Raw genomic sequence first — 135542 nt, 5'->3', positions numbered from 1 at the left:
AGGTAGGAAACTTTTTTCCCATAAAGGATCAGATATGGGGTGGCCGGTTAGCCCAGTCCGTTAGAGCACGGTGCTAATAACACCAAGGTTGCCAGTTTGATTCCCACATGAGCCACTGTGAGCTGCACCCTCCTTAAAAAAACAACTAATATATCTACATATACATATGGCTCTGTAGGCCATAAGGTTTCTGTCATAACTCACCAGTTCCCCTGTTGTAGCCAAAAGCAGCCAGAGACAATATGTAAACCAATGAGTATGGCTGTGTCCCATTGAAAAGTTATTTACAAAAACAGGCAGTGGGTTAAATTTGGTCTGTGGTAGTTTACTGACTCCATGTAAAAGAGTCACGTCTAGTGCAAAAGTTAATGCTAATGGCCAGTAAGTTGCCTAAAGAGCAAAAGCAAGAGTCTGAGCATCATGAAATAACTGGATTTCATATCCAAAGTCAGAATAATTTTAGGCATCAATTTTAAATTCCCATCTTTCCAAAATGAATCGCATTTCAATATTCGAAGAGTATGTGTTGAGTGCCTGTTGAGGCAGTAGGTGGTACAAGGGTACATAGATTTTAGAGGCAGAAGTCTTCAATCCCTGGTGGACACCTCCTCTCCTCCTCCCCCACCTTCCCCAGGCATCCAAAGTTGAAAAAACTCCACAGTCATCTCTGATACTCTGACTATTAAATAACAAGACTAGGGCTTTGGGCTGACAGTGATTCTCAAATCCTAATGAATGGAAGAGTATGCTAAATGGATTCTTTCATATGTAGATTTTCAGATCCAACACCCAGATTCTGTTGAGAGGGGTCATGAATCTACATTTTGATCAAGAATATACAGGCTGCTACTGTGAGGCAAGCTGTTAAAATCAGGAAACAAGACCTGACTGTAATTTCAGCTGTACCACTTACTTTGTTTATAAAATATTAGAACTAGAAGGAAATTTAAGAGACATCCAGTTTGTTCTTTTTCAGGCCAAAGTTGGTGATCTTGTAAGTCCATAAACCATTCATGAAAATGCATTTTATTACTTTTATAGCCACAACTGAATAGTTCCTGCCCTCAAATTGAATAATCTTATGTTTTGTTTTGCTGTGAGGAAAGTGATTTATACTTTCCTTATGATTTCTATCTTACTTCGTTGAGGGCTGTTTTGAGAGCTGAATACCTGATAACTTCAGTTTAAGCTGCGCAGCGAAGTGCTCTCCTCTAGCCCATAGAGGTTTCTATCAAGCCAAAGTTTCCTCTTTCACTAGGATTGTCAGATTGAGTAAATGTAAATGTAGCAAATGCAAATGTAAAATATAACACTTTTAGGGAAAAAAAAAACACAGGATAAAATTCTTCAGGAACTGGGAGTAAGCAAGGAGTTCTTAGAGATAGGACTCCAAAAGTCCAACCCTTAAAAGGACATACAAAGAAATAGGATTTCATCAAAATTTAAAACTTTTGCCGTGTGAAAGACTGTTAAGAGGATGAAAAGACAAGCTACAGACCAGGATAAAATAGTTACAAACCACATATCCAACAAAGGACTAGTATCTAGAAAACAAAGACTTCTTAAAATTCAACAATGAAAAGACAAACAATAGAGCCCAAATTTGGTTTCAATACCATTCTTCAATAAGAGGAACCAGGGCTTCTTGGAGAAATAACTGATTCTAGGACTAGAACAGGAAGTATGCAAGATGAGCCTGGAGAATCTTGTAGTGCCAGAAAGTAAGTGAGAAGAAAGAAAAGCCACAAGATGGGGGTATGTCAAAAGGACACAACTGAAAGAGCTCCCAATGGCTACACCAAGACAATTTGAGCAACAAAATAAAGTACTATTAAATTATAACAAAAGTATAAAATAAATATCTGTGAGTCCATACTGATTTGAATGACTAAACAAACGGGAGAGAATAAACAAATCTCCCTTGCAAGAAAATGCCAAATAATTTATGTAGATAAACACCCTCAAGAAGGTAGAGGATAACTCCCCACTCCTTAAGTGTGGAACTACCTATAGTGACTTTCTTCCAGAGTACAATATTGAAAAACGGAAAAAGAGAGCAACTTCGTAGTGGAGAAAGCTGACAAACACAATCTCAGCCAGATGATTAAGGTTAACAGCAACCACAGTAGTATGTTATGTTGATAGTATATCCATTTAACATATGATGAGAAGGGCACCTACCTCTGTGATCTTCCTCCTAAAAACCCAGAGTCCCAGTGTACTTATGAGAAAAACATCAGACAAATCCCAGTTGAGGGGCATCCTCCAAAAGATCTGATCAGTACTCCTCAAGGCTGTAAAAGTCATCAAAAATAAGAAAAGTCTGAGAAAGTCACAGCCAAGAGGCTCCTAAGGAGATATGACTAAATGTAATGTGGTATCCTGAATGGGATCTTGGAAGAGGAAAAGGATGTTAGGTAAAAACTAAGGAAATCTGAATACAGTACGGACTTTAGTTAATAAGACCCTGTCAGCACTGGCCCATTAATTGTGACAAATATACGACACTAATTTAAAGTCCTAATAATAAGGTGTGGGTATATGGGAAGTTTGTAGTATATCACAATTTTTCTGTAAATCTAAACTATTCTAAAATAAGTTTATTAAAATAAGTTCAGTTAGAGAATGGGCAAATACATGCACAGATATTTTATGGAAGAGAATATACAGATGGCAAATAAGCACATGAAAAGATGTTCAATATCATTAACCATGAAGGAAATGCAAATTAACCAAAAGGATATCATTACACATCTATCAGAATGGCTAAAAAAATAAAAATAAAAAATAGTGACACCAAATACCGGCAAGGATGCAGAGAAACTCATACATTGCTGGTGGGAATGTAAAATGGTATAGCCACTCTAGAAAAGTTTGGTAGTTTCTCTAAAAATTAAATATGCAAGTACCATATGACCCAGAACTGCACTGGGCATTTATCCCAAAGAAATGAAAACTATGTCCACACCAAAACCTGTAATGAATGTACATAGCAGCTTTATTTGCAATAGCCACAAAATGGAAACAACCCAGATGTCCTTCAACAAGTGAATAGTTCAACTGTGGTGAATCTGTATCATAGCCTCCTCCTTGGCAATAAAAAAAAAACAACTAATAATACTGGAAACAACTTGGCTGAATCTCAAGAGAATTATGCTGAGTGAAAAAAAAAAAACAATCTCTAATGGTTACATGCTGTATAATTCTACTTACATAACATTCTTTAAATAACACCATTTATAAATGGAGAACAGATTAGTGGTTGCCAGGGGTTTAGTATGGTGGAAAAGGAGAAGCAGATATGGCTTCTCAACAGGAGGAATAACTGTAGTGATAGAATTGTTCTGTATCTTGTCAGTATCCTGGTTGTGACATTGCAATGAAGTTTTGCAAGATATTACCATTGAGGAAAACTGGGTGAAAGATACAAGAAATCTCTGCATGATTTCTTAAAACTGCATGTGAATTTACAATGATCTCAAATTAAAAGCTTTAATTTAAAAAATATGGTAGAGTAGTCGCTCCTTATCTGCAGTTTCATTTTCCATGGTTTCAGTTACCTGCAATAAACTGCAGTCTGAAAATATTAAACGGAAAATTCTAGAAATAAACAATTCACAACTTTTCAATTGTGTGCTATTCTGAGTAGCATCATGAAATCTTGCAGCATCCCACTCCACTATCCAGCATATCCGTGCTGTAAATACATTATAGTAAAATATTTTGAGACCACATTCACATAACTTACATTACAAAATAGTTATAATTGTTCTATTTTGTTAGTTATTGTTGTGCCTAATTTATAAATTAAACTTTATCATAGGTATGTATGTATGTATGTATGTATGTATGTATGTATAGGAAAAAAAACATAGTATACATAGGATTTGGTACCATCTGCAGTTTCAGGCATCCTTGAATCATACTCCCCACAAATAAGAGGGACTATTGTACTCCCAGTTAAATCTGATTTCAGAAAAGCAATCATTTTTCATATCAGTATGTCCCATGCAATATTTAGAACATTGTTATACTAAAAAATTATTTGTTGTTTATTTGAAAAATTATTTGTTTATTCTTATACTAAAAAATTATGTTGTTTATTTGTAACGGGGAGTCCTATGTTTTATTTGGCAATATTCCTCTTTGCATTAGCTTACCAAATGAAGTATATATTGCAAAATAAGAGAACATTTAAGCGTTGGCTGAGAAAAAAATGTGCCCTGATCCCAGAAACCCATAAATCCTCACTCTTAGCAATTGGCACATCCTCTGACTCACATTCATTACAACAAATGTGCTACTGCCCTTATTCCTGATGAGAAAAACCACGTAGAATATAAAACACTCCTATTTTCGCACAGCAGTGAAAATTATCCAGATAATATTTCCTTCCCAATTTCAGATTTAAAATAGCTATGCCCCTCCAAGAAAAATTATGAAAAAATTATAGTTAAACAGAATAGTCAGGAAGCATTTTCTAGAAACAAATTTTGGTCTCCGGTGTTAACACTGTAAAAAACACAACGAAGACTTCATAGACATCTGAGAAATCTAACATGACAAAGATGGAAATAAAAAAAGGGAAAAGAAACTTTGGAGGAAATCCAACATTCAAGAAAACATCAAGAGATTGTCATTAATATCCTCAGAGATGTAAGATGCTACAACAACAAATAAAAGCAGAATCCCATAAAGGAACACAGAAAAAAATTCTTCAAAATTAAAAATATGATACAAGAAATGTATCAAGAGTTGGAAGATAAAGGTGAGTAAATCTCCAACAAAGTACAGCAAAAAGGCAAAAAATGTACAACAGAGAAAACAAGTAAATGAAAGAACCAGTCTAAGAGGTTTATAACGAAAACAGCAGGAATTCTTGAAAGAGTTAACAGAGATTAGATAGTGAGGGGGGGGGGATTTAAACAAAAAAAATATCAAGGCTATTTTATAGGACTTAAGGGCATTAGTTTCCAGAATGAAATGTGCCCAGCAAAGAGACAAACACAGACCCACACCAAAGCTATACTGTTAGGAAATTTCAGAACAGTATAGCTTTAGGAATTTCAAAAATATCCTACAAGCTTCCGGAGAGAAAAAAATGGGGTTTTATACAAAGGATCATGAAAACACATTTTCAAATATGTGAAGTGTGAAAAAAATTTGTCCTGAGTACCCTTTCTCGGGAAGCTACTGAAGAACATGTTCTACCAAAATGAGGAAATAAACTACGCGAGAAAGAGAGGCTACAGAAAAGAGAACAAGAGGATGAGTAGAAGATCCCAGAATAAAAGTATGTAGCAGGAACACACCATTCTCTAGTCAGAAAGGTCTAGAATAGACTTCTTCAGTTTGAAACTGATCAAATACAGATGGTGCCAAAATAACGTAACATCTCTTAAAATGTGTATACACCCCCAACACCCCCGGCTATATGTCTGAGCATCTTAAGAGAACACTTAAGACAAATGATGATGGACTGTTTGCAGTCAAATCAGTCCTAAGTACATAAGCAAACAAAATAAGACAAATGATTAATTCTACAGAAAACAAGTTTTTCAGTAGAAATGACCTAAAACTGATAAATCAAGAAGCAATATAATTGTGCTATTGAAAAATATGGAGAGAATTATTTAAAAACTCAAATGAAAGTGGTTGTTTTGCAGAATTAAAAATGAGAATGGGAACAGGAGCGTGCCCTTTCTCATAGAACTGACTCTTTAAAGTCATAACTTCCATAGCATTCTTTGACTCTTTAAACTCATAATTTTTTAAAAGAATAAAAAGATGAAAAAGAAAAACTCTAGTCATCAACTATACATCCCCCAACTTTTTTAAAAAATGCCAGTTTAATAGCACATTTTGAGAAGTCCCTATTACATCCCTTCTCAGAAATAAATTTGTGATGGTGTTCACAGCAAAGGAAAAAATTTAATCTATATTCTTAAACTTAAAAAATCCTGCATGCCTTTAACAGTATTACATTAACCAACTAACCAACTGTTTTGAAACCCTATTTTAAAAAGCATTTCAAAGTATTCCACACCAGTAACGCAGAGATAAGCATAATCCATTCTCCAGATATTAGGGCTTATTTGTCTAAGTATTCATATTGGTGTTTATATTTGGAACAATAGTGGCTTATAAAAAAGACATAGTTGTATTTAACATGCCAGGTCTGGGTAACTTTATTCAAGATTTTGACAAAAATTATCCACAAAGTAATATAAATTTAGACACTTTTAAAAGTCCAGATGTGAAATTTCAAGAATATTTTGGATTCAGTCTGGAGTCAATATTAACTCAAAAACTGAACCAAATCCACAAATCATACATACTACTTTCTTTCATAAGTTCATTATACTTGTATTTTCTGAAACAGGTTACCAATTTAGTTTTCCTTTCTTTGACATTGGTATTTTGAATAATTTTAATAGTTTACAGTTTTAAGTTCTATATCTTATTATAATTAAAAATATAAATTCAGAAGCAATAACCCTTCCTTACAGAAAAATCCAATTAATAAATGTAGAAGGAATGAGAGAAATAGAAAATCACCATTAGAACTCCACAATAGTAACTGACACAAGCAAGATCTACCAATGGATATGAAAATAAGTGAGCAACAGTTTAAGCAGAAACAGGACATTTGCATAGTCTCAAATTATCTCCAGCAAATATTTAGTCATCACAAAGGAAATATAGTAATTTTCAGTAGAGAATCCTAGCAGACACCACCTTAGGTAGTGATTAAGGTTAACACCACCAGAAATACATTACAACATCAGGTGTCATAATATACTGTCACAGATTGGAGGACACTACGGAGACATGACAACTAAATGCAAGGTGGGATCCTGGATTGGATCCTGGAACAGTAAGTAAAAGGACATTAGTTAAAAGGCTAAGAAAATCTCTACTTTTTAAAATCTCTACTTTAGTTAATAGTATTATATCAAGGCTAATTTCTTAATTTGACAAATGTTCGATGGTTATGTAAGATGTTAACAGAAGGGGAAGTTGAATGAAGAGCATACAGAAACTACTTTTTCACAACTCTTCAGGAGGTCTAAAATTATCTCAAAATTAAAAATAACTTAAAAAGCATATACACACATATACATGTATGTTTATGATGTCTGTGTGTGTGTGTGTGTGTGTGTGTGTGTGTGTGTGTATCAAGACAATGAGAACTGCTATCCTGGGCACTCAGTAGTGTTCTCTCCTGAACTGGTCATTGTCTCACTGGTTTATGCTAACTTTGCTTTAAGGGTCTCCCTTCCTCTTTAAATCTTAGTATCAAGTACAATTTCCTATTTTTCATAGTAAAGACTTTTTTAACATTCCTATATTAGGCCAAAACTTAAAATCCTAGAATAAAATTATCACTATATTATTTCATAAACTCACTCATCCCAGCCATAAGATGCAGCCAATATTTTTATTCCATTTCTTCTCATCATAAAATATGTTTGTATTGGTTTTTGTAATGAAGAGAGGAGATGACTGATAGATTTATTATCACTAATAGGCCTGGCAGTCAAAAAAAAAAAAAGATATCACTTGGATATCTTATTAAGAAACAGATGTTTTTCAAATAACAGATACTGTATACTAGAACTCACTTCAGGTGTAAAAAGTAAGTTATTTACCTAAGTCTCTTCTATACAATAGTCCAGCTAAGATCCTTAAATTTGGCTCAATGACTGTTCTTAATGGTAATAAACATCTTTTTATAAAACAGGCAATACTTTCTATGCAATTTATTCTAGGGAAATAAACATCAAATCTACCTTTAAAACAAAAAAATAATTTCACACTCTAACTATGGCTGATTCATTCCCTGAGCATGAATTTTCTTTTACCCTCATTGTTTTGACTATAAACTGAGCTGAAGTCTGCTCATAGGGATCTTGTTGGTAAAACTAATATTTTAGATGGAGAACAACATTCCCAAATAGTAGTGTTTATTACTTTTACAGTTATTATTTCTGTCCACTGTGGCATTTAATTTTTCATTTGTTATCTATCACAATGCTCCCATGTGGATGCATATAGTGAAAATATAGTTAATGGAAAAAAAAGTTGTTTTTTTTTTTTTTTTTAAGGAGGGCACAGCTCACAGTGGCCCATACGGGGATCGAACTGGCAACCTTGGTGCTACCAGCACCATGCTCTAACCAACTGAGCTATGCGGCCACCCCAAAGAAAAGAAATTTTAAAGTGGATCTTTATCTAAGTACAATACAATGGCAAAAAAGAAAAATGGCCACAAAGATTTTCATTCCTATGCCCATATCATTTCCAAATTGGCCTTCCACTGTTAACATGAAAAGCAGAAGTGGTAAAACTCTAAACTAATGATCTGTACAGAAAAAGAGACAATTTACCTCAGGAATTCACTACACATTGCAATATATTCAAGTGGTGAAAAGATATAAAATCATTCAGAAATGCCATACTATCTGGCTGTCAATATAGTCTCTTGAATAATTATATTAAACATATTACTACAAAATGTACCAAGAAGTAGAGAATAATACTACATTTGTGAACTGCAAATAACAAAACAAAACAGGTCCAACAAGGCTAAAGTCCAAGCTGTAATTATACATGAAGGGTATGTTGAAAGCAGTCACAATGTACAAAAATGTGACAAGTAACCAGATGTTTTAGAAAACAGAGGCTGTTTGCTTCAGATTATATCCAGTTTCATCTGGTAGGTTTTTGATAAGCCTGTTACATAAAGTGTATTTCCCTCCTGCTGATAAGAAGCAGCTTGCAGATATCCATAAATTTCTTAAAGAATGAATCTACTTGGCAATATTGACAATTCCACAGTTTCCTATTACATTCATTGGTCTGAAAACTGAAAACAACTCGTAACAAAAATGTTTTTCCAAGACCTTTACCAGTTTTTCAAGTTTTGAATCACAGGAAAGTTGGAATGTATTGCTTCTTGTCATCAACAGGCATCTCAAAAAGAGGGTAATTAACCAAAATCAAGAATGCTTTGGTCAAGTTATTAGCAGGCTTCCCCTTTGTTCTAAATCCATTCACAATCCTTTTTTTTCCAATTTTTCCAGTATGGCTTGGATTTTACAAACAGCCTCTTTTCTGGCCTGCCGGACAGAGTCCTGGCCTCCAGTTTCAACGGAATCCAGTTCCAAAAGTTCCTTGGTTAGCATCTCTTCCAGAAGCCAGTATGCTTTGTCTGTCTTTTTTCCTACAAACTCTTCTACTTCTTGCTCTAGATATTGGACCTTCTCCAGCACGTGTATGATTTTTTTAATACTCGGGGGAGTACCTTCATCTGAAGATAAACACTCTTCAGGAAGATTATTACTTTGATCTTGATTGCAGGGATTTTCATTGGTGGCATTACCATACAGCTGAGGCTCAGCACTATATTGGACTTGGGACTCCAGCATATCTGAATTGTCATTGTTCGTTGTTCCCGAGGACTCATACTGATGGACGCTGCAAGGAAAGTTGTGCCGGTTCATGCCTTGATCTGATTGGCTATAGGGATATGAGGAATCCTTGGAGTAGGAGAGCAAAGAGAGAAAAAAAGCCGTTTTAATGGGAATCCATCAACATCAAATTTGTTAGCCCACTTCTTCCATCTGACCAGGAAGGTACATGAAAAGATTTCCCACCAATAAAACTGGACCTCTTTCTTTAATGCTTTGAGAAAAACACAACCCTAAAAAGATAAAAGGGAATGCCTTGTCAAATAAAAGCAGAGAATTCCTGAGGATAATGGCTGGAAGCTACCCTGAGGCAGGTCATCATCATAAACACCTCGTAATCTATCCTTACCACCTCACACTCCACTGAGTGACTTAATAAATAGGAATTAGATAGTTTTCTCCGGAGAGTTAAAACCTTCAGACAGATCTGGAAAGTAACCCAGCCACAAGCAAATGATGTTCGAGTCTTTGGTTTAATTAAACCATACAATTTCACCTTGGTTTTGTCTTCCTTCTGTCTATAGATTGAGATAATAAAATACAATCATCTTTGATTTTAACACTCAGATAGTATTACAACAAACAGGAAATGAGCATTCATTTCTTTTAAAAAGAGGATGTGAACCAAAAACTGCTGTAAAAAATAGTCTTAAAAAAAAACAACACAAAAAACTGGGCTAGGTAAAGCTACAGGTTGCACTCACCAACTTCTTGCAGTTAGTCCCCATTTAATACAGGGTAATGCAGAAAAGTGTCATGTGGTGCTTTATTCATTACCCAAACATCAAAAGAACAATGTTTAGAAGGTCTCCTACCTTGGACTGCTGGGGTGGTGGTGAAGGAGGTGGTTGAGGAGAGCCACTGCTAGGCCATGGTGAAGTACTTTCACTCATGTAGAGATTCCCAGGTGGTGCTGAGGGCACAGCTGAAGGCCAGGGGTAACGGGCTCCCATTCCATAAGCACCAGGAGAAGCCCAGGAGTCCTCTTGTGGTCGTACAGACGGTCCTGGCTGTGGAACACTACGATTGCCATTCCCATAAGGATAATGGGGCAGGGTCGTTCCAGGGTTCTAGATTGAGAAGAAGGAAATACGGCGGTTATTGCCGAAAAACAAACCCTTGAAGAAGTAATGAAAATATTCTAGTATAAACAGATTCTGAGATGCTTCCTCTCTGCTAACACAGTATACTTTAGCTACTACTGAGAGAAACTGTAGCATCTCTGATCAGTTACAGTAATTTCTCCAAGCATAAAAAAGCTTGGTTCCAAAGATATCGGGGGCATATTTGGTGAGAATTAAACTCAGAAGGAATAGGACCTAAAATTCAATGGCTAAAGCACAACATAAGTCTGCTCCACAGATACTATAAATAAGTGGACCCATATGCTATAAGGAAGCACAAATAAAGACGTATTAGAACTCCTCTTAAAGTGAACAGAGAAATAAACATGGCATCATTAACAGAATATTGAAAAATATAAATGCAACCAAAAAATGCTCACCTGTGAAGCAGGATACCCTGGCACCTGCCCCCTAAGAGGAGGTGCTTCCGCCTGGCAGTCGGGCTGGGGATACATCCAACGCGAGACTGGGGTTGGGCTGTTGCCAGGTGAACGGTAAGTGCTTGGAACCTCTGTGGGGTAACTGGTCTGAGTATATCCAGGTGTGTAATAAGCCCCAGAATATGAGGCAGTATTTGCCCCAGGGCCAGCGGGGTATGGTGAGCCATATGCTCCATTTGTATAGGAATTCAAACTCTGTAAAAAAGCAAAGTTGAGAGAAAACAAGATGAGTAGAAGAGTTGAAATGCCCTGACTTAATGCCCAACTTTGAAAACTGTGGGAAGAGATCAGTAATTAATTAATGACAATATGAACTACTAAGCAATTTTTGAAGCATTCTTTCTCTATTATAATCACACACCATATATTAAACTCAGATTATCACTGGAGAGTCTGTGTCATAACCTCTCCGAGCTTTAGTTTCTCCATGAGGAAAATGGAGATCATAAGTTTATCTTGCAGGGTTATTGTGAAAATTAAATGAGATGACATACATAAAATGCTCAGCACATAGTGCCAGCACGTAGTACAGTCAATAAATGGTAATTATTTATAATACTGTTGGTATAGTTATGTCAAGGTCAAGAAATGAACCCAGAACACCAAAGCTCATGTTCTTTGTATTATCCCTCTCTACTTCCCAAATAATAACAGCCGACAATACAAATTCCTCATGATTGCTTACTGTAGTTTTAAATCACCTATCCAGACTATTACTGACACCAACAATCCTCAGTTTAGTAATCCAAACAAAATTAAATCTAAACTCTAAATTTAAATGATTACCTTAATGTTTTCTATTAATTTCCACTTTACCTTTTAAAATGGTTAACACATAGAATCAAGTTTTCCAGTACTCATCTTTCTCTCTAAAACTACATAATGTTTCCCAATTTAGATAGAAGAATAAGAATCCTGGGATGTTATCTAGACTTCTTGTGGTGATCATTTTGCAATGTATACAAATATCAAATCATTATTATGTTGTACACCTCTAACTAATACTTTAGTTATACCTCAATAAAAAAAAATCCTGGGGCGGCTGGATGGCTCATTTGGTTAGAGCGCGAGCTCTCAACAACAAGGTTGCCGGTTCAAGTCCCGCATGGGATGGTGGGCTGCGCCTTCTGCAACTAAGATTGAAAATGGCGACTGGACTTGGAGCTGAGCTGCGCCCTCCACAACTAGATTGAAGGGCAATGAGTTGGAGCTGATGGGTCCTGGAGAGACACACTGTTCCCCAATGTTCCCCAATAAAATTTATTAAAAATTTTTTAAAAAAATCCTGACATCTTGTACCACTGCTAATGGATGAAGAAAATGGAATTCAAATTTGATTCCTACCTAACATATCAAAAAGTGGGATAGATCGAAGTGGGAGGTCGTAAAACTATGGAAAATAATTTAAATTCTTAGCCATACTTTTATGCAAGAGAATAAAAGACAGGCTATTATCACCACATAGCCTGGGAGAGGTGCAACTGAAGATCCAGCAAGGCATCCCCAGAGCAGGACAATGAACCACCCCTTTGTTAAAGCCTCTAGGAGGCTGTCAAGGGTCTTCCACAGATGGGCTGCTGTGACTAAACAAAGAAATCCCTTAATACGGCATACACAGTTGGAGCATTGATCAAACATCATGTGACTTTCTTTACTGTATTCAACTTCTAGAAATCCTTACTAAGAAAATGATTCAACTAGAGAAAAAGTGATAGGCATTAATTTGTTCATCATAGCATTATTTATAATCATATAAAATTGTCAACCACCTAAATGTCCTATAATGGAATGATTAAGTAGATTATGGACTATTCATTGAGGAAATTTTATTCTGCCTTAAAAATTCACTGTTAGAACTGACCAGACATTTGATGATGTTAAGAATTACTTTTAATTTTAATAATGGCATTATGACAATGTTTTTAAAACTTCCTTATATCATAAAGATACACATTTATTTATAAATGAAATAATGTGATGTCTGGAATTTGCTTCAAAATACTCCAAGTATAAAGATGAAACAAAATGGTCATGTACTGATGCTTACTGAAGCTGAGAGTACATGGGGGATTAACATGGAAAGTACATAAGATACATGAAAAGTCATATGAAAAAGTGTATGTACAATAAGTTTAAAGCTGTGCAAACATGCTAGGAAAAAGACTGACAAATCTACCAAATTATGGATATATTAGTGTGGGGGATGAAAACAATTTTCCTCCACCCTTTTTAAGTTCTTCTGGCCAGACTAATAAATTAACATGAGACAGATTAACAGGAGAAAATGATCAAATTTATTACGTATGTACATTCAAGAGTTCCATTCAGGAATTCTGTAAGAACATGAGATCCAAGATCACACTGGACAATTGAGATTTCGATGCCATTCTGGACTGAGGAGAGGGAGGCAGGGGTCTAGTATTTCAAAGGGAGAGCAGGCAATTCACAGGTAGATGAGAAAAAGCAAATACGTAAATAAATGATTGCTGGGCTACCCAGAAACAATAGGACACAGAGGGGAATCTGACAGACTTATATGGATCCATCCGTGTATGCCACACTTAATTCATGTATGTTAATGTAAATATGCTAAAGTGAGTAGCTAAAGTGAATAGCTCCCATCCTTTAAACAGGTTTTTCTACTGGAATTCCTTCAGGCAGGTAAAGGGGAGGGTTTTTTCTGAGTGTTTTGTTTCTTAAAAATAACCAGCTTAAAATAATCCATGTCTCAAAAAGCATATTTTGGGATGGCAAACTCTGCCCCCCCATTAGGATGGCAGAATTAAGAGTGTTTTTCCCCTTTTCTTTATTTCCCAAATTTGTAATAATAAAGTTATATTCATTTCTATGATAAAAAAAATTTTTTATGCTATTAAAAATATCATGAAATCCCAAGTGTGCCTAGAATCCAGTGGGCTGCTAGAACCATAATTACTTCATCAGTATTCAAGTAGACTACTTAATGAAGGGAAACTTCTGTGATTTGAAATTTGTCAGCTGATATGAGAAGAGATGAAATCTGAAACTGAAGAAGAATTAAATAAAATATTTGACAGTCACTGACTTTCTGTAAAAGTCTCATTCTGGGTTCCAGAAGAAATCAAGAGACTGGAGCTCTGAAAATTCAGAGAAATTCCAACTCTTGCTCTTGTTCTTGATTTGCAAGATCAATGTAAATGTAGATATGTAGCATTCAAAGTTAAAACAACATCACACCATATGGCGTCTCATTACAAGTTCAAGATTATCCAGTATGAAATACTTCTTCCAAAAGATGGTTTCACAGTTGATGGACTGTTCTGTCAATGTAGAATCCAAAGAAAAGTGGTCAGGTCCTTCACTCAGGAACCGATACACTGTTTAATGAATTCCCTTGCCATTTAGTAAGAATACCAAATAGCAAACAGACATAAGCCTGCAAAAAAAAAAATTTCCTCTAGCAACACCACAACTCCTCCTGTTGTGCTTACATTGAAAAACACTGAAGACTTTACCACAAAATACTCCAAATTTTCGTAATTGTCAACATCAACTTGAATTTCTAATACTCATTTTTGGAATTGCCGAATCTATTATTATCCATCCACCAGTTGCTTCCTCATGCATTATCTCCACTTACAGAACTACTCCAATTTTTGTCTCACAGGAACTCCTGACAACAGTACTTAATAAGCTGTATTTTACAACCCAGTTCCCCTTTAAAATAAATGATTATAGTTGTACAACCTTGTGAATGTACTAAAAACAACTGAATTGTACACATTACAGGGTGAAGTTTATGGTACATGGCCAAATCACAAGCATGCAGTGCTAAGTAATGACTAAGCAACGTCTGCTTCTCAATTTCAGCCACAGGAATAGGATGACACAATTACCGTGTTTCCCGGAAAATAAGACCTGGCTGGACCGTCAGCTCTAATGCATCTTTTGGAGCAAAAATTAAATAAAGAAAATTATATAAGACCCGGTCTTATTTTACTATAAGACCTCTTATTTTACTATAAGTCTTATATAATAAAATATATTTTATTATATAAATACATAATAAAATATATTTATTTTACATAATTAAATATATTTAATAAAGATGTACATACCCAAGCCCAACAATTCCATACCCTAGGGAAAGTCTTACCTTATATGTTATACAACAGAAAAATAAAAAACAATGTTGAATAAAAAAGGCAAGCTGCAGAAAAACGCTAATATGAAACCATTCGTATCAAGTTTAAAAACATGTTAAATAATACTATATAAATGCATATACAAGTAGTGAAAGCATAAAAACATATATAAGATAATATAACAAGAAAATGGAAAGAAGTATTACATGGGGCTTCAATTGTATTTGGTTTACTTCGTTTTAAAAATCTGAAACAAATGTGGCAAACGTAAAAACTTACAAAACTAGGTGCTAGATAAAAAGATGTATATATTTTCTGTACTTTTTCATTAGGCTTGAAATATTTAAAATTAAACATTTGTCATAAGGAGTCAAATTTTCTTACACCAAAAGAAAAAAATAAACAATTGGGATAACATCAAACTAAAAAGCTTCTACACAGCAACAGAAACCATCAACAAAATGAAAAGGCAACCTAGTGCATGGGAGACAATTTTTGTAAATCAAATTTCTGATAAGGGGTTAATATCACAAATATATAAAGAATTCATACAACTAAACAGCAAAACAAACAAACAAACAAAAACAATCAAATCAAAAAATAGGCAGAAGATCTGAATAGACATTTTTCCAAAGAAGATATATAGATGGCCAGCAGGTACATGAAACGATGCTTAACATCACTAATCATCAGGGAAATGTAAATCAAAACCACAATGAAATACCACCCTCACACCAATTAGAATGGCTGTTATCAAAAAAGACCAGAAATAACAATTGTTGGCAAGGAGGTGGAGAAAAGGGAACCCTTGTACACTGCTGGTGGGAATGTAAATTGCTGTAGCCACTATGAAAAACAGTACTGAGGTTTCTCAAAAAATTAAAAATAGAACTACCTTATGATTCAGCAATGCTACTTCTGGGAATATATCCAAAGGAAACGAAAACATTAACTCAAAAAGATATCTGCACCTCCACGTTCACTGAAACATTATTACGATAGCCAAGACAGAGAAACAACCTAAGTGTCCATAAATGGATCTACAAAGAAAATGTGGTATCTATGTATACGATGGAATATTATTCAGCCATAAAAATAGAAGAAAATCTTGCCATTTGAAACAACATGGATGGACCTTGCGGGCATTATGCTAAGTGAAGTAAGTCAGACCAAAAAAGACAAATATAATACCGTGTTTCCCCAAACAAATAAGACCTCACCGGACCATCAGCTCTAATGCATCTTTGGGAGCAAAAATTAATATAAGATTCGGTCTTCTTTTACTTTAATATAAGACCCCTGGTCTTATATAACATAAGACCTTATCTTAATTTTTTAGTTTTTATATTTATTTTTATTTTATTATATATATATTAATTTTTATATTTATATTAATTTCTTATGTTAATTTTTCTCCAAAAGATGCATTAGAGCTGATGGTCCAGCTAGGTCTTATTTTCGGGGAAACAAGGTACTGTATGATCTCATTTATATGTGGAATCTAAACAAAAACAACAAAAAAACAACCCAACTTACAGATACAGAGAACAGATTGGTGCAGGGCAGGAAGGGGGTTGAGGGAGGAGAAGTGGGGCACAACAGGAATAGATGGTGGTCGAAAGGTACAAACTTCCAATTATAAACTAAATAAGTCTGGGGGATATAATGTACATCCTGGTGACTATAGAAAACAATACTTTATTGTATACTTAAAAGTTGCTAAGTAAATTTTAAAAGGTTTCACCACAAGAAAAAAGTTTGTAACTATGTGTTATGATGGATGTTAACTACTGATTATGGTGATCATTCGCAATACATACAAATACTGAATTATTATATTGTACATCTGAAACCAATATAATGTCAATTATATTTTTAAAAAATCAAATTTTGGACGGCATGATGCCTCAGGCAGTTGGATCTCCATGCTCCTAACATCGAAGGCTGTCGGTTCGATTCCCACAGGGGCCAGTGGGCTCTCAACCACAAGGTTATTGGTTCAACTCCTCGAGTTCCGCAAGGGATGGTGGGCTCTGCCCCCTGCAACTAAGATTGAACATGGCACCTTGAGCTGAGCTGCCACTGAGCTCCCGGATGGCTCAGTTGGTTGGAGCGTGGCTCAGTTGGTTGGAGCGGGTCCTCTCAACCACAAGGTTGCTGGTTCGACTCCCCCAAGGGATGGTGGGCTGCGCCCCCTGCAACTAACAACGGCTACTGGACCTGGAGCTGAGCTGCGCCCTCTACAACTAAGATTGAAAGGACAACAACTTGACTTGGAAAAAGTCCTGGAAGTACACACTGTTCCCCAATAAAGTCCTGTTCCCCTTCCCCAATAAAATCTTTAAAAAAAAGAAAAAAATTCAGAAAGTCTGTCAATTTTAGACCATACCTGGCCTTGCATTTCCGGTCTTACAGGATATGTACTTGGGTAAGGAGCCCTAGGCCGGGCAGGAGAATTCCAGTAGTTAGAATTGTAGCTAGGATATGGCGGCTGCTCCTGAAAACGAAAAAGGAAAATAAAAATAAATTCACTTTTACTAATATTCTTACATCATTCTGAAAAGTTGGTAGAAGCAGGTGTAAGTTTCAAAAAAAAAAAAGCAATAGAACCCCACTATAAAATCACTCATTATTAAATTGTTGCAGATATATGGGAAATCACATGTCCTGAAACAAAGTAATTATTGACTGTCTAGTAAAAGCCGGTTCTCATGCGTTGTGCCAATGTTACCAGGTCAAATATATAAAGAAACTCTACTACATCAAGATGATTAGCGAAACCAGAGACACTAGAGTCCTTTCTCCCTCTCCAATCACTAATCCCATCACTACTAATTTAATTAGTACAGCACAATTATAGTTCTTTGCCATTGTTAACAAAAGTAGTATTTACTTGTTTCAACAACTTTGGAACTTAAAAATGTTACTACTTTACTTCAAATTTACTTCACTAAACTTTTATTTCAAATACATACATCTTCAATACTCAACTTCTTTGCCTGGCCCCACACTACTTTTTCATATTCCTATTCTCTCTGCTATAGCTAAAATTTCTGCTGGCAGCCTACAACTAACTTCCTATCAGTAGTTGATATAGTACAGCTTGGTAATTTTCACCAAGGAAATGACATTAATCCCTACAGCTTTTCACTCCAACTCAAAAGTTAATGAAATTATTTGCAATAAGCCAATAAATTCTGGTAACAGACTAGATCAAATCAAAACTTTTCAGAGTCTGGTTTAATATATACATTTGTTATCATATAAACTGAGTTATTCTGCTTTGAACTTTGTAGCTTAAGTAGTTTTAAGCTTAAAACAGGATCTTTGAATTTTTTCCCCCAAACTTCAAATGTGGTTTCACAAAGAAATTCACTGGCAGTTGTAATCACTGAGAGCTTAATTATCACCATCTCAGCTTAACTGCACTACTTATCAGTTTCATAATACTGTTTGCAAAGCATGTAATTATTCCATATGACATTATACAAGTTGGACAAGTAACATCTCTTTTACATAACATAGAAAGTAGACAATAGTAAGATTTTTTTTAAAAAGTCACATGCAAACTTCAGATCTTATCTTATCTTGCAAAATTTCTCAGTCAGGCAATTTGATTAATTCCCTCCCTCCCTTCTCCTGGTTAAGGGGTAGCATTTGACCAATTAATTGATTTCTCTCTACCAAGAATTTGAATCTTGAGCAGAGATGAAAAGACAAGAGTTGAAGCTGTCTTCCCCACAGCATGTTGAACTAATCCCTTAATTCCCAGAACTATCCCGGTTTCGGTTCTTTCCTACTGATTCTCTGAGGTACCACACATTTTTACTACCTTTCCACCTGTCATCCCTCATCTGACCCATGTCTTCCCTTGCTTATTCAGCTTCGCAACACCTAAATCCCTTGCCACTCTTTCCCTCAAATATACTCACCCTACAAAAAAACTAACTCAGTTTAACTTAAAAATCCATTGTCTGTACTTCATCTATTAGGTTGGTGCAAAAGTAATTGTGGTTTTTACAATTATTTTTAACCTTTTAAACCTCAATTACTTTTGCACCAACCTAATAAACATTTGATGGAGAAAAACACAACAAGCTCTCTGGTTTCACTACAAATTCATGACCACAAATCTGAAATAGGCACTCTGTGCTGCCTGGCAACGATATTACCCTTCCTGTCCCCTCAAGTCTCCAATATCCTCTTATCCCACCCCTCATTTTTCAACTGACTTTATCTCATATTCCACTTAAAAAGTAGCAGCAGTAGCAGCAGACAGAAACTCCTTCATCTTCCTACTGACTAAATCTGTCAATGTACCACATCTGTCACTGTCTTCCCAGAAAGCATCAGTGAAGTGTCTTTGCCCTTACTAAAGACCAGTCCTTCCATAGAGCTCTGGACCACATAACCTCTTACCTCCTAAGACTTTACTCTTGCAGTTACCTCTACTCTTTCATGAATCATCTATTTCTCCTAGTAGAGCAAATCTATTAGAATACAAACCAGCCCTCAAGACTATCCTAAACAAATATTGTAACATATTTTTAAACTACCATAAAACTAACCATGTGGCACGTGATTGGTGTATAAACAAGATTAACAATAACCTAATAATTGCTGAAGATCAGTGATGAACATCTGGGAGTTTTATTATACTAGTTTTTAAAATCTATTTGAAAGTTTCCATAACAAAAAGTTAAAAAATAAAACTGTGGAGCAAAGATTGAAGGTAGACTTCACTTAAATATACTGTTTTGTGCATTTGACTTTAGAACAACTCTAAGTATTTTACACGATTACAATAGATAACGGAGGGCGGCTGGTTAGCTCAGTTGGTTAGAATGCGGTGCTCTTAACAAGGTTGCTGGTTCGATCCCCACATGGGCCATCGTGAGCTGCGCCCTCCACGACTAGATTGAAACAACTACTTGACTTGGAGCTGATGGGTCCTGGAAAAACACACTTCAAAAAAAAAAAAGGTACTCGCTTCGGCAGCACATATACTAAAAAAAAATAAAATAAAATAATTAAATATTTTTAAATCCCTAAAAGAAAAACAAAACAAAAAACACTAAGCAATGAATTGAAAGAACAATCTCACAAAGAGAAACTATTTCAAATGAATATATAAAGCACAGTGATTTGACTGAGATATACATACTTATAGAGTACCAAAAACAATTTTAAAAAGTGTATTTTTAAAATAATTACTAACATCGCTGGTATTGTTATTTTGGTATCATTATGTGGGTATTGAAGTTGCAAATGAATGATTATGCTGGTGTGGTTGGAAATCAGTATTTTCACAGTAGGAGGTAAGAGATGTAAGAATAAAAACATTTTTTAATTTTAAATCCTTACTTTGAATTGGAAATATCATAATGAATTCAAACTGTACTTTATCTTTTAAAAAAGACAAAGAAATTGATAACCACACACATACACAAATAATTAATCCAAGTAAATCTTGAGCAGTTTTCTAAATGGATATCCTTAGTGGTATATAGTCTAAAGGCAAAAGAAATACGAATAAATATCAAACTTTACAGGGAATGTTATTAGTAATATTAGTGTTTTAGTTTTTTAAACCATTTTATGTATATTGTAGAATAGAGGGAATAAATAGAGCAATTTATTGGGAACCAGTATTTTCACATGGGGAAGAGAAGATGTTATACTGAATGGAAAAAGATAAGGAAGAACCACATATGGTGGATTTGAACAGGAGATACAAGTATAAACTCACATATTTAAAAAAATGCAATTTAACCTTTTATGCAAAACAAAGAAATATGAGTAAAAGTGTCAGTGTGCTAACTCCAAAGGATTTAGGAGGCAATACAAATCCTTTTTGCACTCCTCCCCTCCACCATGAGACCAGCAAATCCCATATAGGAGCTGTGATTTTAGCTTGAGTCAGGACGATAATATACATGAGCAAACCTGACCTCAACCCGAAACCTGGAGTAGAGCCACTGTAGTGGATTCAGAACATGAGCTAGAAATAAATGTTTATTGTTGTAAGCCACAACTCTTGGAGTTGTTTTTTTACTATAGGAAAAGTCAACGAATACAATAATATCAGGTTGCTGACATAACCACACAGGAAAAAACTATTTTAAAACTACTTAAATAATATGACTTTTAAATCACATTATTTTGTCTGTATATCTTCAGTGGAAGATATTTGTTGTTTTCTAAGAACAAGCTGAACTGCAAAGAAACCCAAACTGCATCCATTAGTTAACTGTTACTCATTGTATTGGATTGGCATTATTATTTTTATTAACAGCTTTAGTGAGATAGAGTTCACTACCATACAATTTGCCTATTTAAATTGTATAATTCATGGTTTTTAGTATCATCACAGATATGTGTAATCATTACCACAATTTTAGAACATTTTCAAAACCTCAAAAGGAAATACTGTACCCTTTACTTTCACTATATCCTCATCTCCCCATTCCCCCAGAGCTACACCACCACTTACTTAGTTTCTCTCTCTAGATTGGCCTATTCTGGATATTTCACATAAATGGAATCAGAAAGCATGTGATATCTTGTGACTAGTTTCTTTCACTTAGCATAACATTTTTGAGGTTCAACTATGTTGTAGCATGTATCAGTACTTCATTCCTTTTTGTGGCCAAATAATATTCCATTGTACATAAATAATACGTTTTGCTTATCCATTCATCAGTTGATGGGTATTTGGATTGTTGCTGCTTTTTGGCTATTTTGAATAATACTGCTACCAACATTCGTTAATAATTTTTATGTGGACATATGTTTTCAGTTCTCTTGGGGTATATACCTAGAAGCGGAACTGCTGGGTCATATGGTGACTCTGTTTAACAATTTGAGGAACTGGAAAACTTTTCCAAAGCAGATGCACTATTTTACATTCCCATCAGCAACATATCAGGGTTCTAATTTATCCCCATCCTCACCAATACTCGTTTTTTCTGTGGTTTTGTTTGTTTTTATAACAATCCTATTGGGTATGAACTGGCATCTCCTTGTGATTTGATTTGCAGCTCCCTCATGACCATTTCTTGTGCCCCTTGGCCATTTGTATACTTTCTTTACAAAACTATCTGTTCTGATATTTTACCCATTTTTAAATTGGGTTAGTTCTATTTTTTATTGTTCAGCTTTAAAACTTCTTGATACATTCTAGACACAAGTGCTCTTTCAAATATATGATTTGCAAACATGTTTTTCCTTTTCACTTTCTTGATAGTGTCGTTTGAACTACAAAAATTCTTACTTTAGAAGAATTCCAATTTATCTATTTTTTTTTCTTTTGTTGGTTGTGCTTTTGGTTCTTATTTAAGAAACGATTGTCAAATCCAAAGTAATGAAGATTTACCACTCTGTTTCTTCTAAGGGTTTTATAGTTTTAGGTCTTACATGTAGGTCTATGATCCATTTTTAGTTCATTTTTATATATGGTGTGAGAGAGTCCAACTGTATTCTTTGCATGTGGCTATCCACTTGTCATGGCACTGTGTGTTGTGCCATAGACTATGCTTTCCCTCCACTGAGCGGTCTTGACATCCTTGTCAAAAATCAACTGACTGTAGATAGTCACCTGGATTTATTTCTGGACTCTTACTTCTATTCCATACAGACATATAGGTTATATATGCCTCTTTATTTCTTTTCCTTGCCCAGTTGCCCTGGCTAGAACCTCCAGCACATGTTGAATAGAAGTGGCAAGAGCAGATGTACTTGTCTTGTTCCTGATCTTGTAGGAAAGCATCCAGTATTTCATTATTAAGTATAAGGCGGGCTGTGGGTGTTTTACAGATACCCTTTATCAGGTAAAAAACTTTCCGTGTATTTCTGAAGCATTTTTATCAAGAGCGAGCACTGGGTTTTGTCAAATGTGCTATATCTATATGTGTTGAGATAATCATAAGGGTTTGTTTTTTATTCAATTGACATGGTGAGTTACATTGATTTTCGGATGTTAAATCAACCTTGCATTCCTAGGATAAATCCCATTTGGTCGTGGCATATAATTCTTTTTATATGTTACTATATTCAGTTTGCTGGGGTTTTTTTTAAGGATTTTTGCATTCATATTCGTAAGAGATATTGGCTTGTACATTTTTGTGATATCTTTGTCTGGTTTTGGTAGCAGGGTAATAATGGCTTCATAGAAGGAGTTTAGAGGCATTCTCTCCTATTTTTTAGAAAGTTTATAAAGAATTAGTATCAGTTCTTTAAATGTTTGGTAGAATTCATCAGTGTACCTGGGCTTGGGCTTTCTTTGTGGGTAGTTGTTTTTTTTATTACCAATTCAATCTCCTTACTTGTTACAGGTCTATTAAGATTTTCTATTTCTTCTTGAGTTAGTTTTGGTAGTTTGTATCTTACTAAGAATTTCTCCATTTCCTCTAAGTTACCTAATTTATTGACATACAATTTTTCATAGTATTCCATTATAATCCTTTATATTTCTGAGATAAGTGGCAATGTCCCCTCTTTCATTTCTGACTAGTTATTTAAGTCTTCTCTCCTTTTTTCTGAGTCAATCTATTTTGTTGATTTTTTCAAAGAACCAGCCTTTAGTTGCATTGATTTCCTCTATTGTTTTTCTATCCTCTATTAATTTCCACTCTTATTCTTATTATGACCTACCTACTGCTTGCTTTAGGTTTAATTTATTCTTTTCCAGTGTCTTGAGATTGAAGGCTATTAATTTGAGATCATTCTTTCTTTTTTCTTTTTTTTAGGGGAGCAGGACTTTATTGTGTACACTTCCAGGACTTTTTTCCAAGTCAAGTTGTTGTCCTTTCAATCTTAGTTGCAGGGGGCGCAGCCCACCATCCCTTGCAGGAGTCAAACCAGCAACCTTGTGGTTGAGAACCCATGACCCATGAGCCACCAGGCCTGCCTGAGATCATTCTTTCTTAATGCAGGCATTTACAGCTATAAATTTCCCTCTAAGCACTACTACTTTAACTGCATCTCTTAAGTTTTGGTATGTTGTGTCTTCACTTTCATTCATCTCAAAGTATTTTTTATTTTCCCTTTGCTTTCTTCTTCAACAAGCTGGTTATTTAGGAGTGTTTTATTTAATTGCCACATATTTGCGAGTTTCCCAGTTTTTCCTGCTATTAATTTCTAATTCCATTACATTGTGGCTGGAGAACATACTTTGTATTATTTCTACCCTTTCATATTTATTAAGATTTGTTTTATGGCTAGTATATGGTTTATGCCAAAGAATGCTTCATGTGCACTTGAAAAGAATGTATATTATGTTGGTGGGTGAAGTGTTCTAAAGATGTCTATTAGGCCTAATTGGTTTACAGTTGTTCAAATCTTCTATTTCCTTGTTGATCTTATGTCTAGTTGTTTATCTATCAATGAAAGTGGGGTACTGAATTCTCTATTATTATTGAATTGTTTATTTCTCCCTTTATTTCTGTAAGTTTTTCCTTCATATATTTTGGTATTTTGTTATTAGTTGTATACATATTTATAATTGTTATATCTCCTGATGAATTGACCTTTTTATCAGGTCTTCTAGTTACTGTTTGTGTATTTCTTTTTCCATCCTTTTACTTTCAAGCCATTTTTGTATCTTTAAATCTGAAATGTGTCTTCTGTAGACAGCTGAGAAGGAAAAACCTGCCACTCCTATGTTTCTCCTTTATCCTCACACATACTACCACACTTACAACACTTCTGATGACAGATGTGCGGAGTTTTTTTTTTTCCTATACCAAGCAGTTCTGCAACACCAGCTGGGTATCCTACAATTTAATTCAATTCTGACAATATTTACCTGCAGATAGCATCATATCCTACAAGTTAGTGGCTGAGTCCCATGAGACAGCCCCCCCACTTCAGATGCCAATCACAAGTAGTATGTGCCCAGGTTATCCACAACTTCTGTGCGACTTGGCTACAAATTGGAGGTTCCGATGAACTCCTCTCCCTTGAATTTGATGATTTGCTAGTACAGCACACAAAATTCAGGAAATACATTTGCCAGTTTATTAAAGGATATGACAAACAATATAGATGAACAGCCAGATGAAGAGATGCATACAGCAAGGTCTTGGAGTATCCCAAGCACTAGAACTTCTGTTTCTGTGGAGCTGAGGTCTGTCTGTCATCCTCCCAGCATGTGGATGTGTTACCAACCTGGAAGTTCTCTGAACCCCATACTAGTGGGATTTTGATGTGGGCTTTCTCACATAGGCATGATCGATTATTAACTTTACCTCCAGCCTGTCCCCTCTCTGGGGAATGAGTGGGGATGAAAATTCCAAGCTTCTAATCATGCCTTGGGCTTTCTAGTGATCAGCCCCCATCCAGAAGAACACCCAGAGTCACCTTATTAGAACAAAGACACTCCTATCACTCAGGAAATTCCAAGGGATTTAGGAGCCCTTAGACAGGAACAGGGGTCACTGATCAAATATTAGAACAAAAAATAATCCTAGTGCTCTTATCACTTAGGAGTACAAGGGTTTCAGCAGCTCTATGCCAGGAACCTGGAGTCGAGACGTGTGTGTGTGTGTGTGTGTGTGTGTGTGTGTGTGTGTGTATTCTATTATCTTACAATAGCATATAGTTGGATCTTCTTTTTTATCCATTATGATAATCTCTGTCTTTGATTGGGCTGTTCAATCCAGTCACATTTAATTGATAAAGTTAGATTTATATCTGCCATTTTACTTTTTTTGTTTTCTGGATCTCATGTCTGTTTTTGTTCCTCTATTCTTCTTTTACTGCTTTCTTTTGCATTAAATGAATATTTTCTAATGTAGCATTTTAATTTCTGTATTGAATGTGTGTGTGTGTGTGTGTGTGTGTGTGTGTGTCTTTCCTTTGACCACACCTAGCTGTTAAAGGTCCAAATTTCCAGCTGACCTCCCTACTGTTTTCCACAAGAGGCTGGGATATAACTTGCTCTACAAACTGATCCCACCAAATTTGGGCTTCCTGGAAGAGACACTTCCCAAAGTCAGTACTTGAGATTTGTTCTGACCCCAAAGGGCTCCTCCCAGCTATCTCTTTCCCTGATTCTCTGCGGCAAACTATCTGGCCTACAGTTTAGTCTGTTTCTCCAAAGAATCTACCAATTTACTCCCAATTGCCTCTCACAACAACCTCAACCATTTTTTGAGAGCATCCTTAGGCTTCAGCCCCCCCCCCCCCGCACCCTGCTGAGAATAAAGCTAGTTCCTCCAGGAAAAGATTAGGAGCCACCTGTGTCACAGCCTGCTTCTGCCTCTAGATAAAGTATCTGAGCCACACTCTGCAGCTGGGCTGGGGACAATGGTGTGATTCTCTGAGAAACACCCCTACTTTAAGGGCTGAGCACCCGGAAAGAAAGGCAGTAGCCTCGGCCTTCTCAGCTCGCCTTACAATCCCAGGTGAGGGTCATGAGACCCCCATATTGCAGCAGTGCCCTGCCTAAGGTAAAGCCTCCATCCCACAAACAGCTGGGGCAGAGGAAGGGAACCACCACAACCCGGCCACAGTTCCCCGATCTCGACCTCAGCAACAGTAGCTGGAAGCAAGATGAGAAATGTTGGTGTCCGCCCCTCCCAGGACGATAACCCGCTGACTGGGATGTGGTAGCAGAAGCGTTTCCTCGCTGCACCCGTCTGGAATGGAGTTTGTCCCACTGAGCTGGGAGGGGGAGACATGGAGCAGGTCTTGGTTCAAATAGTACAGATTCTCACTGTTGTTACTGAGTTTGAGTAAATTTTCTAAAATAAATGTTTCTTCACTGGCTCTCTCTTCTAGGACCATTTCCAGAGACTTAATTGGTTGCTTTTTAAAAATAATTTTCACCTGTTTCACTGGAGACTGGGTCCACAGAGCTCCTCACACTGTCATGCCCGTACTGGAACCTGGCATTATTTGGATCTTATTTTACATATTATTGTAGGGTTATTATTGCAAGTATTTGTAATTATCTTAATATTGTTAGGAACCATAATTTTCTATATAATTGAAAAAGTAATAAATACAAAGAAGTAAAAATAACCTATAATGTTAAATTTAAATTAATGTAAATACAAACTCATTTATTTTCCGTTTAAAAGTATTTATTTTATAACTCTGTTCAATAAAAAGGTCTAGAAGCAATGACAACACAATAGCAATCAGTACACCTAGGACCCTAACGTGACTTCCACACTAGTTATTAAGCTATTATCCCTCAGCTCAAATACAGAATTCTATGATAAACTTCTGTGATGCAGGATTCAGAGACTGCAAACATTTCTCCTTTGCCACTTGCTTACTATTTGGTTCTGCCAATAGGGAGGCACTAGGTTAGAGGGGAGAATGGATTTGCTCCTTCCTGTTTATTTGCTTGCTTGCAGTTTCTGTCAGCGTCAGCCGAGCAATGCCCTTTAACCTGGAGATGGCAGTCAGTTAGAAGCAGTCTCCAGATTCCTGTTTCCCTAGAACCCGTTTAGAGGTATCAGCCTCTGCTAAACAGTGCCGCCTCCTGGGTTCCAGCTCTCCCAGGCCATTCTTCCAAGTTTCCAGGTTGTAATAACCCAACCTCTTCTCTTTATTCCCCCGTCCTAGGAGTTGTAGCTATTTCCTGCAGTTACTATCCTCTGTGTTACTTCCATTTTCTCTTTTTGCCTTTTCAGATCTCCAATACACATTTAACTGATTTCCTAAATGAAATTCTCTCTTTAAAAACAACCAACCAAACAAACAAACAAAGTAGTGTAGCTTGTGTTTTCCTGCTTGGATCCTGACATATTCAGCTTCTAAATATAATTCCTAGCTAAAATTATACACACACACACGCACACACACACACACAGATATATAAATCAGGACTCCTTAAAGAAATTGCTGATTATGTGTCTGGGACAGAATATACACAAAATGAGCCTGGCACATCTTGTACCAGAAATCAAGGAAGCTGTCAAACATCAATGGGTCATGTCAAAAGGACTTAGAAGCCAATGAGGAGCTCCCACTGGCATACTATGGGATAATTTAAGCAATAAAAAGAATGATTGCAAACGATCGAAACATTCAAAATACTGAATGTGTTATACATGTTATACAAATAAGCTTATAATAACACTTTTTAAAAAATGAGAAACACAGTTCCTTTGCTGTAATTTTAACAGGTTTAGAGATGAATGAAAATTAAATCTTCCATCTTATGTAGGAGTATTTTTAAAAAAGAAAAGGGTGGATCATTATCTATACCTTGATTGTGGTAATGGTTACATGACTGCATGCATTTGTCAAAACTCATATAACTGTACCTTTAAAAAGGTAAAACTTACAGCCTATAAACATTCCTTACTTTTTAATGAAAAAAAGAATGTCTTCAATGGTAAAAATTAATTATTTAAGTATTATTAAAAAAGATTGTCTTTGCTTCTTCAGACTAATCTAAAACTATCCCCAGTATCAGTGAAAGTCCATAGCCCCTGGCCCTCCTAACATGACCGTAATTCTATGAAACAGCATTTGGTTTCACAGGAAGCTGGCTAAGGCTGACCTCTGTTCATAAAAAAAAGTTGCCAATTTTATCATGTGCCTAACTCTTTCCAAACTTTTTGTTTTCTGAAAGGAGACAAAGGTGATAAACGATGATTAAATTAGAGATAATAAAAGGTTTTCACAAGTGATAATAATGTGACTTAAAGTTTTGTGGCAAAAGAAATTTGATTAAAATTATACAAGAAGATAATACATTTATTTCCTTTCTTCTCTTTTGAGAAGAAATACCTAAATCTCAGATAAAGGCTGGAGTCAACTCCTTTCATATTTATCTTAGAAGTAGAACTAACTAGTTTTGTAAAAAGTGGACATATGGTTAAATTTACAAAGTGACTTATCAATATGCTTCCAAAAAATAACCCCAGCCCGAACAAATCTGACAGTAGAGGAATCTGAGTACTCCTGCTACTACCTACGTTCCATTTACAAATTTGTTTGTTTTCACAAGAATTAGACAAAACTTATTAGAAAAGTACATTTTAAATGACTTTTATAGCTACATATTCCAAAAATCACTAAAAAGCACTTTATGCTCCTGTATTGACCATCGTCACAAAGTTTTTATTTTTAATCTCATTTAAATGTCTTCCGTGCTTCTCTACAATTTCCCCCTTCCCCCAGCACCTGATTCAAACATTTACCATATCAAGTTCCCAGGTTATCCCATCCCACTCCCTTTCCTCTCAGAGGATCTAGCCTTCTACTTCACCAAGAAAAGACACCAGGAGCTATAAGCTCCTCGATGTCCCTCTCCTCCAACTCCAAACTTATTCTATCCCCCTTTAGCTTGGGAAGAGGTTTCTCAATTCTTCCTCACTTCTTAATCCCAGTCTTCCCATGCCATACTCTATCCTTTTGTTCGCATTTTCTTTTTCTCAATCTACTAAATTACTCTCCTCTGCTTCAACATACTGAAGCCACCTAATCCTAAAAATTCTGGTTCCAGGCAAGTGACTACTTTCTCATTTACTAACAAACTTTTGGAAGTACAGTCTACACTATCTTCTCATCCAAACCTCCCATTCATTACTTTAATACTATTTAAAACTCCCACCATGAAAATCCACAATATCTTTTTAACTGCCAAATCAACAGCTTCTTTTCAATTCTCATACCACTTACCTACAAATAATTGTGTTCTTGCTTGGTTTGCATCACATGACTTTCCTGATTTTCCTACTTATCATTTGGAGTATTATCATCTCTCAGTCTTCTTTTGGATCCTCTTTCACTGTCACCTATTCTAGACTCTCAAAGATCTCCCCTGGCAACATTACCCAGTTGGGTAATTCAGTTATGTTTATATTTGATGACTCTCAACTCATCATCTCCAGCCCCTACCTTCCTCCAGAGCCCTCCACATCTATTTTGTTCCCACAGACAACTGAATGCCACAAAGACTTGAAAATTAGACATTAAAAAAAAAAAAACACAGAAAAAAACAGAAAAATCACAAATTTCTCTTTAATCATCTCATTACATATGTCATAACATATATTGCATGCAGAGCTTGGCACATGACTAACTACCGAGACTAACTGGCTCCCAGCAGAAATGAAATAAAGGCAGTACTTAAACCCTTGCCAAGTCTTGGTATTTCATATTTTTTAAGCTCCTCTATTAACCAATCACTAGTTCTTTTGGTACAAAATTAAACCATGAAAACCTGTTCCTCTTCCTTTTTAATCCTGTGAAATACTAAAACCTCAGAATCACCTTCAGTTTCTCCTTCACTTCCAATTGATACATACTTTTGAAAATGTCTTTCAAATCTATGCAAGTTGTTTTGAAATGCATCCAAAAAGTAAGAGATGTGATAAAGCAAATTTAATAAATGCTAATTACAGAATCTAGATGGTGGATATACGGGTATTCACTGTACAATTCTTTCAACTTTTCTGTATGTTTGAAAATGTTTACAATAAAATGTTGAAAGAAACCTGTCTACATTCATACAGTGTTCAAACACATGCCCTTTTCCCTCTCTTCTGAACTACTCTGGGAACCTAGTTGAGTTCGGTCTCCCCATTCCTTGCCACTGTAATCCTCCTCCAGGATGGCTCCCAATGATCCCTGACTCCTTTTTCTTTTTTTTTGGAATGAATTTTTTTTTTTTAATTTATTCATTTCAGGTGTACAAGACAAGGTAATACTTAGACGTTCATCATTTCCTGACTCCTGGTATTCATAATCCTTGTGAACTTTGTACCTCGCCTCTCCCATTGTACCAGTGTTGGTCTCTATGACCAGTATGATGTTGTATCACTTCTGAGATTAGGTTATAATCCAATGGGGCCTCCGCTTCCATCTCAGATATCTCTCGCCCTCTCCTCTCTCATTCTGGGAGAACATGTAAATCAGCTACAGATCTTGGTGAAATGCACATTCTGATTCGGTAAGTCTGGGGCAGGACCTGAGATACAGCATTTTCAACAAGCTTCTAAGTAATGCAGATGCTGCTAATTCAGAAATCAAACTACAATGCTGCCAAGTACAGCCAACCAAGTAAGAAAAGAAAGAAAACAGGGAAAGGTAGATTTCTGTTTTTTTCTCCTGCCACACTGTAATGTATAGAGCCAAGTCTTTGCAGTGGTTGGTTCACTACAACACCATCTCAATATATTCAATTCTATATAGCCGTGCTTCTCAAACATGAACGTGCATACATATCACCTGGGGCTTTTATTAAAATGCAGCAGTAAGTTTGGAGCAGGAGATTCTGTATTTCTAACAACCTCCAAGCAACACCGAAGCTTCTGGTCAAAGGACCACACTTTTTGAGTAGTACGGTTTTAAAAGGCTCCTATACCTTTGTTTGTTTGACATATTTGATTATATAAAAAATGTAAAACTTATATATCAAAACCACTGTAAAGTTTAAAAACAAATTTGGAAAAAAAAACATTTGCAACATGCAAATCTTTTGTATTAATTTTCTATTGCTGCATAAATTATAATCCTATACTTTTCAAGTTTCAGAAACATCAATCTGGAAGATAAACTCCTGAAATGGTTTACAAACGTCCAGTACACATCCCAGCTTTATCTCCAACACTGCCACACCATCACCCAGCCTATGTACACGCTATGCTCCTACCATACCTTACATCTACACAATACTAACATCTTAACTTCTCTAACCTCACCCTGAAAACACACTTTTGTTTTGATAATACTGCAAGCCCAAGTAGAAGTCATCAGTGGTCCTCTCCTCTCCCTTGGTCTTCGGTCTAATTTGCCTACTTATAGGCCAAACAGTTCATCACTCTAGCATGGGATTCAAGTCCCACAGGCTAATTATTCTAGATTTAGACAGAAAATATGGACCTCTCTTCATAATTAATCTCTCACTACAACATGCTTTTTTCTCATACAACTTTTTAAAGATGCAACTAACATACCATAAAACCTACCCTCTTAAGTGTACAAGTCAATGGTTTTTAGCATCTTCAAAGTTGTATAATCATCGTCACTATCTAATTTCAGAATATTTTCATCATCCCCCAAAAAAACCCCTTACTTTTTATCTATCACTCCCAATGTCCCCAGTCCCCAAGCCCCTGGCAAGCACTAATGTCTGACTCTACAGATTTGCTTATTCTGGACATTTTATATAAATGAAAGCATACAATATGTGGTCTACCTGACAGGCTTTGTTCACGCAGCATTATGTTTTCAGGGTTCATCCATGTTGTAGAATGTATGTACAGTACTTCATTCCTTTCTATGGCTATGTAATTTCATTGTACGAATATTCCATATTTTACCTATTCATCAGTTGATGGACATTTGGGTTATTTCCACTTTTTGGCTATTACGAATAACGTTGCTGTGAATATGCGTATACAAGTTTTTAGTACACATGTTTCCAATTCTCTTGCATATAGAGGGTGCCAAAAAATGTATACACATTTTAAAAGGAAAAAACTGTACTAAATGAAATACTCAACATATACCAATAACAAAAGGTGAAACAAGTCACGTTTGACTTCTGCAAGTACAAGAGGTGCTCAAAGTGGTTACCATCAGCATCCAGACACTTCTGATTACCACGAACTACTGCTTGAGCACAGATAGCATATCTTAAAATGTGTATACATCTTTTGGGGGCACCCCCCCCCCCAGGTATATCCATGAGCAGACTTGCTGAGTAATATGCTAACTCTGTGCTTAATATTTTGAGGAACTGCCAAACTATTTTACAAAGCACTGAACCATTTTACATTCCCACCAGCAATGTATGGGAATTTCACTACTACGTTTTCAAACAATGAGGGTGTTATAATTTCTGAAAGAGAGATGTGACCCCCCCACACACACCCATTGTGTAATAATTCTCTACGAAAAATACTGCATTGACAAAACAGAAGTACTGTACGTTTCTGGCAAGAATATAAGAAATGTCATAGGTCCGACTCTATTGCGCAAGTTGAATTAACCTCTCAGAGCCAACAGTTCTTTAATAGGGTCGCTGTAATGGCATTTATGTTGCAGTCGCCGTGAAGATGAAATAAAACAATCCACGTAAAAATACTTCCCCACACTGATTACTCGTTGAGTCAATCCCAGGCAAAGCATCAGGGACAAAGGGCTAACTGCCCACATTCCCCCCACCTCCTTCCTAAATTCCTTCCCCGCGGAAGAGGTTGCTGAAGGACGGCGGGGGCTGCAGCCACCTCCCGTCTCGGGGGGAGAGCAGGCCTGACGAGCCACGCAGGATAAATTGCTAGAGCTCAAAAAGCAGAGCCGGGTCACTTCAGCCCAACATCGTTCGCAGGCGAGATTCCGCATCCTCTACCTAGCTTAGCAAGTCAGGGCAGGATCCTTTTTCCTTTTTTAATGGTAATAGACATTTATTATGGTCGAAGCAGAAACGGAGGGGCAAGGCGAACACAGGCATATCTCCCCACCCACGATCCCAGTCTTCTTTCTACAAACCCCCCAATGAGGAAAACAAATATGCAACTCGATCCGATACGAACTCAGGGGGTATACTAATCCCAATGGCCCCCACACCCAAAGAACCCCCTACCAGAACCTCCTAGGACAGATGGCGCGAAGCTCACCTGGTGGTTTCCTCCAGCTCGACCCGGCTCCGTCCAGGGACCTCCAGAGGGATAGTAGCCATCGCCTCCTCCGCCTTCTCCTGGCCAAGCGGTCTCAGCAGGGCCGCCCCCGCGCACCCGCCAGGAAATGGGAGGCTGAGGAGGTTCAGAGCGAGGAGGATATAAGGGTGGAGGTGCATGCACGGGCATATCTCCACCCCCAGGCCCATAGTAGCGGCCATAAGACGGACCGTCACTGGGGCCGTAGCCCGAGCGCCTTAAGGCCGACATGGGCACCGCTGCCCCGAAGCGATTCCCGCCCCCCACGGCCGGCTCATTGCGCAGGCCCCTGCCAGCGACAGGGAATGGACAACCATGAAGGGGGTCGGCCGACAACAGCCAATCCCAGGCCTGGTACCGCCCCTTCGGCGGCGGAGGCCTGGGAGTTGAGGGACGACGGTCCGTGACTCTGGGGGTCTGGGAAGCTGCAGAACGAGGGGCTGCACCGTGTTCCTTGAAAGGGAGACTGCGTTTTCCCATCACCTATGCAATGTAGATTCTCTTCCCCTCTCCTCAGATGGGGAAAGTGTGTCCCCGGACCGCACGACGGTCCCGCCTCTTCCAGACGACGGGCACGTGGTACCGGAAGTAGGTAGGGATATTATGGAGGAGTTTCCGGCAGGCCCCAGCGGCTGAAAGCCGGGGCGGACGCGCTGGTCCGGGTCCCGGTTCCTGTCCCGGTTCCGACGAGGCGGCGACTCCGGTAGGAGGAGGGAGGTGTTGCACACGCTGGCCCACTGCAGCTATACGTTGCAGTCTTATCTCAGTTCAAAATGAACTATATGCCAGGCACCGCCAGCCTCATCGAGGACATCGACAGTGAGTTAAATCAGTCTGGGGCGAGACCCTTCCCCCCCGACGGGTGCCTCTTTCGAGGAAGCTCGTAGAATGAGTCTGGGGCGGGGGACGGTGTGATTTGAGCCCTGTTCTGGGTGTTCTGGCGTTGACATGCTCCGCGGGATGGAGGAGCCACGGGGCACGCCCTTTGCCTACCTCCCAGCCTCCGCCCTCTGTTACCTCTGTCCTGCCCCGCGCAGCCTGCGCCGCCTGGTCGGCCACGAGCTGTACAATTCAGTCCTGCTGCCCAGGGACGCTGCTGAAGTACCAGGTGGTTACTGGTGGAGGGATGAGAATGCTTAAAGCATTCATCAAGAAATGAGAATATGAAGACAATAGCATTTGGACTTATTGGCAGGAAACATAGGATGTATGCTGTGTAGTCATTTGCAATATTCTTTTACCCTTAAAGGTCTTTAGTACTTTCAAATTATGGTAGCAGAGACCACTGCCAGACAAGGTATTGACTTTTCTGGAAAGGCAGAGTTGATTCACTTCTTTCTTTTTCTGTTCAACAATTTTCTTTTGCTTTTACTTAAGAAGAACTCCCTTATTCCTCATTATCCTGAAGAGGAATTAAGTCCTGTATGAAAGAGAAGATACATATATATGTATATAGAGTATATATGTATATATAGTCTTCCCTTTTGCTAAACTGTCATCTGTGAATTATTCCTCAAGCAACATTTTTGTAAATGTTTTGTGTGATCCTGTCTCATTAACTTGTAATTGCTGCAAAATGGTTTACACACAGTTCCAAACAAGTTACAACAATCTCTACAGTTACTATGTATACAAATTAGTGAGTGTATAATTAAATTTTTTATTGTCTGAGATCATTTTTTAAATCCAAATGAGTGATTTTGCTATTGAAGGGAAATACAGTGTAAATTGGACCAAATTTGTACATGTAACTAACCACTGCACAAGCCTATCTCTAATGCGTGATGAAATCTTAAGTTGTCTGAGGATGCCGTTTTGCCCTCACCTCTCTTCTTATGTATCTGAATTAGTTGAGGCCCTAACACATCCTGTCATTCTATTAAAAATAAGTTTTGTTCTTAAGCCTTCTAACCTCTTGTTTGTAGATTCCAGGCCCCCTCCTTTACTGAAAAGTTGGAAACCATTTCATATGTACTCTTCACTGCCCCTCCCACACACTTTCCTCCTCTCTCCTTAGTCTTTCTGTATTTTCACCCATCCTCCCATTGAGTAGGAAGTATTCCTTCCTTTCAGTTTGTCTTTTATTATTTGATCCTCCCACTGTTTCTGGAACCTTCTGCCATTAATATCCTTTTTCTCTCACACCTTCTATCTTTCTCTCTCCCCCTGGATCCTTCCATTCACATGTTTTTGTCCATCTCAATTTTTTTTTTCAGTTGTGTCTCCTCAAACTCCCATCCCTTTTTTCATATCTTTACCCCCAAACCTTTTGAGTCATCTCCATTTTGACTTCCTGACCACCTGCAATTTGATTTTTGTTGTCCACACAGTAGTGAAGCTGCATTCTTAAAAGGCATCAGTCTGGTGCACTTTTTCTGAGTTTTCCCCTCCCCTCTGCAGCACTGCGACTATGACCATAGGATTCTTAATTCTGTCCTCTTGATTTCTCCAATACTAGTAGTTGTTGATTTTCTTACCTCTCTACCTCTTACTGTTCCCTAAAATAGATGGTCTCTTAGGTTCCATGTTTGGCCTGCTTCTTTCTTTAAATCTCTAGGAGATCTCCTGGACTTTAATAATTACATCACCTCTTTGTGGCCTCATCCGAAATTGCTCTAATTCAGACCTCTGGCATTCCAGCCTTACATTTCCAATTATCTGTTGACATTTCTACCTAAGTGTCCTGATAGCACTTAAGAATTACAAACAGCTAATAATCTTCCACCCTGAGCTTGCTTTGTTTACTCTAGACTTTTGGTAAGTGGTCCTCCCTGATGATGACGCAAAATTCCTACAGCTTCTTAATTTATTTCTTTAGCACCACACTCTCTCACACCTACCCACATATACAAACTCAATTAGTTGACAAATCCCATTACTTTAAACTGCACAGTCTTTTAGTACTTCCATCCTCGCCCTTCTCATCCCTACCTTGGTTCAGGTCTCTTCATGTTCCAGACACTGGAAAGAGCCTCAGCTGCTCTCCTTTTTCTGTCAGTTCAGTCTTCAGTGTGTTTTCTTGTTCCCTATAAAGTCAAACCCTGACTCACCCTGCTCCCAGTTCTTTTTTCTGACTTCATTCCTGTTATTTCTCTCCATACCCTCAGCTTTTCACTAAACATACGGATACACCACCCTTTTTTTCCTCCTGTCTAAATTACAGATTTCCCAAACCATCCCCTTCCCTGTCACTCTTCCCATGACCAAAAATTATCTAACTTTCAAGAACCAACTCAGATACAGCCTCCAGCTCGAGTTTCTCTCAGTCTCATATAATTAAGATGTGCTTTCTTATGGTACTTAATTATAGCCCAAGGAAAATTATAAATTCCTTCCAGGAAGAAGCACCCTGTTCCTCTGTTCTGCATCTATGAAGTACTTTATGTGTGGTCTTAAAGAAACAAATGAATGAACTTTGCTAGTTATCCTAGTGACTGCTTTATTGTCATTTTTCAGAGTCAGCTCTAAGTCACCTCTTCAGAGAGGTTTTCCCTAGCCACCCTCTCTTCTGTAGCTACTTTCTCTTCATCTTACTATCCTGCTGTCTTACTTATTATTCCATTGTAGTGATCACCATAGGTCATTTTTTTATTTGTTTGCCTTCCTCCACCAGGAATACAAGTTCATAAGGTTGGTGACTCTCTGAGTTTTATTCAGTACTGTATATAGAGGCTCCAGAAGAGCACATAGCTTTCAATAAATATTATTGAATTTTTGCTCTAGCTTATTGTCAGCATCCTCATTTTACACGTATGAGGTATTGTTTTTAATTTAAAATCTTCCCAGACTCCAAAGTGTGAAATAGAAGCTCTTCTAAGTTGAAGGGAAACAATTCTAGAATTAAGATCGTAAAGATCATCCAGACTAAATTTCTCAATTTTCAGATACAGAAACTTGACATGACACTGAGGAGGTTTAACTGTCAAACCTCAGCGTCTAGAGCCAGTCAGGCTTCCTGACTACTCAGCCAGTCCTTTTTCTGCTTTGCCACACTATGATTTTTTTCACCACTAATCTTCTAACCTAGGCTACCTTGGCCCTCCCTCTAATTTCCCAATGAACTCCACCTTAAATACATGGGAAGACGAAGTAAACTGCTGTTTATTTTTGTTGTTACCCTGTAAACTCATTTATGCTAACAGTTTTCATTTTTTAAAGATCTTTTTTTTGTTTTTCCCAGAAAAGCACTTGGTCCTTCTTCGAGATGGAAGGACGCTTATAGGCTTTTTGAGAAGCATTGATCAGTTTGGTATGTATTAGTTGTGGACTTCTCTTATACTCGAGATAATACGAGTTGCCCATTGTATTTTTGTGTTATTTCACATTGAAATTTATTTATCGCCAACTTTTTCACGTGTCTGGCATAATGAAATACTGTTTTGAGTCATTACATCATTGTTTCCTAAATTATGATTAGATCATTTAAAAGCTTGCATTTACAAGTTTGTAATTCTAAAACTGGTTCTCATGAAAACATACAATGTTTTGGACTATTTTTTTAATTTCCCCGTTAGAGGGACCAAATGATAGAAATAAACTCAGTCCAATGAAAAAGCTGCTTATTTGTACATTGGCTCCTGCACTGAAGTAACCCCATCCCGTCCAAAGAAAATTGGATAGGAGGCATTTCCTGAAGCTTTTTAGGGACTCCAAAATTAAGCTCAAGATTTTACACTTAGGAATATGTCAGACTCAAGAGCCTTGGTCTTTTGTTTTGCTCCTGCATTTTTCTGAAGACATCTATAGTTGCTTCTGTTTCAAGAAACTTCTAGTTCATCTCACCATGTGGTAAACATCTGTTAGGTCAGTGGATTTAGGCAGGAGGAAAAAACAACATAATTGAAACACCTGTAAGAGTTATAGAAGATAAGAGCATAGATAATCTGCTTTTTTTCAAATAAGACAAATGGTACCAATTGAAAGAAGAAAAATAATTATTCTTAATAGATTGGATTTCTAAATCTTAAGACAAATTCATCAAACTACTTTGAGGTAAAAGTAGTAAATACTGGCTTTACTCTCATTACCAGGTATGCTTATCTGACAAAGTGAAAAAATAGGTTTCTGCAGCAGCATAATTCGTGGACACCTGTATGATATTAAATGAGTCCTAAGTACTGAAACAAAGTTAAATCTTCGGTCAGTAATCAGATATACATACCCACACAGCATAGAAAAACTGTTTCCTTCTTTAAAAAAAAAAAAAAGTTTTAATCTCTGCAGTTGTTTGGTCTTCCAAGTACCCTACTCATTTATATTTTCTTATACTCATGTTGATATTAGCAATTAATGATAAATGAATTTAATTTTCTTTAACTTTTTCCCACCATCATTCATGTATTAGTGCAATCTAATCCCAAATACTCTTTGTTTCCAATTGTTTGAAAGTCTCCTAAGTGGTGTGTCTTAATGAAATAGGAGAAGGCTATTTGAAATTTCAACTTTTCCCAGAATTAGAAAGTTTAGAAATCACGTTTAGTTCAATCTTTTCTACTCAAAATAACTGATTGAGTTATGCACCTTTACCCAATAATTTGAACTAAATATCTTTGTTTCTTCCCTATACACTTATAGCTAATTTAGTGCTACATCAGACTGTGGAACGTATTCATGTGGGCAAAAAATACGGTGATATTCCTCGAGGGATTTTTGTGGTCAGAGGAGAAAATGTGGTCCTACTAGGAGAAATAGTAAGTGAAAACTGTTAAGCTGCTATGGGTCTTGATAATCATGCCAGTTAGGTTTCTTTTTGTCTTTTCAAGAAGGAAAAAAAAAAATATTTTCTTCATTTCACCCACCTTTTCACAGGAAACTACCAAGTTAGCTTAGGAAAGCCACAGTTGTAAAAGGAAAGTTACAGAGAATAATTAACTCTGTTTCAGTGCCTCTTGGCATTTTAAAGGTTTGATCCTATCCATTAGCAGCAAAATATCATTGATTTTTACCTGATACCTTAAAAAATACCATCATATACAAATGTGTTTATTAATATATTATTTCTGCTATATCTAATAGCAGAAAATTGAAAAACTTGAGAAAAATAATTCAGTAAAGTAAGTCTCATATAGGAATATCCTGTACTAATTTAAACAATTGGTTATCAAGTCATTTTCATGATAAAAAGTTAATTAGCGGTGTTTGAGGGAAAAGACACATTGTGTATGCAGTGTGTGCTCTCTCCCTTTTGAAAGGGGGAAAGGGGAGAAAATGGCTGTGGGAGAAGGCTTTCTGTGAACTATCCTGGTGATGGGCCTTAGCTTCACTTGGATCCTTAGCTCACAGCCAGGGAGGGGGTCCCTGTGTGTCTGTGCCAGGAAGACCAGCTGGCAGGTGAAAACTTAAATCTTCTAAAGTGTTGTTACTGCAGCGGTGAGTGTGTGTATTTACATACTACATACATACACACCCAGGTATGCATATATACACATACAAAACTATTAGAAAACGGTTACAAATATAAAACTATTAGAAGTACTCAGACATTTTTGAAAGAAGATAAACTTGATTTCATATTTTACATAAAACATTTATTTAAAGAGAAAAACACCTTATTTAAAACCTTTGTCTTGATCCTGCTGCTTCTGATTGTTGGGTTTGCTAGGAAAATCAAAATAAGCTTTGACATTTGCTTGATTTTATCTTTTCATGTTTTGTTTTTAAAGTTTTCAATAAAGTTTCCCAATACCTAGTCACATCTTAAATCAGGTTTTCAGAAGTCTCTTGATTGGAGTGGTTTGGTCCATAGCTATTTTTAATAACAAGCCATTTGAGAAAGTGAGGAGATAATTCTGCCAGGGTCAGGTTGTTTCAGAGACCTCCTGCTGAAACAGCTAGAAAGGGCTAATCAGTACTGCCCCAAGTGCTGCTGTGAAATACATGAAATACCTTTTTCTAGCTTTTAAAATATTTTTGTGGCTGATGTTTTTGGTTTAGTGTATCATTTCATGCATGTTTATACAGCAGAAATTATCGTCTCCTTGTTTTATGTAAAGGTTAAAATAAAGCACTGTACTACCCAAGAGTAGTGAGGGAGGGTATAGTAAATGGCTGAACTGGGCTAATGCATCTCTGGACAACAGAATTATGGGTTATTATTTTTCCTTTTTTTATACTTTTCTGAATTTATTTATTTTATTTTTTTTTTTTTTAAAGATTTTATTGGGGAAGGGGAACAGCACTTCATTGGGGAACAGTGTGTACTTCCAGGACTTTTTTCCAAGTCAAGTTGTTGTCCTTTCAATCTTAGTTGTGGCATGCACAGCTCAGCTCCAAGTTCAGTTGCCATTGCTAATTGCAGGGGGCGCAACCCACCATCCCTTGTGGGAGTTGAGGAGTCGAACTGGCAACCTTGTGGTTGAGAGCCCACTGGCCCATGTGGGAATCGAACCAGCAGCCTTCGGAGTTAGGAGCACGGAGCTCTAACTGTCTGAGCCACTGGGCCGCCCCCTGAATTTATTTTTAAAGAGAAAACATACTACTTTGCTATCAGGGATAAAGATTTTAAGTTAAAATATTTACACATACTCTGCTTCGGTTTTGTAGTAGTGAACATCACAGAAACACCTTCTGTGCCAGTTACATTGGCACAAATGTACCCCTATGTAGATGTGTCTTTGAGAACAAGTGAACTTGTATTTGTTCTTGAAGATTCATTGTTTCTTGGGAGTCCTTAGAAAAGTACTCTTTTTTTATATATTATGGTTTGGGTGCTGCAGAATTTTTACAGTAGTACTACTAAAGAAATATGGTTCGAGAATGCTTGCATAGTTACATGAATCAGTCAGTTTGAAGAAATTAAGTGCCAACCCTAAGGAAACTCAAGCCCAGAAACCATCTAGATTCTGTAAACGTCCCATTGCCTAAGAAGTCCCTGGATTCTGCCCCAAGGATGGTGACGCACACAGCCTTCAGTAACAAAACTGATTGTGGGGTAGTAACATCATCAGAAGCACATGAATAGCTCAATGAGTAATATACTGAAAAGTCCAAGAGGCAGTACACTAAGCTAAGAGCCTGATCTTCCCATCAGCCACTGCCCATGGATTGTGAGGGCAGGTTACACTTGATAACAGATTTTGCTGGGTGCAATTAACATTTGACCCAGGGCAGAGTCTGCTTATGTAACTTATGTGGCTTTCATTCTAACCTCTGGTGAGAGTCCTCCATTGGATGTGTCGCAGCCTGTGGGTTCTAAGGCCTTGACAGCATATGAAGAAGATTAGAATCCAGTGATAGGTTGGAACATCTGGAGAGTTTGTGTACGTGTTAATGCCTTCCCAGAATTTTATCACTGGAAGTCAGAGAAAAGGATAAGAAATAAGAATACCCTGTTCGTATAGATTCTAGTTACAAAAACTACAGAATAATACCTGTATGATCATTTTAAAGAGAATGAACTAAATCTGTGGATAATGAGATACTTTTATGTCAAAATTCTCCTTTACAAGGTTGGTTTTCAAATGCTTATAGGTGTTCCAAAATAAAAATATTAAGCATCTTATGCCACATTAAGTGAAAAAAATTAAAGTCAATGTTTGCATTGTGGGTTTTTTTGGAAGTTGATATACTCATATACATGGAAAAATTGGGAGGATATTCACCAAAATATTATCCTTCCATACCGGAATTATGCAAAATTAAAAAATAATTTCTAGTAAGCAAAAAAATTTTTAATTAAAACAGAGAAATATATTGGGGCCAACTCGGTTTAGTAATCTAACTGGTCTGCTGAGATTTTCTGTAGAAGTCTTGATGCCATAGAGGGGAAAGGAGTCTTGTGTTACCATTTAAAGACTCCTAGTTAATGCAACAGCGGGACAGTTTATTGTCTTAGAGGGAGAGGGCTGCTTGTCTGAATCAGTGTTCTATACCTTCTTGCTGAGCAACAATCCCCAGAAATTAAGCTGACTTTGATTATGTAAAAATACAAAACTTATCTTCTAAAGCCATCTTGGCCTCAGTAACTTCTCTCCTGGATTCTCTGGAGTTGGAGAGAGAGCCATTTATATAAACACAGCTCCTTTTTTTTTTTTTTTTAAGAAAAGTAGTCCTTGACTAATTAATGTAGGACTTTAGACAAACTAAAGCTTTGTTATACACACTATTGCAGATCCCTAATACCCTATTATTTATATTATAATTATATAAGTAATTATATAATTATAAATAATTATATAAATAATTATAGGGATTATTGTTTATATTATCCCTATTATTTATATAAGTATGTATTCTGTAGTAATATTGCCAGCCATTTCTTTGTAAAACTTATCTGTCTCTAGGAGAAGGATATTTCAGCCATGTCACAATTATGAAAAATAACCCAAGCCTGACATAGGAATCAGTTTGCTTTTAGATCTAATGTCTTCTGTTCTTGGTCATCAGTTGAAGTTTTTTAAACCTGCTTGTTTTGTAGGACTTGGAAAAGGAGAGTGACACACCCCTTCAACAAGTGTCTATTGAAGAAATTCTAGAAGAACAAAGGGTAGAACAGCAGGCCAAGCTGGAAGCTGAGAAGCTGAAAGTTCAGGCTCTTAAGGATCGAGGTCTCTCCATTCCTCGCGCAGATACTCTTGATGAGTATTAAGTCTTTTTCAGAGGCTGTTGCTCTTGGGGAGCAGGGGCTGTCACTGAATGAAAGTGGCATTCTGGTCACCTCACTCATTTGACAAGTGACTGTAGAATTTTGAAAAGTCATTTTTCTTTTGAATTCTTTCACATATGCAATATGAAGAAATTACATGGCTTTTTTTCTTTTTTTAGAAACAAAATAATTGTTTAAAGGAGCAGTGGAGTGGACTCCTTTCACACATCACTGTGGAGTCAACAACTGCTTACATTACTCTTCTCGTCCCAGATTTTACAGGGGACATTCTTCATTTGCTTGTAAATAAAATTAATGTCAAAACTCATGTTATTTCCCAAGTTTGAGTTGTCTCTAATGAATAGACAAAATTGAGTTTCTGGTCTCAAAGCTATAATATAAACTGGGGAGTCCGGACACTGGGATTTCCCCTTGTGTCACACTTCCAAGTTGCTAGTTACTTACAAAGGAATATTTTCATACTAAATATCGTACCGGTCCTTCCCTGTCCCCTTTTCATGTTTTTAGCTGAGAAGAAAAACACATTTTCAGGCTTGAGCAAGGAGCTTTCAGTGCAGTTTCAGTTACTGGTTATAACAAAAGCTTTAGATTTAAGAAACAACATCACTACTGAACTTGCTGTTCCTGCTTCACCAACAGCTATTCAAACCACGTTCCCATGAGATCCAGCAATTTACTAAGGTGCCTTTTCCTCTAAGTCTTCTCTTAGTTTGGTTTTCTAGTCCTTTGGATTGAGTCTTGAGCCTCTGATGCTATTATCATCAAGAAGGAGCACAAAGGAAGGGGTGTTTCAATGACCCATCATCTGGGTGTTCTCATGGGCGCTCTTGGCTGACAGCCCATGCTCTTGCCACTTTTCTGGTGTGTTGATCGCACAGTAACAAAGTAACAAACTACTTGCAGAACATACTGTAACTTAGTAGACAATGTACTGAACTAGGAGTTAGGAGACAGGTTAAAAATCTGACTGTTCTTTTAATGTCTTGGGCTTGAACAAGTCAGTTCTCTCAGATTCTCAGTTTTTTCAAAGGTAGAATTATTCTAGATACTTCTTTTTTATAGTCTGTTGAGCAAACAGACATCCTTTTTATAGCATTTATATACTATTCCTATGACTGAATTGTTTTATAGTATTAAATATACTTCACATTTTATGAGCTCCAGTTTTTATAGGCATTTGGGGCAGTTTTTAAAACTGCCCCAAATGCCTATAAACCATTTGATTGCTTAGCTATTCATCATTGGGTTGGTTTAAACTAGATAATTTGTGAAGAAACAGTTGGACTTAATGATTTATTGAGTGTGTTTTGCCTCTAATCTTACTGTTTAATAACTAGAATTGGTTATTAACGTCTCACACAAAGGGAAAACAAACCATCACCAACTTTTGAAAAATGTGTAACTACACGATATTCTTTGGGAGTCAGCAGCATTTGTTTTCCGGAGCACCACTGTTTCAGGACATCTGACACCTTCAAGGGATTTGGACTCACTCGTTTCCTTTTTTTCAACCTTCTTCAAACAACTCCAAATACAATAACAAGAGATATGGTTCATTCTTATGTTATTGATAAAAAGAGGAAAAGGGACTGAATTTCCACAAGTCAAGAATTTCCCAGCCATAGCAAGGTTTTGATCATTGCTTTTAGACCTTTCTAACACAGGCCAACAGCTAAGAATTAGACCTAAAGGATGAAACTAGACCACTGGGGTGCTCAGCAAAATGGCTTGCCCTCAGCTCTGTCCCTCTCAGGATTTTTGCAGATAAGGAAATTATGCTTTTTCCTGGACCACTGCTAGTACTCTCTTCTATTAGACTTCAAAATCAGTCTGTTCATACCTTTCTCTTTTCTGTTTTAATTTCTGCCAATAGGGGTTCCCATGAGACTGCTTTCAAGGGAGACGAATAGGAAGGTCTACCGAAGCCCCTTCCCTGGCCGCCTTTATTCTGATACAGTTAAGGACAGCAGCACGTCTCTTACTCTTCCAGCCGGCGTTTTTCCCTTGACCGTACTTGACATGCTTTTAGCTAAGTTTTAAATCACAGTATCTGCTCCCCTCCCAGTTCTGATAAAGTCACAGCATGCCCTGGATACTTAGGACAGCCATACACCCTTATATGGTCCATTGTGAAACGTTTTTCAGGAAAGCCATGTCAACATGAACCCCAGAGGTATTACACAGAGATGAAGAAGGCTGGAAAATGGTCTCATTTTGCTGACGTGAGTGTTGGTTGGCAGGCTCATGAAGAAAGCAGTGTGGACAGCAGAGGGTGTGGGCCGGCAGGCATAGCAGACTCACCAGGCAGTTACTGTGGGCAGTTCCCAAGCTCTAGTCTCTGATCCATATGTGACATTCATGGAGGCACTGCACACCTCAAGAAGGTACCCAGGAATTGTACCTGGCAAGAAAGTATTCGAGGAGAGGCAGTTAATGAACAGGTCTTCACCCCTTGACTCCCCCCTCCCAAAAAACTATACATAGGTATGTATATGTATTTGTGTTTGTGTGTATATATATACAGAGTATGCACATTTTAAGAAAGGAAAACTACTAAAATTGTAATACTCTATACTGATAATAAAAGATGAACACAAGTCACATTTGACTTCTGCAATTACAAGAAGTGCTCAAAGTGGTTACCATCAGCGTCCAGACACTTCTGATTACGGTGAACTACTGCTTGAGCAACGACCAGTGTCCACTTGTATACATTTTTTTGGCACCCCTGATTCATTTATTTATATGTTCTGTCCAACTTCCTTTCCCATCAGGAGTCAGCATTCCAGTGAGGCATGAAGAGGCATTTGGGTTGTAGATGTTGCAGGCTAATGCTCTAATGATGAACCAGCCCTGCCATTGAGTAGCAGGAGAGTCTAGTCTGAGCTGTCACCTTGGAGTTAATGTGAGCTGAGCAGGAATGTCGTCTGTGATACAGCTCATCTGCACATGTTCTCCCAATGCGAGGACTCCTAAAGGATGGCCCTTAGGACTATGTTAAATCCGGGAGAGGTAAGATTTTGGCCAATGAGACTAAACATGACCAACCTAGTTTAAACCTGGGTTGCAACTTACCAGGTCTCGATACGAATTTAGTGGATTATAACCAGCATTTTAAAAAATTAGAAAATAGAGTGCATTACACATAAAATTAGGTTGTGTGTAAAACTTGTTATATATGTGTATACAAGTATTGGCAATATAAAATATATTTGTTACTGTAGGTAGTTGCCAGAAACATTTGAAAAACTGCCTTAGTTTGTAGTAAATTTTTATATGCTTATTGCAGAAACAAAAGTACATGTCCATTTCCCATCTTTCACCTCCACCCCTAAAAATCACGCGTGCCCTGGGTGGGGCTAGAATTTGCTGTTCTCTGTGCTTAGAACACACCTGCCCCAGAGGGCCGCAGAGTCCTCCCACAATCTTCAGAACTTTGCTCAGATTTAACCTTCCCTGACTACTTTTAACTAGCACCCTTCTCTTTCCCCCTATTTATTTCCTTTTCAGCTTTATTTTTCACCATAGCAGGTATCACAACCTGACATTAATTTTGCTTGTTTATTGCGTGCTCCACTCTCCCCTAGAACATAAACCATTAGCATTTTTGTCTGTCATGCTCACTCCTGTATTCCCACATCTAGAATGTCTGGCATGTATTCGGTCTCAAACGATGCGCAGTGATGGATGGCAGCATGCATGGATGGCAGCATGCAGTGAATGCAGGCTTCAGATGCTTCAGAGACCAGTAAGGCACCGAAAGATGAGGACAGCGGGACCCACTGAGCAACCAGGAGTTAACTAGTAGAGATTCTCCCACTGAAATTCCGATGTCTTCCTACTGTCAGGGCAGCCTTCACTGACCACGGCCCTGCAGGTGGAAAGAGATTGGAGATACTTAGTGTCAAAATGTCTGGAACATCATCCCAGGGGAACATGGGATCGGGGGTGAGGGAGAACTTATCAGGGTTGATAGAGGGAAACATGCCTCTAATGCCTGTTTTCCTCTCCACTGTCCTCCAGGCAGAACTGGGCTTCAGTGCCCACCCCCATCTTGATATCACCCCTTCAAGGGGTCCCCTGGATAAGGGGAGCAAGAGACTGCTTCGTGTGCGCTTGCTTTTACAGGGCTGGTATCCAGATAAGTGTCCCAAGATCTACCCCAAAAGAATTAGAAAACCAACCCTAGGCAATGGAGCATATCTGCTGCTCGCCTGTCCTCACACTCTGGGTAGATCTGCGCTGGTTAGGACTCGCCTGCCTGTCTACTCCTCAGGCTCTGCCCGGGGACTTGGAGGCAAAGAATAAAATCATGCCCTTCTTTTCTCCTGTTTCACTTCACTGTTTTGCCTCTTTTTCCCCCCTCTCAGTCTACTATTTTCTACCCATTCTCTTCTTAAAACAAAAATTGCCCACCTAACTCCAGCTACTCAGTAGCTGTTGCTGCCACTTGACTAGACCCAGGGGTAAAAACTGGGCTCCAGTGCTGCCGCTCTGGAAATACAGAGAATTGTGTGTGGTGTGGGGGCACCAGCTAACCAGTAGCTAGGACTTAAAAGAAGAGAGGGCTCAATGCGGGGTATCCATCTCAAAGACCCAATTTTATTGACGTATAATTTACAGCCAGTAAAACGCTCTCTTTAAATGCAGTTCTGTGAGTTTTAATAACTGCATATAGTTATATATCATCACCCCTCCCCCTTTGTATTTAACTTCTCCCTCCTTCCCCAGCCCCTGGCAACTACTAATCTGTTTTCTGTCCATATAGTTTACATTGGCAACGAATCCAATGTTTTCTTAACATAGTGTGCAGGTCAAATAAAATATATGGAAGGTGAATTTCAGCCCACCTGCCCTCAGGTTGCTCTTCGGGTTTTAGGCTATTACAAAAGACAGGAAACTTTATGTTCCCTGCCAAACACCCTGGGCAAAGAAACCTAAAGCCTGGCTCACCTGCTGGAAATGGCGGGTGAAGGGTAAACAAGGGAAATGAGTAAAATGGATAGTTTAGTAGTCATTCATCACCCTAAAACTTGTTGAGCAATTACTCTATGGCAAGTATATGCTATGAGAGGCAACTATTGGCTCCATTTTTTCAGAGAGAAATGAGATTTTAAAAGTTAAGTTGTATAACCAAGAGCACAGACTAGACTGCCTGATTCGCAAACTGGTTTCTTCCTAACTTTCTGAGTTTAGTCAAGCTGCTTACCTTTCAGTGTCTCAAGTGCCTCATCTATAAAATAGGGGTAATAATTGCACCAACTCCTGGGGTGGTATTTGTGAGAATTCAGCGAGTTAGTGTGTGTGGAGAGTTTACACGTAGAACAGTGCCTGGCACAGGAGTTCTCAGTGTGCACTATTGTAATCTGCTGACTCCCCAACAGTCGTAATCTGCCCGATTCCCAAGACAGATCCCGTAGCCTTGGTGAACTGCACTTACAGTCACCTGTGTGCAAATAAGAATGATATCTGTGAAATAATGGGACCAACCCCGATGAAGGAATTAAGTGCTGGGTTACATAAAATGTACTCTGAAGGGAGGTAATCCGTAATTACCTTCAACCTAATGAGTCAAACTTGTCTTAACTTTCTGCTGCCTTCTCACAATGGCCCCTTTGGCAGAAAACACTTCATTCGTGCAATATTAAATAAGAGTATACCCTATAAGCAGCCCATGGTTTGCCCTCTCCTCCAGGCTAGCCACCCTTAAGAGATGAAAGAAAATCAGTATTTCCTGAGAATCTACAAAGTGCCAGGTTCTGTGCTTTCTAATCATTTATTAAGCATTTACTCAGTATCAATTATATAGCACTGTGCTAAGTGCTGTGTAGGGAGCGGGCTGCGAGCTGACAAGGGCCTTGCAGCTGCAAGGTCATTCCCATGGGAAGCCTCTGCCTCAACATCTTCCCAGAAAGTACAAGATAACACGAATGCAGTCACAGACATACAAACTTGCCAATACACAAAACAAAATGTTCTACTGATACCTGCTTGTTCTGCTAATACTTGTTTGTATAGACAACTGTTCTAAGACTATAAACTGTGTGAAATGAAGACTGCGCCACTGCTCCGCCATCCGTGGACGGTGGACCTCCCCATCCCAGCTTTTCGATCCTCTGCGCCTTTTCTCAATGTCCTCGCCCTTCCCGCTCAGGCCCAGCCCTCCTGGCCGCGCGGGCCGAGGCAGAGTGGCGCCCGCACAGGGACCTGAGTACGGGAAGCAAAAAACGGACAGGTAGAGGACCGTCCTCTGCTGCCAAGTGGCGTGGCGTGGCGCCCGCCACAAACAGGTGAGGAGACTCCCCTCGAAGTGGAAGAGGGGAGTTGAAGGAAGAGGAGGGCAGCAAGCTAAGTACAATCGGGAGTAAAACATGGGACAGCACGTGTCCAGAGAAAGGGACCTCTTTGCGCAAATGCTAAAGGCTGTGCTTACGGCTGGCGGCTGTAATACTCGCTCAGGCCAGGTGATGGATTCCCGTCTTTGGTACAGGAGACTTGCCCTTGGTTCCCCGAGGAGGGCAGCTCAGCCCCGCTACTTGGGAGAGAGTGGGGCAACAGCTGCGTGAGCGCTTCGGCCGAAGGCCCCTCGAAGTTCCCCATCCCCACCTTTACGCTTCGGAACTTAGTAAAGGAGTCACTTGACCCCTCGCCGGAGATTTCGAGATTACTGCCCCCCTCAACACGGGGAGGGCTCTCTCAGGTCCTGCATCCTCCGGTGGAGGGGTATGAAGCGCTGAAGCGCTCTGCCGCTCCCTCGGCGCCGCCAGCACGAGATGAACAGTTACCCCCCCATTACGAAAAAGAGCTTCAGGATGAGGAACAAAAATGTTATAACCCTCCTGAAACCTCCGGCCCTCAAGACTCTGATACGGATAATGAGTCTTCCACTTGGGCCCACCTCCTGGCGGCCTTTGCTAAGCTGTCTTGGGGGGCGCCCCCCCCACCCGGAGCTGCCGCCCCAGATCCTGAACAAGGACGCCCCCTTGTGTTCTCCGCTTTACAAAGGGGTGTTCTCCAGGCCAGGGAAAAGGGGGAGGCACTTCTGGCTTTCAATTGTACCCTGCAATAGAACGTGCAGTTAACGGACAACCAGTTAGAGACTATGCAATTATTCCTTTCAAGATGCTAAAAGACGTCAAAACGGCATGTGCCACCTATGGGCCTACGGCCCCCTGTACCATTGCCTTACTAGAAGGTTTACAAACTGGTGCCCTTGCACCCAATGATTGAAAGACTATGGCTAAGGCTTGCCTTAGTCGGGGGACTATCTGTTACGGGAGACTAAAAGGACTGAATTGTGTGAACAACAAGCACAAAGAAATCAGGCTCCTCAAGCGCCTATTACCCATGACATGCTGGTAGGAGAAGGTCAATTCAGCCCCCTGGATCACCAGCGGGGTTTTCCCCTACAAGCTTATCAACAAATTACCATAGCGGGAACTAAAGCCTGGCGCAGCCTGCCCACCTCGGGTACAAAAGGGGAAGAATGAAGTAAGACAGGGCCCTGATGAGTTATATCAAGACTGTATCCCGCCTATTACAGACTGTCTCACGTGTAATTACGGACGCTGAAGCGGGTCAAATTCTCGCAAAACAGCTTGCCTATAAAAATGCCAGCGGCCCCTGTCAGGCTGTATTAAGACCATATAGAAAAAAGGGGCACTTTATCAGATTTTATCCGGCTATGCTCAGATATTGGCCCTGCTCACATCCAGGGCACCGCTCTGGCAGCAGCCTTTTCTCTATCTATGGACAGGTTAGTCCAAGCCCGAGAAAACCACAGACAGACAGGCAAATGTTACACATGTGGAAAACCCGGCCGCTTTGCAAGAGAATGCCCTCAACAAGGTCAATCCCGCTTTCCCCCAGCATCTGCCCCTAGGGGAAAACAGGGGGCTCATCAGCGCGCCCCAAGGTTGTGCCCACGATGTCGTCGCGGACGACATTGGTCCAGTGACTGTCAGTCACTACATAATACTTTTGGGAACCTGATTCAGGGAAACGAACAGCGGAGTGTCTCCGGCCCCGTCAAATAATGGGGGCCCTGACTACAATACCATCAGTAATTCTCCAAAACCCAGCCGACCCACAGTCCAACAGCTATGCAGGGCCACACCCGGGAGCACAGGATTGGACCTCAGTCCCACCTCCGGATATGTATTGACCCCCGAAATGGGACGGCAAACATTGCTGACCAAGCCACACAACCCAGAGCTTACGCCCTTCTGGCTGCCCAGGTCACCCAATCTACTCCCACCACACAGGCCCAACAATCCCATACAAGCTATCATCAAAACGCTGCTGCCTTACGGTGCCAGTTTCTGGAAATTACGGTGGAATTTCCAGAGAAGAGGCCCGACATATTGTAAAAACTTGCTCCACGTGTCAGATCCATCTCCCTGTTCCCTGCTGCGGAGTAAATCCTAGAGGCTTACTCCCCAACCAACTTTGGCAGATGGATGTCACTCATATTCCCTCCTTTCGAAATGTCCCCTATGTTCATGTTATTGTTGACACTTCTTCCGGGTTCTTATTCGCTACTGCGCGACCCCGAGAAGGGACTACCCACTTCATTAGTCATTGTGTCTCCAAGCATTTTCAGTAATGGACCTCCCTCAATAATTAAAAACTGACAACGGTCCCGGATATACCAGTAAAGCTTTTCGCTCAGTTCTGCTCTCAGTTTCGGGTCACACATACCACAGGAATCCCTTATAACCCCCAAGGACAAGGAATCACAGAACATGCCCATGGTACGCTCAAAACACAAATACAAAAACAAAAAGGGGGAGTTACCCCGGCTACACCCAATAATATCTTAAACCATTCACTCTTTACCCTCAATTTTTAAAATATGGATGCCTCTGGGCGCACGGTGGTCAAACAGCACTGGACACTAGAGCACCCTCCACTGCCCATGGTACGATGCAAAGACCCTCTTGATAATACTTGGCATGGGCCCAATCCTGTGCTGGTCTGGGGAAGGGGTCATGTTTTTGTTTTCCCTAGGAACGCAGACGGCCCTCGGTGGCTACCAGAACGACTAGTGAGACATTGTGATGGATCCAAACCCCGATCCCAACTCCTGACGCAGCCCATAAAACAGATCAAAGTAATGCCACCTGTGGTGATCCCTCAGCCTCCAGGAACCCACTGAGCCCAGCTGCCGACTTGGGAACAGCTCAAGTACCTGAGGACTGAAGGAGAAAACATGGTTCGGTGACAAAGATTGCCCATAACTCCTGAGCAGCTCTTTCTCTCCATGTTGGCCATCGTAACAATACAGGCAAGTGTAGCTCAGACAGAGACTCAAAGTTTCTGGACCTTTTTTCCTAACACCCCTGCACTTCATCCTATCACTTGGGACGGCCCTAACGTCCCCGTCTTTGTCAATGACACACGGGTCCTTGGTGGGACCTCCAACAGACACATTATGCCCCAGTGGGCCCCCTTTAACTACACTGGGACAGCCGTTGGTGCAGCCCCCCTCCCTGCGTGGGCCCCTGAGGCACAACGGGGTGCCTAAAAATTGAACCTGTCATCAAGACTGCTATGGGGGGAGCAAATATAGCTCACCTCTCTGGGCCGTGGGATATATACAAATATCTACAACTTGCTCTTTGGAACTCGCTAATCTTTCCACTGTTGTTCCCGCTTCCCATCCCCCCGTTCCATATTGCCCTAATTCCTCCTCCGTGGAACTATCCAGACTTGCTAATTGGTTAGAATGTGCTCACCCTCTGGCAGTGGAACACAACATCACTGGAATAGCCCAGACCATATGGGACTGGTCACACCGTCCCACCGGCGCTCATCAAGATTGGATGACTCCTGGAGGACATGTGACTCCCATTTTGACCACCCCACAACTTACAATCCAGTGTGAGCTTTGGCAAGCTTTCGCAGCCACAGACTTCATCAATATTTCCGCATCGTCCACTCAGGACGTAAGGCTAAAACATACAGGGGTTCAGGCCTGCACCCAGCTGCCCTATGTATTCCTGGCAGGAAGCTTGAATGTCAGTGCCATTAAACAACAACAGCTACACGTTCAGTGCTTGGACTGTAATTAACCAACTGTGTCACAACACACAACAACGGGTCCCAAGGTATTGTACCAACCATCTTATCTCTTAATACCCACCAATTTGACCAGCCCCTGGTATGATGACAAGGGACTCCAAACCTTAAGAGATATCAAAACCAACTAACGGGAGGAAAAAGAGTTATAAACATAGTCATCGCTGGCATAGTAGCGAGCATCTCCCTAATAGCTGCCGCTGTCACCGCCGCCACCGCCCTCGCCCAGGGCATACACACTGCCCTCGTTGTCAATGCTTTGGACCAAATCACGTCCATTGCGCTAAAAACACAAGAAAAAATAGATTTAAAGATAGAATATAAGACAAATACATTTGTGGGGACAAAACCCCAAAAAACAGTTTCCAGGCTCTCGGCCTCACATAGAAAGGTGCTGGCTCGGGTAGTAAATGGCCATCAACTGTGATCAGATGCCAGCAGCTGTGGCTAGTTGGCCGTCAGCTGTAACCCGTAGGCCATTGGCCACTAATATAACGGCTGTGGCTACGCTAGCAGGAAAAGGGAATGGGGGCTAGCAAGAAGATGGTGGCTGGCAAGCGCGGACTGCTGTTAGGCAGATTATGTAGATCCTGCTTCCTGTGTCTCCAGCCCAGCCACCAGCAAGAATATATTGGTTTGACTCCCCTATCTATGGCTCTATGGGTGTTCCTTTTTGGCCTTACCGTGTCCTGCGTTTTTGGGCGGGGAGTGGGAGCTGAGACCCTGCACGACAAATGGCGCAGCGAGCAGGGTTCCCTGCACGACAACATTACAAACAATCATAATGGCTCTGGGCAACGAGGCAGTAACTTGACGCTTAAGACTAAGCCTATGTTGTCATGCCGATTTCCAAAAGATCTGTGTTACCCCTGCTCCCTACAATGGGACACCACGGCAACAGGACAAAATTCGTAACAACATACAAGGTATCTGGAGCCATAACAATCTTAGCCTTGATCTTAGTGACCTCCATCAAGAAATTCTTGACATTCAACATGCACACAATCACATTCTCAACCCAGCCAAAATAGCTCAACAATTGCTTACCCAGCTCAAGGGGTTTAACCTGTTTAACTTTCTCTGACATTCATTCTGGTTTCTATGTATTTACTCTGTTTTGCATTTTTTCAGTCGGCTACCGAGGCTTCCAACACCGACTCGTAGACCTCCTTCTTAACACCAGCTACGGCTTAAAGCAAAAAGAGAAGGGGGAGACGTGGAGAGTGGGTTGTAGGCTGACAGGGGCCTTGCAGTTTGCAAGGACATTCATAAGAGGCCTCGCTCCAACATCTCATCCCAGATAACACAAATACAGCTGCAGGGTATAAAACCTTACAAATACTCAGTACAGAGAGTTTTGTGCCTAATAAGAAAAAAGAGTCTGTGAGACTGATCCTTTGGGGGACTTTACCTTACCTTTGTGCTTACACCTTGTGTCTCCCTGTTTGGCCCCAAAAATGGCTGGCTAGTCAATGACAGGTGAGAGTCCTCAAGGGAGGAATGATCTAAGCCAGGCACAGTCGCATAGTGGCCATCTAATTGGCTATATTCAATTATTTGAGTTTAACATTAGTTCTCCATCTATAAGTTTCAACATAAGGTTTTGTCCCCTGGAGAGGCACATACGACCATTACTATGACATTCGTGACTCTTTTGTCAGACTAGGGTGATTTGGTTTAATTCTACTTTTCAGGTTTTCTATATGAGACTCCTAGGCCGCGGCTTAAAGCAAAAAGAGGAGAGATGTATGGAGCGGGCTGTAAGCTGACAAGAGCCTTGCAGCTTCAAGGTCATTTCCATGGGAAGCCTCGCCTCAACATCTTCCCAGAAATACAAGATAACACTAATGCAGCCACAGACATACAAACTTACCAATACACAAAACAAAATTTCCATTCATACCTGCTTGTTCTGCTAATACTTGTTTGTAAAGACAACTGTTCTCTAAGACTGTATATAAACTGTGTGTGAAATAAAGACTACGCCACTGCTCCGCCATCCGTGGACGGTGGACCTCCCCATCCCAGCTTTCCTGTCTCCGCGTGTTTTCTCAATCTCCTCACCCTTCCCCCTCAGGCCGAGCCCTCTTGGCCGCGCGGGCCGCGGCAGTGCTGGGAATTCAAAATCTTGGAAAAAATCCAAGTCTTTATGGAGTGTACAGATACATAAAAAAGGGGTAACTGCGGGGTGGGAGGTGGGCAGAGGGTATATAGGAAATCTCCATACTTTCCTCTCAATTTTGCTGACCTAAAACTGCTCTAAAAAAATAAAATCTTTAAAAAAGTGTGTGCATGTGTGTGGGGGAATAGTCTTATTGATACTGTCACAAACATTTATCACAGGGGCCCAAAGAGGAAAGTGCTGAATTCTAATTAAAGAGTAGGGTGAGTGGGGCCCAAAGGGAAGCCTTTGAGGAAAGATAATACTGCGAGCTGCCTTGAACGTGGGGCAGATGCAGGCAAACACCTCAGGACTATGTTGAGCATTGCTGGAGAAGAAAGCCAGGGTGAGAATTTGGAGGGCCCAGAGATTGAGCTGAGAGTCTGCACTTCATCTTACGGGCTCTTGATGTATTGTTACCTCGTTTAAGTCATATAACCACCCTGAAAGGATTACAAAAGAAAAAGGAAATATATCCCTATTTTACAGGTAAGGAAGTTGAGATGGAGGAAGTGAGCGGCTCACAATCAGAAATGAAGTAAGTGGTAAAACCAGGGTTGGAAGTCTCTGAATATAAAACCTATGCTTTCTCCACTTCAATTCAGTGTCCCCACTACCAGCCGAGTAAACGCAAAGGTAGGTGGTGTTACCCAGTGTGCCTCCTCTGAGCTGGGGCCCAGACAAGTTCAAGGTCCCGCTCCTCAACTCTCAGCCTCTGCCTCCTAGGCATTTGCAGAGCAACCTGCCTACCACAGCCTGCAGACATTACATGGCTGAACTAAGTTCTCCAAGACAGCCAGCTCTCAACCTTAGATCCTGTCTCCATGCTGTTGGCCATTTGCTCCACCTGGAACCACCGGCACCCTATCCTCTCTATCCCAAATCTGGCTAACTCCTTATTGTACTTTCCACCTCAGCTCTAATGTCACTTCCTCCAAGAAGCCTTCCATAACACTCCTCCCTCTCCTTGTGTAATTAGGTTTTCCATTCTCTTATACTTCCAAAACTCATCTGCTCTCCATACTGGATCATATGGTTCATTTTCCTCATAACTGTCGATCTACACAGTGGACACTCAATAAAGGATCGTTGAATGAATGAATGAATGAGTAGAGTCCTCTTTTCTGCTCCAAAGCCCACCCTGCCTCCTTCCCCTGGTCCCGGGGCCTTGTCGTCAGCACTCTGCATAGCTTGAGCCAGATCTCTGCTTATCTACCAGACTAGCTGTGTCCAACTGATCTCCTTCTTGGGGGGGGGGGAGCTGTGCCCTCATCAAAAAGCAAAGCCAGATACAGGTGATGTCCAGAACCAGAGGAAATTCCCAGAACTCTCTTCCCACCTTACTTCTTAGAGGGACAGTAAGAGTTAACTAGTCAGTCAGCCTGGAAAGAATGAGGAAGAGAAGAAAACCTTGGCCCTGGGGGAGGTCACTAGCACCCCCTCCCTGAGTCGGTGGCAGCCTGTGACATCAGCAATGGGCGGGCGTATGCCTCAGGCATCGTCTCCCCACACCACCTCCTCCCCCTCACCATGGCCATAATTCTCCACAGGATGGCAACAGCAAAGCCTTGAACATTATCTGCATGGCCTGTCCCAAAATATCCCCCTCCCAGTCCCCACCACCTCCACTGGGGCACACATGTGCATGAGGACGCACGTGTGTGTAACAAGAAGGGAGGCGAACCTTCCCAGCACACCACCTGCACCTTCTCCTTCCGAGCCTGTGCACAGCAAAGCCTCCGCCCCACCCCCACTGCCTTCCACACAATGAACAGAGGCCAAGGCCGCCTCCTTGGGGGCTCTTCGAGGGCTGGAATCAAAGCCAACAGGCAGGTTTCCTAATTCAAAAGCCATACTTGTGCCCCCCAGCTGCTTCCCCAATTGGTCACTGAACAGAGAAAGCCCCGAACCTGCTCTGTGCCCATCCTGAAACTGAGTGCTGGGGTGGGGTGGGGGGCAAGGTGCCTACCTCAGGGACAGACAGTCCCACAGAAGAGACAGACAAGCACACGAAAACCTTCACACAAATCAAGACTGGAGAGGTGCGTGCCCCCCTAGTACGACTGACAGTAAGAGTGTGAGTCAAAGGAACAAGCCATTCTAGAAGGTTGGGTGGTCAAGGAAGGCTTCACAGAGGAGGGGGCCACAGTGGGCCTTGAGCAATGGGCCAGGAGCCTGTAGGCAGCCACGGGTCGGAGAGGAGCCCAGGACGAGGGCCTCCCTGAGCAGCTGGACCCTTCCCACTCCTTCACCAGGCGTGGACAGGAGGGTGTGGGCCTCATCCTGTGTGTGGGCTCTCGGCACCAGGCCTGGCTCTGAGCAGGTACTGTCCCTTTCATCCTTCCTGGGGTAAGGGAGCCAGTGGGGATCTGCTACTGCTCCCCACTTTTTAGGCCTTCCCTCTGCTTCCGGGCAGTGGTGACAGGACACAGAACTTTCACACAAGAGGCAGGCCCTGAGCCAGGGGCAAATCAGTGTGATTCTCTCAACCCCCAATATCGTTGCCAGGTGAATCTGGCTTAAAAGCAACATCAAGGTCAACCTTAAAGGGAAAGGATTTCATCAGAGACCCGCATGCAGGCTGGGAGGGGATCTCCCTCGCTGGGATATGGATGGTGTGTGGGAAGAACTGCAGAGGAGACTCGGCTACCATATGGCTCCCTGATTAGAACACAGGGCCCCCAAAGTGCAAAGACTCGGATGAGCACCCAAGTATCCTGTCTCTTCAACCTTTCAGCTCATGCCAAGCCCTATGGTGTAGCCTGCCCAGCTTGGGGACTCGTGGAAAACGTAAGGAAGGGTGCAGGGCACGGCCAGGCTCCCCTCTCTTTGTGCGTCTGGCCAGTTCTACCCTCTGCTCGTGAGCTTACAGGACTCAGCCCTGCGGTGTCATCCTTGCTCCTAAGGGAACGAACTCAGCATAGGGTTTTGATAAAGTGATTTATATAAATAGTTGTTCATATAAAAATGGAACACTGGAACACACAAAGTGTCTGGGGGCAGCCAGAGGGACCGTGGAAAGGGGGACTGAAGGCAGAGGACGTGTGCTATTGTCCCAGCCCTGCCACTGACCAGCTGTTTGACCTTGAACAAGTCACTTCCATTCTTCGGGCTCCTCATCCACGGCCTGGATGCCCTCTACCAGCTCTGGTCCACTAAGCTCTCTTAGTAGCAGACATCTGGACACTCACAGGCAGTTTCCCAAAGCACAGGGCGTTCAGGTCACACCTGCATGGCAATCAGCTAGGATTGTTGTGTGTTTTTTTTAAAGCAACACTTTTTTATTTCTTTTTTTAAAAAAATTTATTGGGGTGACAATTGTTAGTGAAATTACATAGATTTCAGGTGTACAATTCTGTATTACATCATCTATAAATCCCATTGTGTGTTCACCACCCAGAGTCAGTTCTCCTTCCATCACCATATATTTGATCCCCCTAACCCTCGTCTCCCTTAGGATTGTTTTTAAATACAGGTTTCAGAGCCTCAATTCTAGACCTATTAAATCTGGAGTTTCTGAGAATAAGGGATAGAAATCTGTATTTTCAACAGCAGCCTACAAGCTATTTGAGAATCACTGTTGGAATGTGTATGTTTTCTTCTAAACTGCTTTTACCTCAGCGGCTCTTTTTCTATTTCTCTCTACCCACTGAGTCAGACACCAACCTCCCTGCTCCTTTCTGTGCCTCCCCCCGCCTCACCCAACTGCCCAACGCACACACGCAAATGGCCAAAGCAGTGGTGTGAGGCAATCCCTCTATCCTTGACCCCTTCCTTTGCACAGTGAGTGATGGCATTTTTATCTCCCGGTGATGAAGCTCAGCCTTCAGCTGGAGGCATTTAAGACGCAGAACACACAGTCCCAGCACAGCTGCAGGACTGAGGAAGACCTTGACAGGCCCAGGCAGGACAGAGGCCACCCCTGAGAGCAGAGGCACAAGCAGAGGCTACCAGCTGCCAGGAAACAATGCTCCTAGCCATGTTTAAGCTGTGTGCGGGCAGCTCCTACAGACACGCGCGCAACATGAAGGGTGAGTTCCCTGGGGGCGAGGGTGTTTAGGGGGTGACCAAGAACTCTCAGGCATGTGGCTTGCTAGGGAAAGTGCTGAACTGGGTGGGGGCAAGCCACTCAGGTTCTGCCTCTCAGTGGGTGAGTCCGTGCAAGTCTTGTCCCTTCTGGACCTCAATTTTCATACCTGAACAGTTGGGCTGGATACCAAGATGTCTGTGTCTCTTCTGGATTTTGGTCTCCCCACCAGGGCTCCAATCTTCCTTGAACTCTTCTTGACTCAGCCTTCCTCTACGATCAGTACCAAGGGTACCCCAAAAGTCCTAGCCACAGTGCTAGAGGGAAGAGCAAGCCTTGATTCCAACAAGCAGTGTTGGAAAGCCTGAGACATGGGCGGGGGAAAAAAAGAAAAAGAAAGGGGAGTAAGACAGCAGAAGAGCAAAGACCCTAGTTGCTGGCAGCTACAGACCTTAGGGGACAGGCATCTTTAATTCTCCTTTTGAGCAGAATTTTTCTGGTTGTTTGAACAAAACTTCTCTCCCTTTCAAGAAGGAAACTCTGGTGTGGCCCCTGCCTCCAGGCAGTACCAGGCCTGGCCAGCCCAGATGGCAGGCAGATTTCTGGGCCCTGGAGACAGCCTGGCGCAGTGTAACAAGCACTGGACTGTGAGCTGACCTGGCTCTAGTTCAGGTTCCTACTAGTAGGAGTGTGTTCCTGATCAAGTCACTTCCGTCTCCAAGCCAGTTTCATCTGTGACAAGATGAAGGCGTGCAAGGGGCTGTCCCGCTCCTAGGCAAGTTTCCTCCTCTCCCTGCAGGGCTGAGACACCAAGCTGTGCTGGCCCTTGGCCAGGAGCTGAACCGGAGGGCTCTGGGAGGCCCAACCCCAAGCGCATGGATTAACCAGGTCCGGCGCCGGAGCTCTCTGCTGGGTAAGTACCGAGGTGTCCCGGCTTCTGCCAGTGGCAGGAGGCCCCCCAGGCTGTACACATGGTACAAATGGCTCTGGTCTTCCTCACCCTTCTGGCCTTTCTCAGTCACTGGAGAGGATGGGAATGGAGTTTCTCACTGTCAGATCCCCTCCCTGTCACCTGAAACTGTTATGTCTAATTCGACCTGCAGGACAACCCTATGGCTTTGGTTTTGGCTCTTCAGAGAAAAGAGCAGATCAGAGAAAAGAGAGATCAAAGGGATGTAAGCTGGCGGGAGGCTGGGGGCCGGGAGGAAGCTTGGTCTCTCCCTGGCTGTGTACCCAGGTTCTCGGCTGGAAGACACTCTCTACAGCGACCAGGAACTGGCCTATATCAGGCAGGGAGAGGAGGCCATGCAGAAGGCCCTGGGTATCCTCAGTAGCCCGGATGGCTGGAAGAAGGAGAACCAGCAGGTAAGGGGGGAACACAGTTCCTGTCTATTTCATTGCCATCCTCAAGGCCAGCTGGGCTCTCTGCTCTCCTCAGAATTCCTGCCTTGTGCAGTAGTCACTGGGCAACAAGTAATTTTGAGAATTCTCCTTTCCCCAAAATATATCCTCAGATGCTCCCTTCTCCTGTCAAAGACATCCTGGAGACTCACACTTGAGCAACTCACATTGTTCCTGAATCCTTACCTACCTGCAAACACGTTGTATACCTGCTCAGCAGAGACCACGCAATGGTCTGTGTGTATTCAAGGATTCCTCCCCTGGGCCAGAAGTTCCCGTGCTAAGTCACGTAGAATGTCTGTGCGCTTCAGCTTGTTTTATGGCTCAGCTTGCACAGGTGATCTGGGCTCACCTGCAACAGGGCTGGACTAGAACACAGAAGGCCCGAACCTTCTGGGCTCTCTGCTCGAGAGCACTGCCCCTCCACGGGGAGCCCGTCAGCACGGCGCGCGTTAACGGCCAGGGGCTCTAATGAGACTTTGGTGGTTTAATGGAAAGCTTACGTGCTGTCCATTGCCCCCAGTCCAGGTAAAACGTCTCCAAGTAGAGTTAACAGACTACTACTATTAGTTTGGGAGTCAACAAATCTGGGACTTAGGCCCAGCACTGCTCTTAGCTAAGGGTCCCTGGGCATCTCACTGACCCGTGGCCCTCTGTCTTTCTTGGGTAAAATGAGGTACTGGACTGAAAAAAATCTTTACGATCCCATCCAACATTCTATGTAGTTGGTTGTAAGCTGGACTTTTCCCACTCTCAGGTTTGTCTCTTTCAGGATTTTTTTTTTTTTTTAAAGATTTTATTAGGGAAGGGGAACAGGACTTTATTGAGGAACAGTGTGAACTTCCAGGCCTTTTTTCCAAGTCAAGTTGTTGTCCTTTCAGTCTTAGTTGTGGAGGGCGCAGCTCGGCTCCAGGTCCAGTTGCCATTGCTAGTTGCAGGGGGCAGAGCCCACCATCCCTGTGGGACTTGAGTAGTTGAATCGGCAACCTTGTGGTTGAGAGCCCACTGGCCCATGTGGGAATCGAACCGGCAGCCTTCGGAGTTAGGAGCACGGAGCTCCAACCGCCTGAGCCACCGGGCCGGCCCCTCTTTCAGGATTTTTGAGCTTCTGAAATAATGTTCTTTTCAGTTGACCTGCCCATGCCTACCAAGCAAAAAGGGCCCAGGGAGCAGGCAGGTCACCTAAGTCTTCAGCAGATGTACAAGGCCTGTGGCAGGAAAGATCACCTTCTCCACCTTAGTCAGAAATAGTTCCAGGTTTCTTAATACTTAGCTTATAGTTCTTGCTGTTCTGCTTCCCGCCTTGCCTGGCATTGCCTGTGTGCCCTGGGCTAGGAATCATTCTCTCTAACCTTTCTCCTGGGGCTCCTTTCTCCCTGACAGGTCAATGGGGACAAAGTGCTGAGTAAAGTGGTCCCGGACGTGGGCAAGGTATTCCGGCTGGAGGTGGTGCTGGACCAACCCATGGAGAGGCTTTATGAAGAGCTTGTGGAACGTATGGAGGCGATGGGAGACTGGAACCCGAATGTCAAGGAGATCAAGGTGAGGCGAGTCCATGTGTGGGCGGCAGGGACCCATGAGAACCCACTCTAAAGAGGCCAAACTGTGGGTGGTGCCTTCCCGCCAGCACTAGCTGAGTAGCGATTCTGGTTCCCTGTGGCCTGGCAGGTCCTGCAGAAGATTGGGAAAGACACAGTGATCACCCATGAGCTGGCTGCGGAATCAGCAGGAAACCTCGTGGGGCCCCGGGACTTCGTGAGCGTGCGCTGTGCGAAGCGCCGAGGCTCTACCTGTGTGTTGGCTGGCATGGCCACACATTTTGGGGAGATGCCAGAGCAGAAAGGTGTCATCAGGTAATACTGGCAGCAGGCTCAAAAGCTCCCTTTCCTAACACAGGCCTGTGGGCCAAGCGTGTGATAAATCCCTGGCTCCTAGAAACCAATCCTTGGCCCCTACCCTCAGTTTCCCTTCACAGGGAAGATTCTCATTTTCCACAGTAGGGCAGGAAGACAAGACTGGCCCTACTTATGTAGCCAGTTTCTCCTGATCCTCTCACAAAAGGTGAAGAATCTTAATAATCTTCTAAAGCAAGAGGTAGGGCTGAGGTTTAGCTGATATCGTCAGGTACGATTGTACTGATGATTAAACGTTAATCCACACCACTTGGAACACAGCTGCTGAGTTCCCCAGCAGCCCCCGCCCCCCAGCACCCTGGACCCTGTCCCTAACCTGCCATCCAGTAATGAAAAGGCACACAGGAGGCTCCCAGGTTCCAGCTCCAGTCAGCATTTGTTCTGATGACCTGGTAACCATGCCGACTGTCAAATATCACCCTTGGCAAAAGATACTTCTCTGATGATATTTGGAAAGACAAGGCACTCAAGCATGTGGCTAGCATGAGTCAGCATAAAAGAGAACGGATTTGTCCTTCTGACTTGATTCTTCATCTGCCAGAGCTGAGCATGGTCCCACGTGCATGGTGCTCCATCCTCTGCCCGGAAGTCCTTCCAAGACCAAACTTACCTGGCTGCTCAGCATTGACCTCAAGGTGAGGGGCACGGGAGGTGGCTGTGCGGAGGTGGTGAGAGGAAAACAGGTTCGTACCCGCTCCCACATTATCCCACACAGAACAGGGAAAATCATCTTCCGATTTGAGAGAATCAGACTGTTGGAGAGGTAAGAGGCCAGAGTAATGGCTTAATTCACTTTCCACCATCTCAAAAGCCTACAATGGCTCCCTCTTAACTCTCATATCAAATTTCAACTCCGTAGTTATTTCAGAAAGAAAACTTAGGTTCAGAAAGGTATGCTCACTAGCTCAGGGTCACACGGCTGGGAAGACAGGGTTGAAATTTGTCCTAACAGTACATCCTGTGCTTCTGACCCTGGCATGACAGGAGGGCAGCAATCCAGCCCTTGACAGGGATTGCATGCACAAGTAGAAGACCAAGCCCAAGCCAACCCACATTTGTGATAGGGTGCAGAAGTGTCTAGAGTGGGCCATCACCCACAAGAGAGCCAAATTCTTCTACCTTCTGCCCTAGGGATGGCTGCCAAAGACAATCATCAACCAGGTCCTATCCCAGACCCAGGTGGACTTTGCCAACCACCTGCGCAAGCGCCTGGAGTCCAGCCCTGCTCCTGAAGCCAGCTGTTGAAGACCAGCCTGCTGCTCCCAAGTGTTCCAGCGCATCGGCTTGCATGCTCAGCAGGAAAATCCCTCCCAGAAGCCTGCAAGTCTGAGATCCTCATCTGGGAACGGGGGGATGGGTTGGCAGTGTATTTACAGTATAATGCTAGGACTCACATTGGTAAAATTTTAGTACCAAGACAATAGAGATGAGGCGTTTAGATAATGGAGAGCCTTCTAACTTCACTCACTGATTAGCTGCAAAATGAAGGTTCAGGGTCCCAAAGTATTTTTAAAACTTCTGTGGGCCCTTACACGTCTACCTAAAAACATCTTAAAATGCTACTAGCTGCGTGCAGAGGGTGCTAAATACACGGATTGGGACCTCACACTGTATGGGCTCTAGTGCGCCATTCCCTGCAGGCAGTGTGTGTGGACATAGCAGGGTCTTACAGGAAGCGGGGCTGCAGCAATGCTCCGCTCAAGCAAGCAGGGAGCTACTCCAAGGTGCAGGCCACTCCCCATAGCAGGTGCCTTCCAAACCTAGTCCAAGTTTTCTTGATGAAAAAATACAAAATTATTAGACTGGTTCCCCTACTTCTCCCACGAGCACGAGTCAGAATAAAGAATTGTTAAGTAATACAAAAGCTTCAGTCTGTACCTATTTTAAAATTCTACTCTTAAGAAATCTATTCGAGTAAATTGCAACTTCATACTAAAGGAGTCCTGGACCAAAATTTGAATTAAATTGAATCCCTTAGCTCACTAACAGGAAAAACTTCTGGGGACTTACGTCAATTATTTAGAATGTCACCAGAATCATTCATAAAAATTTAATTTCCACGATAAGCACAAGCCTAAATCAGCTCTTAACTCCATAACTGGTAGCTGATTAAAGGGCACTGGAAGATGAAGATTATGACTGAGGATTTTTATTTACCTAATTAAAAGGAAGGATAGTGCCAAACATGAGTGAATGAATGATAATAGTAAGATAAAGTTGAAAACAAATTTTTTTCCCATTAGTGTTTGTTTAGACCTAAAATGGCTATTGAATCTTTAAATCAGAGTCTGTTATGTCAGCTCTCAGCTTGGCTCAGGGCTGTCAATTTCTCTGCTTTAATAGGTTAACATTTTACTATTGTGAGAGATGGCTGGAAGAAGGGGTAGTATGGTGATAGTGAATTCCCTTTCCAAGATTCAGAGAATTTATGCTTTGAAACATAAATTAGGATGGCATTATTCTGCTAAAATGTATCCGTAAGATGAAAAACCAACCATTACCACTTGAAGCTTTCCCATTCTAGTGCTAATAGTGTTGATGATTTATACCATTTGGAAATAGAGCTCTATCTTATTTATTAAACAAATTAGCAGTAGTGGGAATGCTGGTATTTATTGAGATACTGAAAATTTACAACTGATGGAGGTATTTATTATTATTTATTCAGTTTCTTAGTCTATTTTTGGCAAAGATAAAATTATTGCTTATCCATCCAGAAGCTTCAGAGTGAGAAAGGATAATTGTAAGAATGTGTATAGAATAGGAGTATCATCTACTCCCAGCTAACAGAAAATGGTTACTTGTTTCAAGATGTGTAAAGCAATATATATTCTGGTTTCAAAAGATAATAGGGTTATAGTACAGAAATGGGCTTTCAACAAACACATGGTTTTGAGCTCGACTGTAATTTGCCAACTGTGTCTTTGAAATGACTGGGAAGATAGTCTCCTACTTGTTTTAATTTTATAATGGAATAAAATAAGTTGTGATGATCTGCTTACAGAAACCATTTTATACAGGACTATATGAAGAGTGGGTATTTTGAGCCCTTCAAATGAAACCACACACGCACACACACACACACACGGAATATGAAGTATACAGAGGGAAAAACCATTATTTCTGTAACCTCTGATTTATGAAAGCCAAGTGTACAAAAAAGTAATTTTAGCATTTAAATGGAGAGTATATATGTAATATTTTTATATTTTATATTTGATAATTATGTATGTGGTAATTTACATTGAAGAATTTATCTGCAGCGTCCCCTAAATTATACCACTGTCAGCTTCTTACAGTTCTCCAAACTCTGATGACCCAGAGCTTTATAAACAAGTCTGCCCTTTAAGACCAGCCATGAATGATTGGTGTCCGGGGATGACAGGCAGGACTCCAGCCTGTGATCATCCTGACTCAGTGTTAGGTTTCCTGTGAAGAGACATGGAATGGCCAAAACAAAGAGCCTGGGTGATTTGTTAGGAGACAAATATATTAGTCAAAGCTACTGTTAAGATACCAACAGGCACTGGAAATTCAGGAAACTTCTTAAACAGGCATAATATACAGTGATTCTTGGCAACATATCACATACCTTGTGGTGAACCACTCTATTAACCTAGGTAGAAAGTCCTATGTAGGAGAGTCTTTGGGGCCATCCTGGGAGGGCTGCACTGTCACTGATGAGTTAAGGAAAGCACAAAGGGACCCTAGGGAAAGGCTCATCATTCTTACATTCTAGTTTTTAGTATTCTGAAAGCTGCCCTTTAATCACCTGCTATTGCAAAGGAAGCAAGGCAGGAAAACAACCTGCTCTATTAACACACATGTTCAAATAGAAGAACTAGAGTGAGACTATTAACCCTGCACTCTTGTTCACCTAGAGTCTGATTTTCACAGGATAAAAGGGGTGGTTGAGTTGGTGGGAGAGAAGGGAAGCAACAGAAGAGGGGTTGTGATATGTGTCAGAAACCCGTCTCTTTCTTCCAATGCTGGTTCCCTGTCTTCAGACTGCCCACATTTCTGACACTGTCACCAAGAGGAACCCAACCTTAAAGGGAAGCAAAGTACCATACACACTTGACCACAAGTTTTATTTGGGAAGAGTTGCTAATTGTTAAAGCTACAAGCAAGATCCTTTCAAAATTATAGTTCTAGAGACCTAGTAGTTTCAGAGATCCCAGTGTTCAAAAGTATATTTCAAAATTAGTAACAAAAACAATCCCACACCACAAGGAAAGAGCTCTTCGATTGGTTTGGAATGTAGAGCCATCAATTTCAGCTGCTCTCAGAAACAGGCCCACCACTTCCCTGGAAATCAGGTGGAATGGAGTCAATGCCCACAGGAGGAAAAAAGTCTTTAAATAATTTAAAATTAGCTACTTGGACATTATCCAATCCTTAGAAAATACAGTAAGATAACAAGTCCCAGGGGCGGGGTACATGGTACAGCACCAGTTTCACAGAGAGCTTATGGGATCCTAGGGTCAGCAGTTGTTGGCATATGGCATACAAATAAAAGCAGTCACCAGAAGCAGGTAGAGTGCTGAAGGGCAGAGTCTCTGCCAGTCCCACCCAGCCTTTGAACTTGCTGCAGCAAAGGCTGTGTTCTGCGGTATCTTCGGGATAACATTTGCAACAGTTAAAAAACAAAAACAAAATCCTCCAACATTATTCCCCAGAAAGTCCACGTCTGCCAAGAAAGAGGAACCTAGTCAGGGTTCCCATGGGGGACTCCGCCTCCCATCCACTTCTGTCTCCACATGATATAAGACATCAGCCAGAGTATGTTCTACGACGGCACCCCAGCCCATGTCACTCATCTGTGGGAGGAACCAGAAACAGAATTAAGGTGATTAGAATAACTACAGCAAGTAAAGATGCTGAAGATACATGCGGACATTTTTAACGTTACTCACAGGGTGGTAAGTGAGATCTTTTGGAGGATACTTGAAGCATGGTCCAAAGTTAATGGAAACCTAGGATAAATTCAATTTAAGCAGACATGAACAAAAGAAGAATACAGTGAAAAATTAATGGAACATGGGAAATTTTTCTCTTTAAAGGTAGCTGTGATATTCAGGGTATTACTGGAACTAATGATATATATTAATATTGCTAAAAGTGGTAAACATCTTAATGTCCATCAAGTATTAGGTAAATAAAAGATTTGTGTTGATTTCTGTTTATAACCTGAAGATTTCCTTATTTTACTCCCATGATGCCAATTAACAGACTAAAAATACATGGAAACTTCCAGGCATTACCTTTTCAAAATCACTTCAAAAAAACCCTAACAGATTCTAACAATAGTCCCCTTCATGCTGAATCATATTTGTAATAAAATCAATACAAGCCACAGTTACAGACTAATGATGGTAGGTTATCATACACCAAATTGGCTTATGTACATATATGCTGTATATCCTTTACACTGAACAATAACATTTACCACAGTACATTCAAAGGACAAATGTGGAGCACACTAACTGCACGACCTTTATCCATACGAGCAAATACTTCCTATAACACCCAACTGTTTTGGAACATATAGTAACAATCAGAAAACATTCCGATCTTACTCTTAGGCTATTCAGATTTCTTTTTAGAACTCAATCAATGGCTCCTTCATCAAAATCATTCCCTCAAGTTCTGTTCACAGGATAACAGGTGACACATACCGTGCAGCTCTTATACAGTGAGATGGCTGGAAAGTAGACCCCCTCAAAAATATCTTTGTAAGCCACACCTTGACTGACACCATTTTTATAAAATATTATCTGAAACAAAAAACATGGTTTTACTTTAGAATTTAAAAACAGAACAAACTACGAAAGAACTCCCTTGGAGAACCCTTTAGAAGTGCTGCCACCACACTGGTAATGTATTCCAAGAATAGCATACAGTTTGTGTAATAACATCTTATATAATAAGATTTCTGAGCATACTTACATGCACTATTCTAGTTGGTCTTCAGGTTTATTTGCTTTCTGCATTCCTAAGCTACTTAGGAATCAAACAGTTCTACGTTCTATTCATTATACTGTATTTATAAAAAGTAGTTTGGTCTTCTACTGATTCCTTGGAATTATACCCAGTTAAAGTTACTTATTTGTCCCCTTCCCTTGCCTCAGGTTCTCATGTCTGCACTTCTACTTTGAAAATCTCTTAGGATATTCTGTGAGTCTCTCAATCCTCGTTTTCTTTGTCCTTTATCTCCCAAAACTATCCTGTATATTCTCTCTTAACCACAATACATGGACTTCAGGAACCTTTTCTGAAGTAACTTTATCTGTCTCTTCTTCCTAGAAAGAGCTATCTTTTCCCTGGCTGTACAATAAATCCTCACTTAATGTTGTCAATGGGTTCTTGGAACTGTGGCAAAATGAAATATATCAAAACCAATTTTACCATAGGCTAATTGACATAAACAAAAGTTAAGTTCCTACAGTGTCTCATCAATATTATAACCAAACGATACTTGAGGACCTGCTGTATTATCTGGGTCTATCATCCTTAGATCTATTAATTGCTTCCTTTCACTATTTTTTTCCTAAAACAATTGGAACCCTAGTTTTTGGTGTTTTTTTTCTCTTAGCTTCTATTTTCATTAGCTTCTATTATTGACCCAGGTGGCTTCACAGCATTTTAGTGGAAAAATGTTTCCAGCTCAGAACTTTCTTCCTTCCCTTCCCCTTCTATTTTTTGCTCTGTGGCTGGTCCAGTAGTGCCAGTCCTTCTCTGATTGTGCTATAACCTTGGGCAGACATGTTTCCAATAACCCTAGGAAAGGGAGGGAGGGAAAGTTCTAGGGGACACCGAATGAGCCATTATAGTTCTAGCTGCCTCTGGGTCACGTGACAAGGTCCCCTCCTCTCCGACTCCAGTGTTTCTCCCTCTGTACCAAGAATAAATATCTCTGACTTGCTTCCTCAGTCACTTATAGATTTCCTTATTAAACCACTGACTTTACCTTTTCTCTATAGAGTGTTCCTGAAAGAACCCTGGTCATGCCTCTAATAGTGGCAGCACGGTAGCACATAGCACAAACACAAATGTAGGCAGAGAGTGAGCTCCCTCTGCTGCTCGCTAGCTGTTAGCAGAAAATCCCTTCATTCCCCTTTGAGCTTCCTTTTCCTCACTTTTCTAATTAGGGGGTTGGTACCCATCTTCAGGGTCTTCTAGTTTTGACGTTTTTGTGTCCATGACTCACCTCACTATGTGGAGTCTGCTTTAGGCTCTTCTCTGCTTTATCCACAAAGTCTTTTTCTTCAAAATACAAGTAACTCTTGAACTTTATCAAAGCCTTGATAGCCAAGAGAGAAAGAAAGAGAAAAATGGCTCATTGAAGCATCAGCTACATCACACAAATAGCACTGAGTCATGTGCTGTGCAACAGAAATTAAAAATCTTTCCAGAATTAGCTTTGCAAAATTTTGAACTATGTGCTTCTTAAAAAGTACCAGATGGCACATGTTTGTTAAAACATTTTCAAAACATGCCTGTATGAAGATCTGTGAGGAAAATACATACATATAAATACATACACACTCTCACCACAACAAAATTGGAGCAACTAAAATTCTCACTGGTGGGAATGGAAAGCCTGGCAATTCCTTATAAAACTAAACATACAACTACTCTATGACCCAGTAATTCCACTTGTAGGTGCTGACCCAAAAGAAATGAAAACATGTTTACAAAGAGATTTGTTCAAGAATATTCACAGCTACTTTATTCATAATAGCTCCAAACTGGAAACAGCCTAAGTGTCCATCAATGAGAAAATAGATATGTTATATTAATATTTCAATGAGGCTGGGGAAAAAATAGGAAGACAGATAAACACACTGTGGTATATTCATACAATGAAATACTATTCTGTAGTAAACAGCAAACTACAGATACATGCAACAACATGAATTTCAAAGGCATTGTGCCAAATGATAAAAGTCAAATATAAGACTACATATTTCATAATTCCATTACTAAGATCAAAAAGTAGCAAAACCTACAGAATTATGATATGAAAAAAAAAATTCCAAACTACAGCTGCCTCTATGGGGGTGGGAGCGGAGATCAACAGGGAAAGGACATGAGGGAACTTTCTGCCATGATGATAGATTTCTATGTCTCCATAGCAGTTTGGGTCAAAATCAAATTTAAGTGTATACATACTTGAAATTTGTAAATTCCCTTTTATATAAATTTTATATAAAAATAAAAACTAAACAAAGGTTGAACTCTAGTTAATGATATGCATTCTGAAGAACTTGGAGGTGAGTGTACTGATGGTTGCAATTATTCTCTGATGTGCATTTAAAAAAGACGAATGGATGGATGGGTAGGTGGAGGAATGAATGGATAACATATTAATGGTAGAATCTAGGTGATAGATATTTATACACTGACTTTTACATTCTTTCAGCTTTGTTATATCTGAAAATTCTCATAATGAAATGTTGGAACATATAAGAATGGTGGGTCAGCATCACAGGAGGCCATAGGTTATGGGACTATCTCAGGAGGACAAACTTACCTTATCTTTATAAGTATCAGGCAGTGACTTGGCTGTCTCTGTATCTTCAGGAAGATTGATATAGAATCCTAGGACATCTCCTTGTCCATAGCCAGAAGAGTAATGTTTGCCAATGGATTGGTGGAACTTGGTTCCCTTTTTGCTCCGCCAAGAATAGCTAAATTTATCATAACCTAGGGGAGCTTGAAGGTTACCTGTCTCAATAAAAAGATATACAGGAAGTCAGAGGACTGCCATTCAACTCTGGTTTGCTAAAGCAAAATATTCTCCTTTTTTGGGAGGGGAGAGGGAGAGGTCATCTATTTTGCAAAATTGCTACAAACTATTTTTCACAAGCAAAGAATTATAAAAATATTCTAGGAATTGCAAACCATCTAAATCCTCAGGAACTGAATTTTATGGCCACAATTTGATCAGCTCAAAAACTGTAAAGCTTAGCCAGATGGTCTATATCTCTCTCCTTGCTTTGATGTCCACACTATATTGCCACCTTACCTAACGGCTGGGACCAACCCAGTCTAGCAGCAGTGTCTGGCGGCATCTCATCCACCGTGATTTCAAAGTACCAGGCTCCTTTCCGTACCCCATGAGAAGCCCGTACCATAGAGTAGCCCTTCTCTCCAACTACAGTCAGACGGTCATCAGAGATCTTTAACTGGGGAGCTGCAGTGATGGAGATAAAAACAAAGGTGGCAACTTATTTGAGGTACTTGGAGACAACTGCCACAAACACATGAGTTCCTTACACTCCAGTAAAACAAAATGAAAGATCAGAAATAGCAGAGCCTATTCAAGTTTTTCAGGTGGATCCAATAATGTTCATTTTAGCAAAAAATCCAATTGAAAATCATCTGCTGTATTTAGTGTCATGTCTTTTAAGTCTTCTTCAATCTGGAACAGTCCCATCTTTCTTAAATTTTGATGACCTTGATGCTTTTGAAAATTAGAGGCCATTATTTTATAGGATATTCCTCAATTTGGGTTTGTCTAGTTCCTTATGATTCCATTCAAGTTATGAATCTTTGACAAATATCCCAAAGATAATGCTGTGTTCTTCACACCGCATCCTGTCAGGTGGCACATGATTTTAATTTGTCCCATTACTGGTGATGTTCACTATGATCATTTGGCTGAGGTGGCATCTGCCCAGTTTATCTCTATAAAGTTACTTTTTCTCTCTTTGTAATAAGTGTTTTTAATATCCTATTCTATCACAGACACTTGGCCTAGCTCAGCTCCACCTAATGGCTTTAGGACTGAATTGCTCAAGAAGGGGTAAAGGAAGAAGTAGTTGTATTTGAGAAGTTAGAATTTGCCATATACCTAAGAAAGTTCTGTTAATCAACATGCGTTTATTAATTAATAAGCATTTTGCAGGGAGATAAAAAGGTATTTGAGAAAAATCAAGGAAATCTGATTATGAACTGAATTCAGACAATAGCAGCAAGGAATTATCTATTTTGTTAAGTGTAATAATAGCATTGTGGTTATAAAAGAAAATATCCATACTTTTTGGAAATGCATATTTTTGCAGTATGCAAGGAGGTGAGATTTTCTTAAAAATTCAGAAAATAAAGAGACAAAGAAATAAACAGATAAAGCAAATATGGCAAAATCTTGACAATTGTTAAATGTGGGTGAAAAGTATTTGGAGATTCACTGTACTTTTGTGTGTGGTTTGAATCTTAATTTACCATGAGGCCATTATGTAAGATAAGGGGACAACTTAAAGTGGGAGAGTACTTCCGGGCTGTGTGGGTTGATTGATTTTATTAAGGTAGAAACAATGCCAATCCAATTAAGACTTAACTGAGAAAAAAGCATTTGAAATAGTGTTTGTAACACTCTAGAAGTTGTCTGAATTCTATCGGAAGAAACACAAAATTTAGATTAAGTAGCTTTTATAAAGGCCTTTGTGACTTACAAAGCACTTTCATAGGCAGGTGGGCAGGCAGGCGGACTCACTTAAACACTCACAACTACCATCTCCATTGTGCTGATGGAGAAGCCGATTACATGGCCTTTTAAGATCCATCTATCTGGAATTTGCATTGATACTCCAGAAAAACAAAAACAAAAATTCATGAAGTACATTCTTCTAAAAGTAGTAATTTAAATTCACTTTCACATTCTAAAGGATAATGAATGCTATTTGTTAATAACTGAATAAATTATGTCATTAAAAGAACTACTATATACTAAAGAGTTTTGCATGACAAAAAGTCATAAAGACAACTGACACACTGGGAGAAAATGTTCACAGCGCATACCGCAAAGGACTAATATTCCCAATATATAAAGGTACAAAGGAACAAAATCCCAATAGAAAAATGGGAAATAAAAAAACACAAACAGATAATTCCTGAGATAAGGACTCTTAAACATGAAAAAATGTTCAAACTCAAAGAAATACAAATTAAAACAACACTGAGATACTACTTCTCACCTATCAGACCAGCCAGAATTAAAATATAAGACAACAAATTCTGTTTGCGAGGCTGTGGGAAAACACTCTCTATATTGCTGGTGGGAATGCAAATTGGCATAACCTTCTGAAGGGAAATTTGACAATATCTAACAAAACTACGTATACACTTACCTTTTGGTCCAACAATTACAGTTCTAGAATTCTACCTTGAAAATTTACCTCCAACAATACAAAAATACATATACCTGTGGTTATTCACTGCCTCTTTGTTTGTGATTGCAAAATACTGGAAACACTCTAAATTCCCATATGTAGAGTGGTTGAAAAAACTATGTACAACATCCACATAATGGAGCATCATGAAGCTAAGAAAAGAAAAAAAATAAGGACGATCTCTTTGAACTGGTCTGAAATAACCGCATGAAGCAAGATGCAAGAGTACAGCATGTTGCCCTTCATATATGAAAAAAGGAGACAAAATACACATGTATCTGCTCATTTATGCAGAAGAAATATAGGAAGGACAAAATAGAGACTAAAGAGACTGGTTACCTATACCATGTTTCCCCGAAAATAAGACATAGTCAGATAATCAGCTCTAATGTGTCTTTTGGAGCAAAAATTAATATAAGACCTGGTATATTATATATTATATTATATTACATATTATATTATATTATACATTATATTATATTAATGATATACTATAAGACCTGGTCTTATATTATAATAACATAAGACCGGGTCTTATATTAATTTTTGCTCCAAAAGACGCATTAGAGCTGATTGTCCGGCTAGCTCTTATTTTGGGGGAAACACAGTAGGAGATGGGTGGGAAAATGTGGAAAAAAGCGGGGAAGGAAAAGGGGGTAGGGTAGTGAGGAGGTAGCGACACACTGAGTAAACCTTTTAGTACAACTCTGTCAGAACCATAGTAATGTTTCACATACTCCGCCCAACACACACATCCCAAGATGAGGTAGAACCCCAAGTCAAACACCAACAAATGAACCTAACTGTATCACAAATGAGTATCACAAACCAGTGTGGTTGTCCACAATGAAGGAGGAGAGCAAAAAAAGATCTAACCCAAATTAACAGTATCGTGATGGGAAGGCTAAAGACAAAAAGCTGGACAAAAATGCTATAATCAGTTACTGAATGTGTCTCACAGAAGTTAGCAATTCTTAAAGTGTGCATGTTAGAAATGAAAAAAAACACAAGTAAACATATGGTAGATGTTTAGAGTTAGATCTCTTACTGTCGGAGACAGAAGTTACAAATAAGGAAAGGTGGAAGGCTGGAACAACCCTGTGGTGTTTGACTAGAATCCAAGGTGTCCAAGGTGTAAACAGTATAGCAGTATAGATACCGGGAGTGCCAAAAAAATGTATACAAGTGGACACTTTGGTCAATGTTGCTCAAGCAGTAGTTAGCTATAATCAGAAGTGCCTGGATGTTCATGGTAACCACTGTGAGCACCTCTTGCAATTGCAGAAGTCAAATGTGTATTTATTCATCTTTTGGTATAGGTATATACTGAGTACTACAATTTTAATACAGTTTTCCTTTCTTAAAATGTGTATACATGTTTTTGGCACCCTCTGTATATATGTGTCAGTTAGTATACATATATATTTCCTACCTCTGTCCACTGAGGGGGTCTAGAAGTGACACTCAGTAACAGTGAGCATACCTAACACAGTCTTAATTCCTAAACCCCATTGTCTAATCCAAGGAGCCAGGGCTCCTAGAAGTAGCTCATAGTTGGCCTGGAGCATGGAAAATACCAGACGAGCTAGAAACATCTTGTAATACCAGAAAACAAGGAAGTACTAAAGAAAAAAGAGAGAGAGAGGGAAAGAGAGAGGCTTATCAAAAGAACACAGGAACCAGCCTATTCAAGAAGCTCCTACAGGCCAAAGATGGAATAATTTGAGCAACAAAATAAAGTGTATCTCACATAATAAAATAAATATCTATGAGTTCACACTGATATAAATAATTAAGTAATAAATGGAGAAGAGAAGGAAGAAATTAAAAAATCATCAGGCAAACACCACATTAAAAAACACTGCAGACAAGATTCACTGATGGATGCTAAAATTAATGGGCAAAACTTCAGAGAAACAAGTTATTTGCATAGCCTCAAAGCATCTTCCCCCAAGATATTTATTAACTACAAAGGGAAAGACAGTCGAGAAAGCCAGCAGAAACCACCTTAACCAAATGATCATGGTCAACATAACCAATAAGACAGTACAGATATCATAAGCTCCGTGAGATGATATAATGAAGACTCATTTCTGTGGTGTTTTTCAAAAAACTGCATAACCTCCATTCATGAGAAAAAGACAAACTCTCACTGAGAAACATTCAACAAAATAACTGATTAATACACTTAAAAAGTGTCATGGGGCCGACCCGGTGGCTCAGGTGGTTGGAGCTCCGCTCTCCTAACTCCGAAGGCTGCCGGTTTGATTCCCACATGGGCCAGTGGGCTCTCAACCACAAGGTTGCCAGTTCAACATCTCGAATCCCGCAAGAGATGGTGGGCTCCGCCTCCTGCAACTAAGATTGAACACGGCACCTTGAGCTGAGTTGCCTCCAGGATGGCTCAGTTGGTTGGATCGCGTCCTCTCAACCACAAGGTTGCTGGTTCGACTCCCACAAGGGATGGTGGGCTGCGCCCCCTGCAAATAGCAACAGCATCTGGACCTGGAGCTGAGCTGCGCCCTCTACAACTAAGACTAAAAGGACAACAACCTGAAGCTGAACGGCACCCTCCACGACTAAGACCGAAAGGACAACAACTTGACTTAGAAAAAAATCCTGGAAGCACACACTGTTCCCCAGTAAAGTCCTGTTCCCCTTCCCCAATAAAATCTTTTTTTTTTTAAAAAAAGTGTCATAATCAAAAAAACAAGCAATGCCTGAGGAACTGTTGAAGGCTGCAAGAGACTACGGAGAAATAACTAAACGCAATATGAGATCCTAGGAAAGAGGCAGTACTGGAAAAATTGGTGAAATTTAGATAAAGTGTTTAGTTTTATTAATAGCATTTACCAATGTTCATTTCATGGTTTTGGTAATTGTACCTGGTTGTGTAAGATGTTACCATTAGGAAAAGCCTGATGAGAGACATATACTATAAACTATTATTTTTACAACTTTACCATAAGCTTAAAATTAGCTGAAAATAGAAAGTTTTAATAAATCATATATAGAATAGCTTTTTATAGAAAGACAAAAAAGGAAACTCTGGCTAGGTCTACAGATGCGGGCGTGGAGGAGTGGTTATAGACTGACATGTATACCTAATTCTAGATTGGACAAAGCTGATGACAGTGGTTCAGGGTAACACTGGGTCCAACATGAACATTAATACCTTACATACCTCGATCATGCAGGGCTAACAAAACCCGTTCATACAAGCAGGCTCTGTAGAGGTCGCCAGGAATAGGTTTTCCTGCCCAGCAATCAAGTTCAAGCTTCTCAGGGTCAGGGGCGTGGGGATCAGGCTCAGCTAGAATATACCGATAGCCATCTTTGTTAAACGGGTGTTCCAATGGGTAGCCATGAGGGGGAAGGCGCTGAGCAGAAAACAAAGGGTCACTGCAGAAAGGAAAGAATAACATCAAGAAACTAAAACCCCTTCTAGCTCAATTCTGTAAGAAAAGCTTCTGATTTATTAGATTTCAGCTGGAACACAGCAACTTCACAAATGCTTTTCATTATTTAAACGGGTCATCCTGCCCTTTGCAGGCAAAACAGGGAAATGAAAAGGATTCACTTTATTTATTTATTTTTTTTTTTCAATTGCTATATTGTTTTTTTTTTTTATTAGTTTCAGGTGTACAAGACAAGGTAATACTTAGACGTTCATCATTTATATCCCTCACACTGTGAACCCCCCTCCCCCCATCCATTATCCCTCCGACCTCACACTGAGCCATCACATTATATATATAAAATTATAGTTGGCATTCATTAATGTTTAGCTTCTGGTGTACAATGCCATGACCATGCATCCACATTATCTCTGAGGTGATCTCCCAAATAGGACGCATGTCCATCGGATACCCAACAAAATCTTTACAACATTATTGGAAAAGGATTCACTTTAGCAAAGTAGTTTTGGTTAAATTACTTTAGTCTGTAAGGGTATCTCTGAGAGTGAGCCAGTACATCATAGGGAAAAATGGGAGAGGAGGAATGAGGGCAATTTCCTTTAGCATATTTATTATTATAAACTAATAAACAGAAATTCAGCAATATGAGCACTTACGATCTGTTGTCTAAATAAGAAATGACCTGGATTTCATCACTATTGAACAAAGTGACGGGAAAAAGCATGCGAGGGGAGAGGCAGAAATTTTAAGGAGCCAGCCTTCAATATTGGTTTCACTCCCTCTCCCCAACCTAGCCTTTCTGAAAATGCCTCACTATAACTGTACTCCCCAGGTAAATCAACAGAGTGCTGCTCCAGGGCTGGTTTATGTAGCGCCAAGTTTGTAAAACAGGGTATCTAGCCTGGGTTTGTTTTACCCTTCCAAGTCCTCAAGATTTGAGACAGGCTTTTTAACCTCAGACATTTGAGCTACTGAAGAGTATGGCTCTTTTCCGAGGCTTTGCCAGCACCAAAGAACACCCTGAAAGTGGCGAATGGGGGTGAGTGTTCTGCCTACCTCCGGGCTTTCTTGGTGGTCCCTGTGGTCCCTCCATCTTGCTGTTTGCGCTTAGCTCCTCTTCCTTTTCCACTGCTTCCTGCTGCAATTCCCCCTTTGAAGAGAAGGCATATTACTTTTAATGAGCTGTGACAGAAGCACCACATAGAAACGGAAATTCCATGGGGACTAACACTCCCGTCGTGCATTTGTGTAACACTACAGGAGAATTTCCTTCCCAAAAGCATACTGGATTTCACCCTGGTTCTGAATGAATCTGCTGAGTATCTCACAGCATAGAACACTGGGTTCTGGCAGTAAGCTCAACCTTCCTTTCTTAGTGAGCAGCAACTACTGGTACACTTACTGCGACACAAATGCAATTTCACTCATTCAGATTCCAAACACCCACAGCTAAAGACAATTGCATGGATAAAGTTGTTTTCTACCCAAGTCAATAAAAATATCCATAGTGCTCGCTTCAGCAGCACTAACACTAAAAATATCCATAAAGAGAGACTATCCTCACTGTAAGTAGATGTTCACTTGTCTAAACTACAGGATATACTCGATAAACATAATAAAGGCACAATATCTGCAAAAGCACTTAACTTGAATATCCAACAAGACAAAAGTACATCAGACATGGAAAACAAAAACGGAAGTACTAAAAAGGTGTTTCTCTCCAGTGCCGCTAGGAATCCAATGGTTGCACAAATGAGAAAGAAGGCTTTAAATTTAGTAGGCAGTTATTAGGATTGTGCCAATGCAAATTCAGGTTAGACTAATCTGGCTTGTGGAATTATGAGCAAATATCAACAGGTAATTTACACATTTAATTTAAAAAATCAGCTATATATTAAGCTCACAAGGAATACTACCTTGTGTATTTCTGAAATAGGTATTTGAAATTTTTGTCCACTGCTGTCATTCCTCTCAATTAGTTTTCTTTCCATCTTCCAGAAAATGTCCTTGAACTGCAGAAAAACACCTTTATGTAAACAATTGCATAGAGTGTACTGTGTCTTAATTTGGGGCAAGCCTGGAAATTACCAGCAGTTCTGCTGTAATAAAAAGGATCGAGACGTTGAGGGAAGGTCATATTCTGCATATACAGGACCAGATTTATGCAAAACTTCCTTTTATAAACACATTAGGGATTATTCCTGCGTCTCATAAAAGGTTTAATATCAAATTGTTGTAGTAACATCAGTATTTCTAGTTTGAGATACCTTAATAAAAAAATTACTAAGTTTTTATTGTCATTTGGATTTTAATTATTTTAAGATAGTTTTTGATCCATGTTGAACAAAATAAACAATACTAAGGGGAGTGCTGGCCGTGTTAGGCAGAATATGATAACGTACAGGCTTTTAATTACTAATATTAAACTGGAACTACTGTTTCATATTAAGTGCTATTGCCACCATTTTCACAATGTTTAAAATTTTTAATTTAGGTTTAGCTTCTACCACAACTCAACAAAAAAGCATTTTCCAAACCACAAAATACTTAAGTCTGAGAGGCTGAAAGAAGACAGAGGAGGAATTCACCTCCAAAAGAGGCTCCACCTGTAAGAACAGAAGTGGCACCATGTATTTGTCAGATTTTAACAACTAAATACGGTGCAAAAAGATAAACAATACACTTACCTATTTCCAATCTTAGAATATTAATAACCGAGAAAATTATTACATACTTAAGATGCTACCATTCCAAAAGACAAGTTAGTGATGCCATACTTCAGCTGAGTATCTAGCTACCACCCAGCAACCCCCACTCATTTGATTATCATTAGTAATGAAGGGAATCCTGCATTTAGATGTTACCAACAGAAAAAGCATTCCATAGTAGGTGATCAATACAGACATGGTGTCATGTGAATAAGTTGAAATTTCAGGGCAAGAAAATTAGAAGATGGACATAGGAAATTTAATTAACAGCTGAATTCAAGAAAAAGAGTGGAGAGCAACTGCATCTAAATTAAGTGCTAGTTATGAGGATACAGATGGGAAGTCTAATATAAACACAGTAAACCTGGCCTTAAAATTGTACCTTATTTTATGCTACGTCTGTTTCACTTAAGACCAAACTTTGGTGTAAAGTGACAAAAAGTTCTCTTCCACTACCACCTGTCAAATCCTTGGCTAGCTCCTAAAAATTAAGTTTGGGACTTTAAAGCATCTTATTAAATGTCCAGTTAAGAGTCAACCCAACCCAAAGAATGCCCAATTCTAGGCACATTTGGATTCAACAGCTTACAAATATTTCCTCAATGAAACATTCAAACACTTACCATTTTGATTCCCACTGGTAGACACAGCACTACTTTGTTTTTGGTTGTCATAGGCAGGACCGATGTTACTAAGATCCTAGAGGCAAAAATACTCAATTATGAAGGGAGGCTATATAATCAAACCAATCTGGAAATTCTAATAGAGTGGGAATTGAAACTGACAATCCTAAAGGGTCTGAAACTTGCAGGGGTTCCAAACTTGGAAGCTGCAGGGATCAGCCAGTCACAAGTAAGGCGGGCCTGAGTGTACTAAGATCAAAGTGGCTTAAGAGTGGTAATGAATGGCAATTGGGGGTGGAGGGGAAATAGAGCTGGTGGTGGGGCAACGGCCAACTGGAGTGCTTAAGCCCTGTTTATTCAGCTCCCTGGAGGAATTCAGGCCCAGCATAGTCAGATCTTTCCATTTTACAAGAAAAGACTGAAACCTGAATTTCTATGTGAAATCGTGAATTTTCAATGCTGGCAAATCCAACATCTTAAGGTACAGCTGAAAGATTTGACCTCCTAAGATGCCAAATGTAACCCCTGCCAATGAGCAAAGAGTGGACATTTTCTTTTTCCTCATGTTATTCTAGATATGCAACACAAATTCTTCTTCACAGTAACAAATATTTTTAAGAGCAAGATTTTGAGATGGAAAGAAAATTAGGAATAACTTGGAATGGCATATTTGTGTTACAAATGAGGAAACTAAAGTTAAAAAATATAAGAATAATATACAAAGCCGTAACATTCTGGGGAAGAGCCAGAGCTAAAATACTCGTCTCCTGGTTTAAGGTGTTATTTTTTTCCACATGTAGCAATAACCGTTTATTTGGAGCCCACCATGTCACTGACATGTAATTGCAGTGTGTTACATGTGGCAAATATACAAATGTAAAAAAACCTGATTCCCTGTCCCCAAGGGATCTAAAATCAAAAGGGAAATAGAGAGCACGTTAATGTACCTGATCCAAAAGTCCAAATTTTGGATAATCTTCTTCTGGGTCCTTACTCCCAGGATCGGGGTGCTCCTTTACTAAGAATACGTCTCTTTCTTTACTCTGAAAGGAAACAGTATTTTAGTATCACTGGAAATTTTACACTTAAAAGAAGTACTGAATGGATGAGCAACCACCAACTCCAATTCCTAGGTATAATCTCCAAAAAGACAGTATTGTTTTTTCCTTTGATTAGAAAATTAATACATGATCATCAAAAAATGAGAGCCAAAGTCCTTCATAATCCCTCCCTAGCCCTCACAAAAGTAAGTACTGTTAATAGCTTGCTGTTGATTTCTCCCCAGGTGTTCTTTAATTCTAAGGACAATAATGTTTAGAACAGTGTTTTTTTTTTTATAAATCAAAGAAAAAAATTGTCTCCAATTTCAATAGAAAATTATACTTGCCAAAAAAAAAAAAAAAGACAAAGAAAATTATACTTGCAAGCAGTGGACAAAGGTTTTCGGTGTCACATAAAATCACCATTGGGTGATGTTCACGTAAGACACAATAGGCAACTTACTGATTTTTTAAGAGCGTAAAAACTATTGATAGGTATATCTCACTCACCACAATTTAACACTAAGTTGTTCTCATTTTCCTAGTCATCACATTCTTTCAGTAAGACTAAAGAAAATTTATTACAAAGAACACTGCTTAAACATCGAGTCCAGTCAATTTTAGTCTACTTACCATCGTTTTAACAATGTTATTTGGCCAAGTCATTTTCCCAGGTCTCTGTCTGGTCGTCATGCACTCCCAGTATTTATCAATAAATGGTATGATATCCTAATTTTATAAACAAAATATATTAAGACTTTTATAGTTGGTTTCAGAGTTACACTCACAAAAAAAAAGAAAAAAGGAATAAAAAGGAAAAAACTGCATGTTTAGTCTTAATGATTGAACACTACATAATTGCATGCAAACAACATATAGATTGTGGGGAATTCTGAACAAGAACCACGTTTCCCCGAAAATAAGACCTAGCCATACCATCAGCTCTCATGTGTCTTTTGGAGCAAAAATTAATATAAGACCCAGTCTTATTTTAATATAAGACCTGGTCTGATATAATATTACATAATATAAATTTTAAATGTCATAGCAGACCAAAAAAAAAAAAAACCCAAAGTAAAATAAGTACAGGAAATTTCTAGATTACAGACAAGAGACATTACAACTAAATATAATGTGTAATCCTTGATCAGATCCTGTATGGAGAAAAAAACTATGAGGGATACTGAGAAAATGTAAATACATACTGTATATAAAAAGATACAAATTGTATATATTAGTTGTACTGTATCAACATTAAGTTATTTTAGTCTAATCAGTGTATTGTGGTTATGAGAGAATATCGGGTAAAGCATAAGATCTGTAATTTAGTTTCATACAGCCTAGAAGAAAAATATTGATGGGGGAGATAAAGCAAATGTAGCAAAATATTAACAAATGGCAAGCCTAAGTGAAAAATAAACAGATGTTCATTGCACTATTTGAATTTTTCTGTATGTTTGAAAAATTCAAAGTAATAACTTGTGGAAAAAATAAAGTCAGAGGAAAAAAACAGCACACCTTTTTTTTAAAGCACTTTTAATATAGGGGAAAAAAGGAGGTCGGGAGGGAATCCTCCGATAACTTCTTAAGCTTACAAGATTAAGTCCTAGTTTCTCTGTTTAGTAGAAAGGACCCTTGCCAAAGTCTGATCCTGACTATATTGATCTCACTATACACCCTAAACCAGTGTTTCTAAAACTGTAGGTCACAAACAATTAACAGGTTATAAAATCAATTCTGTAGGCGAAAACTAGCATTGACTAGAATAGAAAATATCAGAGTGCAGAAGGAAAAAGATCAGGTGTTAAAAGTTAGGTGAAACTTTTGTTTCAGTTTTAAATGAAAGTGGGTAGGTATAAATGTATACTAGATCACAAAGTAAAATCCATCATTTAAAATTTACTTTATTTTCATATTTCTTACCATGAATGACAGTAGGAAGGACTTACGGATGGGTTAAATGTTTAATTTTGAATCCTGATTTTAGTCATGCAGTTTTTCAGTTTAATAATAAAAGATAATTCTTTTAAATACAAAGCATGGATAAACTGACCACCTTTCCCCGACAAAATCTGTGACTGGTATCTGTAACAACAGCTAAACTAGGCTGAGAAGGTTCACCTCAAGATCTACTAATTATTAATTATGGACTAGACAGTTATTTGCTTCTATAACACCAACCAAAACTATTTAAGGATTCATTCTACTAAGCTAAGCCAAATGACATAAGGTACACACACTGGGAAGTTAGTAAATTATATGAACCTAAAAACAAAGTAACCACTGAACCCTTCAGTCATATTCATAAAAATTGGAGAGGAGAGTAATGATTGTTAAATAGCAAATGTAGAAGTTCCACCTGATTCTTTGGCATAATTGCAATTACATGAATGCCTTTTCTACCTTGTCTTTGGAGAACATGGTTTTTGGATGTTCATCCTGTGTTCGGGACTGCCATGTTAGATTGGCCAAAGCACTAAGGCACATTTCCTTCAAGTCTATCAAAAACCAAAAGGAAGAAAACGTTATCTATAATACTAGATCCTTAACGAAAGAATATTCAACTATATGGTGTACAAATTAACAACTATAGCAGCAAAAACGTTTAATCTGAAATGGACCATAGCAATTATTGAGCTAAACCCCAATGTAACTTCTAGCATCTACCAGGCAAAAGTTTCCTGATTCTGCTAAGCCCAAACCTTTTTTCTTTCCCAGGTAACTAGAGAACAATTCTTATGCAGGACTCCAGAGTTTATTCTTACTTGCTTGCTTCCGGAGGAAATAGGTATTCCCACTATGATGGCACACATTGCAGTGAAAACTGTAGTTGGTCATGAAAGGTAGACAAGATCTGTAGAACAAATTATACAAATTAGTGTACTTCTGAATACACACTTCTTTATGAGAAGTACACCAGTTAACATTAGATAATATTAATATATTAATAGAACCTTAAACTTAAAAAGGTCATCCAAATCAAAACAGGGCTTGTATTTTTACAAATACCTGGATTTTTCGGTCACAAATATTTTAATAAGACATTATCCACCATAGTGGATAATTCAGAATCTGGAAGCTTCTCACTGGCACCTTGTCCAGGCCAGATTATTATAGTTTTGGAGCACCTAAAAAAAGTATACTAGGCCAGTTGTGGAAGAAGACGAAGTAGTCTCTTTAATATCTTTATATTTAAATATCTTTCAATATCTCCTTAAAGTGCCAATAATATTGTTGGAAAGGGTGGACAGAATGTATGAAAAGATTAAAAATGTAAATTATTCAAGAAGACAACACAGAAGTCCTAAAACTTGCTTCATTACCAAATGAATCCTACAGATGATAATTAGTCTGTAAGAACTTAAAGGACCCAAGTAGTAACTTCAGATTTAAGTGCAAGGGAAGAATTTTTTTGAAGACTTAAGTTATGAACTAGATTTGGGAAGAGTCACTTTCTTTTCTATAGGTGAACAATGTATAGAAATGAGAAAGTGCAAACTAGGTGCCAGAGAGGCAAACTGGTATTAACAAGTTTGTCCAGCAGAGAGGATTTGTCAGGCATATGGTAAAAAATGAGACTTGAAAAAGTAGGAAGTATAAGAAGACCTTACACATCAGGTGGAACTGGATTTTTTCTGTGGGTAATGGGAACTCCTTAAAGGGAAGCAGCAGCACGGTTACAATGGTGTTAAGTAAGAGGATGGGTTTGAAAGGGGAACAGATTAGAAAAAGTAAATGTATATAAGAAGCTTTTGTAGCAGTTCTAGCAGAAGCTAAATAAGGCCTCACCTAGAGTAATATTAATAAAAAAGGAGGCGTGTGGAGTGGGGGGATGGGCAGGAAGAGAAAGGAGATCTAACCACTAAGACGGCTTGTATCATAAAGAGGAAATCTCCTAAGAGGGAGTTCATGGGCAAGAGAAGAGCTGTCTGTTTGAAGACAAGAGGAAGAGGCAGAGATTGAGGAACTGATGCATTAGAGAAGGAAAGTGTGGTGGTGATTGTACTGGATGACTAGAAATGCACAGGGAGAGCTTAATCCTGAAAAGGAAAAACAGAAAAATAAAAGACCGCTTTGAGTTGGAAGAGAAGACATCAAAATAAAGGCAGGTTTTTCTTGGACTCTGTAGCAACTAGCTTAAGGTATCCTCAAAAAGAAGGGTTCCTAAGTATGTGTCCATTGTCACCACTCAAGCAATTAAGAAACATTTTTATGAATGTCAAGATTGAGTTCCCTTACGTTTACTTCTCTCTAGAACCCCTTCTGTTAAACAGCCTGTTGATAAACTCATTTACAGAAGGCAAAGCCTCATACCAGAGGTAGGTAGGTATTAAAATACAATCAGGTATTCAGAGCAGCCTTTTCCATATCATACTAGCTCACTTCTTTCCTCTTAGCCGTAAAAGATAATACTGTCCCACTTAGCTGGGCTTTAGGTGTAACTTCTCAAATTCAGGTACAAATTGGTCTCTACCAAAAGTCTGAATTGTGGTTTGATTTCTCCCTGGATTGCTCCAAGTTATCTCTCTGGTAAATTTCCTTTCCTAGGTTCTGTCTATCCAAATCAATTCTCCTGGGCCAAAGTGGCCAGATTTTAGGTTTTTAAGTGACCAGATTTGCTTAGCTTGTTTATTTTCTCTACAGATCTTTCCATCAAGATGGATTCTTGGGCTCATAATACCAGCATGGGCCAGGGAGCTGTGTCCTACACAACTAGACTGAGAAACAAGGGCTTGAACCGGAGTGGGGGATGGCGGAAGAAAGGGGGGGGGGGAGATGGACTCTTTCTTCCTGATCCTTCAGTACTTTTCATTCTTTTGTAAACACTCTATCCTAAATCACCAGTCACATGTTAATTGCAACATCAGCATTTCTAAAACCCACTTTAACGTTTTAACTAAAAAATACACAACAAATTATAAAGGTCAATTTTTTTCACAATCCCACCCAAGGGTATTAATTTAATAACGCAGCTTTATTTTGAGGTAGTCTTGTCTAAATTTACTTGTTTAATATAGACTATAAGGAACACCACAGAGAACTAGCAGCACATTTCCATAGACATTGAATCAGTAATTATCACTTGCTAGCTGTTGATAAGGAGCCTATCATTTTCAATCATACAACAACTTAAATTCACTAAGAGAGATAAAAGATCAGAAAAAGGTTTTGCTGAGGAGAGAATGCAGGATACCTAAAGGGAGTGAGTTGGGAGCCAAAAGCTAAAAAGGATGGCTCAGGCATGAAGAGACTGGCCGTCTCACATTTTTGACATCAAGCCCATCAAGCACCAGCCCTTTCCCCCAAATCTACAACACTAAATAAAAGGTTTAAATGCTACTGTCTCAAATTTGTTTACATGTCCCTCTCAGTGGGTAGAACGCCTGCTCAGGGTCTTCAAACAATTCCTGATTCAAATCCTCCTACTCATTGAACAAGGTTTAGAAACACAGGAAATACCGTGCATTTGTATTTGCCTACAAACTAACTAATTGTTGAACATGTTGAGAGCTATTTTACAAAGTGATTCTCACAAAGACAACAAAAAATACTCACGAGGTGTCTATACCAAAGGTGTCTGCCGTGAACCACTTTGTACATATCCCACACTGCAGCTCTACTTCTCCCAGCTGCCGGCCATTCTCTTCATCCACCGACCCCGCTTGAGTGTCCATCACCTCCGAAGTATCCCCAGCACCTTCCTGTGTCCAAAGCCATTAGAGAATCAAGTCAGGTGATCTGATTGTATTTTTGACTCGCTTGAAGACTTAAAAAAAAAAAAACACACACACACAAATCCGATTGTGCACGGCAAATATCCAAAACGAAATACGTACTAGTGTGTCTTTCCCATTAGAAGACTCTGTCTCCAAACCACCACTTACGTCCACAGAGTTTGCATCCCTGTAAGATAATGAAAGCACTCGAGTGTTCAAGAGAAACAACCCTCCAAACGTCTATGCCCAAAGATAAGGATCAAAGGACTGCTGAACTGCACCCGGCCTTTTTCAGCTCCGCCCGTTCTGAGTCTCGAAGCCCAGGGTGAGGAGGGCCGTGGGCACAGGGACGCCTACCAGGCCCTTACAGACAAAATCTCCGTGGGATGGACTTGGGCCTGGGGTAAGTTCATCACAGAGGGGCAGCTCTCCCTCCCACCCGGTTTCAGAGGGACCGCCCCTCCTTCCAGTCTGGCAGCACCAAGTGGGATCTTTGAGGGGTTCCAGTTAGGGGACTGAGCCATCCGCCCCCTGCCGGGGTGCCACGGCGGGACACAGGACCCCAAACTGGGCTCTCGCGGACCGTGGACGGTGAGGGAAGGGGCGTAGTCTGGGACACGCTGCAGAGGGAACGGAGCAAGCGGGGGCGGGACTGCGGTCCGGTAGGGGGGCCGGGCGAGCCGTTGGCTGCAGGGCTTAGGGTCGGAAGGGGTGCGCGGGAGGGCTCCCGGGAGCCGCGGGATTCCAAGAGGGGCGGGCCTCTCGCTCCGTGCCCTTCTCCGGCCTCAGGACATTTTACCCGCTTTCGGCCTCTCCAGAACTGGGCTCCGCTGCCGGAGCAGCAGATGTTCCCTCTCCGGCTGGAGCGGCTGCTACCGCTACCGCCGGCTTCGTCTCCACTTCCTCCGTCGCCGTTGCATTCGAGGTCGCTGCCGGGCCGGGTCCTGCACCCACTCCGGGGCCGGGGCCAGTTCCCGCCGCCGCCATCACTGCCGCCTCCGAGGCTTCTCGCGAGAAGACTGTCTGTCTCGCGCGAGTTGCTGACCGATGCTGTAATCTTCAAATAGTCAAGGCTCGTGGTAGGTCCACTGCCTGCCGGATGAATGCGCACTCCTGGCCCACTGGAAGGTCCCGCGGGCAGGCAGAGGTGGGCGGGGTCCTGGGGCTCCGAGCGCCCCCAGGAGGAGCCGGCGGAGGCGGCCCGAGTATTCGCTGGCTTTCCTGTAGGACTTCAACCGTGTTCCAGGGGTGGACGCTGTGCATTTTCGTGACCCAGACAGGGAATCACCGCGCGGATGAGGCGCCTTGAGAGCACTGGCTGCCTATGGACTTGAGCGCTGTGTGTGCATTGCAGACGTTGCTCCCCGTTCAATGTCCAGAAGGACGAGCACTGACTGCCCCGCCCCAGAAGGAGTTTGTGGCACTGCCTCAGTGATCTGCCACTTGGAGCACGTTTCCAAGTCACGATGGGAGCCTAGACAGTCTGAATCCGCAGCCTCAGCTACGCATTCGGGGGCCGGGAAGGGGATGTGGATGGAGTATCCAGGAGGGAGAAGCAAGAAGCATTGTGTGTTCTAGAAGCTGCAAGCCGCTTAATACTGTAAAAGGAGGAAATTGAAGCCCGAGAGTTAGGAAACCAGGTGCTGGCGGACTTGAAGAGTGTAGAGAAGTTTGGTCCTTGGAGAAAGGAATAGGTAGGGACTAAAGGTAAGAACTTGAGGAATCAACGACCGTGTTGGTAGGTGAAATCATTGGGGTGAGTGGAGTCTTCAGAGACACTGTAGTCAAACTTAAGTATTCCGGCCCGCACAGTTTTCAGGAAATCACTGTTTACAACCTAATTCCTAAAAAGTTGTCTAAGGATACACCTTTCTCTCACGTTACAAAAGAAAGGCCCACCTCTCTCCAATCCTGAATCTAAATCTTACTGTGATGTATTGCCCCAGGGCCATACAGAAGAACAACTGGAAATATGTCGATATTTTGATTTCCCAATTGGTTCTCAATTATTTGTTTTCAACAAAATTGAAGGATGACTTAATTTTGAGTTACCAGCTGATAGATTATTTTAAAAATTGATGATGATAAATGCTAAAAGTAGTGGGTGAAACTTTAAGAAGCAGGATACTTGCACAGACTCCAAGTGTCTCCCCTCAAATATTTATGGTATAGTGGTGGTTTTTGACATATGGCCACAAAATCTTTGACGCTCTTTCCTCCAGGCAGTGGAGCTTTAATTCTCCCTCCTCTCTAGTGTGTGAGATGAACTTAGTGACTTGGTGGTGGTCGATCAACATGTGATTTGGCATAGACCTTTGACGGAGTTCAAAGAGTTGAGTTCTATTGATTCAATAAATCCTAGAAGGGAATCTGCTTATTTATGTAAACAAAGATTGTCAGCTCTTAACATCTATAAAAATAAAAAATAGGAATAGAATTGTTGCTAATCCTGTTTCATTCTAGCAATAGTGATATTCATGCACGGACATATGGATTAACTGGAAAAATAAATTCTTAGTCTCATCAGAGTTTCATCTCCAATAAAATTTTATGTTTAATTATCCAAATGTATAATATATTTATTTGATCAATTGTATACTAAATTGACAATGCAATCAAGAAATATTTTAACTCTAGAGCCTTATGGTCACAGGAAGTTTTTAAAAATTTAATTTCAACTTACACATATTTTTATTGCACAGAAATAGGGACTTTCTAGTATAAAATAGATATGTACAAATATGTACTGCCTATATATTATATATGTACATAACATTTTATCTTATGAGGGAAGAATGGAATTCTGAACTTAAAGAGAAAATGAGATAATATAAAATTTAGAGTCATGTCATGAATTTTTTTGAATGGCAGGTATCAAATCACTACAGTGGAATATATTTTTTTTAGTTTTATTTGACAATGCTGATGTTTACAATCTACCTGAAATCCTCTGCAGCAAATTAAACAACACAATTTTGAAGACCACTAATTTAGAACAATTTCAAGTGTTTTGACCACAATTCACATAAGAAATACATTTTGCAATGTGATTCTGTATACACATTATATTATTTACAAACAAAATAAAAGATTCGTGGAACAATCTGCACTTTGTATTATACCTTTTTTTTTTTTAATGCTAGTAGTGACACACTAAATTGATTGGATGACCTCAGCAATTTGAAAAACGATGTAGCATTGTTTTCAAAGGGCAAGGGTCTGGGTATTGAACCCTGTGCAGCATGTACATTTTAAATGAAGGTCATGAATGATTCATTTTAAATATAAATCGTGAATGGTTTCAGCAGAGTAGTAGAGTGGTGGGGGCAGAATCCACATTGTGATGGATTGAGGAGTGTAGGGATGGTTGTGGAAATAGTTGTGTAGACAAATCTTTCCAGTTTTTTTCCTGGGGTATTTTATTTCTATAAAGAAAAAAAGCTGAATCAATATGGCAAAATGTTGACATTTGTTAAATTTGCTTGTTTATTGCATGATTCTCTGCACTGTTTCAGTGTGTGACATAGTCCCTAAACGTTTGCTTCCGAAGGAGGGAGAGCAATTGGATGGTAACTGGAAAGGAATGCAGGGTTGGGGAATAGGCTGATGAAATAGTTTTTTCCAATAGGGAGCCAGAGATTGAAAATATAGGGGAGATGGTGTTTGATGGAAAATATTTGGGATAAATGTTTTTACCCACACACACAGAGATTACCCAGGAGATGACAAGGGCCTGGGACATGGCTGTGTAGTGTCTGGATAGACTGAGACTTGCAGAGATTTTAGTGCTCTGGTGTGGTACAGACAAGGCAGGATGAGTCCCATGGCCTCTAACCTGGACCAGAAGTAGAGGGAGCTGCTGGATCTGAAGGGCCAAAGCTTCACTGACCCATGTGGGCCCATAACTGAATACCAGATGGGGCAAGGGAAGGCTCAGTGGATGCCTAAGTGGACAAATAGCATCAAGGTCCAGCTGGCCCCACCCTCACACCTGAATCCCTGTTCCCAAAGACTTAAGCACAAACCCCCAGGAAGAGAGAGGCACCTTAAATTAAGGTATACCACCCCAAAAGAACAAAGCTCAAGAGATCTTTATGTTGGATAATAAAGAGAATATGTATAAAGAGAATATAAAGAAATTATGTTGGATTATAAAAAGATAATTATATTCCTTGCCAACTTGGATTGTGGACCAAGATTCACATCCATTACGTTGGCAAAGATTAAAGTGTTAGCCTTTCAGAAGTATTGTAGTTGCACTTTAAATAGAGCATTCTTGCCTACTAGAAGGCTTTCAATACCCAGGGGAGAGAACTTGTATGGAAACAAGTATGTCCCATCCCTGTACCAGCCTTTGCCAAAGGCTTCTGCACCCTTTTCTGAAAAAGGTCAGTAGGTCAGATGCCCAGGACTCTAGTCTTCTAGGGCTCCTTCTTCCCCCGACCCCAATACCACTCCAAACCTCCATGTTTGTGGTTCATCTAAATGGAGCATTTAGTCTCTGCCTGAGCTCTTGGCCCTTAACCTCTAGCACTTATAAACTGAGTTGATGGAACACTCCTGATTACTTCTAGTAACCAGATATCTGAGTCCTATTAAACACGTTAAAAAACAGAGTTCTATTCTTCCTTTTACTAGTAAAAGGTCATCTTGGTAAGGATTTTTGTCTGTTTTGCTCACTGATATATCCCAGACATCTAGAACAGTGCCTGGCACATAGAAAACACCCAAGAAATATTTGTTGAGTGAATGGAGCTGCAGTATCTCCTGTGTCTGAGGCTTGTCTCACTATAAGGCCAAAGGGGCTGCCTACCCCACTGGAGAAAGCAGCCCAGAAGTTTTAGCAAGGGGCTTCTCTGGAGTCTGAGGAGTTTGGAAACAAGTTGTCTTCGCCTACCCAAGGACATAGGGGCACCGACTGGCCAGTTCTCCACTCTGGCCCCTGTAGTAGATGTAGGCTTGCTCTGCTAGGCTTGGACTAGAAGAGCTGATGTCCTCAAATTATGTAGCTCAGCATTTCTCAAAGTGTGGTTCTAGGACAAGCAGCATCAGAATCATCTGGGAACTTACTAGAAATGCAAGTTCTCAGGCTCTTCTCCAGACCTACTGACCTATTGGGGGTCTGGCCCAGCATCTGTGTGTTACCTCGCCTTTCAGGTTACTCTGATGCTCTCTAAAGTTAAGAATTGAAGGTGTCGCGGGATGATGGGCAGCATGATGAACTAGGGTTGGAAGCTCAGGACCCATTTTGAGTGCTAAGGGGGTACGTGTCCAAGCAAGGAGATGCGCCCTGCCCTCTGGCAGTTCCTCAGGCAGCTGGTGATGAAGCCGGTTTAGAATGCACAGGTTAGGCCATGGTGAATTTCTCTGGTTGACAGCCCCTGTGAAGTGCTGGAGTCTATAAAGGTGGGCAGGGAAGGAGTGAGGTTAAATTTTTCTCTTCTAGTCATACCAAGTTCTGACTAGGTAGATGGTTGTTCTGTTGGAATCGCAAGGAATGAGGTATAGTGATGGAACTCAGAGCATAAATGAAGCTGTGTAGTACAAGAAATACAAATATCTGGCAAAGGTCAAGAGGATAGCGGTTATCAGAGGAGACTTGACGTAGGGGAAATCTAAGAGTAAGCTCCTTTGAGGGATAGATGGACTCCTGGGAAGAGATGGTGTCATTGTCTTTCACTCCCTTGACAAAAGGAAGGTTCTGACTGAACCATAAACTTTATGGTTACTCATTCAGATATTTAAGTTTTCATAATATAGACCCCAAAGCCACAGTCCTCTACTACCCTCCCCACGCGGGGAACAAATACCCATCTGGTGACGTACACTTTGTGTAGCACCTATGTGAGTGCGACACATGGCAGGCCAGGATCAACAGCTCTCCCTTAGGCTGATAATGTCCTTTTGCTTGTGACGGCCCATTCTCAACCCTGGAGGAACAAACAGAAAGCTATGAAGTCTGACATAAGGAAAAAAGAACTGGAGTCTCCAGGAGGGAGAGAGGTGGCAGTGGCTGAAGGTTCTGTGGTTGGAGTGCTAAATAGGACATCTTGTCAACAGAGGTACTTAATTGTATCTTGACTATAGCAAAGAGTGGTAGTGCTATCTTGTTCCTTTGTGGTTTGAGATCTCCCAAAACTAGGGCTGGTTAGGTAGAGGTAATGGACCAGAGGGCACGTACACTACAAGGTATCCCCACACACAAAAAAAATCTCTTTTGCTTCTGGGCAGTGCAAAAGAGCTGACCTGGTTCAGATACCATAATAGGAGAAAGGAGGGATGAAGTCATGCTACTTCCCCCCCAAATCAGACCAGCACCACTAGCATAATTTGTCAGTAAGTTGACTAAGAACTTGGCAAAGTTCATCAGACTTACAGAGTATTTGGGTGTCCATGCCACTATTTAGGACAAAGAGCTTTCTAGTACACTGTACGCGTCCCTTGTCTGAGTTAAGAAACTCAGGAGTTAGGAAACACAGATATGGATGGACTTCTTGGTGGTTGGTTCTTAAAGGGCTCAGAAGCTGAAGCTATCCCAGGAGTTGGGGGATTACAACTACATTTATGGCCATGATTCCTATGTAAACCTCAACCTATCCTATAGACTAAGGAAGGAGTTTTTAACAGTTCAGAGTTCTGTCCTTTTGGAAGGCAGTCTTGTTTCTCCCATGTTAGGGTGATTAGGAAAAGGTTTAAATACAACCTAATGGTGGAAGCGTGAGTTGAGAAGAGCCTTGCAAGGATAAACTTTGATGCTAGCTGAGTTCCTTGGTGGATGGAGCCACCTGGCTATTGCTGGCAAGTGGTAAGCTGAGGGTCAGAGGGCAGTATGGCCACAGGCATGGCTGTTTGGCTGGAGGGAGGAGACAGGGTTCTAACTAGCTTGTCCCAAAACAGGGAGCAACGCAGGGGTGTTCTCCTCTTCCCGGTTCTGCCCACAATACACCTCTATTCCCCTTATCTAGAAAACCTCTGCCTCAGTTTTCTTAGTTGCAGAATCTTGAAATAACGTGAAGTGTGCTTAGGTCTGGAATACGTGTGGCGCCCTTCACCTAAATGAATGGAATGGAGTCGCTTTCTGAGAAGTATGCTTCCTTCCTTGTTTTAACAAACTCTTCCAGCAGGAGGCAGCACTAGGTTGAGGATAGTAACTGGAAACTAACCTTCATTCCTCTTGAAAACCTATGTATGAGTAAGGAACAAATGGGGACTCAAAGGGCTTCCTTTAAAATTTGGCTTCCTGTGCTTTGGCCTCTGAACGGTTAGGGGAAAGAGGAATTACTCTCCACTTTGGCCATGGGGCCTCCTTTCCCACTTTCCCTGCAGGATACACTCATTCAAGAAAACTTAATGTTTAGGTGTCCTACTTTTCCCCAATTAATCTGCAGTTTCTTTATCTTCTCATGCTCATTTAATTTGCTGCAGATGAGGAGGGAGGCTTGCTTTGTTCTAGTTATTTCTAGAAACCGAGGTGTCTGCTGCCTGTCACTGGGGTGCTGGCTTTTCCACACAGGATTAATTGTCCCACAACAAGGAGCACATCCTCTGCTCAGTGGGGCAGGGAGGGCTCGCCATACTAAATTCTGAACCTTATTTTGAGGAGGCCAGGTTTCTGATTTCAGCAATGAAAGCTGAATGCACAAAACAAGAATCACACGTGGCCTCAATCCCTAAAAGTATATCACATCTTCTAGGTCAGCTCCTGGACTGCTGATTTGCCCACTCACTGCTGTATCTTCAGTGCCTAAAACCGTACTTGCACATAGGCACTCAATAGATAGCCCTTCTATAAATGAGAAAATGCTATCTATCAATCTTCTTTCATGCCTTTGTTCCCTCACCCCACCCCCAATTCTAAGCAACTCACCAAACATCTGAATGACTTCCTGTTGTAGTTCCCTTCATCTTTACCTAACATCAATCATCTCTTACTGTCTTGTTCTAATACCGCCAACTAACATCCTAGTTGCCTACAGCTCGGAATCTATAGCCCAGACCTCAGTTCCAACCAATGTGGTATAAAGAGCGTGGGCTTTGGAACTGGACAGATAGAAGCTGGAATCCTGGTTCTGACGTGTATTTGCCACGGACATGTGTTAAATAGGAATAAAAACACCTAATTTTAAGTCATGGGGACCATAAATCACATTGTAGTAAAGCTCCAGACATACAGAAGGCATTCAATTTTTGTCTGTTTGAATAATCTAAGCCTATGCTATCTAAATTTACCAATACACTGCAGACTCACATATCCTTACAAACACTGTATTCATTCCAGACCCGCCTTTGCTCAGGCAGTTTCCCCTACAGCCTCCACATCCTTTGTACTCTTCAACTGCTCCTGTCAGCTGACCTGTCACCCTCACTCCACTTATTTGCACTTAATCATGCCTCCTGGGATTATTTTTTTCTCAGGTATTTGTCTTAAAATTCTCTTGTACCGCCTCAAGATCTAGCATGATGCTGGGCATGGCTAAGCGGCTTAGTAAAGACTTGTTAAATCAGAGTGAGGTTGGATTTAGCTGGAAGAGACCACTTGCTGGGTCTATTAATGAACCCAGCTTTTCCTGAAGTACTTGTTTTCAGACCATAGGATTTCTTGGTTGGCCACGTGTGCTTGTGTCTTTCCTTGAGTCATTTCAACGGTGATAAATGTCACACTAAAGGCTGCCAGTAGAAAGAAGGCCTCCATTGGAACCTCAGCCTGGCTACCTGGGAGCTGGAAGGATGCCCACAGCTGTGCCAACAGCAGCGGGGTTGGAAAATTACTGGCAGTTCAGGTCCCTATACTCCACTCATGCTCACTGGAAACATTCCCCAACATTCTGTTTTTGGCCTTCTCGCTGTTTACTCTGTGCAACTCCTAAACTGCCATTTCTTTGCCATCTTTTCTGGGTCACCCAGACCAGAAACCTCCATGACACTTCTCTCCTTCCACCTCATCAAGTGCTGTCAAACCTCCTTTCCCAATGTAGCTTATTCCCATCTCCAGTGCCCTGGTTCAGCCTCTTTGTTCATGTATGGAAAATATACATGCCATTCCTCCAGCTAAGCTGCTCTCCTGGCTCCTGTACCTTAGGCCATTCTTGACCCAGGAAGGCCCTCCCGAAGTTAAAATCCTGTCGGTCTTATCAAGTCCCTGCTTCTTTTTAAAGGATTGATTCTCTTAACTCATGGCATCGACACAGCCTCCACTCATAGGACAATCACGTCGCGTTTTATGACACTGATGAGTGCTTTTTTACTACTCATATACCTCCCAACTTCAGATCAGGTTGTAAGCTCCTTAGGAACACACATCATAGCTTAAACCACTACTTTGTATTTTGTATCTGTCTGTGACTATGTCCGAGTTGTCACTGGGTTCTCCAACTGCAAAAACAGTGCTTTTGGTGATGCCAGACAGTGGGCAGGCCAAACTGTGATGGTTTCCTAGAGTATCTTCACAAAAGCTTTAAGACCCAGTATTCTGGGATGTTGAATTGGACCATGGGAGCCTTGTCTCCCTAATAGGATTTTAATTTCCGCTAGGAAAAGAACTGTGTCATAGATCTGTGCCACTCCCCAGCACCTAGTCAGAATGATTCTCAAGAAATACCTGGGTTTTCTGGAGGACACTTTTGTTCAGTGGGAAAGGTGTACAACTTGTGAACAATTTTTCTTATTGTCAGAGAAGCCAATTTTTAACCCATCTCTTGGACTCTGAGATGTAGGACCAAGAAAGGGAATGATCTGATCATGCAGACTTGTGAGCAAGACCTCTTTCTGGTTGGATGTCAAGAAGGGAGAGAGTAAGATTCTTTCCCTGTAAAGCTAAGGCATTAGGGAGGCTAATGGGATCTCTAACTTGATGCTAGTTGGAGCTTAATTGTTGTCTTTGCTCTGGTGGTGACCCCTCCATAGTTTCACTTTCCATCTGTGTGAAGAGGGTGTGTTGTGTGCCTAGAGTCAACATGCCACCGTGGCTGGGTCTTCCCCACACCACCACCAGGCACATCAATTCCAGCTGCCTTCAGTTCTTGGGAGGGGAGGGGACTCCAACGCAGCTATCGAAAAGTACAGGCAAAGGACTTGAGTACTAAGGTCTGCTGCTCCCCAAACAGCAGACTGAAAAGTGCTATGAGCCCAGTGTTTGTACAGTTCATGCCAGCCCCCACCTCTTGAGCAAAGGCCATCCATCCCCCAGCACATCTTATGATGAGAAATACCCAGTGCCTCTTAGCAAAGACCTCTGCCTGGCATTCAAGGCCCTTAGAGATCTGGCCTTTTTTGGCTATTTATAAAAGCCATCCCCACCCACAGAAGTTGCCTGGACAAAGCAGGCAACTTGGTGCCCTGTCCTTGTACACTCTGGATCTGCAAGACCTCCTGACCTTGGCAACACTGGGCCCCTGCCCCGCCAGCCCACTCATTCTCAGGACCCAGTGGTAGTGTCACCTCCAAGAAGCCGCCACCTGCATCGACAGCTTGCTGGTAACCAATCCTATATATATAATCTCTTTAATGCTACCTTTTCTTACAGGAGAATGTTAAGTTTCAATGAAATCATCAAGGCAGACAGCTTCTCTCATGTTTGTAGCCCCCATGACAGCTCATACAAAGGGGTCATTCGACAAACATCAGAGGCACATCAATCAAAGAGACTCTACACTGGCCAAGACTCAGGCTCTTCCCTTTGACTCTCACAGGGAATGGAGCACAGAGCGAAGGTGACCAACCGGTAATTTGACGGGCTTAGGGGGACAAAGCCCAGAAAAGAGCTGGCACCCACCATTGAAAAACGAGATGGAGCGTAGCACAGCTCAAACCCAGTACCGTCGCTCAGTTACTAGTGTGTGATTTTAACTTCCGAGCGAGTCTTCTGAGCTGTAAAATGAGGATAATGTTTGCTCTGCTTATTTCACAGGATCAGCATGAGAATCGAATGAGATAATGTATAGGAAAGTGCTTTACAAACACTGTACAGACAGTACTTGGTGTTAGTTACACATATAGACGTTGAAAAGAGCTCAGACAGGGGCTGACTATTGGCCCTAGAGCGAAGGTGGCTTTTATTTCCTCTCTTGGGGCAGGAGGAGGAGGGGCGCTTTCTCACGCATACCAACCTAAGGAAGGGGTGGGTGCACCCCCAGAGGACAGGGCTGGAAGAGCCAGCTGGTCACTCAGAAGGGCTCGTGTGTGTGCACTTCCTGGCCCTGGGCTGCAGAGTGTGTTCTTGAGAGTCACTTCCCTTGGGGTGGCAGCTCCTGCATGAATGGAGGCACATGGAGGTATGTGCTGGTGTTCACGAAGAAGGGGGAGCAGGTGCCCTGAGTGAGGCAGGAGAGGACTGGGGTGGCTGACCCCACACCCAATGCCTGCCCAGGATGATAACTTTCATAAGGCCTGGCTGGTGTGATTCTTTTCCCGAGAAGGGCCAGAGGTACCCAGAGGCATTGTTCAATCTGAGGGCTGGTCCTTTAAATGTCCATCTCAAATTGTGATTCTTCACCTGGGGAGAGAAAGGACAGAGGGCCGGATGAGCAGTAGGCTAATGGTAGGGCTGACATTTTAGAGGTCAGGGAAAGGTGTTTTCAGTCTGTTGTTCCTACCAGAAAAGCAGGGGCCAGGTTGCTGTTGCTATGGAGAATGGAAGGAGGGCAGGACTACACTACGTATTCCTGGAAACACAGGCCTGAAGGTGCCGTGTCTGGCTCGGCTCTCTTCCCCAATCCCAAAGGAAGAACAGAGACCCGGTCTCCCACAGGAGAGGTGACAGGCCTGAATTTTGTAAAATTTTTGGTAAGAGTGGATGGTTACTTGTGACTTGTCATAAACTTCACAGAAAAATATTCCTTGAACATAAAACTTTTTTGAGCACGTGCCCCAACTTTTGGTTAAGAAAACGATACCATGACCTCCTGGGCACATCCAATTGCTCGTGGAATAGCCTGACCCCATGATAAAGCAGTGATTTGGGTAATTCAGCCACTCACTACCCTCACCCCACTCTTTCCACTAAAATTCCCAAGTCGTCATGCTGCAGCAGGCTGGTTTTCTTTTTAATGGAACTGCCTCACTCATGATCTCTTGAGCAAGGCTGCCCAATGTTCTATAGAGCAAGATGCCTGCTTTGGCCCCACAGGGAAACAACTGGCCTCTTCTGGTTATATTTATAAAATACGTAGGTCCAAGGCCAGGAGCCTTGGCTTCTTACATCCAGTTAAGCAGAATGAAAAAGATGTCCCCCCCTCACCACCACAGCCCATCACAACAGCTATGCCACATGACTCTCCATCCTGTAACACACAGCAGGTAACCCTGCTGCCTGGTGCCGTCCTTATTGCTCTGTGTGCCCCAATTCACTTCCCTCCCTCCAAGTCTGAAAGGCAAGGCAACTGTTGCCTGTCTAGGGCTGTAAGTTCCCAAGGTAATTGTGAATCACGTCCTTCAGGCCCCTGGTAGATGGATTCTGCTGCTGTCAGCAGAGCGAGCCCAGCCTGAGGTCCCAGCTGCTTCCTGTCTGGCGTGTTGTACTGCTTTCCGGGTGAAGGGTCAGAGGGCTCCAGGCTAATTCAGTTTGTCTGCAAGTGCTTACACTGCATCCTCCTGTGGTGGGAGAGCTCAGACTCTCTGGCAAGCCATTCACTGTGTCACAAAGAACGCATTCACACACACCTCTGCCTGGGGTGCTGCTCTGATTACTTGGTAGGGGGGACCAGGAAGGACCTAGCTACCCCATGGCAAATCTGCAGAAACAACTGCCTGCACTGTTTCTACCTGTCTTTATCAAGAATCCACTCGTGGGCCAACACCCTGACAGAAGACATCCTGGATACCTTTTTAGGCCTATAGACATGTAATTTCCTAGAGGGCAAGTACACTGTGTCTTTGATAAGTTGTCTCCTGCACAAGAACATCTTGGGTATCTCCCAAGTATTGCAGATATGTGGTAATGCTTCAGGGACTATTATATAAAGGGGCACACCAAAAGTTGCTACATGGAGCTGCTCTCATCTCAAACAAAATTCCCCGGTAATTAGATTACCTGATGAGGCCAAATCACCCTTCCTGTGGTTCTTGGACCCCTTTCATGGGGTCCAAAGTTGGTACTGGTAGAAGTTCTTCTCACCTCTCATCCTGACCTCCCACCCCCAGGTCTCTAAGCTGCTCTACAGAGGATGAAGCACTTACCATCATTCCTTCCCTGGCAATCCCCCTAGTGCATGGGACATTCAGGCTACGAACATTCCCATCCCAAGGGAGAGGCTGGCCAAACCCCGCCACTTACCACCTGCAGGCTTATCTTCCGGGCTGTTGCGCAGGTGGTTCTGGCTGGCTTCTGCGGTGGGCTCACTGCTGGCAGGGCTAGTGACCCCGGGAATGGTGGGCAGGTCCCGTGGGGGTGTTTTGGTCACAGGTGAGTTCCGACACTCCATGAGGAACTTCCGGTCGTAGATGATCCTGGTACCTAGAAGGGAAGAGGGACATTGGGAAAGCCATTTTGAATCCTATTCCTGCTCATTTTTCCACTTCTTTGAGGCATGGCTGCAGCAGAGGCAGCAGATTTTCCAGTAAAAGCTGGACCAAGGAGGAGTGAGGCTTATTCAGGTGGCAGCCCAGCACTCTGCTGCCACCGAACTGCCCTGACTCCCAGTTACAAAGGGTGCTCTGATGGAAGAAGGGGCCCACGGGCCACCAGACTCTTTCCTTTCTCCCCTCAGAGCTCTGCACACTCTGTGCTCTCTCCTTAAAGCCCATCAACTCACTTACCTAATTGGTGCTTAGTATTATTACTTGTGACAATCATATTCTACAATGGAGAAGGTACGTTTTTTACTCATTTTTCAATTCCATCCTTACAGTACCCTCATGGGATATCCAGAATTTTTAACTCCATTCTACAAATGAGCAGACAGAATATGAAGTGATTCCCCAACTAGTAAAAATGAGAACTTTCCTGCCTGGGCTTTGTGGAGAGGGGTGACACACCAGCTCTACCTGCTCCAAAAAGGGTCTCCTGCTAAGTGCATCTCCTCTGTGCTGCCCTGCTGTGCCCCTGGCACCGGTTTCCCCACTGTTCTGATGTGTCACTGCACTTCAGCGTTTGTACACTGTCTGCATGCCACTCATTTTCCACTCTCCTTTCACGAGTGTCACCCTAGGGTGAGGACCATGTCTTCTAGAATTAGTCACTATCCTAAAGACACATCCAAGACCCATGCCATGAGGGCAGGTGCCTGAGTGATGCCTTACAAAGATATAGTGTCTAAGGTATAGGACTCAGGGTTCTAGTGGGAGACGCAGTTGATTCATCAAATAACAGTGAACAGTGACAAGGTTATTCATGTTTTGTCCTTGTTTAATCCTGATTATTTCTGAAGCACCAGTGTGATACCAGTAATATAACACCTCACTAATATTAGCTGATTGCTCCCTTTTCAACAAAAAACAGGCTTCAGGCTCAAAGCCTTCAGCAGGCAGGGGGATCGAGCTAGAATTTAAAACCATCTTGTTGTCATTATATTTCTTTTTATAGTTACCTTCTATTTATGGCAAGTGAATCTGGTTTTCCATATATAGTCGTGATATCAAGTAGTTTCTTTTTAATATATAATAGGATATAATTTAACACGATAATAGTATATAAGTTATATACATAACCAAATATAATAAAAGTGAAATTAAAAAGGAAAGGTGATATAAAAAATATTAAATATATGTAAAAGTAGAACGCAAGGTACGATAAAACTGCAGCTGGAATATGAATGATCCAAGTTTAGAAACCATGATTTTAGGACTTCAGGAATGCCCTTCTTTATCAATAACCCTGCAATTTCTCCCTCACTGAAGGGCTCTGAGGAGTGACTTTCCAACAGCTGGAACTTATTTCTCAGAGTTAAGCACAGGCCTCTCTGTTAACCCCTGCAGAGGAACGAGTCTGCATCTCTGAGCTCTGAGTGTGAGTTCATGAGGTTGGGCTCCAGGTGGGACCCAGGATGCTGAAGGGCAGAGCAACGGTGAGGGACACCTAAAGATGAACTTTGCCTCCTCACACCTGTTATTCCCAGTCTGACTCTAGGCGGTCACCCAGTCTCGCTCTCCACATCTGAGAGGCAGTCAGGCTGAAGCTGACAGCACTGCTCATCATCACCAAGCAGGGTAAAGTTCACCGCTCATATTTCTTAGGGGGAGGGTATAAAGAAAGAACAGAGAACCAAGGCTGCTCTTTAGGCTCTGCTACGAGCCAGCGGTATGAGTGTAACCCTGTGCTCATGGCCCTCTGAGCCTGCCCCTCCGGCATTTGGGCCTCAGTTTCCTCATTAGTCACATGAAGGGCTGTGTGCCTATGAGCCCAGTAGGTTACAGAGAACAATGGTGCCCTCTCCTTGAGGGAGGATGTCTTGGCTACAGATGGGACCATTTTTCTGTTTATTAATCCTTAAGGCTTGGCACCTTCTTTCTTATGTCCTTGCTTCCCCCCACCTTTGCTTTTTTGTTGGTTAGTTCACCACAGAGTAGGGAACTGACCCTATCACAGTGGAACCTAAAAGCTGGAGAGTCAATAGTCTCAAAAAAGAACTTGGAGGTCAGCAGCTTCTGGAGAGGTTCTTTCAAGGTCACTAGCCTCCAATGATTTTTTAAAAAATTGTGGTAGGGCAGGCCCGGTGGCTCAGGCGGTTAGAGCTCCATGCTCCTAACTCCAAAGGCTGCCGGTTCGATTCCCACATGGGCCAGTGGGCTCTCAACCACAAGGTTGCCAGTTCATCTCCCTCAAGAGATGGTGGGCTCTGTCCCCTGCAACTAGAAAACGGCAACTGGACCTGGAGCTGAACTGCGCCCTCCACAACTAAGACTGAAAGGACAACAAGTTGAAGCTGAATGGCACCCTCCACAACTAAGATTGAAAGGACAACAACTTGACTTGGAAAAAAGGCCTGGAAGTGCACACTGTCCCCCAAAAAGTACTGTTCCCCTTCCCCAATAAAATCTTTTTTAAAAAATTGTGGTAAAATATAAATAACGTAAAATTTACCAAATATACAGTTCAATAGTGTTAAGTACATTCACATTGTCATGCAACCAATCTGCAAAACTCTCCTTATCTTGCAAAACTGAAACTCTGCATCCATGAAACAACTCTTCATTTCCTTCCTCCAACCCCTGACAATTACCATTCTCCTTTCTGTCTCTCTGAATTGGACTCCTCTAGGTACTTCATATAACTGAAATCATATAGTACTTGTCACTTTGTGACTGGTTTATTTCACTTTACATAAAGCCCTCTAGGTGCATCTGTGTGATATCATGTCAGAATCCTCTTCCTTTTTCAGGCTGAATAATATTCCATTTAATGGATATACCACATTTTGTTTATCCATGGACACTTGGGTTGCTTCCACCTTTTGGGCACTTAATTAAAAATTTAAATCCTCATTTGTGCTAATAAAATCCATAAACTAAGTGACAGGCACGCAAGACACCCAACACCAGAGTATTTCAGCCGAGGGGTAAACAGTGGTGTTTAATAGCTAGGGCACTTAATTAAAAATTTAAATCCTCATTTGTGCTAATAAAATCCATAAACTAAGTGACAGGCACGCAAGACACCCAACACCAGAGTATTTCAGCCAAGGGGTAAACAGTGGTGTTCAGAAAGTCAGTTGACAAGGCACCTAGTCTAGGAGGGGAGGCGGGGAGTGACAACAAAGCTACCTGACTCAATTAGGGCCAGTGAGCAATAGAAGCTGGAAATCAACGTGGTGAAAACGTTTTCTGCGGAAGCTGCTTTTGCTTGTTAAGCCTTTTCTCTTCCATCCCTTCAAAGGACCCACCACTACACAGCTTCGATTAACAGTGATCTTCTAGAAATTCGCTCAGCCTCCCACAGATGAGGCATGCTTAACAAAATTTTGTCCCACATTGTGAAAAATAGGAACCCTTGGCTGAAAATGCTGCTGTGGTGTCCTGGAGCTGGAGACTAGACCTGCATACAGGAACAGGAAATGGAAACCAGAGGGAGATGTCAAGGTCCGTGGAAAACACTTAGCAGCAACAACTGGATGGTGCTGGTCCGGTCTGGTCTTCTCGGGGGGTGTGGCTATCACACCAGGCAATCTCCACACAACACTCTTTGGCTCAGGGCCCACTTCCTCTTTCCATATTACGGAAAAGAACCCAACTCTACTAGATTTCTACAAACGAGCACGAAGAGCTTTTGAGGATCCAAGTGGCTTCAAGATGGCAGAGCCAACGTATTTTTTCCTGCTGCTTCTCTCAAAAGTCATGCAAAACACCAAGAACAAGAAATAGAAGCACATACTCCAACTTGGATACAAGAGGGGCTCAAACTGTTTCCCAACTCACAACACATGAGACAGAAAATAAAAGGAAGGATGGTTCTAACAGAGAGGGAAAAGGTGACACCTAAATGCAGGGGTTGGGGGTGTGGAGGTTATAACAGGAAGCAAGCAGAGTTTCCCAGAGAACCCCAGGAAGGTTCAGAAATTAGAAACATCATAGAAAACGGGAATAGGGACTCACAACAGGGATAGGTTCCATATGTCCCTCACCCCATGAGGGGAGACAGAAAAACTAACTTCCTGAATGATGAACCTCAAACCCCCTTCCCTACCCTGCTTCACAATAAAGGGCAAAGATAAAGACCTATAGAAATTAATTTGGGGAGGGATGTCCCCAGTGAAAAAGACGAGCCGGCCACCTGATTGAGCCCACTGGTCTTAGACCTCAAAGGGGTCTGCCAGTTGAGCACCTCACTCAAATGTAAACGACTAAATGTCTCCATACATTTCTGAGAAAAGTTTACATCATTTAAGGAGAGATCAAAACCAACCAACAGGAGGAAACGTAATAAAGGAAGCAGACGACTTTAAAGAACAGAAAGACAAAAATATGAATAGACAAAAAGATAACAAATTAGAGATCCAATATTGGATAATAGGAAGTCAAGAAAGAGAGAGAGAAGAAACTGGTAAGAGGAATTTACTTAAATACTCATAGAAAAAAAAGATAGAAAAATTTCCTGAATTGAAAGACATGAATCTTGAAATGCCACTTTGAGTACCCAGTGCAATGAATTAAAAACACCAATTTAACATTCATTGTGAAATTTCACAATACAAAGGATAAAGAGAAAACCCTAAGATCTTCCAGAAAGGGTGAAAAAAAGAACAACTGCACAGAAGGATTGGGAATAGAAATGGCACAAAACTTCTCAACGGCAACGTTGAACACCTGAAGACAACAGATCAAGCCTGAGGGAAAACTCATTTTGCCTTAGTTTTATACCTAGCCAAATACTAATCAAGTCAACATAGGATAGAGATACTTTCAGAAAGCTATCGGAGGATGTATTCTACCAAAATTAGAGAAAAACAAGAGGTTTCGGGGAATCCCATGTTGACAACTGTGTGGCAGATGCAGAGCAGCTATTAGTTCAGGAAAGAGGAAAAAAATGGACTGATAAATCAAGAATTCTGCTTTGTGTATAAAACCATAGTCAGAAGTGCTGGAGGGCGTGGGAAGACTTGCAATAAAAACTAAGCACATTTTAAAACGAGGCAACTTTTTTAAAAGTTGTAAAAAAAAAAAGCAAATGCTATTGTAAACGACTTGGCTCATCAAGAGTCATCAGAATCAAAATAATGAATATGTATTTTTAAAAATTTGTGATATAATTATATTGGGATAATGGGAGAAAAGAGGGTGTACACACATCAGTAAGTCATCTTCTATCGAAAAAGCAAGACAATAAATAAAATCAAGTAAAAGTTAGAAGTATGGAGGTAAATCCCCAGAAAGAGCTGAAAAATGTTGTTGGTTGCTTCTAATGGGTGAGACGGGGGTAGGAGAAGCAAGCGGTTGCTGTTTTGTTAGAAGACTTCTAGTACTTTTGAGTTTTAACTATTTATATGTATAAAGTATTTACATGCAGTAACTTTAAAATACTTTTATTATGAAAAAAATCAAGCACATGCAAAAATAGAATAATTATACACACACCCATATATATACAATTTTGATTGTTTTTTAAATTAAGGGACAAGTTAAATAAATTATGGATCAAAATAAAAACAAACAAAAAGAAAATGAATAAACTTTGGATCAGACCTACAAATACAATGCTGTGCAGCTTCCTAGTTGGAACAAGAAAAGTGTACATTGTCCACAATATACTGTAAGAAGTCACAGAACTATATGTATTTTGTGTTTGGTTACCTCTGTTGGGTGAGATAAGGATTACAGCAAAATAACAATCTTTTACACTGAGCATTTTTTCCTTTTTTTTTTTTTTTTAAAGATTTTATTGGGGAAGGATAGCAGGACTTTATTCTTTATTGGGGAACAGTGTGTACTTCCAGGCCTATTTTCCAAATCAAGTTGTTGTCCTTTTAATCTTAGTTGTGGAGGGCACAGCTCAGCTCCAGGTCCAGTTGCCGTTTTTCTAGTTGCAGGGGGCGCAGCCCACCATCCCTGGCGGGACTCAAGGAGTTGAACTGGCAATCTGGTGGTTGAGAGCCCACTGGCCCATGTGGGAATCGAACTGGCAGCCTTCGGAGTTAGGAGCATGGAGCTCCAACCGCCTGAGCCATCGGGCCGGCCCTTTTCCTTTTAATACAAAACTAATAAAGATATCATAGGGACATTAGGTCAACAAATAAGGATATAGAATCAGAATCTCCTTTTCTAGTAAGTCAAGTTAAAACTGCCTTAGCTGTAAATAGGTGGACTATCCCCCACCCAAAAGTCCACGGGGCCTTCTGTTGGCCTGGAGATGCAGGGATGAGCTCACCCCTCCAGTGCCTCTCTGGTCTGGTGTGTACTGGCCCCTGTCCACATGAGACTTTACCTCCCACTAACTGTATTCAAGGATAGGGACCCTCACTTATACATTTATCAATCTTTGCTCAATCCTACACCCTGAAAGTAGGTGTGCTGATCTCATGTATTCACTCATAGAACCCCTTTGTACCAGCACCATGCTAGGTGCTAGCGATACAAGCAACAGGCAGATGTGGTAACAGCTCCCTGATCTCAGACGCAATTTAGTTGGAAAAGAAGGACCTATAAACAAAGGATTACAGTCAAGTGTGTGAAGTCTAAAAACAAAGGTAGATGTGGGGACCACAGAGGGACAGGGGAGAGACCTCCCTGTGTGTGCCAGTCAGGACAGAGATACTAAGCTCCCTACCAACCCCGTCTTTCGGCTTCCAGGCAGCCTGATCCTAAACCCCTGAGCTAGAGAAACATCAGGTCACTCCGATTCTGCACTGCCCCAAAGTTGGGGGGGGGGTCCCTGGGGGAACTGGGCTGGGGATGACCTCGGCTGGAGACACTGGAGATGCAGAGCAGGGGATTTCAGAACCTTGTTGGGGAGAATAGAGGTGGATCCCCCGCGTTTCAAACCTTCTGTGTAGCTGGGATCCTGTTGGGTGCAGGGGATAGAGTTCAAGGTTGAACTACCTGTACAGAAGAACTGAGGCTATTTTCGACTGAAAGCCTTTCTAAATGTATCACTACATAAACATATGCAGGCAAAATGTAAGTTTGGAGGGCTGCAAGTTTCCTGCGCTGTGGAGAGGGCGTGGGAACAACAGCTTGAGATGAATGCTTGCTGCTGTTTCTATTGCCCAGTGGTTAGACACCCAGCTCTCCCATTTGCTAGCTCTAACGACTCTGGGCAAGTTATTACTTAATCTCACAGTGCCTCAATTTATTCTCTTATAGAACAGGGGTGGTGATGATAGTGCCAACTTTTATAGGGTTATTGCGTGGATTAGAACAGTGGCTGACACAAAGTAAGCCCTATGAAAATAAATCCTAACTATTACCATGACCAATATGGCTTCAGGTGACATATTTCACCATTTATTCACTCCCATACACACCAATATATGGTCAAAGCTGGGACAAATCAGGGGAGAGGCAAGCAACCCTAAAAAGAGACTTGGGGGGAAGACGGGGAGATGGGAGAGGGTAAGGGCATTACCCATTCTTTTGGGGCCCACAGAAACATGCCCCAAGAACCACCATGAGCTTTGGCATGTTTGGTAACCAAAGTCATTGGAAACAGATGTGCGCCGAATACCAGAACGGTATGTTTTCTTTCTCAAGGCAAGCTCTGTTGTGAGGACAGTTTGCTTGAAAGTATAAAGTGACACAGACGGTCCCCTAGGATCTGATTTCCTCACCTATAAACAAGGGCAGTGGACTAGGCTCGTTTGCACTATTTTCAAAGCACCAACCCTGCACCAGGGTTTATAGGTAATCTCTAGGGTCTGTTCCAGCTCTGATACACTACCATTTATTTTTAGGATCTCCGTGTTGGCAGGCGCTTGAAGTGGTACAAATAGCACTGGCCCCAGAGGCAGAAGTTCTGGGCTCAAACCTGGGCGCGCCATGTACCAGTCCCCTGACCCCGAGGCACAGCTTCATTCCTCAGCTCTAAGAGGAGGGTACTCATATAACCCACACCTCAGAGGAGCATCGTGAGGATTAAGTAACATAACGAATGTCCTGATCCCTTGCACAAGAATAAACCATTACATCCATATAATTGCTATTAAGTTATTCGTGAGAGCATACACAATGGAGAAAAAAGTCACAAGCCAGGAACAGGAAGCTCCTTGGAGGCTGAGAAGCATTTATTTATGCCTCCCGCAGCCAGTACAGGGCTGCGCAGGTGCTCAAGAAACAGGCGTTGCATGAATGAATGCTAAGATTTTCAGGTAAGGTGGCTACAGCAATCACTGTCTGTTATCACTGCCTGCTTGTGGGCCAGACACTGTACTCACAGCTTGACATGCTGGGTCTCAGTGCGCCCCCACCCCTCCAATAAGGGAGTACATTATCCTCAACTTGTAGACAGGAAACTGAGGCTCACGAAGGCTGTCATCCCACAGCCATCCAGAGGCAGGCCTAGCTTGTTTTGCCTCCAATCCTGAACACTAACCTCTGTTTAAAATTAGCAAGGCAGATGGGCTACTGCGCCTGGGCCAGCACTGGCAACTGGAAAAATAACAGGGGTCTTCAGACTTTTATTTCTTCTTCTGTTTGGACAGAACATGATGTTCCTTGAGAGAGGCCTGCTTTGATTTCTTCTCCATCTCTCCACAGTACCCACACTCACAGTTCAAAATGCTGCTGGATGTGACTTCTGTAAGTTGAGAGGAGCTCATCCCTCACTTCCCCTTGGGCCTCCCCTGGCAGAAGCTTCTTCCCCTGAGCAGGGCAGGATGTGAGGCCTAGCAAGAGTACAAGAATGGAATTCCTAGAACTGCTGTTCCCATTCCAGGGAAAGGGAGAGCATTGCACAACAGGGTCAGGGGTAGGTTTGAATGCCTGTGCTCAGACACCAGCTAGCAGTCTGTGGATAAAACCCTCTGGGCAATTTTAAATTCAGCTGTCACTAGCTCTGTGTCAACCTGGGGGCAAATACATAGATGTGCCAGGGTCTACCCGGGGTCTCCCCTCTCCTCCACACACTGGGCAGAAACTGCATGCATCCAGGGGGCTTTTCTTGCTGGGCTGTGTGTTTAGCAAGCAGAGCTGACTTGTCAGAGAGAAAATCTTGGTGAGAGAAGCAGAGCATGCTCAGTCCAAGATTTTTCTTCACTTCTGGCCCCACCAGCTTTGTAAAGAGAACAAGGATCCGGAGGTTTCTCAGCTTCCAGGAATCTTATGAAGCTCCTCGAATACCAAATGCGGGTGTTCAGGAGTGGCAGATAGCCTTCGGGCTAGTCCCTCGCCTCAAAGGAATTCCCTTGAAGGGAATAAGGCCAGTTTATTTGAAAATTAAACAGGAGGAACAAGGCTTTTACAGAAATATTCAGAACAAAATAGCTGAAATAGTTATTCCAAGGGCCGGCCAAGCTCCTTCCCCTTCCCTCACTGCCCCCAAACACTTCAAAATGCCCATGTGCAGAGCAGGGTGAGGTGACCCCTGAAATTCACTACCAACAGGGAGTGCCCCTCTCTCCCGTCACAGAGCAACAAATGCTGTCTTTGGAAAGGGGAGGAGCCCTATTTTTTGTGTGAATTGTGTCCCCCTAAATTCATATGTTAAAATCCCAACCCCCAGGACCTCAATGTATTTGAAGATAAGGTCTTGAAAGAGGCCATTAGGTTAAAATGAAGTCATTGGGGGTGGGGCCCTAATTCAATGAGAGAGAGAGAGAGAGAGAGAGAGAGAGAGAGAGAGAGAGAGAGAGAGAGAGACCACAGAGGAACAAACCACAACCACAACCACAATCATGAGTAAGAGGGCGGCCATCTGCAAGTCAAGAACAGGGGCCTGGGAGAAACCAAACCTGACAGCATCTTGATCTTGGACTTCCAGCCTCCAAAACAGTGAGAAAATAAATTTCTATTAAGCCACCCAGTCTGTGGTATTTTGTTATGGCAGATCTAGCAAATTAATATAGGCCTGCTTTCCCCTTTTATTTTGAAGAGCAGATGAGAGGAATCTGTTTTCACACACACACACACACACACACACACACACACACACACACACACGCTTCAAGGCAAGAGACCTAGTTCTTAACCTCCACACTATATGCCTCACCAGGAAACCAAAGGGAATTCTGAATCCACCTGCGCCTCCTGGTATTCTCACTCCCACCCACTTTTGGACTGCTGGGCTCAAAAACTTGACCCATCCTATTGCTAGTACTCAAGAAAATCAAGGATATTCAAATGGGAGAGCAGGGCAAGCATGAGCTCCTTTGAAGGGTATTCCCAAAGCCCAGCCCCTTGGAGGAGAACCAGAAGGTACGCTGGATGGTGCTCAATAAGGGGAGGCATGACACAAAGTATAATGTACTATCCACTTGCCTGGCATCATGGCCACCTCTACAGTTTGCTTTGTGGAGCTAAACATAAGGCCTTGAAAATGGGGCATGGGATCTATGACTCAATGTTCTCAGGAAAATGTCCACTGTTGTGAAACCAACAGCTGATTCACAGGCTTTTGATTCCGATCTGCTTCTATACCTGGCGTCGGCTCTGCTGGCCAGTTAAGTTCCCTCATAGGACCATCCTTTGAGCCTAGTAGAAAATGGTCTAAAAACATGGCCCCCATAACTCCTCCCATACCTGTTCATATGGCTTTCATTGAACATGGCCCCCATAACTCCTCCCATACCTTTTCATACGGCTTCTTTTATTCAAAGGCAGCTATTTCTCCCTCTCTGAATCTGGGCTAGCCTGTGTCTTGCTTTGACCAATAGAATACAGTATAAGTATTGTTTTGTGACTTCTGAGCCTGGACCTTAAGAGGTCTTGGAAACTGCCATATAAATAAGCTCAGGTTAGACTCCTGAATCGTGTGACACCAAGAGGACAGAGAGAGCTCCCAGCCTTCCAGGTGTCCCCAGCAATGCCCCAGATATGTGGGTAAGGCCATCTTGGACCTTCTAGCCCAGGGCAATCCCACTGCCAACTGTATGCAGCCAGATGAGTGAGCTCAGGCAAGATCATCCAGGAATGCTCAAGCAGCCATAAGAATGGAGAGAAACAATAGATTGTTGTTGTTTTAAGTTAGTTTTGTGATGGCTTGTTATACAGCTATAGCTAACTGATACAGCCATTCTCATCAAGACAAGTATCTCCGGGCAACTGGTGAGCTTTGATACTCGGGGCCTGGTCTCTGTCTGAGCTTGCTCTGTGAAATTTCATGGGCATAGACACTGGATTACAAGGCACCTTTTATTAACCCATGTCCTTGAACATCTAAAAGCCATGGACAGATGTCATCTATTCCTGCGTAGTCAGTGATGCTGGGTGTAAACAAGTAAATAAGGAGCATCAATCCCATTGTCTGAGATCCTGGCCCCAACACTGACTTGTTTCATATAAAAAAGTCACTTCCTTCTACTTTCTGCTCACCAGAGAAAAGTAATATCAGTAATATTGTTATTGGAATAAGTGGGAAAGTTCAGAGAAAGTTAGTTTCTGCCCCTGAGACATCCCAAGATAAACAATTATGTCCTGCAACTGAAAGGACAGAAAAGACAATTTAAATGCTATCATTAAGCCAGCTTAGACCCAGGCCTGGTGGTAAAAACAAACAAACAAACAAACAAACAAACAAACAAACAAACAAACCCAAACAAAGACTAGATTACTCTGAGAATGCTTTCATCCCAGGATTCTTTTCAACCCTTCACCTTCTAAACACTGGACCTGGCACTTAATCCTGGAGATACAAAGATGAGTAAGACTGCTCTGGAAGAACTTCCTGGCTAACCTAGTGGACACACATATAAACAAATACACATGATTCATTTGTTATGAATCATAACAGAGGAAGAACACTGGCATGGATCTAGGTAAGACCAGAAAGCAACAGTTTTTTGTTTGTTTGAACACAAGAATCTACGTGTACAAATGAACAATTTTCATTAAAAACGTTCACCTTGGGAAGCAGTCCTTTTCTCAATACTGCTGCCCTTTCCTAGGAATGACATCAAATAAAGTCCCGTATAAGAAAATGCCTCACTACCAACAGATAAATACAGTACTACCCTGCCTGCCCTTTCACCAAATTTGGTAATAAAGGACTTTTTTGCTCTTTCAGGGAAAAAAAAGAATCAAACTCCCCTTTCAAATCATAAGGCTCTGCCACCTTTGAGATATTGAAAAAAATATGTAAGCTTCTGAATGCAATTGAAATTTAACAGCTATGTCTGCTGTGTTAGAATGTGAGGCCTACCAGGTGACTACTCAGAATGGGGAATTCTCACTTGAGTATCATACAAGTTCTGCTAGTTATGGGGTTGTCTGTCTAATTGTTTCATTCTGTAGATACAATTTTGATGCTTATAATTCTGTTTCAGGTGTGTCTTTGTCTTCCTCGACTAGCAATCCAACCTCTTGAGATCAGACTGACTTCCAGTTCTGGATATGGTGAATGCTTTAAAAATAGGGAGGTTTGTGGGCATTGGAGAGAGTTTGGGGTGCTCTATACCAGGGCCTCCATCAAAGTCTTTATTGAGGGACACAGAGTGGAATGTTCTAAACGCTTTAAGAGGAAGCAGGTCAGTATAAAAAGAGGCCCATTATATTTCCCTCAGTGCCTTAATGTCCTAGTCTTTTTAATGTGTCCTTAATGAGATGCAGTCTCCCCTACTTGACTAAGGCCTCAGGACACTGGCTGTGTTCTAGCTTCAGGGCCCCGCAACCTCCCCCTCTTCCCGGCACTGTCTGTTCCACAGCCAAACACTTGGGAGCTGCTCCAAGGTAAGCATCCTGGGCATAGACTTTGTTTGTCTAACCAAACAGGGTGCCATTAACACCTGTAGCCTTACCTGCTTACCTCTGATTAACCTTATCCAAGTACAGGGCTAAGGTATGACCACCACCCAAGCAACTCCTATAGGCTTTGGGGTCAAACATCCAACATGGAGGTTAGTGGGGGTGGGGCGGAGCAGAGGAAGGTTTCTGACCCATTCAAAGGTTCTGCTAGTTTATGGTGTCATTAGAGATTTTCAAGACTCTACAGACTCAAATATTCATAAATGGCACCCCCTTCAGCAAATTTCTCTAACGTTCTCCAGACATCTAACTTCAGATCAGTGGCTCAGCCTGTGGGTAGGTTAATGACCATGGAAAGTAAACTGGAGTTATAAATGGAGATGGCTCAAATCAACTGCTGTACATTTTCCTCCACGGACAAACAGTGCAGTGCCATTCCCAGTAAGAGTGACTGCTGGACACTTACTTCAACAGCTCCTGACACCTCCTGCAAATAAGTGAGTGCGAGCACCCATGTAGACTCTCTTGTCAGACCCTGGTTTTACAGATTGATGCCAAACCCGACCTTCAGAGAATCATCATTTTTTTTTACTAGGACCCAAAGCTCTGAAAAGGTGAGAGAAGTTACATGCTAAGACCCCCAGTGGATGCCTGAAACCACAGATACTACCAAACCCTGTGACTAACGGGCATATAGCATAGATGTGGTAGATATGCTGGACAGAGGGATAATTCACTACCCAGGCGGGACAAAGAAGGGTGAGAGAAGAGTGGCACAAGATTTCATATTGCTAACTCACAATGGTGTACAATTTAAAACTTATGAATTGTTTATATCTGGAATTTTCCATTTACTATTTTTGGACCATGGGCAATAAACCAAGGAACGCGAAACCATGGGTAAAGAGGGACTACTGTGCTCAGAGTGTGGTATTTAGATCAATCACTGGGATCTAGTTAGAAATGCAAAATCTCAGGCCCTACCCCAGAACCTACAGAATCAGAATCTACATGTAAAAGAGGTCTCCAGGTAATTTGTATGCACACTGAAACCTGAGTAAGAACCCTCTAGAGTGGACCAAAAGGGCACCAGAATGACCTTTTTTCATTAGGTGAAGCTTCCCTGCCCTGGCAAAGGGTAGGGTAAATGGGTTTTGGAGGAAGATTTTACACCTTGGCTAACTGTGGCAGGCCAGATTTGCTAACTGAGGCAGAAACACGTCAGGATTCTCTGGTTACGGCCTGTGAGCTGCACCTTCCCAACTAGACACCCGACAAGAAAGACCTGGCTTTAGGTCACGGCTAGATTTCTTCCAGTTGGCCTCCCAAACTAAGTTACACCACGATGCAGAAGTCCCTCTCCCAACTAAAGACCTTCAATGAGAAGAGAATTTGCTGTAGTCTGCCAAAAACCACCCATTTCCCAGTCCAAAGTGAGAAGTGGAGAGTTTCCTATAAAGAGTATCACTGGGTATTGCTTCCAATTTGATCTGTCCCCAGCCAACAACAAAAGGTGCAAAAGAGGGCTTCTTGAGCCATCAGGCCTACCTCAGTACCCAGCTGAACAGATCAAGCAGAGATTCACACCCTCATTTGAAAGAATCCCCAAATTGTCAGGAAAGGTCCTGGCAGACACATCATGAGGGCAGAAGAAGCAGAACAGTATGGACTACAGAAAGCCGTGGAACGAGAATTCTTGGCCAAGAATGAGTCAAGAATGGCAAGAAGAGTAGCTGGGAACTTTTCCTCAGATCATTTTTAATAGGAGAGAGAGCAGTTCTCTCTATGCTTGGCTGCTATTTTTTGTTCAGTTTTGGGGAAAACAGTATGACACTGGACAAGGGACACATGCATTTAAGCTTTGGGGCCTCGGTGTCATGTTCTGTAGAATAAGGTTGCATAGCTGGACAAGAAAATCTAAGATCCCAATAATTCTAACTCTGTATGTTTTGGATCAAATAGCCTAAGACCTTGGATCTGGCTGTGCTCGTTGGTGGTGGGACAGTTGCCTGAGAAAATAAGCATGTGGCCCCCGACGCTGGCAGACGAGGCTGAGCCCCGCCTGCGTGGTCCTCTCCCTGGTCTCTCAGCGCAGCGCCAGGACCTGCGGCCTTTTTCGGGTGAGCAGTTTGAGAAGGAGCGGTGCAGGCGGGTGTAGGGGAGGGAAAAAGGGCAAAAGGGGTGAGGGCAGTAAGACGATGGGAGGGAAGTGGTGAGCCGCGAGGAGGATTTCATTATGCAAACAGGCGGGCAGGTTTCATCAGCGCCTTTGCGCCAGGGCTTCGGGGCTGGGAGGGAATGCCTGGCTTCCGAGGGCAGCCCAAGGCTGGCCCCCACCCGTGCCAGCTCAGCTTCCTCTTCCTCATCCACTCAGCCAGGTCACACGGCCCCCCCTCCCCCCGGACAAAAGAAAGTGTTTTTCTGCACAGCCCAGCCGGCCACCCTAGGTCCCCCCGCGGAGATCCCAGAAGCGCAAATGGGAAATCTGCCACAGGTGCCGACGAGGTGCTGCTGGAACAGGAGAATACCCTCAGCCCAAAACCTCCGTCAGAGGGTGCATACTCGACACAAAACCGGGGGATAACTCGAGAGGGAAAAAGGACTCTGCAAGAGTCATTTATCCCAACAGAGAACCCCCGTCCCATCCTCTAAAAAAACCCAGGCCAAGCCTCTCCTTGATCCGTGGGCCACGCAGACCCCGCCGTATTCGGCCTCAGAACTGCCCCCAACACCACAAGGGGCAGCACGCCTCGGCGTGTGGCAGTCCTGGAAGCGTGTGCATCTGTTTGGGTGGGAGGCACTCAGCTGTCTCTCAGACCAGGAGGAAACTAATGCGGCAGTTTGCAACCCGGCGCTGGAGGACGCATCCAGAGGGCAGGCAACGGGAGGTGGCCACCAGCTTGTTCCCTCTGGCCACCTCCGTGACCCTCGCTGCCTCCCTGATTCCACTTACCCGTTCTTCCCAGTCACCGCGCCCCTGACCCTGGTTGCCCAGTCCAATGGGCGGCCGCCCATTCCCCCGATCTGCCCAGTCCGTCCTCCCCACCGCCAGCACCTGGAGCCCCAGAGCCCGCGCCTACCTCCGGGAGTGGTGCTGAAGAGCGTGCCACCGGGGGTGGTACTGTAGTCCCCGGGCGGCAGCTGCACGCCGTCGCTGAGGACCACCCGGCGAGTGGCGGGGATGGCCCGGCTTGGGGTCTGGCTGCAGCTGCTGCCCCCGGACATGGTCGCCCGCGCGCAGCCCCGGCAGCCGGAGCGTGGTCCTCCTGCCCCTCCTGCCCCTCCTGCCTGGCTCCGCCTCGCTCCCGCCGGCCCCGCCTAAGACCGTCCCTTCCGTCTTTTCCGCTCGACGCCCCCTGGGATTTGTAGTTCCAGCGATGCCACCGCCCACCCGCCTCGGAGCTGCTGCCTCCACGTGGGATCCCCTGTATCCTTGGATGGGAGGCCCCTTTCCGACAGTCTCCTGAGCGCCGGTGCCAGCGCCGCCCTACTTTTGCCTGCCCCTTTAGGTCCCGGGTCCCTCCAGGCCACGCCGGCGGGGACGAAGTGGGGTGGGGAGTGGGGCGTGGGGAAGCTTGCCTAGGTTAATGTCTCACTGGGTCGGGGGCGCTTCTCCTGATTATATGGGGATCCTAGACCACTCGGGCCACTTTAGGAAGGCCCGCATTAGGACATCAGGCCGTTTGTTTCCCCCACCCACCTTGTTCCGTGCTTTAGCTTCTCAGATGAAAAAGTGGGGATTGACTGTTTATTCTCTCGTCGTTCGGTTTATTGAACATTCACAATGTGGCGGGCGTTGAAGAAATGGGCAAGAATTCTCGTGCCACGGCTTTGGAGAGAGTGTGCTAGGACTCGTGGATAAACCACCCAGCTGCGTGGTAGAGCTAAACCTAGAGCGAGATGGAGGTTGGGGTTGGGGAGAGCTAAGAGTTGATCAAAGAAAGTAGACTTTTGTTTGGGTTCAACGACCCACAGACTGCCTGACATTTAGTAGATACTCCTTGAGTGCATGAAACAATGAATGAATCTTCAAGGAGATCCCTGAGTGGAGAGGAAAAAAATGCAAGGAAGACGGAAAAGCCTGTTGGGTGAGCAAGCAGTTTCTGTGATTGTCGCCACATCTTGGAAAGGGAGAGAAGAGAACAGTTTAAAAGGAAAATTGGGGTGGTATGGGGAAGGGGCTCTTAAATCATGCCAGGGTGTTCAGACTTTGTCCTACAAGAGCAGGAGATATCAGAGATCTTTTAAGCTGGGGAATGGGATTATTAGTGGTTTTTTTTTTTTAATAAAGATTTTATTGGGGACGGGGAACAGGACTTTATTGGGGAACAGTGTGTACTTCCAGGACTTTTTCCAAGTCAAGTTGTCCTTTCAATCTTAATTGTGGAGGGCGCAGCTCAGTTCCATGTCCAGTTGCCATTGTTAGTTGCAGGGGGTGCAGCCCACCATCCCTTGTGGAAGTCGTGGAATTGAACAGACAGTCTTGTGGTTGAGAGCCCACTGTCCCATGTAGGAATCCAACCAGCAGCCTTCAGCGTTAGGAGCACGGAGCTCCAACCACCTGAGCCACCGGGCCTGCCCTAGCGTTGTTTTTTGAGAAAGATAACTAACTGGTGGCCATGGAGTTTGAGAATGGACCACAGGAGATGGAGGCCTGAGATAGGTCACTCCTGAGTTAAACTCTAGGCCTACACTGTCTAGTAAGGTAGCCCACTGGCCACACATGCCTGTGAAGCACTTGAAATACGGCTAGTCCATATTCATAAGTATAAAATACACACTTGATTTCAAAGATTCAGTGTGAAAAAGTAATGTAAAATATCTTAATAATTTGTTTTATATTAATTACATATTGAAATAATATTTTGAATATATTGGGTGAAATGAAATCTATTATTAAAATTAATTTCACCTGTTTCCTTTTACTTTTTTAGTGGGACTACAAGAAATATATATATACATATATATATATATATATATATATATATATATATATATATATATACCATAATATATTTCTATTGGATAGCGCTGCTGTAGGATGAGGTGGTATGAAAGCAATATTAAAGTTTTTCTCAGAAATTTCCTCCCAAAAAACTATGAAATCATCAAATTTTAGATATGGCCAGGTACCTTATAAATCATCCAGAACCATATTCACCTCCATCTTGTTGAAAAATAAACAAAAACAAAAAATCCTGAGGAGCAAAGTTTTATCCAAGAACACACAGCAGTGAAATGCTTGAGGCAAGACTGGAACCCAGTCTCACTCCCTTCCAGGCAAACCCTTTTCTCATCACACTAGAAAACAAAGCATCCATTCTCCCCCTTTGGGAGGAACTGTTCTAAAAGGGGGTTTCGTCTGGTGCCTCATTGGACTTGTGTGTTTGGTTAGCTGAGAAGGGAAGGGGCTCGCAATGACCTCTGCTCATAGAGCTGTGAAGGGCTGATGAGGGAAGTTTAGGGGCTTTAGAGGAGCCAGAGGGCTGAGGGCTGACTAGACCTGGGGACCCTCGTGGATATAGGAGCACTGGCCTGGGCTGAGGGGTGTGGGTTTAGCCCCAGTGCTGCCACTAAATAGCTGTTCAGTCTTGGACAAGTCCCTTCCCCTTTATGGGCCTCAGTTTCATTATCTGTCAGAAAAGGGGCGTGGGGGGTAGCTTTAAAGATCTCTGAGAACACTCAGCAGTGACATTTTTTGTCTTTGACAAACTCACTGCTGAATTCTGTTTCCTGTCCAGCCATTTCACCTTTGATGGTTTCTACCTCTTTATAGAGCAGGGACTCATTCATATCAAGTTTTATAATCAAGTATCAACTTCTATAGGGCATGATGAGAGTTGTCTTTTAAAAAGATAATTAGTGGCACCAGTGGCATATGTTTACTCATTCTCACTCTTGACAGCCCTTACCGTAGAGAGGCTATTGATAATACACCTGGGTGCTCAGCTGCCCAAAGCCAAGCATGTTTATTTCTGTCTTCGCTTCGAAGGTCTTTTAAATCTATTAGCTTATGACTGTTCTGGCACTTCTAGCTGGAAGTCAAAATAAAGCAGAATGTGGCAAGGGATGTTTTCGAGAAGAAAGATGAGGAGCCGGACATAGTAAGGAACAGTTTCTATCCCATCTTGCTCTACTTGGCCTCTAGGGAGGGAGGGACAAGGGACAGATTTTAAGTAGAATTTTTCTGGATAGCCAACCAGGCACATAGGCCTTCTGGTATGAAATACTTTGTGAAGTTAACACAAAATATCAGTGGAAACAAAGAACAGCCCTAAGCAGGCCCTGGCCCTTCCCCAGGGTTTGTCTCAACACAGATCTGTTGAACTGGAGCAGTGGGAAGAAGTGCCAAGAGAGGGTCCCCAGGAGTGGCGGTCTGGGGAGGGAGCAGCAGGAGCTGTAAGAATGAGAGATGCTTCCAGAGTAGTGGGAGAGAAGGGACCTGGCATGTTTGTTTTATTAATAATCCTTTCCTAATGTTATTTGATGCTGAAAATGTTCCCCCTTCAACATTGGGAGTCCTTCACGTTAGCTAGCATGTCCTGTCACCATGGCCCCAGGGGACTTCGGAGGTTCCTGTACTTTCTTATATGATAAGGGATCCTGGGCTCTTCTTCTATACTTCCCGTCCCGCATACGATTCAGCCTTTCTTCTGGAGCTCTGTTTCCATTGCAGATGGATTTGCAGTATCCCAGCATGCAGTCATGCTCTCTTTCACTGACAGGCACACAGTCCCGGTCTTTCTGGTAGGAAATGCTTTTTGAGGTTAATCGATATGATTGGAATGAAGACTAGCCCTGAGCAAGCCTGGAGGGGCCTGGTGGGCTTGGTGAGTGGCCTCGTGGGTCTTGTCCATCCTCATCCTGGTTAACATGTTTGTCTCCTCTCTCTCCCTCTCTCTCTCTCTCTCTCTCTCTCTCTCTCTCTCTCTCTCTCTCTCCCCCTCCTATTTTGTCTTTTTGCATAGCCCTGCTTGCAAACCCGAGCTGTCGGCTGACGAACACCCCCACGCTGTGCCTTTCGGCCCCCAATATTCAGCCCCTTGGTGCTCACCAGTGGTGACGCCGTGACTCTTAGTTCTGCTTTGCTTCACATAAACTCAGTGACAAGGCTATTTCTCACAGTAAGAGCTCTTTCTTTTCATCCATAGTGTTATTCTCTAGTTAATGGAGAATCTGCCTATTTGTTTTAATTTTTATTTTAAAATGATTGAATCTTGATCTGGGGCAGAAAGTACAGGAAGCCCTTATCATACATAGGAGTCTCTAAAGATGATAGGGCCGTAGCGACAGAACACACAAGCTAACATGAAGGATTCCCAATGGTGGATTCAACGTTTTAATATGGTTCCTGGGCTCGAGGGTTTGTAAAAAATTTTAGTGGCTTAGAGCAGTGTCTGCAATATTTACCTGGACCTCAAGAACATGTTCTTAGGCTTAATTCCTCATGAATCCTCTTCTTCCCATTGTGGGAACAACACAATGGTGCTGGTGATGGAGTGCCCCCAAGGTGATTTACCTGGGGTTGCCCTCCTGTGAATGGCCCCGGATGCGTCCACCTGAGATGCGGCTGGCCGTGCATGCTTAGAAGGTATTGTGTGTTGGCCGGTAGAGTGACACAGCAAAGAGAGCTTTGGTGGCAATTGAAAAATGGTGGCACTGTGGTCACCAGGGACCAGCAGGAGACCAGCTACTTGGACCTAACCAGCCTTCCTGGATGGTCAGTCAGGGTCATTCAAATTGGATAATTTACTAAAGGGATAATTTACAATGGTGTGGGAAGGATGTAGGGAAACAGTGGTACCTGGAGCAGAGACTGGCCTGAAGAATAAAAGGGGAAGGGTTGTTACTGGAATCCAGAAAGAGAGAGAGAGAGAGAACTGTGCGGAAACGCACCTACGGAGTTGTCACCTCTAATCCTGGTCTGCTCAGAGAGGAAGCCAGGAAATATAAACGCACTCTTCGCTGGCCTTCTGCCCTCTGCTCTCCTGCCTAGCTCCCTGGTGGTTTAATCCAGCTAGAGGACAAAGGACAAGGCATCCCATTGATGCTGCCCTATAGGCCAACTTCCTGGGCACAGAGGAGGGCGGAAAAAGGTGGACAGTGAAGCTAAAAGGGCAATAGAAGATTCCAGCATAGTGGCATAGAGGAAAAACAGGATGGAGTGGGGGTGTGAAGCAGTCCAGAACAAATCCTGGTCCTGAGCAGGTCTGCACACGTTCTCACAACACGTTCTTCTTGCTTTGCGGTGAGGGCTGTGACCCATGTCCACAATTTCTTTATGCACAAGGTGAGGAGTCAAGTCAAGGTCTTCAGTCCCCAAATGTTCTTCCCCACCCCCCAAAGGTTGATGCCTGAAATTCTCCCATTTTAGTTTTTTTTTTTTTTTTTTTGAGCTAAAAGATTTGGCTAATTGTAAACTATCTTTGGCATTCATGACCTACAAGTAAGAAAGAAAGAAAATGAACACTTCCTGAATCTCTCTGTGCCTGCACCATGTGCAAGAGGTTTGATGGACAAAATCACTTAAATCACACCACAACCTTATAAGACAAGAATTATTAGCTGCATTTCATACGTGAGGAAAATGAGGAGTGGGGGTGCAGGGCTAGCTTGCCCATTCTCAAAGCCCCAATTTAAATATTTTTATAACCTGCTTAGTCCAAAGTCCATACATTTCATCACCCCTGTTATTCCCAAACTTCGGGGTGCTTCACCAAGGAGCTTGTGAAATAGGTGGGATCTTTATCTGAGAGCAGGTTTTAATGAGAAGAGAGGGAGAAAGTCATCCCAAAGAAGAAGAAAGGATACAGTGAAGGCGAGGATGGTATCTTAGTCTGCGTGGCCTGCTGTAACAAAATCCCACAGACTGGGTGGCTTATACAACAGACATTGATTTCCTGGTCTGGAGGCTGGGAAGTCCAAGATCAAATGCTGGTAGATTTGGCTCCTGGTGAGAACCTTGGTTGCAGGGGTTAATTCTCGTGGTGTCCTCACATGGTTGAAAAAGAGGGCTCTGCTCTCTCTTCTTATAAGGACACCAATCCTATCATGGGGCTCTACCCTCATGACCTCATCTAAACCTAATTACCTCCCAAAGGCTACACCTCCAAATACCATCTTATTGGGGATTACCATCACATGTGAATTTGGGGGCAGACACAAACATTCAGTCCATAGCAGATGGGAACCTTGAAGACTAGGTCCATCCTTCTTTTTTGGGTGGTGACAGTGCCCGCTCCCAAGCCCCCAAGAAGGACTTCGATGTAATTAATTGCCTTCTCTTTCCCTTCCCCTGACTCCAATTGAACCCCAACATTCAGTCTTCTAGCCTCACTGGCTCTCACAGAATGCAATGCTCTCAGTAGTGTCATATTTGAATTCAAAGCTGATGTATAGTGTTAATTCCATGGGTTTTGTAGACAAAACGTCCTGGGTTCACAATCCACTTATGATCTATGTGCCAATCACTCTGAAATTCAATTTTGTCACTTGTAAAATGGAGGTAACGCGATTTACTTACGTAAAACTTATAGCACAATGTTTGGGACCATCGTGCACTTATAGTGAATATAAAGTACTGTCTCAAAGCCTGCCCCCTGATTCCCAGAGCTGGGCTTCTGCCTGTGACTCTCCATTTCCTTTATTTGACGTCTCAAATAAAAAATGTTACATTTATTACGTGTTCCAGCGTGCTGGGGACCTTGCACTGCTCATAGATAGACTGCAATCCTAACCCCTGGGTCAGAGGGTTGGCTTTTATGGCTGAGAAAACATACGAACAAATAAAAAGGAAAGAGAGACATGGGGTTGTGTTGGGAGGGGTGGCTGGGGTTTACTCTCTCAAGCCACCCTAGAGCGTGGGAAGTGGTGGGGGAACCCAAAGATTCTCCCGTGGTGGGGCAAGAGTGATTTACCCTCGTTGGTCCCCAGCCTGTTAGCTACTGGGCTGGAGCGCCCTCTAGTGGTCTTCCCGCTGAGTTTATAGGTTTTGCCTTGTAAATTTTTCTTTTTAATAAAACCAGTTCTTTTGACAGTCCTTCCGTTCTTTCATTCACTCAACAAAGTTTTACTGAAAATGTTCCTCGCCAAGGGGATATTCTAGGCATTGGGAAAATAGCAGTGAACAAAACAAACCAAATCCTTGTAATGTTTTTTTCTCTGAACTAACTTGATACCTGGTTATGTAGTAACTTGCATCTGAACCCCTGAAGCATATTATTTGCTCCTTCTTTTGTATTGCCAAAAATGAAAAATTTAAAACTAGTATGCTGACAGCCCAACTAAAACAAAACCAGAGCATTGTGTAATATTGGTAACACTTTGAGAAGTGAGGTTTTCAATTCAATTTTAAGTCACTTGCCGTTGTGTCTTAGTGCTTCTTTCCTCTGTCATAGATTGTGCTTCGGATTTTCATCTGCTTTTTAGGTTTGTTCATGAGTACATTTACCACTTCCAGGGTTTCCCCTAGTTCTGTGCTGTCCAATACAGTAGCCACTAGATGCATATCACTATTTACATTTAAATTAATTCAATTAAATAAGATGAACAATTTAGTTCCTTAGTTGCACTGTTCACATTTCCAGGGCTCAGTACTCACATATGACTGGGCGCTATCTTTTTGGACAGCCAGAAGTTTCTACTGGAGAAAAATGCAAGCAGTGGTGGGGGTCCAGCTGTGAGAATGTTGCATTATATCAGCGTGGAGGGTAATCTACCCACTCCTTTCTTTTGCCTTCTTACCTGCAATTTAGAAAATGGCCTTCAGCTGGGACCATAAGGAAAACAGAGGCTGTGTGAGCTGGAAGACCTAACTACGCACTGTTTGCTGACCCCATTGGGAGAGGTGCCCACCTTTTCTGTTCCCCTTTGGCCCAGATGCTCATCCAAGTGTTTCTCAGACCAACAGAGGGCGCTGGTTCCTGTGGTTGGTTGTTTCTTCCTTGGGGGATTTTGGTTGCCAAAGAGATTTTGGTTTGCCATTTTTACTTTGCCTCTCTGCCCCTTCTTCCCGGGTTGCCAACTCTTCTCCCCTTTGATCCTTCTAGTTCTAACTTTACACTAGAAGAGACTTGAGGGACCTTCTTATTGGTGGCTTATACACAGGGAAGCATTTTATTTCCTCCTGTGAGAGAGCAAGTGGGCAATGAATGTGAGGGTGTCTGAAAAGTTGAAAGTCTTCACTCCTTGAGCCATTACCATCGTTTTTGCTTCAGCAGCAACTGAAGCAGGACTGAGCGTCTTGAACCACAGGCTCTTTCCGTTTCTGCTGCTGACTAGCTCTGTGACTTTGGGAAAGTCATGTCTCTCACCCTCAGGTCTCAGATTCTTCACACGTGGTGACGGACGTAGAACTTGATGATTTCCAATGTCTTCTATGCAATTCTAGATTCAATAACTTGGCCAAAGTCTTTAAAGACTTTGTGACTTCTGTGGACAAAGAGGTTGAGATCCAGATAAAACAGACTCTCTTTCCAAAGAGAAATCTTCAGTTTCAGACAGTTTTGCTGGAGAATTCTTTCAAATGCTTAAAGAAGAATGAACACCAATTTATACAACCTCTTCCAGAAAACAGAGCACTTCCCAACTCATTTTATAAGGCCATATTATCTTGATACCCAAACCAGACAAAGACAATACTAAAAAAAGCAAAACTATATACCGATATCTCTCATGAACTTAGATGAAAAATCCTCAATAAAGTATTAGCAATTTAAATCCATAATTCTAAATATAATAGAAAAAGAATTACATACCATGACTAAGTAGGATTTATTCTAGATAGTCTGACTCAATATACAAAAGTCTGTCGTATCAAGTGGTCAATAAAGTTTAGATATTTTCAAAAGTTCACCATATCAATGGGCTAAAGAATAAAAATCGTAAGCTGGTGCAGAAAGAGCATTTGGCAAAATCTAACACCCATTTATGATAAAAACTTTCAGCAAGTTTTGCCTTCTGTGAACTCTCATTTTAATAGGAGAAAGGAGATATGTGGAATCTGCTTCAAAATTAGATTAGGAGGCAGGATTAAAATTGGAACTGCCTAGAACAAGTCACGCACAAAGGAGAAATCAGGAATTTTAGCGATTCTTTCTTTCTAGATATTCTATTGGGCTCTTTTCCAAATTTGTCTGTTCCCTTCTAAAACTGTCCTATTTTGTTCATTCCGTGCTCTGTTCTGTTATCTCTTTAGTAACTTTACACTTGCTTGTTTTTTTGTAGTGTCTTTCAGATTATTCTGTTATTTCTAATTCTTTGGATGCTGATTCACCTACGTCAACTTAGCCTTCTTCACATGGTTCATTTCTTCTTCTGATTTCCAAGCTTTTATTATGTCCTCATCTTTAGCTAGGACTGTTTTATTTTCAGTGAGAATGTTCTAGAAATAAAGCCATTTTGCATTTCCTTTTGCTGTGGCTCTAGGGTTGAACAAAGCCTGGATAAACTGTTATGCTAATTTCTTGGCCTAGACTTCTCCTATCATGGGAGAGGTAGTGGAAATTTAGATCCACACAGCATAGACTTGGGTTGGTAGTTTCTTACAGAAGACTTCATTTTTTACCCCCTATTTCTCTAGACTGGAGGGAAGAAGTTTTTTGAATCTCTTTTGGGCAGCTTTGTGTGTGTGTGTGTGTGTGTGTGTGTGTGTGTGTGTGTGTGTGTGTATGTTTAGAGAGAGAGAGAGAAAGAGAGAATGTAATGGTTTATCCACATTTATATATTTGTAAGATCAGGGTACTTGTTCCCATTAGCCTCGTCTTACATATTGTAGAAACCTCCTGTCCTCTGAGGAATTTATTAAACAAAATAACTTCCAGGATATCAATAATATGTCTTGGGGCAAATATAAAATTATCCTAGGATTTTTAATGAGCATGATATTGTACTTATTCAAGTAATAAAGAGTTTTTGGTTTTGTCAAACTAGAACATTCTATTATACCAACATGTTGATTAATTATGGTGAGTCTTTCATCACCTCAAACTTGACATTTCTTGTTGCAAAGAGGTAGGGATATCTTTGGTTTGAAGATTTTTCACTTGTGCTCTTCTTTCTCCAGGTAACATTTTTTCTCTCTTCAGGGATGTAACTTATTCCTCTAATCATGAACTTCATGTATACACACCTTTGCCTTCTCATCTATTAGCAAACAGTTCAAAACTCAAAACTTCCTTCAAGTTTCCCGGGATTAGCTCCTCTATGTAACTCGCCTCTCTGCATTTACCCTACTTGAATTGCATCAAATTATTTTGCTTTCATTAACATGAGAGTTGGTAAGTATTCTTATGTTTTAGACATGTTTTCAATAATCTATAATAACATGGGGCTTAGTGAGGGCATTATTATATCTTCTACTTTTTTGCATATCTCAGCAGGCCCAGAAAGGTGTTCGGTATCCAGTGGGTATGTCGTTATTTTGTAAAGCGAACAGACTGAGATGAATATCCTTGTCCTGTTCTTCTCAGGACCTCCTGGGCCCTCCCAGGCATCCTGTCTCCAGAGAGCATAAGCGACTCAGCATCCTAGTTTGAGACCTCAGGGCCTTTATCTCTTCCCAGCACCAGCTGCTGAGCCCATTACCCAGAGCTGGACAGGAAGAGCCCAAGGCTTCTTGAATAGTGATGACATCAGGATGCCCTCCTTCCCACAGCCAAGCTCTGCGTTGGAGCCAGTGAGATGACCAGCCCCCTATCCTGCTGGCATTTCCTGTTGCAGTACTCAGTGGCTCATTAAAGTGGGGGGCACAGCTCACACCTCTATCTAACACTCCCTTTCTACTCTCAGGCCTCCTCCTTCACCCTTGGGGGAACTGAGGGAACAAAGAGAAGGGATGGTCCCTGGAGAAGACTTTTCTAGTAGGGCAGAGATTGGACACAGTTGTCTGCTAGCATGAATTTTGGGAAGGAGTGGGGAAAGGCAGTGGGGCTGTCAGGAGGGACGTTTCTTTTTCTTACCCTCTTTTTTTTCTTTTTAATGTACTTAAGACACTGGGGAAATTGCGGGGAGTGGGGGTGGGAGAAGGGGCAAACAGGATGGAGGGGTTTGGAAGCAAGCCAAAAACTTGCACCTATCCATTTGACTTGCTGCATTTCTTAGGTTGCACTCATTCTAGAATGTTTGCAATAGCAAAGGACAGAGGTGGAGCATCGCTGGCTGCCTCAAAGACTCCAGGTGGACTGTTTAGAGCCGGACCTTTCAAAGGTTTTGGTTGCAATGGCGCTAGGGAACTTGGGCAAATTTGACTCATTACACAGAACCCAGAGACTCTTCAAGAGGCCCCCAACTGACCTGGATTTCTCTGGAAGGGATGGCCAACCTCAGACAGGTCTCCCACTGGTCTACAACGAGTTTAGCATATAAACACCAATGTAGTTGTAAAAGGTTTAACATTCTGTAAACAGCCCTGATTGAATTAGCAGGTTAGTCTCATGGGTTCAGGTCAGTCTTGGGACCTCCAAGCCTATGAGGATGTTTGGCAGCAAGTTCTGCCTTTGCCTCTACAGCTGTGGCATGAAAGCAGCCCTAAATTTGAGTGTAGCTGTGTTCCAATCAAGCTTTATGTAGGAACACTTAAATTTAAATTTCATTATTTTCATGTGTCATGAAATACTATCTTTTGATGTTTTTAAATTATTGTGGTAAGAACACATCATGAAATCCATCCTCTTAACAAATTTTAAGTGTATAGTACATTACTGTCAACTGTAGGTCTTTTGATTTAAAATGTAAAAACTACGAGGTTGGACAATTAAGTTCACGAACTTGTTGCAATGCTATTGTTAACCTTTTTTGATATCAGAGAGATTATTCATTAGGAATTTGTATCAACTGGACAAACAATTAACCACGTTTACTATTTGGAAGTACTGAAAAGACTGTGTGAAAAAGTTAGACGACCTGAACTTTTTGCCAACAATTCATGGCTCTTGCATCACGACAATGCACCAGCTCACATAGCACTGTCTGTGATGGAGTTTTTAGGTATAAACAAATACCTGTATTGGAACACCCTCCCTACTCACCTGATCTGGCCCCCAATGACTTCTTTCTTTACGCAAAGTTAAAGGAAATATTGAAAGGAAGACATTTTGATGACATTCAGGACATCAAGGGTAATAAGATGACAGCTCTGATGGCCATTCCAGAAAATGAGTTCTAAAACTGCTTTGAAGGGTGAACTAGGCACTGGCGTCAGTGCATAGCTCCCCAAGGGGAGTACTTTGAAGGTGACCATAGTGACATTCAGCAATAAGATATATAGCACTTTTTCTAGGATGAATTCACGAACTTAATTGTCTGACCTCGTATACCACAATTTCTTTATCCATTCATCCATTTGTTTCCATATCTTGACTATTGTAAATAGTGTTGCAATGAACGTGAAGGTGCATGTATCTTTCTAGTTAGTGTTTTCATTTTCACTGTTTATTATGGACCATTTCAAATACCCACAAAAGTAGAGAGACTCTTTCTCCTTCCAAGTACCCATCACCCATCTTCCAGAATGGTCAATACATGGCCGATCTTGTTTCATTTATAATTTCTTGGATTGTCTCATATTTTTTATTCAGTTTTGTGTGATATTTTTATTGCGGTAAAACATGATAAAATTTGCCATTTTAACCACTTTTAGATGTACAACTCAGTAGAATAAATTACATTCACCATGTTGTGCAATCATTACCACTATCTATTTCTAAAATGTTTTCATCACCCCAAATAGAAATTCTGTGTCCATGAAGCAATAATTTTCCTTTCCCCCTCCCCTTAGCCCCTGGTAATTTCGAATCTACTTTCTATCTCAATGAATTGACCTATTCTGGGTATTTTATGTAAATGGAAACATACCGTATTTGTCATTTTGTATCTTGCTTCTTTCCTTAGCATACTGTTTTCAAGTTTCATCCATGTTGTAGCATGTATCAGAACTTTATTTCTTTTTAGGCTGAATAATATTCCATTGTCTGTTTATACCACATTTTATTTATCTGTCGATGGACACTTGGGTTGTTTACACCTTTTGAACATTGTGAATAATGTTGCGATGAACATTTGCATACAAGTATCTCTTTGAATCCCTGTTTGTCCCTGTTTTCAGTTCTTTTGAGTGCATACCTAGGAGTGGAATTACTGGGTCATATGGTAATTCTATGTTTAACTTTTTGAGGAATGGCCAAACTGTTTACCACAGTGGCTGCATCACTTTACATTTCTACCAGCAATTCACAAGGGCTCCAAGTTCTTGACATCCTCTCCAACAATTGTTTAAAAGTTATAACCATCCTAGTAGGTTTGAAGTCATATTGTGGTTTTGATTTGCATTTCCCTAATAACTTATGATGTTGAGCATCTTTTCATGTTCTTACTGGATGTTTGTATATCTTCTAGGGAGAAATACCTATTCAAATCCTTTGTCCATTTTTAAATTGGGGTGTTTGCCTTTTTGTTGCTGAGTTGCAGGAGTTCTTTATATATTCTAGATGTTAAACCCTTATTAGATATATGATTTGCAAGTATTTTCTCCTATACTGAGGATTGTCATTTCACTCTCTTGATAGTGTTCTTTGATGCACAAAAATTTTTCCTTTTAATGAAGTGAAATGTTCATCTATCCAGTTTATCTATTTTTCCTTTTGATGCCTGCACATTTAGTGTCATATTTTAAAAAACCGTTGCAAAATCTAAGGTCATGAAGATTTGCCCTTATGTTTTCTTTTAAAAGTTTTGTAGTTTTACTTCTTAAACTTAGGTCCTTGTTCCATTTTTAGTTATTTTTTGTATATGGTGTATCAAAGTTCAGAAATAACAGAAGTAAAACCAAAGAATCACCAAAGTAGTAATTAGTAAAAGTTTATTGTGCACACACCGAAAAGACAGTTCTGTGAACTGGGAGCTCTGTGGAATGAGGCTCAGAGGCATATTGTTACAAAGCAGCTTATATAGCGAGGAGGCAGAGATTGTTTATTCTTCACAGTCATTGGTTATAATATTAGAACTGTCTTAGGTGATAGCAAGTTGGTTACTAGTTATCTAATATCAGTTTTGGGGAACAGTTTAACTTTCACTTATTATTCTCGGAGGCATAAGCAAGCAAGAAGTGATACAGGTCAAATTAATTTTGCTTGTCTTGCAAAATAAGCTAAATTAAGCTTTGCTGTATGACTAAACTTGTTTGGTTTGTGTAGGAAATTTTCAAGTCTGGTCTCCATTAATGCTTGATTTTTAACAGGTTAAAGTAGAGATGCAATTTCATGCTTTTATATGCAAATATCCACTTTTCCCATCACTATTTGTTGAAGACTATTTGTTGAAGAGACTGTTCTTTCTCAAGAATGGTTGTGTCCCCTTCTTCTTCTTCTTTTCTTTTTAAAATTTTATTGGGGAACAGTGAGTTTCTCCAGGTCCCATCAGCTCCAAGTAGTGGTCCTTCAATCTAGTTGTGGAGGGCGCAGCTCACTGCCCCATGTGGAAATCCAGCTGGCAACCCTGTTGTTCAGAGCTCACGCTCTAACCAACTGAGCCATCCGGCTGCCCCAGATTGTTTCCCCTTCTTGACAATCAATGACCAGTTGAGGGTTTATTTCTGGGATCTCAATTTTATTCTATTAGTCTATATATTAATCTTTAATCCAGTACCAGGCTGTTTTGATTATTTGCTTTTTAGTAGGTTTTGAAATTGAGAAGTTTGAGTTCTCCAACTTTCTTTTTCAAGGTTGTTTTGGCTATTTGTGGTCCCTTGAGATTTCATTTAAATTTTAAGACGGGTTTTCGATCTTTTAATATAGATAGCAATGAATCTGTATATTGCTTTGGGTAGTATCATCATCTTAACAATATTGTCTTCCAATCCAGGAACATGGGATATTTTTCCATTTATTTAGGGCTTCCTTCATTTCTTTCAGCAATGTTTTACGTTCTCAGTGCACAAGTCTTCTGCCTCCTTGGTTAAATTTATTCCTAAATATTTTATTCTTTTTGATGCTATTGTAAGTGGAATTATTTTTCTCAATTTCCTTTTTGGATTGTTCAGTGGTGGTATATGAAAATACAACTGATTTTTTAATTTATCCTACAACTTTTCTGAATTTATTAGCTCTAATTTTTGGGTGTGTGTGTGGATTCTTTAGGGTTTTCTATATATAAGATCATGCCACCTCGTGAATAGAGATAGTTTTACCTTTCCACTTTGGATGCTGTTTATTTATTTATTTACTTACTTACTTACTTATTGCCCAATTACCCTGGCTAGGACTTCTAGCCATGTTGTATAGAAGTGGCAAAAGTGGGCATTCTTGTCTCATTCCTGAACTTAGAGGAAAAGCTTTCAGTCTTACACCACTGATTATGGCATTTTTCAAATATGATCTTTGTCATGCTGAGGAAGTTCCCTTCTATTTCTAGCTTGAGTGTTTTTATTATGAAAAATCGTTGGATTTTGTCGACATCAAACTTTTTCTACGTCTATTGAAATGATCATGTGTTTTTTTCCCCCCTTCATTCTATTAAGGCCACATATCACATTGATTTCATATGTTGTGTTCCTAGGATAAATCTTACTTGATTATGGTGTATAATCCTTTTAACATGCTGCTAAATTCAGTTTGCTAGTATTTTGTTGAGGATTTTTTTGCACTAGATATATTCACAAGAAACATTGGTCTATAGTTTTCTTTTCCTGTAGTATTTTTGTCTGGCTTTAAATAATGCTGGCCTCGTAGGATAAATTAGGAAGTGTTTCTTTCTCTTCAATTTTTGGAAGAGTTTGAGAAAAATTGGGAATAATTCTTCTTTAAATATTTAGTAGAGTTTACCAGTGAAGCCATGTGTTGTTCTTTTTTTCCTTTTTTGGGAGGTTTTGCTTACTGGTTCAACTGTCTCACCTGTTACAGATCTATTTATATTTTTCATTTCTTTTTGAGTCAGTTTTGGTACAAATTTGTGTTTCTAGGAATTTGCCCATTTCATCTAAATTGTCCATTTTGTGGGTGTGCAGTTGTTTATACTATTCTTTTATAATCCTTTTTATTTCTGTAAAGTTGACAGTAGTGTCTCTTCTGTTATTTCTCTTTTTAGTAATTTGAGTCTTCTTTTTTCTTTTTCTTTTCTTTTTTCCCCCTCCTTTTTCTTAGTCAAGGTTCCATGCACTTTTATTGCCTTACATTGGGAGGCATGTAAAATCTGGCTACCTCTCTTTTGATGATATTGATATTGGTCAGTGGGGCTTGGATGTTATCTGCCTAATCCATTCATCATAAAACTCTCAGTTTTCACTTTAATGATTTGTGCAGCTTTTGAGGATCATTGACTACATTCTTTATTTCATAGAGGGATGCTGATGTTTTATTTTTTTATTTTTTTAATTAATTAATTTATTTATTAGTTTCAGGTGTACAAAACAAGGTAATACTTAGACGTTCATCATTTATATCCCTCATACTGTGAACCCCCCTCCCCCCATCCACTATCCCTCCGACCTCACACTGAACCATCACATTATATATATAAAATTATAGTTGGCATTCATTAATGTTTAGCTTCTGGTGTACAATGCCATGATCAGGTATCCACAGTATCCCTGAGGTGGTCTTCCAAATAGGACGCATGTCCATCGGAAACCCAACAAAATCTTTTTTTTTTAATTAATTAATTTATTTATTAGTTTCAGGTGTACAAAACAAGGTAATACTTAGACGTTCATCATTTATATCCCTCATACTGTGAACCCCCCTCCCCCCATCCACTATCCCTCCGACCTCACACTGAACCATCACATTATATATATAAAATTATAGTTGGTATTCATTAATGTTTAGCTTCTGGTGTACAATGCCATGATCAGGTATCCACAGTATCCCTGAGGTGGTCTTCCAAATAGGACGCATGTCCATCGGAAACCCAACAAAATCTTTACAACATTATAGAATACCTTCCCCAAATTAATTTTCAAAAAAACCCTGAGGCCATCTTGTGGTTACCAGCTGCTTCCAAATCCCTTCACCTTTCCCCTTATCCCCAACCCCCTCCCACACACCCATCTAACCACTCTCGGTTTTTTCTCTGCGTCCCCAAAACTATCTCTGATTAGTTCATTCACATAGTCTTTTCTTTAGATTCCATATATAAGTGAGATCATATGGTACTTGTCTCTCTCTTTCTGACTTATTTCACTTAACATAATGTTCTCTAGATCCATCCATGTTGCTGCAAATGATAAGATTTCTTTCTTCTTTATGGCTGCGTAATACTCCATTGTATAAATGTACCACAGCTTCTTAATCCAGTCATCTACCGATGGGCATTTCGGTTGTTTCCATATCTTGGCTATTGTGTAAAGTGCTGAGGGATGCTGATGTTTTAAAGAAGAACATATTTCAATGAACTCAGACATACAGAGACAGAATGAAAGATGTATTTTCAATGTCCAGCTTTCTGGTTCTGAATCTCAGTGTGGCAAAGAGTAAACACATCCAAAAGTCAAGAGCCTGGGAACCAGACACATCCTGTAAGATCTTAGCTAAATCCTGTGCCTCTTTAAGCTTTTGTCTGCAAACGTAGGACATTGAGAAAGATGACCTGTCAAAGAGCCTCACAGCTCTGACTCTCTAGGGGTCGGTTATTTTAACCTAACATGGAATCACCATTATGACTGGTCAGCCTGGCGTTCAGGACACTCAGCTCTTAGTTCTTTCCCCTCATTTAAGCAAAATGTTCCTTGTGTCAAAGTTTCATTCAAGAATCCCGGTCCAATCTATTGCGTGTCAGTGATTATGCTCATCAGATGAGATATCTCCCCAGACAAGCTGCTCAAAGGGACCAACCATCCCTCCCCTTTATGAAAGGGCTCATTCCCCCAAACACTGCTCATACTTGGGCAGAGTAGAAAGATATTTCTCTCATTCTTCCCAAGAGCATCTATTGGCCTCACATGCTTTCCCCCTTGGGCAAATTCTTCCCAGGAAAGGGTTCATCCCAAAGTGTAATTGACCAGGACATTCCCTTTCAGAGGCCTTTTCTTTTTTTTTCTTCCTTTTTTTTTTTTGAAAGAAAAAACACAGGACTTTTATTCCCATCTGAATGCACAGGTGTTCGCAGGACGGGGGAGTGAGTTCTGACGGCGGGAGGAGGCCCCTACTTGCCAGCGATGAGAGGGTTCCGCAGGACCGCGATGAGCGAGTCCCCTCGCAGGGACATCTTAGAGGTGTAGCGGTCCTTGTTGAGTGGCTTGGACTTCTTCTTGCCCTTGCACTCTTGGGGACCTCGGTCCACATCTCCTTCACATTCTCCACTTCTGGTCAAAGGCCTTCACACGGCCCGGGAGCTTCTTGTTGCGACAGTTGATGAGCACCTGGGTGTTGTTCTTGGCCGAGCGCGTGAGCACCGCGAGTGGGCCGCGCTGCACTCCTCTTCCCGCTTCCGCAGCTCCTCCGGGGGCATCTCACTCTGGGGCTTGTTGAGGAGGCTCATGGTGGTAGCGGCTGCGGTTTCGGATCACCCTGGTTTCGTCCGCGTTTCCTCTGCTTCCCGCCTTTTCATTTTAATGAGAGATACAACCTCGATAAAGAGCTTGCTTGTTTAATGATGACGTTTTAAGAATAATTTTTTTTTTCTTGGAGGAAGGCATCTTT

At 41.5% G+C, this 135542-nt stretch overlaps 5 protein-coding genes and 1 pseudogene across 8 annotated transcripts; 2 read left to right on the top strand and 4 right to left on the bottom strand.

The window, feature by feature from the left end:
* Positions 1-6166: 6166 nt before the first annotated feature.
* Positions 6167-34072, bottom strand: BAG4 (BAG cochaperone 4). The gene is made up of 5 exons (XM_081046897.1): positions 33749-34072; positions 17551-17658; positions 10978-11232; positions 10289-10543; positions 6167-9542 (listed from the first exon to the last, which is right to left on the bottom strand). The coding sequence occupies exons 1-5, from the start codon at positions 34016-34018 to the stop codon at positions 9057-9059; spliced, it is 1374 nt and encodes a 457-aa protein (XP_080903023.1). The 5' UTR covers positions 34019-34072; the 3' UTR covers positions 6167-9056.
* Positions 34073-34154: 82 nt separating this feature from the next.
* On the top strand, positions 34155-43709 carry LSM1 (LSM1 homolog, mRNA degradation associated). Its single transcript, XM_081047255.1, has 4 exons — positions 34155-34606; positions 37968-38036; positions 39362-39477; positions 43203-43709. The coding sequence occupies exons 1-4, from the start codon at positions 34561-34563 to the stop codon at positions 43371-43373; spliced, it is 402 nt and encodes a 133-aa protein (XP_080903381.1). The 5' UTR covers positions 34155-34560; the 3' UTR covers positions 43374-43709.
* Positions 43710-59599: 15890 nt separating this feature from the next.
* STAR (steroidogenic acute regulatory protein) lies at positions 59600-65977 on the top strand (the record flags this gene model as incomplete). Its single annotated transcript, XM_081046799.1, has 7 exons — positions 59600-59663; positions 60459-60572; positions 60897-61024; positions 62444-62602; positions 62729-62913; positions 63515-63608; positions 64105-65977. 7 exons carry the CDS (start codon positions 59600-59602, stop codon positions 64216-64218), a joined length of 858 nt encoding a protein of 285 aa, XP_080902925.1. The 3' UTR covers positions 64219-65977.
* A 1334-nt stretch (positions 65978-67311) lies between these two features.
* On the bottom strand, positions 67312-88970 carry ASH2L (ASH2 like, histone lysine methyltransferase complex subunit). Of its 2 annotated transcripts, XM_081046797.1 has the most exons (17): positions 88457-88684; positions 87778-87844; positions 87497-87642; positions 84706-84794; positions 84344-84438; positions 82574-82669; positions 81848-81943; positions 80901-80976; positions 80158-80175; positions 78626-78719; positions 77335-77552; positions 72005-72172; positions 71510-71703; positions 70184-70276; positions 68652-68750; positions 67890-67949; positions 67312-67793 (listed from the first exon to the last, which is right to left on the bottom strand). In XM_081046797.1, exons 1-17 carry the CDS (start codon positions 88642-88644, stop codon positions 67686-67688), a joined length of 1905 nt encoding a protein of 634 aa, XP_080902923.1. In that variant the 5' UTR covers positions 88645-88684; the 3' UTR covers positions 67312-67685. The 2 variants fall into 2 exon arrangements, with proteins under 2 accessions (XP_080902923.1, XP_080902922.1); XM_081046796.1 differs by lacking the exon at positions 80158-80175 and having other exon boundaries at positions 88457-88970.
* A 1602-nt stretch (positions 88971-90572) lies between these two features.
* EIF4EBP1 (eukaryotic translation initiation factor 4E binding protein 1) lies at positions 90573-117248 on the bottom strand. 2 transcript variants are annotated; one of them, XR_013993236.1, is made up of 4 exons: positions 116994-117197; positions 100928-101107; positions 98763-99148; positions 90573-93587 (listed from the first exon to the last, which is right to left on the bottom strand). XR_013993236.1 is itself a non-coding variant. In XM_081046798.1 (3 exons), the coding sequence occupies exons 1-3, from the start codon at positions 117136-117138 to the stop codon at positions 99117-99119; spliced, it is 357 nt and encodes a 118-aa protein (XP_080902924.1). In that variant the 5' UTR covers positions 117139-117248; the 3' UTR covers positions 98142-99116. The 2 variants fall into 2 exon arrangements, 1 of the variants encoding a protein (XP_080902924.1); XM_081046798.1 differs by lacking the exon at positions 90573-93587 and having other exon boundaries at positions 98142-99148; positions 116994-117248.
* Positions 117249-135045: 17797 nt separating this feature from the next.
* On the bottom strand, positions 135046-135381 carry LOC308496544 (small nuclear ribonucleoprotein Sm D2-like; annotated as a pseudogene). The gene has a single exon. The product of its transcript is annotated as a small nuclear ribonucleoprotein Sm D2-like (transcript).
* Between the last annotated feature and the right edge of the window lie 161 nt (positions 135382-135542).

This window comes from Rhinolophus hipposideros (assembly GCF_964194185.1).
Source record: "Rhinolophus hipposideros genome assembly, chromosome: 4".
Taxonomy (NCBI): Eukaryota; Metazoa; Chordata; class Mammalia; order Chiroptera; family Rhinolophidae; genus Rhinolophus; species Rhinolophus hipposideros.
The sequence above is the reverse complement of the archived record's forward strand: the minus strand, read 5'-3'. Positions and strand labels throughout refer to the sequence as shown.

Excerpts from the sequence above, each read along its gene's own strand:
- BAG4 (XM_081046897.1), bottom strand. The coding sequence starts at position 34,018 with ATGTCGGCCTTAAGGCGCTCGGGCTACGGCCCCAGTGACGGTCCGTCT. Across the intron at positions 17,659-33,748 it reads GAGCTGGAGGAAACCACCAG|GAGCAGCCGCCATATCCTAG; the intron begins GTGAGCTTCGCG and ends TTTCGTTTTCAG. Across the intron at positions 10,544-10,977 it reads CAGGGTATCCTGCTTCACAG|AACCCTGGAACGACCCTGCC; the intron begins GTGAGCATTTTT and ends TTCTCAATCTAG.
- LSM1 (XM_081047255.1), top strand. The coding sequence starts at position 34,561 with ATGAACTATATGCCAGGCACCGCCAGCCTCATCGAGGACATCGACA. Across the intron at positions 34,607-37,967 it reads CCTCATCGAGGACATCGACA|AAAAGCACTTGGTCCTTCTT; the intron begins GTGAGTTAAATC and ends TGTTTTTCCCAG. Across the intron at positions 38,037-39,361 it reads GAGAAGCATTGATCAGTTTG|CTAATTTAGTGCTACATCAG; the intron begins GTATGTATTAGT and ends ATACACTTATAG.
- ASH2L (XM_081046797.1), bottom strand. The coding sequence starts at position 88,644 with ATGGCGGCGGCGGGAACTGGCCCCGGCCCCGGAGTGGGTGCAGGACCC. Across the intron at positions 87,643-87,777 it reads CTAATGGGAAAGACACACTA|GAAGGTGCTGGGGATACTTC; the intron begins GTACGTATTTCG and ends CTTTGGACACAG. Across the intron at positions 71,704-72,004 it reads GGGTTGGTCCCAGCCGTTAG|GTAACCTTCAAGCTCCCCTA; the intron begins GTAAGGTGGCAA and ends TTATTGAGACAG.
- EIF4EBP1 (XM_081046798.1), bottom strand. The coding sequence starts at position 117,138 with ATGTCCGGGGGCAGCAGCTGCAGCCAGACCCCAAGCCGGGCCATCCCC. Across the intron at positions 101,108-116,993 it reads CTTCAGCACCACTCCCGGAG|GTACCAGGATCATCTACGAC; the intron begins GTAGGCGCGGGC and ends CTTCCCTTCTAG. Across the intron at positions 99,149-100,927 it reads GGAAGATAAGCCTGCAGGTG|GTGAAGAATCACAATTTGAG; the intron begins GTAAGTGGCGGG and ends TTCTCTCCCCAG.